This window comes from Micromesistius poutassou (assembly GCF_964030765.1).
Source record: "Micromesistius poutassou genome assembly, chromosome: 5".
NCBI classification, from domain to species: Eukaryota; Metazoa; Chordata; class Actinopteri; order Gadiformes; family Gadidae; genus Micromesistius; species Micromesistius poutassou.
In genome coordinates this window covers 17,808,069-17,950,585 of record NC_140275.1, presented here as the reverse complement: position 1 = coordinate 17,950,585, position 142,517 = coordinate 17,808,069, and the positions used below count along the sequence as shown (strand labels likewise).

At 43.5% G+C, this 142,517-nt stretch overlaps 11 protein-coding genes across 11 annotated transcripts in view; 8 read left to right on the top strand and 3 right to left on the bottom strand.

Annotated features, from left to right (window-relative positions):
* Nucleotides 1–6,540, top strand: part of nos1 (nitric oxide synthase 1 (neuronal)) — a gene marked incomplete at both ends in the record, with an annotated part of 32,052 nt that extends 25,512 nt beyond the window's left edge. The window contains 6 exons of the mRNA XM_084468197.1: nucleotides 1,245–1,455; nucleotides 3,586–3,673; nucleotides 3,935–4,056; nucleotides 4,647–4,795; nucleotides 5,513–5,707; nucleotides 6,418–6,540. Coding sequence (XP_084324323.1) covers nucleotides 1,245–1,455; nucleotides 3,586–3,673; nucleotides 3,935–4,056; nucleotides 4,647–4,795; nucleotides 5,513–5,707; nucleotides 6,418–6,540 — 888 coding nt within the window. The remainder of the gene's footprint in view (nucleotides 1–1,244; nucleotides 1,456–3,585; nucleotides 3,674–3,934; nucleotides 4,057–4,646; nucleotides 4,796–5,512; nucleotides 5,708–6,417) is intronic.
* Nucleotides 6,541–10,441: 3,901 nt separating this feature from the next.
* On the top strand, nucleotides 10,442–20,125 carry lrrc74b (leucine rich repeat containing 74B; the record flags this gene model as incomplete). The annotated part of the gene is made up of 10 exons (XM_084468196.1): nucleotides 10,442–10,603; nucleotides 12,507–12,642; nucleotides 13,219–13,361; nucleotides 14,542–14,674; nucleotides 15,218–15,424; nucleotides 17,756–17,865; nucleotides 18,692–18,807; nucleotides 19,292–19,370; nucleotides 19,830–19,925; nucleotides 20,000–20,125. 10 exons carry the CDS (start codon nucleotides 10,442–10,444, stop codon nucleotides 20,123–20,125), a joined length of 1,308 nt encoding a protein of 435 aa, XP_084324322.1.
* A 444-nt stretch (nucleotides 20,126–20,569) lies between these two features.
* On the top strand, nucleotides 20,570–25,942 carry nipsnap1 (nipsnap homolog 1 (C. elegans)). Its single transcript, XM_084468030.1, has 10 exons — nucleotides 20,570–20,726; nucleotides 21,571–21,698; nucleotides 22,184–22,229; nucleotides 22,385–22,479; nucleotides 22,725–22,795; nucleotides 23,213–23,353; nucleotides 23,853–23,884; nucleotides 24,368–24,462; nucleotides 24,772–24,855; nucleotides 25,542–25,942. The coding sequence occupies exons 1-10, from the start codon at nucleotides 20,653–20,655 to the stop codon at nucleotides 25,604–25,606; spliced, it is 831 nt and encodes a 276-aa protein (XP_084324156.1). The 5' UTR covers nucleotides 20,570–20,652; the 3' UTR covers nucleotides 25,607–25,942.
* Nucleotides 25,943–26,539: 597 nt separating this feature from the next.
* Nucleotides 26,540–38,576, top strand: castor1 (cytosolic arginine sensor for mTORC1 subunit 1). Its single transcript, XM_084467794.1, has 9 exons — nucleotides 26,540–27,072; nucleotides 31,443–31,513; nucleotides 33,384–33,577; nucleotides 34,090–34,219; nucleotides 34,390–34,513; nucleotides 35,138–35,254; nucleotides 35,457–35,539; nucleotides 36,093–36,187; nucleotides 37,863–38,576. The coding sequence occupies exons 1-9, from the start codon at nucleotides 26,960–26,962 to the stop codon at nucleotides 37,932–37,934; spliced, it is 999 nt and encodes a 332-aa protein (XP_084323920.1). The 5' UTR covers nucleotides 26,540–26,959; the 3' UTR covers nucleotides 37,935–38,576.
* A 1,068-nt stretch (nucleotides 38,577–39,644) lies between these two features.
* LOC311343852 (uncharacterized protein) lies at nucleotides 39,645–41,393 on the top strand. The gene is made up of 3 exons (XM_084468822.1): nucleotides 39,645–39,832; nucleotides 40,165–40,304; nucleotides 40,563–41,393. Exons 1-3 carry the CDS (start codon nucleotides 39,790–39,792, stop codon nucleotides 40,998–41,000), a joined length of 621 nt encoding a protein of 206 aa, XP_084324948.1. The 5' UTR covers nucleotides 39,645–39,789; the 3' UTR covers nucleotides 41,001–41,393.
* Nucleotides 41,394–45,712: 4,319 nt separating this feature from the next.
* Nucleotides 45,713–48,672, bottom strand: spring1 (SREBF pathway regulator in golgi 1). Its single transcript, XM_084467885.1, has 5 exons — nucleotides 48,109–48,672; nucleotides 47,850–48,006; nucleotides 47,192–47,343; nucleotides 46,789–46,902; nucleotides 45,713–46,304 (listed from the first exon to the last, which is right to left on the bottom strand). Exons 1-5 carry the CDS (start codon nucleotides 48,202–48,204, stop codon nucleotides 46,221–46,223), a joined length of 603 nt encoding a protein of 200 aa, XP_084324011.1. The 5' UTR covers nucleotides 48,205–48,672; the 3' UTR covers nucleotides 45,713–46,220.
* A 114-nt stretch (nucleotides 48,673–48,786) lies between these two features.
* On the top strand, nucleotides 48,787–55,469 carry rnft2 (ring finger protein, transmembrane 2). The gene is made up of 11 exons (XM_084467884.1): nucleotides 48,787–48,862; nucleotides 49,052–49,126; nucleotides 49,399–49,928; nucleotides 50,182–50,258; nucleotides 50,392–50,492; nucleotides 50,828–50,981; nucleotides 51,265–51,321; nucleotides 53,432–53,581; nucleotides 54,347–54,412; nucleotides 54,959–55,060; nucleotides 55,205–55,469. Exons 2-11 carry the CDS (start codon nucleotides 49,080–49,082, stop codon nucleotides 55,337–55,339), a joined length of 1,419 nt encoding a protein of 472 aa, XP_084324010.1. The 5' UTR covers nucleotides 48,787–48,862; nucleotides 49,052–49,079; the 3' UTR covers nucleotides 55,340–55,469.
* Nucleotides 55,470–58,330: 2,861 nt separating this feature from the next.
* fbxw8 (F-box and WD repeat domain containing 8) lies at nucleotides 58,331–77,379 on the top strand. The gene is made up of 11 exons (XM_084467819.1): nucleotides 58,331–58,830; nucleotides 58,925–59,029; nucleotides 60,175–60,339; nucleotides 60,700–60,788; nucleotides 62,906–63,063; nucleotides 63,252–63,451; nucleotides 63,917–64,138; nucleotides 69,579–69,700; nucleotides 74,259–74,432; nucleotides 74,866–74,982; nucleotides 76,863–77,379. The coding sequence occupies exons 1-11, from the start codon at nucleotides 58,366–58,368 to the stop codon at nucleotides 77,026–77,028; spliced, it is 1,983 nt and encodes a 660-aa protein (XP_084323945.1). The 5' UTR covers nucleotides 58,331–58,365; the 3' UTR covers nucleotides 77,029–77,379.
* Nucleotides 77,380–77,850: 471 nt separating this feature from the next.
* Nucleotides 77,851–83,321, bottom strand: tesca (tescalcin a). The gene is made up of 8 exons (XM_084467579.1): nucleotides 83,226–83,321; nucleotides 81,865–81,934; nucleotides 81,062–81,142; nucleotides 80,465–80,604; nucleotides 79,428–79,489; nucleotides 78,356–78,463; nucleotides 78,225–78,272; nucleotides 77,851–78,087 (listed from the first exon to the last, which is right to left on the bottom strand). Exons 1-8 carry the CDS (start codon nucleotides 83,284–83,286, stop codon nucleotides 77,998–78,000), a joined length of 660 nt encoding a protein of 219 aa, XP_084323705.1. The 5' UTR covers nucleotides 83,287–83,321; the 3' UTR covers nucleotides 77,851–77,997.
* A 278-nt stretch (nucleotides 83,322–83,599) lies between these two features.
* fbxo21 (F-box protein 21) lies at nucleotides 83,600–89,070 on the bottom strand (the record flags this gene model as incomplete). Its single annotated transcript, XM_084468529.1, has 12 exons — nucleotides 83,600–84,496; nucleotides 84,709–84,866; nucleotides 85,291–85,481; nucleotides 85,721–85,853; nucleotides 86,264–86,443; nucleotides 86,695–86,831; nucleotides 86,921–87,063; nucleotides 87,280–87,426; nucleotides 87,711–87,832; nucleotides 87,950–88,059; nucleotides 88,245–88,380; nucleotides 88,847–89,070. The coding sequence occupies 12 exons, from the start codon at nucleotides 89,068–89,070 to the stop codon at nucleotides 84,249–84,251; spliced, it is 1,929 nt and encodes a 642-aa protein (XP_084324655.1). The 3' UTR covers nucleotides 83,600–84,248.
* nf2a (NF2, moesin-ezrin-radixin like (MERLIN) tumor suppressor a) lies at nucleotides 88,860–115,984 on the top strand. The gene is made up of 17 exons (XM_084468530.1): nucleotides 88,860–88,985; nucleotides 89,709–89,985; nucleotides 91,030–91,155; nucleotides 91,618–91,740; nucleotides 94,694–94,777; nucleotides 99,877–99,945; nucleotides 100,129–100,211; nucleotides 101,169–101,244; nucleotides 101,812–101,946; nucleotides 102,057–102,131; nucleotides 103,451–103,564; nucleotides 105,448–105,582; nucleotides 106,299–106,516; nucleotides 107,917–108,022; nucleotides 109,100–109,263; nucleotides 109,908–110,067; nucleotides 114,340–115,984. Exons 2-17 carry the CDS (start codon nucleotides 89,869–89,871, stop codon nucleotides 114,388–114,390), a joined length of 1,836 nt encoding a protein of 611 aa, XP_084324656.1. The 5' UTR covers nucleotides 88,860–88,985; nucleotides 89,709–89,868; the 3' UTR covers nucleotides 114,391–115,984.
* The last annotated feature ends 26,533 nt before the right edge of the window (nucleotides 115,985–142,517 follow it).

Genomic DNA, 142,517 nt, shown 5'->3' with positions numbered 1-142,517 from the left:
TTGGATGTTGCCAAGCTGTCACTCTGATCGAGACTGGCCAATAGAGACGTGTCTTACATCTTTCGGCGTAGGTCCCGCCCACGAGATTCAGCTCAACAGCAAGCAAAACTTTTGGATTCGCAAGCAAAACTTTTGGATTCACAAGCAAAACTTTTGGATTTGCAAACAAAACTTTTGGATTCCCATTAATACATTTTTTATACTTTTTTTTCACATTTATTTTACTTGCAATAAAACATTTTTTGATTGCAGTGTCGATAGTTTTGCTCTCAAATCTATTTTTTGACTGCAGTGTGGAAAGTTTTGCTCTCAAACCTATTCTGTTTGATTGCATAATAAACACACAAATCTACCTCCATACAGTAGCTGGCTCTTTTCAAATTGCTCTGGGATACCAGAATATACGTAGTCCGTAAAAAAGGATAAATCAGCGGCGCTTATGTCGCGTCACTTCTTGCACACCTGGGAACAAGTGCAACTTACATCTTGGCTCAGTAGAAGCAAAAATAAATCAAAAATAGATAAAGTGCATAGATAAAGCTTGGTGAATCTGTTGGCTTGTTCATCTCCAATGCTCTACTTTAAATGGTTGCAAGGACTACTTTATTTAAGTAACAAGTAGTCAGGGAAAAGTTTCCATTGGAGCAAAACAAATGTCAAGTGTGTTCCTTCTTCTATCACGTCTTCCAATCTTGTGCTCTGCGTTGTGTCTACTAGAGCAAAATTAATGGAAAGTATAAGAATCGATAAAATCGGCTTATTCAAAGATTAAACCTGTGGACAATAAGCTGATAAAATCTGATTCTGCACATTCAAAGACTGGAACAAACTAGTAGTTAACGCCAAGGCCAAGCCCACTACAATATTAATGAATTATGAATTAATGAATTAGGGGTTAATGAATATGCTTAATTATGGATAAGTAATAGCACAATATTAAACAACTCATATCTAGTTGTCTCATTGAAGAACGGATGGGGCTGTGTGGGTGCTGTGGTGGAAAGTCACAAAACAAGTTTAGAAACACTGCTGTAGTCTAACAACATTCACAAGCCATTCTCTCCTTCTCCTCATCCTTCCTCCTCCTCCACCATCTCATCCTCCACCTCTTGCTCCTCTTCCGCCTCCTCCCCTTCTTCTCCACCACCCTCCTCCACCACCTGCTCCACCACTCACAACACCACCTCCTCCTTCTCCTTCACCATCACCACCTCCTCCTCTTCCTCCTCCTTCTCCCCCCACAGGGCTTGCAGGAGTACGAGGAGTGGAAGTGGTTCAACAACCCAACCCTGGTGGAGGTGCTGGAGGAGTTCCCCTCCATTCAGATGCCTTCCACCCTGCTGCTCACTCAGCTGCCACTGCTCCAACCACGCTACTACTCCATCAGCTCCTCCCCGGACGTCCATCCAGGGGAGATCCACCTCACCGTGGCCGTTGTCTCTTACCGACCCCGAGGTTAGAGTCCAGATAGGGGGAGGACTCTGTGGAGATGGGGGTGCACTGAAAGATTTTTAGGGACTTAAAAGATTTTTTTTTCCCCTTCAAGCAGGATTGAGCAGTCCAAATATGTTATAGCAGAACCTCTGATCCAACAGTCCTATTACATTATAGCAGAATTTCTGATCCAACAGTCCTACTAGGTTATAGCAGAACTTCTGATCCAACAAGCAGAACTTCTGATCCAAAAGTCCTTGTTTGATTGATTCTACCTAACAAAAAAGCAGTGGAAGCTTTTGGAATGGGAAAATAAGTGGATAAGTGGACTAAAAGAACGATGTTAGATGGCCTTGACTATCGGTCTGTTAGGTCGTTTGCTGGTTCATCAGATTGCTGGCACTGAAATAAACAAATGATACTATGCCTACCCTATGCCTACACAGAGTTTAAATCAAATATTTGAGTAGGGAAACATCCTGGCCTAATTTCCTGGCTCAAGTGTGCGTAGTGCAAAGCTACCTGAAAGCGATGAGCTGTTTTGCGGGGGGAGTTATGTTATATGTGTTATGTAACAGTAGGTTATGGTACACTCAAACCTTTGAATTGTGGGTAGAACAGGAAAATAAAGCAATTCATACTGTTGAGGAGCAGAGGGTGGTTCTTTATGGAAGTTCATGCTGCATTTCCCGCTCTACCACTATAATCATTATTCATCGCTGCCCTGGAGGTGTATGCTCCGTAAGCACAGTCGACAGCCACCAGACCTTGTCCACCTAGCGGCCATGTTGGTTTGTTGGGTGGAAATACCTTCAGAATCTTCAGGGAAACCATGACAACTCAGTGGATATTTTAAATGCTACCAGACTGGAGAAATGCAATGTAGTATTAAAAATTATAGAATGAGTTGTCATGATTTCCCCTAAGAGTCTAGATAGTTGCTAGGTGACTAATGTTTATTAGAATGTCTTCCTCTGCCTTGTTTTCTACTGCAGTTTAACACAGCATACATTATAAATTCCTATTGTTGAGTGTAATAGTTTTCAAGGTGACCCTCTTGGTGTGCAAGTTTTAAGATTAAGGATGAAACCTATGAAGCCTCTGAAAACACACTGCTGTGCAAGTCTTTATGGAGCTGCACAGAGAGTCTGAGTTGAACGTTATCTTGACAAACCAGTCACTTCACAGGCTACTTCAAACGCTGCTATAATTGCAATAAACCCACATTAAAATGCCAGTGGAGTATTTAATACATAGTTATTATTTTTAATCTGCTGAGCTAAGTTAATAGCAATGAGGAACATAAGTAGCGTGGTTGAAACGTGTTTTCCTCACCAGCACAACAGTTAACTTTACCGATTTCCTCAGACCACAAGCCATTCTTGCTATAAAGTGTTTCCCCAAAGAGTACATGGTTTATCATTCATCTTTTCTTTGTTTACGTATAGTTGGTAGTTGTTCTGGTACAACTACCATCTCTGACCTTCTGCTCTACCAAAAGCTACAACCAAGTAGAGCACATGCTTGCTATGGCTACTGTTAGCAACCAGCCCATACACTGCCTACATTAATTCGACCACAGTGTTTATCTGCTTTTAGCATGATTGGAATCAATCAGCCTTAAGAAATTTCTGGCAGTGGAGTGATAATTTGAGTGATATGAGGAGCAGCTGCCAACATAAGAGAAGGGACTTTGTGTGATTTCAGCGTCTTAGAGGATCAAACCTTCAGTTTGGATCCAAAATCGCAAGGCAACACTACACTGCTGATTTAACAGCTCTTATCTCTCTCTCTCTCTCTCTCTCTCTCTCTCTCTCTTTCTCTCTCTCTCTCTCTCTCTCTCGCTCTCCATCTCGCTCTCGCTCTCCCTCTCTCCTTCTCCCTCTCGCGCTCTCTCACGCCCTCGCTTTCTCTTAAATGTAATATGTTTTAGTGCACTTACATTCAAGGGTGTTTGGGTGTGTGTGTATTTGCATGAGGGTACTACGGCGATTGTTTATGTAATTGTTCAATAACGATTCTCCGAGCACAAACTGAACTCCTAGCCCTTGTGTATCGTGTGATGGGTGCTGGGTTGATGTGATACCGGTGGGCTATGAGAAGTATGAGAAGGGATGGGGAGAGTGCTTACTCTGTAAATGTCACTTTCAGATGGAGAGGGGCCGATCCACCACGGCGTGTGCTCTTCTTGGCTCAACAGGATAGAGGAGGGCGAGATGGTGCCGTGTTTTGTACGAGGGTAAATCCCCAACACATCTCTTCCTGATTCATTATTCATTCACTTTTTATTCATGACAACAATGTCAGAATTTGCTATTTATGTTGAATTTCATAATGCAGTGGTCGTCGTTAATATTGTTATTTATTATTAATCAGGAGATAATGAACAGAATTCTTTCTTTTCATTAATAACTAATTTGATCTGAAGTAGATTCAAATTGCTGAGCATTTTAAAACCATGGGATCACTGAATGTGCCTGTTGGATATGTTGCCTCCCAGCGCTCCATTGTTCCAGCTGCCCAAGGACCACAGAGTCCCCTGTATCCTGGTGGGTCCAGGGACCGGCATCGCACCGTTCAGAAGCTTCTGGCAACAGAGACAGTACGACATCGAAAACAAAGGTTAGTTGTCGATAAAAGGAGAGGAGAGATGAAAAAAAAAAGGAAAGATAACGGGTGGTGTAAAAAGGAGGGGGCATCGATGACGACAAATGCACACAATATCCTAAGGGTTTGGGGGGAAGATAGAAAGAGCATTCATTAAAGTATTAATGGAAGTATATATATATATATATATATATATATATATATATATATATATATCAGTACACTAGAGCTGTGAACCCTAGATGACCTTTCGACGCTGGTGTTGCCAGCGTTATCGATGTATACAAGCGTTGAAGCCCAGCCTAGCATCGGGGCTACCCTGGACGTATCAAAGTTCTCAAAGTTCAAACTATTTTAACTTTGACCCCAGTTGACGCTGACCACTCAGAGCCGGTCCAATCAGATCACAGCTTTGCCTCATGTTGAAACGCCTATGGTTTCCTTAAATTGTAAACCTCAATACCTAAAGGATTGTGAAAGTGCTGTACTCCCGTCCGTCCCAACCTAGCGTCCAGCGCTATCATCACACATTGACCCCGTATCATAGCGTGTTCACGCCTTAAGGGTGCTGTTTAAGACCTCCCCCTCCGTCCTCCTCCCCCCAGGCATTGAGTCTGGCTCCTTGGTCCTGGTGTTTGGCTGCCGGCAGTCCCAGATGGACCACATCTATAAGGAGGAGACCATCCAGGCCAAGAACAAGGAAGTGTTCAAAGAGCTCTACACGGCTTACTCCAGAGAGCCCGGAAAACCAAAGGTACTGCCGTCACCGCCAGACTCACAAGGCGGCCTTATTCCCCTGGCGGACATCTTGGCTCTCATTTTTTTCGGTATTCATTCCGTTCCATCAGCCTGCCGGTGTTTAGAGCCAAGATGGAACCAAGCTGGCCACTATGGGTGAATAAGACCTGTAGCTCACGGTTAGCATTTCATTCACCTCCATTTCAAAGGATAGGTTTGATGAAAATCAAATCTGCAGGTTCATCTAGTCTTGTGTTTTTTGTGTTGTTACTCAGCTGTATGAGCAGTGTCAGCAGTAGCATAGTGCATACTGTGTAGCAGTGGTAATGTTGGTATTCTGTACTAGATATATCTTTGGGCTTTCTTTCTCAAGGACAGGCTGGTAAACTCTTTAGAGTATTTATATTTGCTTTTCTTAGTGCACCTGTTATTCTTCATCCTGCATGGACAGGTGGAGGACACAAGAACATTCAGTTGAAGATTTTCTGCATTTGGCTGATTTTCCCTCATGTTCTTTTCTCTCACCATTTGTCGCTGCCTTTCTCTCTCTCTCTCTCTCTCTCTCTCTCTCTCTCTCTCTCTCTCTCTCTCTCTCTCTCTCTTTCTCTCGCGACTTCTCTCTCTCCCTTTCGTGACTTCTCTCTCCCTCGCCCTCTCTCTTTCTTTCTCTCTCTTTCTCTCTTCCTCCCTCTCTTCCTCCCTCCCTCTCTCTACATCTCCTCCCACATGGTAGAAGTATGTCCAAGACGTGTTGCGGGAGCAGCTAGCAGAGACGGTGTACCAGTCCCTGAAGGAGGAGGGAGGACACATTTACGTGTGCGGGGATGTGACCATGGCCGGGGACGTCCTGAAGACCATCCAGCACATCGTCAAACTGCAGGGAGACATGAGCCACGAGGACGCAGGCTTCTTCATCAGCAAGCTCAGAGTAAATGCGCACACACACACACACACACACACATACACTAACAGACACACACACACTAACAGACACACACATGTGCGTGTTTATATGTATATATATATATGTATAAACATGCACAAACACACGCACACAACTGCACATACACACGACACCCGCCGGACAGAAACATCCCTCCACTTTAAACTCAAACTGTGATTATTTACCTCAATCCTTGATTTCAATATCCCCTCACCCGCATCTCTTTGGATGCTTGTGTCACGCAAAATAACAACATTTTTATGGTAGTAAGAATGAAGCAAAGAATACAATTATTGAAATGTAAAACCACTAGTAGTAGGTAGGAAGAATGACTTTGAATGAATGAATTTAACAAAAAATATGATACATTTCAGTATCCTTTATGCAATTAAACTAATCAGCTCATGTAGGTAATTTAAATAATATGAACTGGTCGACAGTATTCTTCATGTACTGCAAAAATCCAACTAAATAATACAATTGCTTGCCTTTCCTCTCTCTATTTCTCTCTCTCTCTCTCTCTCTTTCTCGCTCTCTGTCATCTCTTTCTCTCTCGCTCTCTTCCATGCCATCTCTCTCTCCCTCTCTCACTCTCTTTCTTGCCCTCTCTCACTCTCTCTCTTTCATGCCTGCTCTCTCTCTCTCCCTCTCTTCAATGCCCTCTCTCTCTCTCTCTCTCTCGCCCTCTCTATCAGGACGAGAATCGCTACCATGAGGATATTTTCGGGGTCACACTGCGTACCTACGAGGTCACCAACCGGCTTCGCTCTGAGTCCATCGCCTTCATCGAGGAGAGCAAGAAAGATCCGGACGAGTGAGTGGCCTTTCAGGGCAAAACGCTGTCTAAAGCTTAGAGACCAAAACGCATAAGCAGAGGTGGATTCAGATGGAAGCATGGAGCACGCACCATAGAAACTGTTGATAAAGGGATCCCTGACTAACAGGATTAGAGTGAAGCCGTCTTTCTTACCATTGGACACATTAGTATGCATTCCAGCTTACGAAAGGAGCCACAACAGTGCTAACTCATTAAGGTGCAACCGGATGTTGATAGGTTCATTGTCTCTTGAATTTTGGAATGTTGTAAGATGACAGGTCCTTTAACATGTTTATTTCTCTGCCTCTAAATCTTTCTGTTTTCTCTCTCTCTCTCTCTCTCTCTCTCTCTCTCTCTCTCTATCCCTCTCCCTCTCCCTCTCTCTCTCTCTCTCTCTCTCTCTCCCCTTCCCCCTCTCCCTGCATCTCTCTTTGTCTTCCTCCCCCATTCTCTCTCTCACTCACTCTCTCTCTCCTAGGGTCTTCTGCTCGTAGGGTGGTGGTGAAAGAAGCTCTGACGTCAATGAGTCTGGAGAAAGCAGCAGCAGTGCTGCTTCAAGAATACTGTGCCAATTTTTATACTGTACAAAATGATTTCCCTTTTCTTTTTGATTATTTTGATATATCAGATTACATGTTATTTTCTGGTTGGGCTCTTGTCTGTAGCAAGTTGGAAATATTTTTTTTTTGAAAATAGATTTTTTTTTCTTCTACGTTGGTGGTACTTCCAATAATTTGAAATGGTTCCTTTCAATTTATTTTATGTGTGCACCCAGTGTAATAACCTGCCTCATTATGAATGCATGAGCAAGATGAAAATATAGTCGAGAAATATAATGTACTTATGTGTTCTTTAATGTTGAAGCCACAAGCTTTTATTAGAGTTTCATTGCAAGGGGCACTGGATTGAGAAAATCGCTTTGGAGAGGGAGCGCAAGAGTGAGAAGGAGAGAGAGAGAGAGAGAGAGAGAGAGAGAGAGAGAGAGATGGGGAGATGGAGTAACGGAGGGAAGGAGGGAGAGAGGGAGGGAGGGAGGGAGGGAGGGAGGGAAGGAGGGAAGGAAGGAGGGAGGGACGGGAGGGACAGAGAGAGAGAGAGCAGGACTGCAACGATGTATCGAAGGACAAAGTAAACACAAATGAGAGCTGAAATGGTTGCTTAGCAACTCAGGCACAAGGAATATTATTAATATATATAAAAAAATGAAGTTGTTGTCACAACCCTGAAAGGCCATTCCACCAATAATCCTTTAAATGCACCTGTCCCTTTGTACTGCCCACAGCAGGCTGGGAATCTGTGGTCCAGAGGCATGTGACAGGGAAGCAATGTAGAAAAAATACTAAAGATCCCATTAGCCTCTGATCTGTCAACGCCCAACGATGATGAAGAAGAGTAGAAAGATCTAGTGGGATGGCCTTCCAAACTAGGTGGATGATGATGGTGGTGAAGGTAGTGGTGGTGATGTTGGTCTATGTGGTGGTGGTGGTGGTAGAATCTGTAGAAACTGCATTCCTTTGTTATTTATAAATGCAAATATTTGTGTGTAATACACCTAGCCACCCATCAGCACATCACACAAGTTTGTTTGCACCTTAGTCGAGTAATTGTTCTGCCTGATGCCTTATATTGCAATATCTCTTTTTCTCTATTTGCACAATCTCTCTCTCTCTCTCTCTCTCTCTCTCTCTCTCTCCCTCTCTCTCTCTCACTCTCTGTCATGTATTCCTCTATGTTCCAGCTCTCTCTCTCTCTCTCTCTCTCTCTCTCTCTCATGTATTCCTCTCTATGTTCCAGTGTGAGGCTCCTATGACACCCATCACTGTGATTTTAGTGGGTCTGTCGAGTAGCATTTCTGTGTGTTTGCGTGTGTGTGTTGTGGGGGGGGTGTGAGTGTGTGTGTGTGTGTGTGTGTGTGTGTGTGTGTGTGTGCATGGGTATCACAAATTGTGTATCACTGAGTGGGTGTTAACATGCATGTGCTCAGGTGTGCCCTGTACAACAGCTAAATACATGTTTACATTACTTCCTACTTCAGCTGCTGTCTCCCTCTTTCTTTCTTTGTCTTTCTCTTTCTATCCTTCAATCATCCGAAGCCACTACAGATATAGATGGAGTTTCAGCATCCACATCACACATCACATCACAGGAAAATTGCATTGTTATTTCATTGGAATAACCAGATGATCAGAAGTGTTTGGTGGTACATGTATTCCAGGAGGGCTCTGGTTTGACTGTGACGGCAGGGGCATGTTTATTCAGTAGATCTACTCAACCCAGCAGTACTGTAAACGGTGGCTTGTTCTCGGTTCCTAAGTCTTGCTTTGATGCTATTTCTTTGTCTTGTATCCAAGTTGAAGATAGCCACAAGCATGGTGAACACGTAAAAAAGGATTCCTACTGTGGTTTTTAAATGTCCCTATCGGCTGCCAACGTTATGTTTTTGAGTTGTTGTTATTCATTGAGAATTGTAGTTATTTTTGGTTTAATCCGGGGGATGATACGGGTGACACACCTGTTGGCTCAGGACGGATGGTTCCTCCTCTGTAGAGACATTTACGCAGGTCGCGTCTGTTCCCAGCGAGAGCTGTGATAACATTCTGTGATGTAAAATTTGCAACAAAAAAAAGACATAAGATATAGCTTCTATACATAGCTTCTATATATATATATATATTCAAGTATAAAACATGAAAAAAATAGTACATCTTCGACTTTTTCTAAGAATGTATTTTGACTCTGTAATTCTATTATTATTATTTGTCCTTTTTTTCTGCTTGACATAAACGAAACAAAAAACCTCCAACAACCAAAGTCTTGTTCTTATTCAGTGTCTCACGTGGGCTTTAGGCATTGGGTGAGGGGGGTGCATGATGTTCTCCTGTCTCTTCTTCTTATTAAAGACAATAGCACTCTTTACCAACACTGTGTACGAGTGAATGTATTGTGAGGAGCAGCCCTTCACAGGATGAAACGCAGGCTCTGAGGGCCTCTCCATCTAGTGTTGTGCAACCACATCGGGGCTTCACCCGGAGAATGCCACCGCCCGCCTCATGAGGGAGCCTGTTGTGTAATCCATCAAGGACCTTTATCACCTGCAACCACTCTGCATTTCATTTAGCATACTAAGAATGTCTCTGTTGACTGTCCGCTGGTGAACAACTGCCACTGATTAAACTACTACTGCTGGGTAAACTTCTACCACACTGGGTAAACTCCTACCGCTTGGTAAACTACCCTTGCTAGGTCAACTACTATTGCTAGGTAAACTACTAATTATAGTTAAAATACTAACACTAGGTAAACTACTATTGCTAGGTAAACTACTATTGCTAGGGGAACTACTACAACAACTGTGCTTTGAAGCAGCCTTGACCTACCAGGTTACTCATTAGATTTTAAATGTCAGCCCTGTTTGTTAGATTTTTCAGGATAGATTGTTAGAAGGGAGTCATTTAAGTGGTGTGAGTCTTTTTCTGCTCAGCACGTGAACAACTAACCAATCTCAGCATTGCTGGGACACAGTCAGCACCATAGTTACCAGTCAACAGAAGCACACTATTCAAACACACAATAGAACTCCCGTTCTTCTGATTAGTGGCTTGGAACAAGGAAGTGAACCAGCAGGCACTGTGATAGGCCAAGCAGCTTGTCAATCATTGATCACAACACGGGCGCCTCCCATAGAACAAGTTATGCTGGGAAACTGCAAAGCCACTGGTGTAGTCCACTGCAGAGATTGACCCTCTGAATCAAGCTGTTGTTCAACCAAATAGATGAGTTGATAACTACTATAGTAACTAAAACTATGTAAAAGATAGATGAATCTGCAGTGATATTTATTTTTGGACCTTGAGAGCAGACCATAGTGCTGAGGAGACCAGAGTGGTGAGGCTGTTAGAGCCATGGTGAGTGGGAAGAGGCTGGCCCGGGGGTCTCTGCTGCCCTCCGTGTTGGAGAACGGTGATGAGGAGACGGAGTGGGAGAGAGAAGAGATGGGAGGAGTGGGAGAAAGGCCACCCAGCAGGGCTCAGAAGGTTCTCAGCAGAGACAGTGTGGACGACCAGGTAGGCATTTAGATTATTATCTGCAAGCTTCATATTTGTTTTGAACAATAGTTTTGTCTGTTAAGGTTTAAAATCAACACCTGTAGAAACTGCTGTAGAACAGGAAACAAGGCTTAACTCTGCCACTTGGAGTAGTTGGTTTCCAGCCCAGGCTTTGTGCCTAAAGGAGATGAGATTAGCCTAACCCTAACTATATTAGTATAGATGACTCTAACCCTTACCATAATAGAATAGATGAGCCCAACCCTAACCCTAACTTTTATTATAATAGTATCATGGCCTTTTCCTGATTAGCTTTCCTTCTACATTCAGGGTGATCATATTCCTACCTTCTAAGATCATCTTCATGTCATCAAAGAGAGTCAAGTTAAACATATGAAATCGTGCCCACTCAAAAAACTTCTACAGAGATCTATTTTTGGGCCGATAAAGCCCAAAAAGCGCCATAAAGCAGTTTTTTTCTTGGCAGTAAAACAGTCAACCCTAAGAGAGGAGATTGGCATCAAGTGAGCAGAGTCTGGATAGTTTTTGTGACCTCTGAGAGACTTTGACATTTGATGTGACATTGGCCTTCAAAAATGTGCTCAAAATAATAACCAGTTCTGGTTGACCAACTCAGACTTGCAGAGTGTGTTTTGAAAACAAAAACAAAAGTCGAACAGGGCTTTTGGCTCCCCTTTCAAACACATGAGGATTTAATAATGTAGCCTCGCTCATAAATGTGAGCTTAGTGTGGTTTTGTCCTTGTCTGAGGCGTTCCTTGAGACTGACGCCTATTTGACCCGTCCATCCAACCTTGCTTTCACTCTGGGAATCCATTTTAATTGCATCTTTTCTGCATTCAGCTCACCGATCTGCGTGCTCCTGGGTAGGTAGTGCCACATTAAATATCCACATGCCATTCACAAATTGAAGGTTTGCATAAAATAATGAACAATTTAAAAAGACAAAACAAAGAAAAGAAGAAAGAAAGATTCAACTAAAGCTAGTGAAGATAGGTAGCCACAGAATCCAACTGAAAAAAACATAAAATGAGTTAACATGTTTGCCCATGTTTGTGGATTATTATTATTATTATTATTTACTTATTTATTTTCTACCAAGAAGCTCTAACAAACTGAGTGTAACATTGTTTCACCAGAAAAGCCGACTTCCATCGGTTTGGCACATCGCAAGCTGCAGTTCCGATAATGACAAATTTGAAATAGATTTTAATAAATATGAGAAAGGTCTCATGGAGAATGTCCTGCAAGTGTCGCATGTTCTGGAGTAGTTTGTTTAGAAGGGCAAGCAGAAGTTATATTCCCTTACTAGACTGAACAAGATCCTGTATGACACAAAGGCTCAGCATAAAATGAGCATTGCATCTTTTTTCCCTCACTATAATTTGTCTCATCTCCTTTACTGCGGCTTTAAAAAATGCCACTCTGACAGAGCTTAATATGCAGAAGCATTTCCACAAGATAAGTCAGCCCAAATCGAAGGTAATTTCTAATGCATGTTAACCTTTTTAATTTTTTTACAGAATGTTTCAGATTGTTGACTTTGTTTTCTCTTCTATGGACATTGTTGGGGAAACGTACATTTCTGTTGAATCAGAAATCGTTTTGTGATGGCAGGGTGGCAGCTGTCTTTACATTCTGTGAAATGACTTTCAACCAGCGGTGGTGATATGACATGTTTAGCAGACTCCACTGATGGAACAAGATTCCATGTTTAATACGATGGGGTTTGTTTTTTTGTTTGATTTAACAAAAGGGAAAGAAATGTATGGTTTATGATGTATCACATGTCTGAGTAATGGAATAAAAGTATTTTAAAAGTCAAAAAAAGTCTCTCTCTCTGACTCTCTCTCTCTCTCTGACTCTCCCCACATCGTTCTCTTCCATCTCTCTCTGGGCAGCAGACCGTGGCCTGGGCAGCGTGTGACTTGCGTGGGCCAGCAGGTGCTCCAGGGGAGGTGCGAGACGGCGGTGAGGAGGAGGATGGAGAGGAGGAGGAGGAGGAGGAAGACTATGACACTGACTTAGAGCTGGAAGGTAGAGAAACAGAGATGTTATATATGCTGCATATATTCAGTTAAAATTCGGGGGGGTTTCATCTTAAAAGGTTTCAGAGAGAGAGATAGTGAGAGAGAGAGAGAGAGAGAGAGAGAGAGAGTTTAACTTCAAGTCAGAAGAGACTGTTTTTGATATGACTGTGATCACACACTGCCCACCTCCATCACACACACACACACACACACACACACACACACACACACACACACACACACACACACACACACACACACACACACACACACACGTGGGCGAGTGAACAGAGGTCTGTATTTGCATCTTAATGAGTTCATCTCAGTCTTTTGTATCAGCCACTCTTCACAATTCAGAAGTGGAAACCATCTGGTTTGAATGCTCTTCCAAGAGGCAGGAAAACATCCTCCAGGGAATATCCACAGTCACAGAGAGAGAGAGAGAGAGAGAGAGAGAGAGAGAGAGAGAGAGAGAGAGAGAGAGAGAGAGAGAGAGAGAGAGAGAGAGAGAGAGAGGGGGGGGGATGTATATAACCAAAGATGATTATATTGCAATTGTTTTTATATGTATCATGTTTTACAGACACAAGAGGAAGATACGACCGAACAGGGCAGGCATGTTACGTGGAGGCTTGTAAATTGTGTCAGGTGGTGCCCGCCTCCTACGTCCTGCAGAACATGCAGAGCAGCGAGCTGTCTCTGGCTCACCGCGGCCTGGGGCCCCAGGTAACACACAGCGCCCCCTGTAGGAAGGCATGTGCCGGAGGTCCTCTATCCTATTCACTTTAACCTCATCCTCATCTTTAAAATCGCTTATCCGGTGTCGGGTTGCGGGGGCAGCAGCTCTAGCAGGGGGCCCCAGACTTCCCTCTCCCTGGCCACATTGATCAGCTCTGACTGGGGGATCCCGAGGTATTCTCAGGCCAGTGTTGAGATATAATCTCTCCACCTAGTCCTTGGTTGTCTCCTCCACACTGTTACTGCTGTCACTTTAACAAACACTTAAATTCAATCAACATGGATAATGTGTCTTGAACTGAACACTGCATTTCATTGTCACTTATAGCAAAGAGCTATTTATTTGCTCATAATATGGAAATCCTGATTATTTTTCATTAAATATCCTCCGAAAGTGTGTGAGATTGTTCATTTACCACAATAAACATGCTCTGCAGTCATTGAAATGTATCAACATTAATAGATGTATAATAGAACACCTTTCTTCTTCCCAAAGGATATTTAGGCATATTATCCAGCTTTCAAACAGTGCAAAGGAAAATTGAGGTGCATGTATTTACACACAAGAAGTTTATGCTAAGAAACTGGTTATTAACCAGTTATTATTTTCGTGAATATCAAGTACTCTCAGAAATCTCACACATCATCACACATCTAAACAAAGGCGTCGGAGCAAGCTCCTGTGTTAAAACAGCTGAGTGATGACACGATATTTCTGATGAGTTTCTTCAGCTAGAAAACATCACAAATGGAACCAGTGTGGCCTTAGGTACATAAAGTAAAATATTTCTTTGTCGCAGAGGGAGATGTGCTAGCAATTGTATGTATTGTATTAAGCAATGCCCGGCAGGCAGATTGGATGTCCTGATTGTTTCAGACTGGGTCTAGATTAGACAATGAAACCAATGATTAATCCAACTTTTTTTGTTAACCAAATTTAACATTTTATGATTAGTAATTTCTTGATGGCTAGGTCTCACACTCACACACACACACACACACACACACACACACACACTCACACTCACACACACACACACACTCACACACGCACACGCACATAGAGACACAGAGACTAACACTAAAATCAGACATCGAAAGAATATTGGTATGAGTGGTGATCAAACAGTCTCTTTTTCTTGGGGTGGTGGGGGGGTGTACTCTACAGGGTACCAAAGCGCTGGCGGTTCCCTTGGTAACCAACACTTCCATCCAGAAGCTGAACATGCAAGATAATTGGATGGAGGGGATGGGCGGAGCCGCCATGGCAGAGATGTTAAAAGAAAATTGTTATATTACAGGTGGGTTCACTCACAAACACACACCCAAAAAGCACTCAGTCACACTCACACACCCACGCATGAACTCACGCATAAGGACAAACATTTAGACACAGTCTCACGGTTGTGTGCTTGCGCACAAACACTCTCAGGCATGCCGAATGCAGACACATTTTACCTCTTGTCTGGTTCTTTTTTTTAATTAAATTTTTATTACAGATCTCACCCATTCACTTGCCACTACCCCTGTGGTCCACATTCTCCAACCTTAGGGGGCATTAGTGGCTCATTGATGTGACAAACTTCAACTTGTCGTACGTGGGGTTGAAGGGGTTTTTATCTTTAAATTTTGTGCATTGATTTTCTACACATGAATCAACAAGTGCCCCAAAACAAAAAAATAATTCGGAAGTAGCAGGTAGTAAAGTGCAATGGCAAAACAACAGCCATCGTGGCCATTTGTCACCATGCCCAGAAACCAGAATAGAGAACAACTTGACCAAATGAGAAGCATTTCCCCTCCCGATGGGTTGAGTCATGCCGGTAATGTCATGTGATCCACAGAGGTGGACCTGTCAGACAACCGGCTGGAGGAACGTGGGGCACGTGCGGTGGGCAGCATGCTCCAGGAGAACACCACCTTGGTCCGCTTGGGTCTGTCAGGGAACCTCCTGGGCCAGTGGGGGGTCCAGCACCTGTGCCGGGCTCTCACCACCAACACCAAGCTGCAGAACCTGGACCTCAGCCACAACGGCCTGGGGGAACACGCAGGTAACCGCCACACCTGGATCCAGTCGCCATGACACCAGAAGCTGCGTTGCTATGGCAGAAATATATAGTCTTGACGAGAAAGGAATGAGGACACTGTGAGGTATTTTATATTATATTTTATTTATATCATTGACACAATGAGGGAGCGGTTCCTATGGCTGCCACACTATTTTCCCAGATAAAAAAATAATAATAATTTATACTCACTTCTCACTCCCCTCACATGCAAACACACATTGCCATACACTGCATGATATTAAGGAGAATATATACTGTGATAGGATTGTGGTATCATGTTACATAGAAACACAATAGCTGTGATACAATATTAAATATTTATGGTGTTTATCTCCTTCTGTAAATTTAATATAATTAAAGACTACAAAAAGAGTGGCCTTCAGAGGGCCCTTTAAATGTTGTACGTTTACCTATAAAATGTTCCATTGATATCCTAATTGGTTATTACTGGTAATGATAACATATTACTCTACACATGCAAGTCACATGTGTAGTCAAGGACATCATTTCGGATCAATAATGACTTCCTTTGTGTGTAAAAAGGGCAGAGGTTATTTTTGTTGAATGGCTTCACAAATATTTGGTATAAGCATAAAATGGTTCATCTAATTACAACGGCACCCATTTTCATTTATATATCGTTCTTCCTTTCTTACAGACTCAAATTAACACACACACACACACACACATTTTTGGCATATACCTTCTTTGCTTCTCAGATGGCTGCTCTTGTGGAAGATATTGTTGGCATTCAAAGGTCGAGAACATTGACCTTTATTAAAACCTCTGTCAATTATCATGTGAATGAGCTTCTTGACAGGCACCGTCTGGAACAAGAACGTGCTGGGAAGTAAGGAATACAACTTGCATAACCTCTAGCAAGCAATGAAAGAAACAATCCCTGAATGCCCCAAAGTGACTTCAAGTTACAACTTCCGAGAACATAAAAGTACATCCTTTCTGGGTATAGGTTTCTTTCGGACTGCCTTTACTGTAAATATAAGGGAATATACTCAATACACTAAATCCTTTGTGACATCATACGTCGCCACAGTTATGGTGGTATCGTTGTTCAACGCAACAGTAAGTGTGTGGGTGCCAATCCACACACTTACCGTTAAGTAGGGTTCCATTTGCTGAAGTGGAAAACTCTTGCGGCTAATCACATGGATCAGCAATTGTTGATAAGAATGGTGTCCCTCTTGCCCTTTTGTTGGTGCTGACACACTACGATGCCATGGAGCACCCATTCCCCCCTCAGCGAGTACAGACGATATAAAGGACAGCCTTCTCCAAAGGTCACGAGTACTCGAGAAAACAAGACCAATTGATCATAGAAAACATCATGCAATCTGTTACACTCATCCGATTCAATATTGTGGAGATGACAGCTACCTTCATGCGTTGGTGAAGGTGGCACCGCTCCCAAAATAATCTGAATCAATTTGATGAAGTCACACCTCCTCCACTCCACAAATGAATGAAAAGCTCACACAGCATTATCTCTAAAAACAGCATATATATATATATATATATATATATATATATATATATATATATATATATATATATATATATATATGCATACTTATATGATTAGATGCCTAGCCTAGATGCCTAGATAATTTTGATATTAAATCACACAATATGTATTCAACACCAATGGACACAGAGGTGATGCAACAGGGTGAAATGTAGCTCCTGTAGCTCCTTGCGTTATCATCAGGTGTGAATGTGTGTCAGAGCCCTAGCATGACCAGCCTATGGTCTCCCTACTAGTGTTATCTACTGTTACACACTCACTGTGCTCACTGTACCAGAGCCATAATAAGTGGTACCCCTGACACCTGTGTTTGCTATAGGTAGACCAGCTATGCTAGCTCTGTGAAAAGGGTCTGTGAAATGTCACCTGTTTCTCTTAATGAAGGAATCGTGTAGCAGTGCTGCTGAGGTAATCCTGCAACAGCCGACCAGCCTGTTAGCCAGGGGGCCATAACCTTCTGCGTTGACGGCCAAGTTTTTACCAGGATTTAAGGAGTAAAATCCAGTTGTTTCCGACAAAATAAGATGCAGGTTTGCTATTTGATATAATGCAACGTAATGTCAAATATACCCCTTAGTTGTGGGTCATTTACACAGCATACACAATGATGTTGAGGCATGTCAAAAGTCTTATTAGGTCTCTCACACATAGTAATTATATCCACCCGGGAGAGAGACACACAACGTAGCCCACTTTGTTACCCGCTTATCATTTTGTTTGCTGCAATCTGAGTCACTATCGCTTCTCCCTTGTTCTTCTTCAACATGCAGGGGAGAGCTTAGGGGAGTGTCTGTCTGAGAACACCGGCTTGCGATGGCTCAGTCTGGCGTGGAACTCCATCAGAGGGAGAGGAGGAGTGATGCTGGCCAGGGGCCTCGGGGTAAACAGTACTGTATATAACATTTAGAGGACAAATCAGTAACCCAGGGTTGAAGTCCCAGTTGCCAGTTATGGGCAGGGTTACATGCAATGCTGCATATGTGATTGAGGAGGTTTTAAGATCTATTCTATCTTTTATATATACTTTCATGGCCAGTAGCGACTTCCATTATTGTAAGTGCGCACAAGACTAATAGTACCTGAAACTTTCGAACTTTAGCTCTATCACAGATATTGTATTGTAATCCCCATGTGCAATATATCCATCTTGTTCTGTTTGTTTGAAACAATAGATACATAGCAGTTTTATAGCAGCTTCTGCCTTATGTGAGCTATGAAATATAAAGAGTTGGCTTGACTGATATTAGATTTAACGAATTTCTCCTACGGGAGATTAATAAAGTTGTATTGTATCTTAGATAAAGCAACCCCCTCACTGAATTATGTTGATCTATTACAGGGTTTTTGTGAATATTATATCATATTATTGTTAACAAGCTCATGGAACAAATGATTACCAATGGAAGAAAACTTTTTACAAGGTCTGGTCTGGTGTTTATCGGCCATCTAAAGAGCATAGTTCTGAGGTATGGCTTTGGAGATGACCGGGATCATAAAGCTAATGATAGACCTCAAAGATAGGACCCAAGAGCCCTATTTATCTGCTCCCAGCGCCCACATCAGCCGCTCACTCGCATGAATTGTTTCTGTGCTTTTATCGTAACCTTATTACAGAATATACTTTCACATCCACCTGAGGAGTTTTTTGATGTGGTTAGCGATTTTGTCATGGTTTGCAAATGCCATGCTCCTCTGCTGTGTTCTAGGCAAACATATTTCTTAGAGCATTAGATTTGTCTTTCAATGGCTTGGGGAAGGAAGGAGCCATTGCTCTGGGAGAGGCACTTAAAGAGAACAACACTCTGGAAGAATTGAACATAAGGTGGGTCTTTGTTATATCTGCTGCCGGTGATCAAATTAGCATGTAATTGGGTTTGCAAGGGGCACGGGTTAGATCTGTTAAGATCTGCTTTCATCCAGCAATACTGAAAGGTCTCTGTAGTCTTACCTTATTTGGTTATAATGTGAGGCAAAAAAAAAGAAAAGAAACCCGCAGATTCTTTATTAAATGCCTGGTGATTTCCATTTGCATACTCTTGTCGAAATCTCTGTTCCGTGGATGTGTCTCCCATGGGTAATGACGTTCACAAAGCACGCATAAAGCTGTTGTTATCTCGGGAAAAACAAAAAGTTTGCCCTAAAATAAACTTCCAAAAGATAAATGTTCATGTGATCTTACCACACCCTTGATTATACATAAACAGAGAGACGTGATGCATTTTTATATCGCCTGTCTCACACCCAAAAACTCAAATTGTGTGTATATATATATATCTTATATATTTTGTGTTCATCTCTTGCTTCAGCAACAACCGTGTACCCGTTGAAGGAGCGATCCATCTTGCTCTGGGCCTCGCAGTCAACAAAACGCTGAAATCTCTCAATGTAAGCGGCCATTAAAAGAAGATTAGTCCCAGTTTCTAGACTGACATCAATGAAATACATAAATCACTGTTTTCAATTTTAACATTCACAATCGGGCATAATCCCCAGAGCCGTGACAGACTGAAATAGTGTTTTTGCAACTAAAGGCAGAAACTACGCTTTTTTTTTTGCTTAGTTTTTCATATTCATTCATGTTGAGTACCAACATAACACATAGTAGCAGTTTATATAGCTCAGCGAATTCCCAGACAAATCCTCATGTTGTTCATCCAATTACAACTTTTCACTATTCAATGGTTTGGGTACTGTGGATGCTCCACACGCAAACAGGTTAGGCTGTTAAATGCTATTGCTATGCTGAACAATGCAGGCGTGGTTGTGTGTGTGTGCCCACCTGCATCAAGATATAACCTATTCACAATTCTGCTGGGGTCCTTAATGTGTTTTCTTATGGTCTAGATGGGACGGAACCCCATTCAGAATGCTGGTTGCTATGGATTCTTGAAGTCTTTGCAGGGAAACCCACAATCTGGATTAGAAACCTTGGATTTTGCTGTAAGTGGGACACAATAATAAGTGTTAATCTAAAGAATCCAACAGCTCATTTGATTTTCTCCATCTTTCCCCAGGACATGACTGTTAACCAGGATTTTGAAGACTTGTACACAATGGTTAAAGAGACCATCCCTATGCTTGTTGTTAAACATGGAGACAAAATAGACACATTCAGAACACACAAAGCTGGAAAACCTTAAGTTACAGTCAAACTATAGGGTTAAACAAAATGTAGTCTACATTTCATGGTCCTTCGTGCTACAAAATAGGTTTATTGTAATATTGTTGTTGTTTTAACATAATGAAACATATGTTGTCTTACTACAGTTTGCATATTTTCAATAAAGATACCATAGGCTATATAAAATTATTGCAAGTCCTTACAACGGCGCCCATTTTCATTTAACCGCATATGCCGCATATATTCATAAAAAGCACTTCATTAATCAACGATGGAATTATCGAATAATTTGTAGGGCTACTTCATTTATTAAATAAAAACAACATAGCAACAAGATAGGTACAAAGCAAAGGCAAGCCACTGTTTTTTTTTTTTTTAAAGAGAGTAGGCCTTGCTCCCCCAGACCTGATATAATACGACTCTGGCTGCGCTATCCTTCTCCACCACAACCGCCCCCACACGCTTTTTAGACTAGTTGAGTCCTGGAGACTGTCACATATTAACTAAAGAAGACTACCATTCCTTATCTCGTGTAAGTTTTGCAAGATGGCGACGACAAGTGTTGTGTGGCGTGAGGTCCGTGTCCTGCGGTATTGTGTGAATCTGCAGCAAACCAGAAGGCAAGTTGTATTTCCAAAGCACAGGTTGATTTATGCGGTGTCAACACAAGGTTGGTGGTGACAGCGTTTCCTTATAATAGGCTCTGCATTTCCACACACTACACTGCTAACGGTTAGTGTTACTCACTGTGGAGCCACTGTCGCCAGCAGTAAGCAACATGCAAGTCCTTCTGGCAAGTCCTTCTCTTCCTTCTGAGACCTTTGTTATTTTCTGTCGCTTCGCTTGTGAGTGCAGAGAACTGCAGTAGCCTACTCCAGATGAAACGGCCTTGTATACATGATCCACCACCATGATCATAATAAAACAACGTAACCAGCACTCATTTGCTGCACCGTTGAACTTTGTCCTTCACAATTACTGTCTATCCTTCAGTAATATACAGGCCGAGGTGATTGTGGTTTCAGTGTTTCATTAAGTGTTCTGTAATGGGAGAGTTATGGCTGTTTTAAATGTCGTTTTTAATTTGCCAATTACTGCTCTCTCACCAAGAACACACTTTCTTCATTTCAAAGAGAAAGGGCTATATTTAACAAAAACTTGGTGAGAATCACAACCAGCTCGGTTCTTGTAACCACTAGTAACAGTTCATTTTCTAGGAGGAAGTACTAACGATTTAACTGCTACGTCCAAGAACAACAGATGTTATGCACAACATATGAAGGGGGTTGAACGTGATACAGACCTAGATCGCATTTTTTGCGTTTAGCATATTAATCACTGTATACATAATTGTAAATCAAATATGTTGTTTGAATATGAAGTCCACACAGCGTTCCATCTAAAGTTCCATTATTATTGCTGTCCCATTTAAAAAAATAAATAAATCTGTGTGTGAGTGTGTAGGAGGTTTTCAGAAAGCGGTGAGAAGGGATGGTTCCGTTCTCTGTTTGTGCACAAAGTAGACGCCAGGAAAGATGCCCACTCAAACCTGCTGTCCAAGACAGAGACCAGCAGTCTGTTTAAGATGCAGTGTAAGTTGCCCTCTTCCATCTACATGCATGGGATGGTCATATGCACGTGATTGTTCCAGCTCAATGTTTAACCCTCAATGTTTAACAGCTCAATGTTTAATGAGATGCAGTTGGGTTACAACAAAATCAAACCAGTGTATGGTCTAATACATTCAGTTTGTGGTTTTGAAAACATTACCATAATGGGATGCAAACTTGCTCCGGGTGCTAAATGTAGTATGAGGGAAACATTGGATTGTGTTTATAGGGACATGAAACGCATGCTTCATCCCATTAACATCGGAAGGACTATGTTGAGAAACATTATCGCTGGCCTCTGCTGTTCTTCAACACATTATTTGTGTATGCATGAGATAAACATGTATTGGTCTACACATTTATCAAGTACACACAATATAAGACTTCTATTCAAATTTAAACTTGAGATGAACTATTGATGAAAACACCAGTTTTTTTAACCTGTCTGGTTTTTTTTTTACGTACAGTTCACAACGTGAAGCCAGAGTGCTTGGATGCTTACAACCAGCTAGAGTGAGTTTCAGTTCTCCATGGAAACATATTTTCTTTTCAATCTTTGTTTCGTAACAGTCAGCCAAGAGTGCGTTGTGATGTTGGTATCCAACAGTGAGGTTTGACGTCTGTCATGCTATTTCAAGTTGGGATATTGACCCTTGCTCTTCCTATAGGGTCGAGGTACAGAATAAACTTCACCGTGACCAGGACTATCCGTGTGAGGTGGTAGGAAGCTGGAATACGTGGTACGGAGAGCAAGACCAAGCAGGTAAATGCTTGTTTAACAAAATAACCTAACAGTATCTAAATTAATCTTGGTATACATAGAAGACCATTCCCATGTGTGCAGAAATCAATATTTATCCACTGTTCGATAAAACAAATGGAATTCAATCACCTTATGTTGCAATCATTGTCTTTTAATACCCAGTATATTCACCATTTGATAAGCAGTACACAGCAATTATTTTCTTTACAATGCAACAGCATCATCTGCTGTTTGATTTATGCTAGTACATCTTTGGAGATACCGGGGAGGCTATCCTGCATTGACAGAATGCTTGGACAAACTTAACAATAACAAGGTACGTGCTTGGTTTATTTGGACACACTAAACAATTACAAGGTACGCTATTTGTCCATTTTAAGAAATGCAGATGAGAGCATTTCTGCTGGGCCGATCTTCATCGTGTTCCTTGGGAACTCTTCAAGACCTTTTACAACCAATGTCAATGTAATCTTTATATCTGTGAAAGTTCGACCTTCAGTGAAAGTGGACAATTCATGTAAACAGTAGTCATGTTCTGTGATCTTTGCTAAATATACGTATAACTTAAATCTCATTAAAGCATCAATGGTTGCGACTGTTACCTGTTCAACTGATTTGTATGCTCTAACCACCACTTTATTAAACTATCTTAAGAAATGCTTCCTCAAAATCTGCCTGTACATAATCTTGCCATTTTATTTTATTCTATTCCTCCCGTTCTCCGGTTCTTCAGGAGTACAAAGAGTTCCGTCAGGAACGGGCCAAAATGTTGATCTCAAGGCAGAATCAGCTTCTCCAGGAGTTCAGCTTCTGGAACGAGCCTCTGCCCCGCCCGGGGCCCAGCATCTATGAGATGCGCAGCTACAGACTCAAGGTAGCCCGAGGGAACGCGCTTTGCAGACAACGAGAAATATTTGTTAGCGGTGCATTAGTCACTAGACAGATCAGCCAGGGCCCTCACAACACATAGCTCTGCCCACGTCAGGTAGAGGAGGGGCCGTGTGTGTGTGTGTGTGTGTGTGTGTGTGTGTGTGTGTGTGTGTGTGTGTGTGTGTGTGTGTGTGTGTGTGTGTGTGTGTGTGTGTGTGTGTGTGTGTGTGTGTGTGTGTGTGTGTGTGTGTGAGCCCAAGAGAGAGCAGAAACGTGATGCAAGGGAAACCGTTTTAGTTCTTGGGTGTTGAACATGATGTTGGTGTTGGGCTAACATGATGTTAAAGGCACAGTTCATCCAATCACGTTGGGTGTTTATCATAACGCATTGTTCTTCTATCAGGCATGTTTTCTCATAAATGTCTGCCTTTACATGGCTTTATCTGTGAATTCACTCTGACGGGACGCCTCTCCCTGGGCTCATCTGTCTTCTCCCTCCGCAGCCCGGCACCATGATTGAATGGGGCAACCACTGGTATGTAACGTTACATCAAACGTCATTCTAAAAATAGTTTTTTGTACCCCCAGAGCTCCATCCAAACAACATCAGTACCCCTTTTTTTCGACACCAAGCACGATTTTTTTTTCCCTTTGAGCTTATATTCAACTATTATCCTTTACCGTCAGTGTGAATATTTGTGTGTCCGAGAGACATACCGAATGTAGGAAACCGAGGTGTACTTCTGTTTGTGGTCTTAACTTTGTTGACCAGCCACAGTCAACATACAGTATATAACAAATGCATTACATTTTTATTTCACACTTGATTTTGGTTTTGTGACACCTCCGGTGGCGATTCACTATCTAAAGGATGTTGGGCCTGATTCACCTGGCGGCCATCTTCCAGGGTGATGGTACTGAATGCGGGAATCCGCATTCAGATCCAACAATTTAATAATCAAGATGACCGCCAGGAGAAGGCCCATAGAATGATGCTCTGGATGGTGTGCACCTACAGGGCGAGGGCCATCAAATACAGGCAGGAGAACAACGAGGCGGTGGGAGGATTCTTCACCCAGATTGGAGATCTCTACGTGGTTCATCATTTGTGGGGTAAGTAGAAAGAAGCCTGACACACAGTACATTGATGATGATAATGATACAATAAACATACTAATGGCCAACCTTTACTATTGTCCTTCTTCCTTAAAGCGAAATATGGATATAGAAAGATATGTTATAAATAAAAGTTTATTGATCCCAGATGGGAGCAAAAAGCCCAGTACAGGTCAGGATAGGAATGACAAGGCCAATCTTTTTATTTTTCAATAACAGCAACAATAAACAACAACCCAAATGTGAGAAAAAATAAAAATATTTCAGCTGATAACGTTTATCCGTAATGTCTTTTGATGTTTACAGCGTACAAAGACCTCCAGTCCCGCGTGGAGACGAGGAACTCTGCTTGGCTGAAGGAAGGCTGGGATTCCACTGTGTATTATACTGGTACGACACACACACAGACACAGACTGAGTACACGCACAGACAAACTAAGGGTAAGATTTGGCCAATAAGGAACCGTTGTTCCCATCCTGCACACCAGCCCTCCCTACCACCATAAGGCGCTCTGCAGCATGACCCCACAACCCACACACCTCTAGCACAGAGAGTTTTAGTGATCCCAGATGAATCCCAAATCAATGTAAATGTACCGTAACCTAGGCTAATGCAATTGTTTTGTGACATCTTGCATGAGAGACTCTGGCAGTTTCAAACACAACAACGTCTCCTCATAATCACAAATCATTCAACGATTAATTATTTAACAATGAACCAAACACCAATACTACCAATAACATTCGTATGCTCCTATCCTTCCAAAATGTAGTCATTGCGATGTGAAATCACGATGTACAAGCCCTATAGAAATGGGATGTCATGGACCCTTCTTACATATTGTGGTTGAATCCATTCTGATTTTAAATCAGGCTAAACTAAATTGATCAACATTTAAAGAGATTAAGAGCGAACGTGTGTAGATAGTGGACCATACATACCTTTTTATTTCATAGGTATGTTATGAATTTCCTTTCAAGTTCATCAATGTTATCTACGATAACGTTATCTACGATAACGTAACTTTCAAACAATCTGTTCCATGCTGTATATTCTGTTCTATGTTGTTCCTTAGTGCCCCTGATCAGAAGCATGGAGTCCAGAATAATGATACCCACTCAGAGTTCGCCTCTCCAGTGAGCGACTGAAACAAGATGACTTTTGTTGGTACAGTTAGTAAAGTACAGCAATAAGAATACAACATGAGGTGGAAGCTATGATTGTAGCCTACTATTCCTCAATCAAAGTCGATGGAAGATGGAAAATAAAGCTACCATGTTAATAAGTTATCATGTATAATGATTATGATCGTAATTATAAAATAGTTGTATAATAAGGGGTCTGTTTGACAAATGGTTAACATATTAATCATAGGTTACTTATTCTTGTAATGGTCACATCACATGTTTTTTTATGCAATGTTGACTGGCAGCTAGCACCACTTTTATTTTAATAAAAAACGAATTGTTCAAATTACTACTAGGATGTTGTCTTTTGTTATTTTTCTTATTTAGGAGCATATGTTGTATTCCAATAGATTGCCTTTTTCAAGGATGAAGGATAACTTTATTATCCTCAAGGGGCCCCATAACCATTAGACAAACGATAAAAAAAAATAAGTAGGCTACATGGACTCGTTGGACTCGGCTACGATCAGCCAGAATGGACTTGGCTTTCTTCAAAGTCCGAACTATTTACAAATTAAGGTCGTCCCATGGTCGTGCATGCATAATTGCTGTGCACTCTAACACTAACCTGCAATTAGAGACCTCTTAAAGTGTTCAACAGTTAAACAGGAAAACTAGTGAGTTGTAGACAGTTCAACGCTTGCATCGTTTCAAGGCGTTCTCGTCTCACGACGGGACGCCTGGAACGGGATGCCCAAAATAAGCGTTATTGGTGAGGAAAGCGGGCGGGACTTTCAGTTACATGGGTTCAGAGCTTTTTATAGCTCTGCATGGGTTTAGCGGCGAGAGAGGGGGAGGGACTACCTCTGAAATATATGTGTAGCATATTGTTTTGTCGATTTTTTTTTTCTTAAAGCACCATATGTATTCTCCTTTTCTTTGTTATTCTAGCTATGTTTATTTTTCTTGTTCCGGGGATATTTATGGGCGTACACAGCTCATGGAAATAAGATACCTGAAATTGCATTGCAGTAGACCGGGGTACCGCTACATTTCAGGATCGTCTCTCAGCCTAGCGCGCCACCGTTACCGACGCGACCTGTAGCTTTAAGAAGGCGTGTGTTGTTTACTGGGGTTGTATCTACTTTGAATAGCCAGTAGTTGAGTGCGATTGGAGTCGGATCGCATCGGATGTTTTTCTGTTTATCCGACCCTGTAATGCAAAACACTCACAGTCGGAACAATAGTGTGGGGTTTTTGTGGGTCTTGTATCACTAACCGGTTCCATTCGAGCACCAGCAGTTCTCCCTGCAAAGCACCGCATGCTGCCAGTGTGGAGATCCCTCTCCTGCCCTGATACGACAACATGGACCTGCACATTCTGGACCACAAACTGCGGGTTACCAGCATATCCAAGGACGGCCTGGTCCATTTCACACACCCCCTGATCAAATTAATATTTCTCCGCAACAGAACACGGTGAGTTGAATTGGTTTGCCGTAACAGGGGTTGCAGAGAGGGTGATTGTGATCTCTTACTGTAGTATTGCACTGACATGCTAATACAGTTCATTCAAAAGATGCCAGCCATTATAATTGCATTCATATGTATTGCCAATGCTACATGCATGTATACTAGTAGGCCTATATGTCCACTTGACTTATAGATACATACTATTGCGTCAGCCATGTGTAAACGGTGTTGCTTTAAATATGGAATTATTGATGCGTTAATTTAAGCCCCAATCGTCTGTTCAGATCCGATACAGTTCAATTGCCATCCATAGGCATAAACACAACAGCCAAGATCTCTCCTTTATCCAATCCCTGTATCGGATATTATTCGTACCCAGCCCCCTTACATTTTAATTTGAAAAAAATCAATTTTCGCTATGATAATCACGTCCAGTTTGTTATCCAGGGCTCTGTCTGTGGCCAACAGCAGCAATATATCTGTTTTGTGTGTGTTAATCCTCGGATATCCTCTGGATCGTTATGCAAGTGTTATCACATCATTCTGGTTGTCCTACATATGCAAGGGGGATGTTAGATGGAGAGAGGTTAAGCAGTCATGACCTTTGCTGATGGAAGAGGTTGACTATCTTGGGGTGCCTGATCCATCACAACCATAAGAACGGGCAGCAGAGTCAGACTTCTCGTGGTTTCAGAGAAGAAATGCTGTCTTTACGAGTATAATGTATGCTACTCATAGTGTCGTCAGTCTTTCTTGTTCTATTCCATTTCTGTACTGCCCGACGTGTAGCAATATGTAAGCCCTTATTTTAGACAGTTTTGGCATTTGGCAGTAGATGTTCCACTTCCCACTTCACTGAATTGTGTTGTGTTAATTTATATATATATATATATATGTATATATATATATATATATATATATATATGTATATATATATATATATATATATATATATGTATATGTGTGTGTGTTAATTTATAAAGGACACACCACTGCATCATGTGTGATGCAATTCAACACCTTTTCATAAAAAACGAATTGTACCTGTGTTCCTTCTGAAAGCAATATAAAAGTAAAATGTGTTGACATATATGCACAAGGTGAGGTAGCATCATGATGATACTGATGTATGTCAAACAGGCGTGTTGACATCAGTCATTGTTCTCCCCAGTTTACAATATCAAACCACAGCAGGCCCATAGAGCGAGTGCTCATCAGCCACCACACCGAACCAGGCCTCGCTTCTGCAGAGCTGGCGATTTTCTGTGGATTAGTTTGGATATGTGCGTGGCGTTGCCTTTGCTGTTCATTTGATGATGGAATGATGGTTTGGATTAGACTGTCATGTTTTGGTCAGTAGAACAACAATGATGGCAGGAATTTTGCCGTCTCGGCAAGTCCAGACAGTTGTGGAGCCCAGTGTCAACCACACAACCATGCGATCATCTCTTTGGGTGCCAACCAGTCTGCTTGTTCACACTGGTGTGCCTCAGGCAAAAATCAGGTGGGCCGTGAAATTGTTTAGGATTTATACCAATATAATTGGCATTTTATTTTTACTTCTGATTGACTCTAGTATCTACTATTTACTATATTTCATTTAATGCATGTTTGTACTTCATTTCATTAAATATTTGACAAATATTACGCATATACGCATGAATATACTTCAAAAAAGAAAATGCTAATTGTGTATATAATAACCTAGCAATGTGGACTATTTAAACTTTAAGTTGATGTGGGGGGCCATGAGCAAGTACCTATAGCCCCAGAAGGGAGGGAACCACTTGGTGTAGCTGGTAGCCCTATCCAGGCCCCTACTTGTCACTACATACTCTGGCTGCTCACCCAGAAAGGACACCAAATGGCGGGGAGAGAAGGCACTGACCAGAATATCAAGAAGGTGGAAGCAACAGGTTGGAGGATGGCTGAATCCTCATCACAAAGGGGGTAAATAGTAGAGTGTGTGTGTGTGTGTGTGTGTGTGTGGTTGACCTAAGACGCAATCGTGCACACAGAAAACAGGACTTCTTGTTGGTGGAGGTTGTGTTTTGGCGACGGGGCCCGGCCCCTGTAATAACAAGCAGTGTGTTGCAGGCTGAATGTCCCCCCATTGTTCCCTACGGGGAGGAGCACTGTGAGACCGCACAGAAAGACGGCCTCCTATAGATTAAATCCTATAGAAAGGTGAAACACGCCCCCCCACCCCATCCGATCCACGGCCACAAACACATTGTATGTACGTGTGTCTGCAAGACACACTTTAAACAACATTGCTGTGCATACTTATCGCATTTCCTCAGCTGCAGCAACAGTTGCAGAAATCCTTTTGTAGCTGATTTTGTAGCCGTGTGGTCTTGATAATCTCCCACATCAGTTCCTGTACCACCTGCTGCTGTTCCTCAGACTCCTGTTGGACTTGGAAGAGGTCCAGCTGTGTCTGTGCTGTGGAGGGATGAATTGAGTTCTAAGTGTTTCTAGTTTTTCAACACATGATCTCTGCATGGGTGTGGCGGTGTAAGAAGATGTGTTTTGTCGGATCTGTAATTGTAGCCCTCTAGCCTCTGTGCCATGCATCATGATGATGATGATGATGATGATGATGATAATCACCACGTGTGGTATTTTTATTGGGACTGCAGACGTGTGTGTGATGTCTCACGTGGTCGGGAGTCGTCCCTGGAGGGTTTCTTGGTGTCCACCCTGGCAGGAAGAGCAGAGCTGGGGAAAGGCGAAGGGTCATCAGGAAGTGTGAGGGCTACTGCTACACAATGGACGGCCAGCTGCTGTGCTAGCACACTGTGGAGTTAGAGTGTATGTGTTTTCATTGTATCTTGTGCGGAGATTAGTTTCTGCTGACTCAGGGGTTGGACAGAACTCTGCTGTAATAGTTCCAGAGGAGTGATGGGATGGGATAGGAAGCGTGGGATAAAGTGTTGCTAAATACAGAATTTCGGGCCCACTGGAGTGTCTATCACTTTATAATGACTTCATGTAATTGGCCTTTAATTTGAAGATCAGGGAAATCACGGACATCTTACAATAAATGGTGAATGGCTCCTTCCATGTTTTGGGGTGTAGTTATCACGCAAGACGTTGCAGATGATCAGTTATAAATTCCCATGCAGCCCTCATTCATGACTCTCTTCCTTACTGGGCTCTTGCTAAAGCACTGAACACGTCAGTAGTGAGCAATACCAACTGGTTGGTTGTTAACATAGCTTTGTAAAGATGGTGTGCCTTTTTAATATGTCATCAATGTGCATCAACCACATCAATGTTCTTTTATGCCAGAGCCAGTATACCACATAATAGGGCTCTGTTGAGTGAATCACTAAAACACTAAACCCAGTGAAACCACTGCCCTTAAATTTGCCCTGGCTAGCAGTCTTTCAAGCAGTGAGAGAGGTGAAAAGGTTGCGGGCTCAGCCCCATTACATTTATACTTCAGATAAGCTGTATCTCGTCTGAATGTGACAGTGTTTTCACTGATGTAATTCCCTTTTTATCTTCTCTGTGTTTGGGCATGAGAACTCAAGAAATTCAGCATGACAGATATGCCGTTTAATGTTTTTATTGATGCAATGTTTCTTTTTTTCTTTCTATCTGCATAAATCTGTAAATTAATTCTTGAAAATCAACTTTATACCCCTGGATTAAAGCGGTAACACCGACCAAGCGTTTATGCAGCATGCGGATGCTGTTATTCCCAATGCCCCGTTCTCATGGGCCTGTTCTGTCTGGTTCTGACCACCCTCCGTGGGTGTCCCTCACAAAGAGCTCATTGAAAAGAGCTGGCCATTGTCCAGAACTGACAGAACTCTGGAGTCATGCCTGATGTGATGCAACTCACATCTAGCCCCAGCTTTAAACACTTTGTTTCAATGAGATATGGTGTGTTGACAGAGGATTACATGTGCCATGTAGTACAGTATTTGCGATTTACACCGTAAATATTGAAATATTTTCAAGTTGTGTACCGGGTCAGTAAACGTATTCAGAATTTAATCCCAAAACGCAGAACCAAAATCCTGAGTTTCAAAGTAGGTACACATGCACACAGAAGTACAACTTGCCCCTTGCATGACCTTCGATGCTGTGTCAAAAGATAAAGAAGGAGACTCACACAGTTCTTTCATCCCAGCTCTAGTGGAGGAAACCTGAAACTGGCCATTAATAAGCTTAGGTCCCTCCCCAGAATCAACCAAATGCTGACTGCTGCACTTAAACGTCGCTCCAGGAGACATGACCCAATACACACTATTGGGACCATTGTCTGATCTAACGTCAGCGTCGCCATAGGGATTAGCTTTGTGTTTCATGACAATCCCGATTTCATAATGTCGATCCCTGCCTCTGACCCTCCCCCTTCTCAGATGCAAGTTTTTCAGTTTGACCGAGACCCCGGAGAACTACACGGTGGTCCTGGATGAGGAGGGGTTTAAAGGTAACTCTCTCTCTCTCTCTCTCTCTCTCTCTCTCTCTCTCTCTCTCTCTCTCTCTCTCTCTCTCTCTCTCTCTCTCTCTCTCTCTCTCTCTCTCTCTCTCTCTCTCTCTCTCTCTCTCTCTCTCTCTCTCTCTCTCTCTCTCCTCTCTCTGCTGGCCTTTGTGAACAGTATCAAAACATTACAAGTCAGCCGCAAGGCTTTTTGCTTCCTTTCTTCCCTTCTTACTTTCGTCTTCCTTTTGTTTTGAGTACATCCAGAAACATGTTAAAACGGCTGTAGGTCCAACACATCTGCCCTGTAAGGCTTGGTTTCTGAACCATATGTTTTCCTTAATCCATGGACATGGGAGGTGAATGGTGAAGAGAGATCATGGATGCATGCGGAACTACTAGTTCTGAGCTTGGATTCCAGAGAGAAACTGGTTTTCCTGCTCTATGACCATCACACCAGCTTTGTTGCGAAGTCTAGCTGATGTAAACAAACAAAATATGGTGTAATACCACCTTTTTTAGGCTGATGATCTTGACTTTTGCACTGAGCTTTAAAAGTATATAAGGCTTAATTTGTACAATTAAGCCCTAATGTATCCGTGCTTAACTACGAAAATCTGGATAATAAAAAAACAAAGACATACAATGATAAAAAAGAACAGGAAAGGCATAAACATTCAGCAGTAAAAAAAAGCATTAATAAAAAAAGTGTTTTCCCATTGGTGTATAGCATAGTGTCATCTGCATACATCACAATTTTAGCATCATTGCAAACATGCTAAATCATTGATGTATATACACAAAAGTAATCGGCCTAGTATCAAGGCTTAAAGTATTAGTGCTCTACAGTCTGTATGGGAGAATACTTTATCACCTTCTGCATTTGTTGTGGCTAAAGCTAGTCAAGTTTGTGCGTATATTATCTGGCAACATAGCTGCCACACTGGTTACACTATTGAAACGACAATGTATCTATATCAAGCATGCACTGTAAAATGCCTTGCTCCAAAGTAATATATTTATGTTCATACTTAGTATGTTATTTACGTAGTCTTTAGATGGGATATATACTTTATCTCCAAGGGGAAGCAGTAGCTCGTCTAAGGGTATTACATTTCTGTTTGTCTGTCTGTCTGTCTCTCACTTGAAAGCTTGAAAGTGAAGCATTGCCTCCAGATTCTCTCACTGTCACTGCTGTTGAGCATTGCATGAAATAGTATTTTTTTCTTCCTTTCTACCTGAAAAAAATTATACAAATATGATGATGTTGATTTGGAAAAGACAGAGGATTGTTTGAAAATATGTCATCAAAGGGCATAATGCTGCAATCAGCAGTTTTTGTTTGCCTCGCATTGTTTTGATTAAATTGTGTTTTGATTGAGTCCCATGAGTCTCATGGTTCTCCAGAAGAGCAATACAGGAGAACCATGAGACTCAATCAGAACATTATGGGATAAAAATAAGGGGGTTGTTCCTCTCCACGTAGCTGTAAAAACAAATAACTAGTACATAATGTAATGTCACGCAAGTTCAGTACTGTGTGTGTGTCCAGTTCATTCAACCAGTTAAATGATGGAAAGCAAAGCTGTGTGGGTCTCTCTGGTTAACTTTTGACCCTTATGGATCCATATATCCGCAAGATTGAGTTGACACATTTAACCGGTCTGTTTTTACAGCATTGACCTATGAAGTTACGCTATAAATAGCAGGGTCATGTTAGTGATATAGCAGCCAGAGACGGCTGGGTGAGGATAGAAAACCCTGAATATGTATATATTTTATTTAATTTTGGATATAACTGTTTCAATCACAAGTATCGTATCCAGGATGTTCACATATATTACACTTTAATCTTTGCCCTTCAACCTTTAACCCCCAGAGCTCAAGCCTTCAGAGCACATGCAGGTGGAGGGCTCTGTCTGGCTGCCACTCAACGTGGTCTCCAACGGAAACGTCTCCAGCAGCTCTCAGGCAGTGGGCGTGACCAAGATCGCCAAGTCAGTCATTGCTCCATTGGCTGAGCAGCATGTGTCCGTCTTCATGCTCTCCACCTATCAGACAGACTTCATATTAGTGAGTCCTGCCATGTTAGAAAAAAAAGAAAATGCATGTGTATCGTATAGTGGTATATTATCACATCTCCATAACTTGACAATGGACAAATTCTATGTCCTCCCAGCTGTGGTTCTCCTGCTTACCATTTTGAGCTATTAGGGCAATCCCCAGAGACCTGAAAGTTAATAAATTTTTCGCAAATTTGTTGAGTAGACAGAAACAAATGGCAAGTTTGTTAACAAGTAGCCAATGTCTCCTCTAACTTGTGTAAAGAAAGAACTTATTTTCACAAACTCAAAGATTGTAAAATATGTAAGAGTTATAACCTCACCAACAAACTTAAAACAACGTGTAAAGATATAAAAGTGTAACGAATACTCTGTAAAGAGTAAAAATACAAACTGTAAAGACCCATTCCCTTCACAAACTTGTTCCTGTAAATATGCGAGGTGGATGTGTTTCTCCGACCTTCCCTGTCCAGTACATTCCGGTACTCTGTGTTGTTCTCAGCTCTCTGCTTGTATCCCCAGGTGAGAGAACAGGACCTAGCGGTGGTGGTGTCCACACTGGAGGAGGAATTCAGCATCTTCAGAGAGGTGGAGGGAGAATCAGTCCCTGTGCAGGACGTCCACAACGGCCTGCACAAAAACGGCAAAGAAGGTACAGATCTAGGGTACAGACGGACGCACTGAGCTTTTGAGCTTTTGTGCTTTGTGATGATTTTTCCACTTTCCCCAAATAAATAAGTAACTGGTTACAAAAGTTCCAGAAATAATGTTTAAGAGTGTGCCAAGTTTACTTTTGGTTACTTTCTCTGTGATGTCTCTCAGCCATCCTGCCCACAGTCCACCCAGTCCTCATTCCTCAGAACCACTTCTGTGTCATGTCCCTGGACCCTGACACGCTTCCCTCCATCGCCACCACCCTCATCGATGTCCTCTTCTACTCCAACAGGTCAGAGTTTACTGCTTCTGATACATTAAGACAGTAATACCAGCATACACCACTGGGTGGCAGCAAATGTGGTGAAATGGGATTAAAAGTTTGTGCTTGACTAACTGAATGTCATCGTTACAGAATGAATGTTCAGGTCTTTGTGGGGTGGACAAAATGTCTGATGAAAATATATGACTTTCTTTTCAAATTATTTCTGTGCAAAGCTTCATTGGCTTGAACAGCGGCCTACACTACACATACTATGTTAACCTAAATAAAGCATAATAAACAATATATTTTGAAAAAGATTTCCTTTTCCATTTTCTGGGTTTAGGATTAGGGGCTATCATCAAATGGGAAACTTTGAAGCACTTTGTGACATAAAGTCATAAAGGTCATAAAGGTCATACCAATAAAGGTCTCAATACCATATTTTGGAAATAACTTGATTCATTACTCACAAATTCTGTGGTTTCTTAGTGTCGTTCTATTTATAACCTTGAATGAATTTTTTAATCATATGAGTGTCGCAGTTACAGATGATTCATAGACCGCAACGGGACCAGAGGAGCATCAGTTGACTCAATCTGTGAGAACTGCAGGATAATGGCCGCTCTTCTCCCCTTTGCTCTACTGGTGTAGTCCTAAGGAGGGCACTCCCTCTACGGCCGGCCCGGAAATGGACTGCATCAAGTTCTTCTCCTTCTCGCTCATTGACGGCTACATCTCGCTGGTGATGGACTCGGAGGCTCAGAGGCAGTGAGTCTCTCTCTCCGTCTCCCCTGCTTCACCTTCTCAGCGGTCAACCCTCACTGGGACTCTACTGGGAGTGTCTACATTTCGGCGACAATGGACATGACTAGAGTGATCAGGGGTGTTCTCTAAAGACACTCTCTCTACATATTGGCTTGATAGTAAAACAAATATGAAGGCTGATATGATAACGGAACGTGTGTTTCAGGTTCCCTGCTGACCTGCTCTTCACCAGCTCCTCGGGAGAACTCTGGAGGATGGTTCGTATCGGAGGACAACCTCTGGGCTTCGGTAAGAACTCGCTTAGACCCCAGCTCAGACCCTGTTCCTTCTGCTCAGACCCCGCTCAGACCCCGTAATGCCCCGCTCAGACCCCGCTCAGACCCCGCTCAGACCCCCGCTCAGACCTTGCTTAAACCCCTCTCAGAACCTGTTAGACTCCGCTCTGACCCCATTGGACCCCGCTCAGATCTCCTTGAGACCTCGCTCGGATCCGCTCAGACCCCGCATTTCTCCCTTTTTTACTTTTACTGTCCAGCACACAAACAGCAAACAAACAATGATAAATATTATTATCATTACTGTTATTGTAAATATTAGTAGTATATTTATTATTATAAATATTATAATATTGATCAAATAATATTTATAATAATAGTAATGCATTTCAACTATTATTATAAATATTATAATTAATATAATGGTGGTGTTATTGTTATGTTATTATTATTATTATTATTATTATTATTGATTGTTATTTTCGATATACTGTTGCATAACAAGTAATGTAGTGCTCTAATTGGATTGGTTCTTCCTCTCTCATTGGTTGATTGGCGGGCTCCAGATGAGTGTGGTATCGTGGCCCAGATCTCTCAGCCTCTGGCAGACAGCGATATCTCCGCCTACTACATCAGCACCTTCAGCTTTGACCATGCATTAGTAAGTAGTAGCAGCCTCCCTGCTGGCTCTCAGTGCGTTGTATGCACTGTCCTTAGAGCATGACATTTCTAGTGGGACAGTTTATGTTATGTGTGTGTAATACAGTTTTTTACGGTTGTGTGTTTTCGTGACTTTTCCCACGGCGGACGGTCATTTTCTTTTGACGTATTCCGTGTGTGAAAACAATCATGCCTCTTGAATTTCCCCTTGGGGATCAATAAAAGTATCTATCTATCTATTTTGTGATTTGTTGCTAAGCAGAATACGTGGTCAGACCTGTATTCCCCTCTGCCTACTGTTATCTGGGGCAGGGTTCTCTGCTCCAAGCGAATGAGACGTAGGCAGAAAGGGTAGAACGGAAGAAAAGATGCGTCAAAGAAAACATACTCCCACTACTGTCTAACACAGCTACATGCTACTGCCTGGCACACAACTGTCTAACACAGCTATGTGTATTGAACTGCATTTGATCTTTGAATGACTGTTGCGTTTTGAAGAGGGGAGAAGGTGGTGTCTCACAGAACAGTCATGGGATATCATAGTCTATGTGTGATACCACTTTCACACTCTGCCCCTTAAGCTCCTGATGCAAAAAAAGCCACTGTAAGTACAAAAATACAAAATACAGCTTATGGTTGGGAAACCCAGCGGGACCTTATCTTCATGACACAACATTTCCAGTGAGACGGGTTACATGCCCAGACTGTGTGTCTTTTATGAATGAATACAGGAGTGGGTGTTTGGATCAGTTTCAACACCAGGGAGTGGTTGGTACTACTAGGAAAAATGTAGCAGTATTCTGTCAATTCATGCTGTGTTTTGCAATACAGTTATGTAAGAGCTAAATTATTATGAACTGGAAAGTGAAACCAGAGATGAAACATTCCTATTATGGTCTTGTGTGTGTGTGTGTGTGTGTGTGTGTGTGTGTGTGTGTGTGTGTGTGTGTGTGTGTGTGTGTGTGTGTGTGTGTGTGTGTGTGTGTGTGTGTGTGTGTGTGTGTGTGTGTGTTGTGAAAAGTTTGGCATTAAGTGTACAACCCTTTTTTATTTATAGTATTTATTCTCCCATCATATTATGTAAACGAATATGGGTAGACATAAAATATAATATATATATTTTTAAAGTAAGCATTATTCAATTTATTTTCGGGGCAAGTTATTCAGTCAGTAACTGAGTCATAGAACCAGGTTGAAGGTGAAACTCCAGCTAACGGCTCTGACGACATTGGAGCTTCTGGAGCCGACCACACTTAACCAAACCAATCGCAGACCTACCATCCAAGGGAATCCTTTTGTTTATGTATTTGCTAGTTGCCGTGACATTCTGAGAAACAACCAGAATGAGTTTTCTCGGGTTGACATCACAGGATTCCGTCCCGCCGTAGAAGTGAATCGGGATGAGCGTTATTCCAGATATTCGTCAGAACAGACAGATGAGTCAGAGGGGCTACGTTGCATCACCATGCGTCTGTGGAATCTCATCATCAACAGTGGCTCGCCACGCTGCACGAGAAGCAATGCATGCTTCTGTGTTCCAGGCTTCTGTTCTGGTCGCTCTCGACTTTTTGTTTTAAAAGATGGCACAAAGCTGCAACAAGCAACAAGTACTCTTGGGGACTAGTCCGAAAGAACCGTTTAAGCTGGAACCAGGTTCTTCCTGTGCCCTCCTGCAGGTGCCTGAGGAGGACATCGGGAGAGTGACAGAAATGCTCCGACATCAGAGGAAGGAACCGGCTGCCAGCTGAGGGTATCACTCCCTGTTGGGGCCGCTCCGGCCTCGTGTGTGTGTGTGTGTGTGTGTGTGTGTGTGTGTGTGTGTGTGTGTGTGTGTGTGTGTGTGTGTGTGTGTGTGTGTGTGTGTGTGTGTGTGTGTGTGTGTGTGTGTGTGTGTGTGTGTGTGTCACAGCTGGTTGAACCCCGTTTTAAAGCACACACAGGTTCCAATCGAACCAGAGTTACCAGGAGGAGAAGAAGTGTGAACTAACAAGCACTAATGTAGACTGTTGACTCTGTAGGGCGTCTGTGATCTGAGGCTAAACGTTTATCTTCATGTTGTGTTGAACACTCCACGCCTTTGCTAACACACAACTGAGTCTTCCAGATTTTATACGTTTTAACACTGTGTCACGGTCTGTATGTTTAAACTTAGTTATTAGTGCTATTGGGCATTAATTTTTTAAGTTTGACGGTAGGTCATTAATTAATGCTAAAGAAATATGCATTTAAAAGGTAATTTCTTAACCTTTTTCAGGGTTATTCCAAGGTCCACCACACTGTCTTATTTTGGTTTTGTTATTTGCACAGTTAAATCCTAGTTCTTGGTAGCTAGATAGTTTTGTTTTTGTGTCTGTAAAATAAAATTTTGTACAATCTGAAGCAGAACACAAGTATTCCGTTAGCATTTTCTATTTTGTTCTGCTTCACTCAATAAAGAAGTATTGCGACGATGGTGTGATTATTGGGTGTGTATTGCTTGTGTCATCATATTGACGTTGCATGTTGACCGCATGCTGTAACAACTAGGGACTTTCTCTATAAAGAGATTTCTGAGTAAACCTGCAAATAGTTTGTTGGTACACTCATGACATTCTTGAGTTTAAAAATAACTTAATCACCCTATTTAGAGGCTTCAAGTGTCTGATGTCAACTCATCCGGTTTTGACCAGACTGAAAATACAATACAAATGTTCATATCATGAACATTTTAATAATAGACAAAATTCTAGACAATGTCATAGTGAAAGACATGTTATCATTGGTGTGAGCTCTCAAGGGAGATGCAAACCAAAGGCCAGATTGCCCTAAAATTGGGCCTTCTTCACCACGCAGCCATCTTGGTTCCATCTTGGTTCTAAACCCAAGAAAGGCGAAGGAAATTAATGCAGAATGCTGCATTCCAATGAAGGATCCCCTTTCCCTGCTGGTTTTTAAACTTTGGTGTGGTGAGACCAAACTGTGACTCGCGCCACGACTCTAAATAATTGTAATGTTTACCTTTTCCTTTTCCTTTTACTGGAATTTGAATATTATTTTCAAGCTTGAAATGAAGAAGTGGCTCTAAAATACTGAAATTTTTCCTCGTAATGATGGTGGTAGTTTTTGTGTAAGAATTTGTGCTGCGTCCGCTTTCGTTTGAAGAAGTTGTGAGTTTGGTGTCTCGGAGACGATGATGAAATGCTTCCTTGACCGGGGTGGATGATTGCGCTATATAATGGTGATTTCATCATCTATCTGTTCGTTATCAGCACATTAATGAAAGACCAACTCTCATTTAAATAAACGGTACATTTCCATTTGGAGAGATACCTCCAGTATTGGTAGCAACTCCTGGCCCTTGAATCAGTCGGCTTTCTGACCCCACTTCAGTTAACACTCAAGGTTGACACATACACATACGCGTCATCAGACGGAATTGTCTATGCATAAAATTTCACATATTTTGGTCATTCCCAGTGTGTGTGCGTGTGAGGGAGGAGATTATTTGGTCCGGATATGGGTATATATATCTAGAACCACTGACCAAAGGGTTATTGGACTTGAAACGACTGTTGTGTTCACTTGGATTGTTCATACACCAGACAAGAAGAGGGGAAGCTCACCATGGACCATCAACTCAGAATCCAACAGAATCCAATCCATTGTGGTAAATGGCTTAATCTCTACAATATGAATCTTCATCTGAATCTATGGGGTCTAAGGCAGTGTGTCTGAAACTATGGGTTGGGACTCAAAATGGGGCAACACACAGTACACTTGGGGAAACGGAGCACACCAGAATTGGGGATCCTTTTGTTTTTAACAAAATGATAAGCAATTGTGTTGTGTGTGTGTGTGTGTGTGTGTGTGTGTGTGTGTGTGTGTGTGTGTGTGTGTGTGTGTGTGTGTGTGTGTGTGTGTGTGTGTGTGTGTGCACTAGCGTATGACCTGTGTATAACAGAGGTACTAATCTCTGTCCTCTGCTCCCCTCTTGTGCAGCAGTGCTGCTTCTCCTGGCGGTCCAGTGGGGGCGTGTCCTCGCGATGCCCGTTCTGAACCAGATTGACAGCGTGTGTCCCAGCGCTTTACGTCTGACAGAGACCCTCCAGCATGAAGCCAGCCAGCTGCTGGACAGCTATGTAAGTACAAGACACCACGCACACACACACACACACACACACACACACACACACACACACACACACACACACACACACACACACAAAGGGGAAAGGGGATCCCTTACAACCCCTCTTTCGAGAGGGGTATAGAAATGCTAAAAGTAGTATAAATATACTCCGATACCACAATGCTGTCAAGACTTATTAAAACAGTATTGTATAGATCTCAACCTCCACCACCACGGTTTCACTAACAACATGCATTTGACGTTACAGGTGCTCTTCCATCGGTTTCAGGCTGATTCCATCCCAGAAGACGTCCCTAAAGCCGAAGTGAGTGGTAGCACCCCCGCTGAGCGACTGTACAGCATCGCTGTGCAGGGAATGCTGTTCCACTGGCACCTCAGTGTGGTAGAGGAAGACAACAAGGGCTTCTGGGCCAACCCAGACCCCAGCCTGCAGCAAGCCTTCACAACGGTAAAATCGCGACTGTTCCACCATTTCAAAAAGATAGGGGAGCTGCTGAAAGCAGTTGACCCCGACTTTATTTCTCCAACCACGCCAGCGACCCCGGACCTCCACATCGACGGAGGCTTTGCCAAGAAATATTACGGCTGGGGGGTTTTATCCAACCTAAAGGGCCTGACAAACAATGTGGGGCGAGAGCTCAGAAGTGTTTGTGAGGAAGAGTTACCAAACCTATTATCTGTCTAACCTTTATTATGCCTTTTATATATATACATTTATTTATTTTGTATTTATTTGTCAAATGGTGATTCCAAACCCTTTGTCTACACAGCCTAATGTTGTTGCCCATGTTAAACATATGTTTATTTATTGTATTTATTATAACTTGTACAGTGCCTGTTCAAAACGTGCCTGTTCAGAACAGGCACAAAATCGAACGACTTGAATATCTATTTGTATTTATTTATGTGTGTATTTATTTACTGTTTTCTTAGAGAAAGACAAAAGAAATAACTTTAAATTATGATTTGTTTTTTAAGCTAAATATATTTGTATTTAAATATTTATTTAATATGACTGCATAACATGGCATCTACTGGGATTTCATAGGAGCCTCTGAATACACACGCTGTTAAGCTGAAGTGCTGTTTATGTAAAGAGTAAAGATTTTATTTTATTAAATTGTATTTTCATACTATGACTGTAAGTAGTGTTGATTCAAAAACATTGAATACATTTGATATGAACAATGTTTTTATCTCCCACATGAATCGTTTTGTTTTAAAGATATGAATGAACCTATTTATTTAAGAGTTACTATGTTTTACCACATTGAATTCACTACAATTATGTGGCTCAAATGCATATATTTCTACAGTTTTCTACATTGGACTCCACAAAATGTACCTTTGAGTGTGGATGATGGCTGGTTTAAGCATGTGGTGCATTGGGCGATCAATGCACACAGAATAAACGGGCCATCCCCACACACACTCAAGGAGAGCTCTGACATGCCAGAACCGAACACCTGCTCTTTTTCCAAATCTGAAATAAAATGGTTTAAACAACATCTCCCTTTGTCCTGGTGTCAGAGGAGCGCAGTACAGCTACCTTGGTGGAGTATGGCAGGGAAAGCTGCTATAGCCTATCATAAGTCTAGGCCAGGTGTTGGTGTAAACTCTTTGCAGTAAACACGTGGTTGGATGGGTTTATTATAAAAGTATAATACATTTTTTAAATGGACATGCGTCCCTTTAAATGGATCAGAATCATAAAGATCATTAAGGTTAAAACATTGTTTTTAGTTATATAATGAGAATCAAACACGTTTCTTACTTATACTATAGAATCTATTATCCAAAACACATTTATCAACGATATCCATACGTTTTCAGTACAACATTTTCACGTTGGCATTCATGATTAGGGTGGTCTCTGGTCCGTATGATTATTTTCCGGACCTCTTAATGTGATGTGGGGCCTGGTTGCGTCAAAACAAAAATTCCAACCCACGTCACGGACGGCCCCCCAACATGGTCAAAGAAAGTTTGGCCAGATTTGTGAGTATGACTAACCTTTATTACTCACGTGTCTTTATATCATATCCATTTTATGCTTTATATTTGTTTTGTTATTTTATGGGTTTTATTTTGGGGTTGAATCAATTTCCTGTTCCTGCATCAGAACATGGAAATAATTTAAAGCACTTTACAAGCAAACTCCTTTTTCCGGATGAAGCCAAAGGGAATTCACTCATTCACTCATTCATCATTCATTCAGTCTTTGTGTCCCTTAAAGGTCCCATGGCATGAAAATTTCACTTTATGAGGTTTTCTAACATTAAGTTGAGTTCCCCCCTGAGCTTCCAGTCCTGTATGACATCATACGGGACCAGGTTACCTCCCCTTTCTCTGCATGGCCCGCCCAGAGAATTTGGCCCGCCAATGAGACAATGAGCTAGGACCGTGCGAGCGCCACATGTGTGTGTGTGAATACACACACTGTAACGCAAGTGTTCTTGGTTATTTGGATAACTGTTCTGTTGTTGGTGTTATGGCACATAACACGCAACACAATAATGCAAGCTTGCATAAAGCTCCCATTTGGTGAAAAGACTAGACTGCGACGGGTTGGTTGAGAAGGAATTGGGAACCGCGACATGGAGGAGAAAAGGATTGTTGCCCAGGATTGTCCGTCGGAGCCCCGCTGTAGCGGGCAGTGGGGCTGGGCGGGCAGCCCCGGGGGCGGCCAGTGGGCAGCGGGGCTCCGACGGACAATCCTGGGCAACAATCCTTTTCTCCTCCATTTCGCGGTTCCCAATTCCTTCTCAACCAACCTGACGCAGACAACCCTGGGCAACAATCGCGGGCAACAATCCCCTTCTCCTCCATTTTGCGGTTCAGTCTGTACTTAATATTGACGTGGAAGTTGAAGAACCAGAGGTGTCTGAGAACCCGACGCAGTCGTTTGAGATTCATAATATCATCCGGAGGCGCAAACAGCTTTTGACCATGATAATATATATATTATATAGATATCTAAATATAATATGATATTATTTAGATATAGAGCTCCAGGACTCCCGCCGGAGCACCCGGAGTGTTCAGTGTTCCACTGTAAACACTAGTGCATGGTACCGTGGCCACAAGCTGCTCAGGGCCACACCCCCACCCTCCACCTTGACCCGCCTCTAAAAACGGCACATTTGTGGAGAGCTCATTGTGGGACTGGCTTGTAGTGGCTGTAACTCTGCACCAAGGCTGAATTTCTTGAACGTCTTCAAGTACTGTATTAGGGGCCCACTAACACCTATATTAAAGCATCCATAAAATAGCATGCCATGGGACCTTTAAATCCCTGCTCTGCCTGGCTCAGAATTCCTGGGAAGCCTTCTGTTCATGGCACCCCACATGGCACCCAACAAGTCCTGGGAGACCTCTGAAGGCATGAGTCATGACCCTTCACAGGACAGTGGACACACTGTGTTCGTGTGAAGTTACCGGTGGTGATGATCAAACACACCTTTGCGGCAAGGAAGTGGTGGTGGCTTCTTCCTCATTGTGGTGGATGTGAAAGTTCTCAGAACATACGTCAATTTGGAGACAGCCAACGTCTTAAAAGGGAAGTGGCTAACTTTTTTGTAAATCTTCCGGTTTCAGTTCAGCTTAGTCCTACGTGTGTTAGCACATGGTCAATGGTACAATGAAGTGTGGAGAAAAACAGGTCAACTCAGCAGGTCAACTCAACTTAGCCGCCATAACCGTGCTAGTCATATAAAGATAAAATAAGAAATTACAGTATTCATTGATGTTGCCATCGGCTGCATCCTCAAACCACTGCCAGTCAGTTGCCTTGAAGCAGTCCAGTCCCCTGCCAGTAGCAGTGTCTGAATGGGGCAGTAGCTCTGAATTGGGCAGTAGCAGTGTCTGAATGGGGCAGTAGCTCTGAATTGGGCAGTAGCAGTGTCTGAATGGGGCAGTAGCTCTGAATTGGGCAGTAGCAGTGTCTGAATGGGGCAGTAGCAGTGTCTGAATGGGACAGTAGCTCTGAATTGGGCAGTAGCAGTGTCTGAATGGGGCAGTAGCTCTGAATTGGCCAGTAGCAGTGTCTGAATGGGGCAGTAGCTCTAAATTGGCCAGTAGCAGTGTCTGAATGGGGCAGTAGCTCTGAATTGGGCAGTAGCAGTGTCTGAATGGGGCAGTAGCAGTGTCTGAATGGGGTGAGGGGTGAAGCAACAGTCCTGGGCCTTTTCTTCTCTAAAAAGGAATTTGAATACATTTCCATAAAGTAGTACAAAATCTTCCTTTTTATCTCTTTACAATGCTTAGCATGTAAATGGACGCTGGCATCGCTCAAGAAAAATGATTACTTAAAGGCGACAAACTGTCCCAATGTGATGGCAATTAATCATCTTGCCAAAGAGGAAAATGAGAACAGGCTCTGATGTGCTTCCTAATTACAACATAGAATTTGTTTCCTCTGCCATCAGAGTGATTAATTGTTTTACTCCGGTCGCCCTTCCCAAGTGGGAGCTCCATGTTGCCTGGGGTGCACCAGAAGCAGATAAGAATCATGGTAAAGGTGCCAGCAGTTTAGAATCCAATCACTGAAAATGAGTTGCAATCTTCTGGACAGATGGACACCCCACAGTAATATACAGTCATGGCTGTCAAAGTCCCGTCTAAACAATGCAAGTCAACCACTGGACTCTACTTAAGATTCATGTGGCCCTCCTTGTTGTCAAATTAAGTTATCCATTATTGTTTAATTAGATTAGAATTAATCTTAAAAATGTACTGGACTCCATATCAGAGCCTCCAAGCTGTTAATGCTAGGAACATGTCATGTCCTTGATTTGATTATATCACTGCATATCCCAACAAAAACAACAATAACAATATATACAGGTCATCTCTCTATGAATGTCCTTTGCATATCTGTACAACCATTCATCTGATCTATTTCACACTTGTGTATTGCGATGAAGTGCAGTGTCTACTTATTTGGACACACACCTAATATTAATAAACATATATTTAGGTTTATTAACAGAAAATACGACGGCGCTCTTTGCAGAAGCGGGGCACTGCACTAGTGATACAAAAGCAGATACCCAAATGTGACTATCCAAATGAATATTAGTCTGGGACAAGATCTCCACAGGTATATGTAAATGTATTGCGTGCATTGCCTTCAATGCATCACATCCCATAACTTGATAATAATCAGACAAATACAGCACACACCTGTGCAAAATTAATTGGCTGTATTGTGTGCTTTGATGGATCATCCGATACCCATTAATTTAGTTCATCCATCTGAATACTATATCTTGGAAACAATATTAAAGATTCAAGAGAAAATAAAATGGAATCGATATGAAAACTGAAACAGGTCATCCATCGAAATGTCATTTATTGCTGTCAGATTAATACTGGCATCAACTACAAAACAAAATGTTTACATTTTGTCAAATTCAATATATTTATTACAATAATGAATGGCTTTACTTTATTTGTGTACAAAAGATCTGTGAAAACACTGCATAAATTAAGAGACAATTACATTCACATTAGCTGTTAAATAGTTATTCCATAAGCATGCGATACCATACACACATAAGTGATGACACAATTTTGGATAAAAAATGTCCCAAAATAAAAAACATCTTATAATGAGGCCTGCTTGAAAATGGAAACGGATGAGCTGCCCGCTTTGAAGACCTGTCAATCATCACAGATGAATTTATGTTGCCTTCTACGCACTTATGAAGTGTAAGTATAATTCAAGATTTTGAAGTAGCTCTTCAATGCAAGGCTATTTTTAGGTGGATGGCTCTCTGGGTGGGTTGTAATCCAACACTGAAATGGATGGCGCTCCGTTTGTTGATGTTGTTGAGATGTATTTTGGATAAGGAGTCCCACATGGGCAATATCTAGGTCCACCGGTTCTCGGCCCTAAACAGACTCATATAGGAAGAAGTTCTGGAGGACTTTCTCCATAGCAGTACTTTGCCTGAGGGTTTCGGTAGGTGTTTTCATGTTGAACACTCTGCAACACAGAAGGTCACATATACGGTTATCTTTGATCCAGTATCCACTACTGAAAGTGACACGCAGCTTAAATGGCTTTTATATTTGAATGTCCTTAATGTAAAAGGTCTGGTCACCCTCAAAGCAGCGTGCAGGTAAGGCCAGACATGCGTTGATGAATGATCAACACATCTCCTGACATCACGGTGTGTAAAACCAAAGCTCACTGTGGTGAATGAAATGAAAACTGAAGGACAAGCAATCTATGTTTGCAGACGTTAAGTACAATACTCAATAGTCTTACTTATTTCTAGGTTTTCCTCTTCTCTGAAGCCCAAATTATATGCGACACAAACAAGGACTACAATCACTTCTTTCTCAAAGTGCGAATGGAGGGTTGCTGTGTTTTTCAACGCCTGGGTTCAAATAGGACTCTAGTCTACTTTGGACGCGTAAATTCCCAACACGTTGGTGTATGCTGGGCTTCGCACCATGATACGTACTTGTGAGGAGGTCCTACACTTAGCCAAGCACAGCTCAAAGTGGTCCTCCACAGCAGTGAAGAGATTCTGAAAGCCCTCCGCGGCTCGGTTCAGGAAACGCTCGAGGAGCGGTTGCTAAAAACAAACAGATAAAAGTGGGAATATGAGCAGAATTCAATTCATTCTTAATTTCTGAGGTTCATTCCTCTGCAACAAATCATGCTTATCAACCTCTTATCCCAGTTATCTATACATATATGTGTTCATTCCTTTTTAAGTATACCATGCTGCTCAACCTTTTATCCCGGTCATCAATACATTTCCAGCGTGAACCTCAACAGATATGCAAAAACGCAACTACACCACAAGTGTGATACTGCAGATATAGTGAAAGCGGCTCCTTCAGCAGTTTTGGTTTGGTCACCTTGTCGGGCTGCAGGCAGCAGGACACGCAGTACTCGTAGATGTCGCAGCAGCCGTTGGCCAAGCAGCTCTTGCAGATGTACTGCCTGGAGCTCGGAGCGTTGACGTTACAGCAGCCGTTCACCAGCAGGTCCTTCCTCTCGCACACGTAGCCTGCAGCACAGGACGCCAGATAGATAAACATGAGCAGATACGGTCCGGACAGGTAACACATATACGACGTGAGAGTCTCGTGGGGTTTACTTCTGCACATTTGTCCAGCAGTCGGGTACTGCCATGGTTTTCATTGAGAAATTGAATGAAAAGTCCACCAAAAGTCCCTAATTCAGTGACGTCTAGTGATATTGTAGAAACAACCTATGCAAACCTTCTTAACTAGTCCATCATAAATTAACTGTAAAAAGTGGCAGAAGAAACAGTCTTGATGAGTAGATAGTTTTGAACTGTACATTATAATAAAAACAACCTTTATAGCGCGTGCACACACACACACACACACACACACACACACACACACACACACACACACACACACACACACACACACACACACACACACACACACACACACACACACACACACACTTCTGAACCTCCGAATGGAGCCTGATCGTTACACAGCGCTACTCAGTGGTGTGCTGCTGGTGTGATGTGCTCACCAAGCTCGTCTGTCAGCAGGGCTTTGCCCTGGATGGAGTTCCTACATTGGGTCATCTGACGGCTGCTGTTGCCCAAGTTGAAACGGATCTTCCAGGGAATGCGGTGGTCCAAGTCCCTCACTTCCAAGAGGGTGCGGTCTCGAATGGTTCTCTCTTCCTGCAAAATACAGAGAAAAATGAACAACGTTTAATCTATTTACGTATTCATTTTGTTGAGTCAATTCTATTCTATACAACATGTATAAAGTATGTGCTGTACCTGTTTGAGGGTACTGGTGATGAAGTAAATGAGGGACAGCCCGAACACCACCCCCAGGACCCAGCGTCTCCTCAGCAGCCGGCGGAGCACCATCATGACATGGCCCTGGCAAGAGGCACCAGGAGCAGGGAGAACTGTACTACTGGGGCCCTGAATATACGATGATCAATGTGATGTGAACCACAAATAATCCTGTATGACCAAGTTTGGCAGGTGGAACTTGGATTAACTCCACACGGAAGAATATACTTTCTATTCTCCAAGCGACGTCAGCTAACCCATGTTAAAATGAGAAGCTAAACCACACAACTAGGATACAATGCAAGTATCGTAACGATCCCTCATCAGACCACCAAGAAGACGTCGGACGACAGCTGCTTTGTTAGCCAGCTAGCTATTAGTTAGCACCAGCTAGCTTCTCTAATGGAGCTGAAGGCGTCAAACACAAACTGAAGGATATTTCAAAGACGAGTCAGTGTTATTACATCTCGCAGCATAAAGCAGGTTAATCTCTCTCGGACGCAGTACACATCAGGCCGTTACGGTCAATCGTTACTGGGACGAGCCATCACAACAAACGATACCAACGCGGAAATGGTCGTGTGTGGAGGACACACTGATTGGTTGAAGACATGTGGGAGGCGTGTCGTCACGTAAACGTAATCGTCCTACAGGAAAACGAGCCCGTCGTTTATTTCTCTATGAAGACGAAACACTTTTCTTAGCTTAATAAAATAAAACAAGAAAGCCCTAGGTAACGTATGAAACATTTGATTTGAGCTTCAATGCATTGATTTTTGGCTAGCTAAAACACTCGTTTAATGATAATGTTTACGTTGTGGTGTATTTTGCACGAAATTGGACAAAGCATGACCGCCGGGGAGCTTGCCTTACAGGCCTTACAAAGTGATGATGTTAACAACAGCTTCTGTATCTTCCTCAGCATTGTCTCATGGGGTGATGAGCGTGTCATGCAGAGAAGACACAGCAGCAACACGGATGGCATGCCCGGTGAAAGGTGGGGACGGTCTTAGCCGGCTATCTATGTGCAGGTGTTTTTCTCTCAATGTCAACCCGTTTTCTAGACCTGAGTGCAGGTGCACCTGCAACAGCGAGTATGCAGCGAGTATATAGACACGTTCGCAAATGTCCTTTCAAAACAATGAAGCCTTTCCTTATTGTAGGGCCACTATTTTTATAGGTTATACAGAATAATATACGTTATAGCATTTTGTCTCCCAATCAGACAAAATGCACATTTTTATATCCCTCCCTTCTAATCCTACACAGGAGCCGTAGCCAGACCCTGGGATCAGAGAGCAGCCTGGACGAGGGTTGTGTGTTCGACTGTCTGAAGCCCGACTCCCCCGTCTCCCCCCAGCAGCTCTTCTCTGGTCTGGTGGGCGTCCCCACCAGCTCCGTGTCCGCTGCCCCCTTCCAGGCCGCCAGCCTGGTCCTGGGCTCCCCCCCGGACGTCTTCATCCAGATGACCACCTCCTCACGGGAGGACGGCGGTGCCCCACACCGCTCAGACGGCGGCTCTTACATGGTTCCCCGCCCGCCGCAGCCCCACCACTTCCACCACCACTTCCACCACCAGCAGCCGCTACAACACCGGACCTCGTCCCTGCTGCAGCAGGCCGCGGCGTCGGCTGGCCCTGAGAGGCATGGCTCCGGCCGGGAGGAGGGTGGCCAGGCGGAGGAGCAGTCCACGCCGGCGCCGGCCCTCTCAGAGTTGAAGTCCGTGGTGACCTGGCTACAGAGGGGCTTCCCCTTCATCCTCATCCTGCTGGCTAAAGTCTGCTTCCAGCATAAGCTAGGTAGCCTTCCGTGGTCCCTAAGAGCCTCCAGTTAGTAGAAAAAGTAATGTAATACCAAAAAATGTACAAAATGCAAATATGTAGTACGCTAGTTTAAGGTAGGAAAACTACAAACATATGAAAGACTCCAATATCCTATACATTTTATAACATTTTTGTTTTCTATGCACAAAACCATTTCAGCTGAATCTGGACAGTTCTCAGTTCCAATGTGAGGTCTCGTGTAATTTGAACCATTCACTCTTGTTGGCAGGTATTGCTGTATGCGTGGGGATGGTCAGCACATTCGCCTTTGCCAATTCCAGATTCAAGCACCAGGTGTCATTACGGGTAATGTGTTAATGCTAATCTCTTGCTCATTACCTGGGCACACCAAAATTGATAAGTTTACTAATTAAAAACATCCTAATGTTTCATAAAAAGCTTCATATTGCAATCAACATTTGCCCAATTCTCCCTCCAGGAGGAGCGCTCTGTGTTGGTTGCTCTGTGGATCATTATATTCCTGACGGGGAACATCATGTATCTCTACTATACATTTAGTGAAGAGGAGCTGTACAACAGGTAATTGAGCAGTTAAGGAGGAATTTGTGTGTTGTTGCTAATTTGTGTCGGGGTTAGGTTTAGACTTTTAAAGTTTTGTCATTCATTCAGTAATTTATTTTGGTGTGTATTTATTTGTTTGTCTATGTTTTCATTTCCATTTTTCATGAAGGGATTGCATCTGTTTTTGCCATTTCATGTCCTGTGAGTATCACTGTATCTATGTTTTATTATTTATTTGCGTGAATCTGATTTTTGTTTTATATATTTCATAACGGTAATAATAATTTAGCTCTTTTTAATATTATTATTATCAACCACTAACAAAAAGTCCCCATGTATGTTTTTGTCCCCAGCCTGATCTTCGCTAAGCCCAACATCGACAGCTTTGACTTCTTCCATCTGATCTGGGTGGTGGGCATCACAGACTTTGTCCTCAAGTACTGCACCATCAGCCTGAAATGCTTCATCCTCTTCCTGCCCAGGATCTTCCTGGCCTTCAAGTCCAGAGTAGGTGTTCTCCACCTTTACAATCCTGTCTGCGTTTATTTCACCTGAAGTCCATTGTTCCACAAGACCTCAACAAACAAAAACCCAATGTTTGTGTTAACCTTGCTTACGAAGAAAATAATTTTTAGAGGGCTAACTTTAACAATCTGAAATATTGTACTAGGCAGGGAGAATTTCCTGCAATGAGCCCAAGATTTTCATTTCCCGATCAAAAAAGAAAATCTGCAATAATGTCATTGTTTAATCATCAAGTATTTGGATGAAATCTTCCACTGGTTAACAGACCTGTGGGCCTTCCAGAACCCACCCAGCATGCACTGTGCTCACCCTCCCCCAGGGGGTTTGTGGTGGTAACGTCATTGATCCCTGGAGCTGGACTATTACCTGCATACACACACACGCACACGCACACGCACGTGCAGGGAGACCTATATATTGCCCCTCCTTTTCCAGGTAGTGGCTAGATGAAGTCATGCATCAGCCTTTCCATCTCATTACCGCATCGGGCCAGGAACTCACTAGTGCTGCAGACGCGGTGTGAAGAAGAAGCCAATAGCACGACAACCTAATTTGTCATACCAGGCTTTGGTGTTGTCATCTTGAACATCTTAAATCATCTTGTTCCTCTCAAGTGCCGTGCCCATCCACATATGCTCTCCATGCTGCTATGCAGATGTGTGCTTTCAATTGTTATAGTTGAGCATTCATTTTCATCATTGTGTGTGTTCTAGTTTTGGTGCTGAAATGTTGCTTTTCCACTCCAGGGAAATAACATTATTGCCTGTGTAAAATCCCAAACCACAGCACTTCCTCTGCTTGCTGCTGACGAAGGTAGCACCATACGGCCACAGGTCACGTACAGTGTGTGTGCGTGCGTGCGTGCGTCGGCATGGCAGGAAATAAGGAAAGGATCAAACCAAACGACAACACAAAGAACTGAATCCAGATAAGCAGGATGCTCCACAATTAAGTCTGGCTGTGAAGCCTCCCCAGCTCCTTGGCTGGTGTCCAGGGTGGAAACGTGACAGCTACTTTTGCGTGGGTGTGATGGGCACTGTGGGATACCAGCCACAATAACCAAGATGAATTGCCCTCGAGCAAGCGGTCTGCCTCCTTCCTACCAACCTGTCTGCTTAGAGCTGCTAACCCGCAGTCATTAATCTTTGTCAGCGCACATCCAGGAAGTCATTATCCATGCTGGGACGCCCGGGGGCCACCCGGGAGTTCCGTTTGTTTTGGGCATCACTGGTTTTTGTTGTTTGTTGTTCCACCGTCCACGTTCATCTGAAGTACTGTACGTCTGTGGAATGTATTCAGAGGCTTGGTTGAAAAACGATATCTACTTAAGAGATGAGGGCTTTGGGCCTGGGATGGGGATTGGGTGTGAGGTAGTGATTTGGGGCGGAGGGCTTCTGGGGCCCTGCAGAGCTAGGCTTAACGTGGTGGCTACGAGGTAGCAGGTGGAGTGTGCTGCTGCCAGTTTCCTGTGCAGTGTGGTGCCTAGCCCTGGGTCTTGCGGCGACAGCGTGCCGCTCTGGGCCTCTGCCAGGTTGGCGGGGGGGCTCACTGTTTTAGGCTGCTAACATCGCCGCACTGCACTTGACTAGATAGAGAGGTAGCTGCAAGAACTGGAGCTCTTCTTATGCCCGGAACACTCACTTGCTGTGCTCTGGACTAGTCACGAAGTGAATGAAAAAAGTGTTGGATTTATGTTGAAATAGTTTTTCCTCTTAGGTGGTTTGCGTGTGTGAAACAGCAATGTGTACTGTACATTAAATCTGAGGTCGTAAATCTGAGCCTTCATGACGATTCAATACAATATCGATTTCTTAAGCCAATGATTAAATTATTCTCGATACTGCAGAATTCCTCAAGATACAATATGATTCGATTTGATTCAAAACTCAATATTTCTTACATTATATCTATTAATATAATATCTATCAAATAAATCAACAAAATAATAATTTGCCTTTTATTGAGAAGACAGAAACAGTATTCTATACACACTTTAGTGCTTATTGTGCAGGTCTAGTATGGAAATTAGTCTATTCACTGAGAAAAAAAAAAGATTAATTTTTTTCATTTTTTTCTTTTTTTAATAATCTACACTCTTGCGGATGCATCGAATCGTTGGCTGTATACGGCTGTATCGATACAAATCGATTAATATTTACACACCTACTGTACATACACAGTTGTATTTTCTTTACTTATGCGCATTAGAGAAATACGAGTAGGATACATTAATGACCATCTAATTAGTGCATTTAAGGCATCAACAGCCATGCAATATGTGTTGAAATAAGAGATGAAGATAAAATATGCAGATAAAAGAAAACAAACAATAAAAAATGGAATACTGCTAAGCAAGCTTGTACGCCTAGTGATTCTGACGTGTGTGTGTGTGTGTGTGTGTGTGTGTGTGTGTGTGTGTGTCTCTCTCCAAGGGGAAGTTCTACCTGTTGGTGGAGGAGCTGAGCCAGCTGTTTCGCGCCCTGCTGCCCATCCAGCTGTGGTACAAATACATCATGGGAGAAGACCCCTCCTCCAGCTACTTGCTAGGGGCCATGCTCATCATCATCTACAGCCTGTGCAAGGTAAACCAAACGGAACCACAGGTCCTGTACACCCTGTCTGGGTGATTAAACCACCATAACATCTCCCCTGGCTTCTTTTGTCAAAATGACTTCATCGTACAGATTCTGCTGATCTTAAAGAGCTTAAAGTATGCACTAATGTAGGAAATAGCAATACAGCACTGTGCGATCTGTGTGATACAGGCATATGAATGATGATTCGCGTTGTTCGGACCACAAACTTTGCAACGGTTGACGCACATTCCAAAAGACCAAAGCGCTCAAATGAAAATATACTGTGAATATCGAGCGAGACAAGATTTTGTGTTTTCTCCTTGTTGTTTAAGCTAAATATCTATTATGTGAGACCGTCTGTGAGTTTATACACACTTATTTCTTACATTTATTGCAGATCATGTTATTTATTTTAATGTAGCATACTCTGTAATCCTACCCTCACAGATGTCACCACCCTTGTGTTTACTGTCATCCATAATTGTGTACAGTTGATTCTTTGTATGTTTATATAATATTATTATAATGGTACTTAATAAGTAATATACAAGTTTTACTTATTTTCTCCATTGCCGGTTCCTCAATGGCTGACCTTTATAAACAGTGATGATGCTATTGGTCACTTTTTAATTTCAATCACATGCCATTTTGAGTGACAAAGTCAAAAAAAGCATGGGAAATTCCTGCATTGCTTACCGTTACTGTAATCAATTTCTTAAGGTGTGTTCTACTAGCTGTCCTAATACTTGAAGTATGTTGTCTTGATTGCAGTCCTTTGACATCTGTGGTCGACTGTCGTCTATTCGCAAGGCCTTGGTCATCCTCTGCAGTGCTCAGGTATGATTTCTTGAGTGACAAACCAAAATACTTCAAATTTAAAAGTATTTATATTTGTAATTCTTACAAATGAAAATACTGCATCGAAACTGGGCATGTGTTGGCCAAAATCTTGAATAAGAAAAAGTTGTGATTACTTGACCATCAATTTAGAAAAGACACATGTTGTGAAGACAATATCTCATACTATTTACGGTATGTTTGTTATTTTAGATCTTGTGTTTCTGCACCATCCCACCGTCACCATTCATTGCTGACTTGGCAAAAAAAAATCTGATTCTGATCAAAATGTGTGTGTGAATAATTTGTCTGTTTGGACTGGCATATACCATGTATCCATGGCAACATACTCATTTTATTATATTTGTTTATTGGTCTGTATGTTTGTAACTGTCTCCATGATGGACTAATCTTAAGTCTGCAAAAAATAATCTGTCTTTCTAGGGCGAATACAATGTGTGTGTGTGTGTGTGTGTGTGTGTGTGTGTGTGTGTGTGTGTGTGTACATATATAATATATATATACATTGCTCTTAATCCCTGCTAGAGTTTTGGTGTGCGGGCCAGCAGCCAGCAGTGTGGTGAGGCTGGGGACGTCTGTTCCATCTGTCAGAATGAGTTCACTGACCCCCTGGTGCTTCAGTGCCAGGTGAACACTCTTTTAACGTTATACCTGATAAAATATATACCTTATCAATAAAAACAATGAAGCAAAGAGCAACAGCTACTATGCAACTATAGCATTAACTATAACAAAGCTGCACATTTAATTTATTTATCTCTGTCTCTACAGCATGTTTTCTGTGAGGACTGCCTGTGTCTCTGGTTCGACCGGGAGAGGTCATGCCCCCTGTGTCGCTCCTCCGTCATCGAGAGCCTGCGCTGCTGGAAGGACGGCACAACATCAGCCCACTTCCAGATCTACTAGGGTTAACTACTGCTTTAGCATGTTTACCTTTCAGATCTACTAGGGTTAACTACTGCTGTAGCATGTTTACCCTCCAGATCTAGTAGGGTTAGCTTCTGCTGTAGCATGTTTACCCTCCAGATCTACTAGGGTTAGCTACTGCTGTAGCATGTTTACCCTCCAGATATACTAGGGTTAGCTACTGCTGTAGCATGTTTACCCTCCAGATATACTAGGGTTAGCTACTGCTGTAGCATGTTTACCCTCCAGATATACTAGGGTTAACTACTGCTGTAGCAGGTGTACCCTCCAGATATACCAGGGTTAGCTACTGCTGTAGCATGTTTACCCTCCAGATCGACTAGGGTTAAACACTGCTTCATCCTCCATATACTGTCTGTAGGTTAGCGTGGTCAATTGCACTTCAGATCTGAAGACCACTTTGCGATGAGACTGTAAACTGAAGTCTGGCCCCCTGTGGTCACTAAAGATCCCACGGCACTCTCTAGCCCCGGGGTCCTGGCCTTATTCCCACCCAGGCTCATCCCACATGGCTACCTAATCATCCCCGGATCTCTAATTGGATGATTTTGTTCCTCACCTCTCCACTGTGAGAGCAAGTGTGTGGTGAGCACTCGGGCACCAATGGGCTGCCGCGCAACACACTGGTAGTGGAGGAGGTCTCATATCACACAAGAAGCGCTTTGTATGCCTAAAAGCGCTATATAAATGCAATTACGTCTTTTTATTATGGTTAACTATGGCTGTTCATCCATACTATCTGTATCTGTATATAATCATGTTATTTAGGATCCTCAGCACAAGTTGGGTTGTGATGGGATCTAGATCTACTAGATCTACTAGATCTACTGTTGATGATTTTATTCTTGTTTGAAACCGTTTTGGTTATTTGTAATTAGTAAAAAATTATAGCAACAGTTTCTTCAAATTCACTTCATGACCAAGCACACATTGATAACATGTAATAAAGGATGTATGTTAAATATGAGTGTTGAGGAATATTTAATAGAAAAGCATTTACAGAAATAAATTATTCATTTAAAACCTCCAATTACCCTGTTAGGGTATAGAGTGATAACCCTGTTACTTATTTTTCACTCAATTTTCTTATGAAATATTTATGAAAGAGTATAAACACAACGTTACACACAATTGGAGGAGAAGAACATAACTCACAAGTTTTTCCCCATGAACAAAACGTACAGAATATGCTGCTAATTATTATCTGTTCTATAACAATTGCACGTAAAACAATTATGTAATTACAACAAATATCTCTTGCAACCAAATTAACACTCAATACTGTAAACAATAAACTCAAGACACGTTCTGGTTGACTGCATATATGTACATGTTTTTTTTTTTTTGCAGGGGCTCTACAATAAGTCGAGTGCAATGCAACACGACGACCTAATGCAGTCTGCTAAATGTGCATTAAGTGCTTTGGAAAATAAATACAAATAATATATAAATTAACACTTCACATACGATTTCCGATCAGACCAGACCAGCGAAGGTGTGATCGCCGTTCCATTCCGTGCAAGGATGTATTATACGATTATAGGTATTAGGTCAGTTAGAGTGAAGTTTTCCCTTCCTTGCATCAGGGGAGGATGACATCATCGTGTTATGAAAGTGTCCTACGGAGCCAGTTTGCGAAGACGTCAGCAGCGTTGCTTGGCTTCAGTTGTCAACATCAGAGTTTTTGCCGCCACAGAGCGAACCGCTTTGATGAGCGAAATAATATGCATTCCTGCTTTTATAGAAAGGAAAAAACGGACTTGCTGGCCTTTCCGACCTGTTTGCATCTTTTATAATTAGTGCAAATTCTTCGTAGCTTGGTTCCCCCTGCATGTCCTGGAGGCACCATCTAATGACAAAGATATAAGAAAAACAATCCAAATAACCATTTTATGTAGGCCAAAATAGTCAGACACATAGGCCTACATTCAATTATGCTTAGCATCTGTCACCATGTAGTTTTAATGTAGCACACAAGAAAGACCCGAAGAGTACATTCACCTGGAGATACCTGTTGCCGGTGTTGCTGTCAGTCGACCTCGTGCCCTACAGGTGTCGCCGTCGGACCAGAAGAACAAGGACCGCAAGGTGGACCGCTGTATAAATAAAGCTCTTAAAATGCCTGCTTTGTCTCTTTAGTTGTTCTTCTTGTCTGCATCGCTTGCTGTCCCCAGCAGCCCGTCGTTTCTCCAACTGATCCCCGATGGTCCTTAAACGGGACGCGAGGAGTTGTGTGGCGGAGCATGCTTCTGTGGTGGGACCTTGGCCAAAGACCGAGTCGTTCAGGAGAGCCAAAGGCTGGTCCACGGGTAACCAACACATCTTGACTCAAAGTCGATCGAGTTCTCCAGTTGTCCCCGCTTTACTCCTTTAAAACCTCCCTCGTTGTCTGGCTGAAATCTGAACTGTGTTTGTATTTTCCTCACATGCTCTCTTCTGTCTAGCTCTCTGTCTACCCTACCCCCCCCCCCCCCCCCCCCCCCCCCCCCCCCCACACACACACACACACACACCTCTCTCTCCCTCCCTCTCTCCCTCTCTCTCGCTCTCTCTCTCCCCCCCCCCCCCCCCCCCCTCTCTCTCTCTCTCTCTCTCTCTCTCTCTCTCTCTCTCTCTCTCTCCATCTCCCCCCCTCCTGTTGTATTATGCATTACGTGTCACGTGGTTTAGGGGTTTACATCATCTTCTCCCAAAAGAGAGATGGAGAGTCGTAAACTCTTAAAATACTTACCTCGCCTGTTTCAGATACTTTTTTAGGTGTCCAATCGGAAATCTAAATTTTGAATACACGTTAAATTTGAGAAATGTATACGTCTTATTAATGCAACATTCATGTCGACTCTAAAATACATCAGCCGCCGAGCGTCTAGAATAAACACTGAGGAATAAAGATTGCGGAACTCTTCTGCGCAGGGATTTGTTCCTCCTCGTATTGTTTACAGACGTAGCACTCCAGCTCTCTTCGATGGGTTACTGCATGTTTCAAACATGGTTATACTTCTTCAATGCGTCTTACAAACCATATAATATCACGAGTTTATACAATTGCCAAAGGGCGTGATGATGATTTGTGCTTGAATATGGCAGACGATGAACTCGTGGCCTTTAGGAAAAGCTGGGAACGGGAATTAACCGACAAAAATGAAGACAAAACACAAAACATAAACTCAACCGTGCGAATAGAGACCGCGACTTCTTCCGAATCAAAAAAAACTTCAATTGTTAATCCGGGAGGTGAGGGAGATTACAAGTGTGTCGCAGAGTCCAGCGATGAACCCAAGTATGTGTCTATTGCAAGTGGTTTGTTGGACGGGAGGACGAGTCCCCTATTGGAGAGAATTCAGGAGGAGAGGACCCGGAGGAAGAGACAGTACCACAGAACCACTGACACCTACAGGGTTTCTTCCCAACAGCCACAGAAGAAAGCATCTAAAGGCGAGAAGCTCGTGGATCTACTGATCCAGGACCTGGTATGATGAGGATGGAGTAAATAATGGTTCATCATGCTTATAATAAGTATTGTACTCATAATAGTTAATAAAACTTGCTACATTGTGATTACAGAATGAGCTGAATGACATTCCATTTTTTGACATTGAGCTGCCCTATGAGTTGGCCTTGAAGATATTCCAGTACCTGGACTGTGCTGACCTAGGACGATGTGCTCAGGTATGGGGCGGCTGGGTAAACTGAGGGGATCTTAATGTTGTTTTGTTCTTATTGCAGAATGTAGTAGATACTCAATTGTGTACCCCCACATATGCACATGTTTTTTCTTTTCTTTGCAAAATGAAAATCAACAAAGGCCTTATAAATATCAACATAACTCCATCTTAATAGTGAGTGTTGTCAAAATATTAACAATAACTATAATATAAATGATGTGCAAATTATATTAACCTCGCTTATATAATTACTAGTCAATTGAAAAGCCATTTCTATACATACTCCTTGGACCTAGAGATGTCTCTCTACCTCATTTGCAAAGCCACGAAATCTGATACTGAGGCCATGCCAATCTACTGACTTCTTTGTTGTGTGGATCCCTTTAACCGTCTTGCAGCCTTGCAGACATGTCTGCTTCCCCCATAGTGTATTGCAAATTAAAAGTAAAAGCCGTTTTCACATATGTCTCTTTGGTCTCTCCATTTGATCTCTCCCACCATGGTTGACTTCAGCCATGGCCAATCCTAAACTCTCCACGATAGTCACTCCCCCCTCACCTTGGTTTCCTTTGTTGTTACTGCCCACAATGTGAACGTTTCCCTGTAAGAATCATGTACACCATTGTCCCATTGAATATATGCTTGGTAAATCGCTGTCTGTATCTTCCCATGATCATGCTCAAAATTTAATGAAATATGTTGCTGTGAAGAAGTGTACTAAAAAAAGAAGTAATTCTTCATCACTGAGTTAATACAGCTGAGGAGGAAAAAAATATAAAACCAACTTCCATTTCCATCAGGGTAATGGAAGTTCCCTAAACCATACATCAAGGATTGAGTCATACACCTAACCAGACATCAGTGGTGCAGTCATATACTAAAGCAGACATCACCCCTGATCCAGTCATACACTAAACCAGACGTCAGGATACAGGCGTTGGGATTTCTTGGCTTTGATTAATTTATATTAATCAAAATAAAGACTCATTCAGAAAAACAAACAAACCGAGGATGGAGTTTGACAAACTTTTGTGTAAGAAATATTTGTCAGATATCATTAAATTACTACATAAAAAAGCAAATTGTAATTTCCAGTGTGTAAAAGCAAATTTTGCGCACAATCATCAACCCATCTTTATCACCCACCAGGTCAGCAAGGCATGGGCGCAGCTAGCCGAGGACGGGGTTCTGTGGTACCGGGTGTGTTTGAAGGCGGGTTACCAGTTAGATGCCAGTGTGTGTGACTCCCCCTGCTGGAAGAGCACCCTGAGAGACTGCCTTAGCTCTCACAACACCGTGCGTTCCAACTGGAAGGTGAGCGCCAAAGGCTTGCGGGCTTTCAGGACAACACACACTAGATGGTGTGTCTTTGTAATAAGATCCAGGTGGATATGTATTGTATGTATGTTGTATGTATTGTATACATTACTTAACTTAGTCATCCATAAGCCCTCCTAGACCATAACCTGTAAGACAAAAATGAATGTTGATTTTGAGTACAACTTTATTTTATGTAAAATAATTTAACAAAGGTTCTAGGATCAACGTTTTTTGTATTTGTAGGATTTATAATACCACCTCTTATTTGACCAGGAGTGAGTTAAGGATGTCTGAGTGGAGGTAAACTAACGTGGGTCAATATCTGTGTAACATTTAAACGTGTTTCCTGTCTAGAGTCGCGTTGGGTCCATCGTTCAGCTGCAGTATGAGCTGGGCAAGGTTCTGTGTGACGTCAGCTCCTGTGACAACTTTGTCTTGGCAGGGTGAGTGAAAATCACACTCTGTTTTGTTTTTATATTGGAATGCTTTAATTTTTAATTTATAAATTGTAGGTTGATTATTTATGTATGTGTTATAACTGTGACAATAATTATTCCACATCCCCAATGTGACCTCACAAAGATCTTCTTAGGCTAAACTCTAAACTCAGTGAACCCACAACATAAACATTATCATCTCAAAGCTGAGCCACTACCATACCTTTGCAAATGTGACATTAGACCCAAACCATTACAATCCTAATAGCTCAACTTATACACACCAAACATAACACATTGAATAACAATGAATCGTGACTTGTTTTTAGCGACATATTAAAAACTACATGGAGACTGTAAGTGGTCACCAACTCTGTGTCAAGTTCTAAGTGGATGGGCTCTTAGTCAACGCTTTGTCCAGTAGAACCACAGAACTACGTCCTACTACCGCTCCTCACTCACAGTGAAACCTGCAGTGCTCAGCCTCCCTCTGGCTGCTTCTTTAAATAGTGGTCATGTGACACATGTCATGAGGTTAAAAATGGGCTGAGTCTCAGAACGACCGGGGGAGAATGATAGATTCAGAGCCCCCATGGGAGCCCGAGTGTCTGCACGCCAGGAGAGGGGCCGGACCTCTGGGGAATCGCATGATCCCATTCCCTGAGGTCCGGCACCGTCTCCCTGGACCCCAGTGAGATGATGTTTATGAATATTTAAGCCTAGTGCCTACCATCGCACGCAGTTACACACACACACACACACACACACACACACACACACACACACACACACACACACACACACACACACACACACACACACACACACACACACACACACACACACACACACACACACGCACGCACATACACCCAACAGCCTCGCACACACACACACACACACACACACACACACACACACACACCCACACCCAACAGCCTCAGTCACACACACCCCCAGATTTGTTTAGTGAAGCTACATAATGTGTGTGATGACAGATCAGTACCACTAAACACATTATTTATCCATGTAGGTCCAAATATGTTTTATAGTCACATTTTTCTTAGATTTATGGTTTGTCCTAAAAAAAAAAATTGTCGAGTGGGTTATGGTTCAACAGTTTTGAGTCATTCTTCCTTAGTGGTAAAGTAGTACTGATGGTTCACATGGGTGAAGTATTAGGAAACGTTATGCAGTTTGTTTCATTTCTGCAAATTACCACATGCTGTGGTCATTACGTCTTGATAAGACTCAACAACAGCCTATATTAACTGTTGGTATTCTGTCAACGTGTGTATTCACCAACTTCCAATTGAAGGGCTATGAGATGATGACACACACACACACACACACACACACACACACACACACACACACCGTCTCTCTCTCTTGTGCACACGCATGCTGTGAGGCAGATGCGTGCTCAGACACAATGTTTTCTGTGGAGGCGCTAATGGTAGACACTCTCCCAGGAGATTAAGGTGGTGGTGGTGAGGGTGGGTTTGGGCGATGAGATCATTATTCTTTCTCTGTCTCTCTCTCTCTCACTGACTACACATGGTAACATACAAAGCATTCTTCTAACATCTGACAATCAAGTCACATTTCTGGTACCCAATGGTATGATCAATTCTCCAAATAATGAATTGTCCTGCACTAAGAGGACAAAACAACATTCTGTATAGCTTGGTATTACTCATTCACTTTGCACAGTGTTGTGGGGTCCCTGTAGTGAGCGTGAGGAGTGTAGGGAGCGTGCATCACCGGGTGGATGCTACACACTACTAGTGGATGAGTGGGTTTTCCCCTAAAACTCACTATGTGAGGAACTTTAGGTGCCCTGAAAAGTGCTTTATAACCACCACGGGACCACACATTGTTTCAGTTGGTTGTGGTGAATACTCCCGAGTGTCACCAGGTGAGTCTCATTGAGACTTTACAAGAGAGAAATACAATCAAACACAATAAAACATACAGTGAACCACATACAACAAACCACAACAATCATTGAAGAACTAGCGACCTTGGAGGGGAGAGGTGACATTGTCCTGCATCAGTGTCAATAATGGATTTAACCATGGACTCACCTGACTCTGTGTGTCCCGTGTTGGTCTGGGCTCCAGGTACACCTCTGGAGACGTGAGGCTGTGGGACACACTGCACTGGGACGCGTCCGCCTCCTACCTGAAGACCAACAGCCTCTCCGCCAACACCGAACCCAGACCCCAGGTCACTCACGTCCAGGTCAGCAGCACGCTGGCTGCTGCAGCCTACCAAGATGGTGAGCTGTGTGTGTGTGTGTGTCTGCATGTACACACACACCTATTACAATGACAATGAACGTGTTGTATCAGATTCTGTCTCACGCCCCCTGTGGTGGAGGTTGTGGCCTGTGGCTGATATGAGCTGAGGTGTTCAGTCACATCCCGTGTGCAATATGTTTATCATACGTTTCCCTGCCGGCTGCAGGCTGTGTGGACATCTGGAGCACAGAGACGGGGGGGCAGCCCGTCCACCACTACCAGAGCGCCGGAGGCGGGCTCCAGGCCCTGACACTGAGCACTGACAGCTCCACGCTGGCCTCAGCCTCCGGGCGAAGCGTCCGCCTGGATCACTGTGACGACCGCGGCTACTGGAGGACGAGCTGCAGCACCCAGCTACCCCAGCCTGTGAGTGGTACCTTTCACCTCCCGGCTCCCCTAGCCTCCCCTCAACCAGCCTCCGAATGCTGGGAGAAGGAGGAGTTGTAATGGTCTCCAATGTCAAGTCACTGGTTGAATTAACTGATTCGGACGATGCTAATAAATCATTGCATTTATATAACTCTTTTCAAAAGTTGATTGTGTGGGTGGGTGTGTTGGTTTGTGTGTGTGTGTGTGTGTGGGGGGGGGGGGGGGGGGGGTGGATCAAAAACTCATTGATCTAAAAGCCCCCCCCCACCCCCCCCACACTCCTCAGCTAGCGAGTCTAGGTTATCATCTGGTTGCTTATTCACTCTTCTGTCATCAGAACGATCACAGTGAGTTAAAGACCCCTGTCTCCCGTACCGAGGACCCGACTGCACACCATGATTATCATCATCCTGTGGGAGAGGGCTAAAGTCTGTGTGTCCCTTTGTGGCTCCCATTGTGCAGGTGGACAGCTTGCTCCTGGTGCCAGACCGGCCCCCAGGGCGTCCACTCGCGGCGGCGGTGGCCGGGGACTCTGTGTACCTGCTGGACCCCCGCGAGGCGGTGGAACCCCACCTTCTGCACTCCGTCTACGGCCACCCCATCACCTGCCTAGCGGCCTCCGCCTCCCAACTGGCCCTGGGGGTGAAGAGCAGCGGCTGGGGCATGCATGACGGAGGCAACAAGGTGGGTCTGAGGTGCTGAGGAAAGGACATCTAAAAGGGGTAAACATATCGGGCAATCAGAGGTTATGCATGCAGTCGCATTTGTTTAACCCGTAGAGGGCGTCTTCTGATGCAAACCAACCTACTGGTGGTGAAAGGTTTGGTTCTCCCTGTTAGGTTTCAGCTTATTTCTAAACTGTTCGTATAGACTCTGCGTTGTCTATTTTTTCGTCGTAGTAGTAATTCTTGAAGTGGAAATCAAGGAAGCTTGACAGGTTGGATCAGAGGGTGGAATAGATGGTTTATTCCAGGATGTAATACAGCACAGGTACAGAAATACAGGACAGGAATAGTCTTAGTGTAGGTGGTGAGGAGCAGTCTCCTGACGTGCTCCTTGGCTGTCGATCCCTCTTCTCACCGAACCAAAGGTTTGAGACGAGTTTGGTTTGAGGTTTGAGACGAGACAAAAGAACAGATGCAGTCTCTCCCTTGATAAGGTATATGGCCCTGGCTATGCCCCAGACGACCGGGTTGGTTCGTCCTCGTTGGGACATAACAAATGGAGGAATGTTGTAAATAAGACCTGGTCAGTTGGAGAGGCACTGGCCTGTTCATAGACCTATGAAATTAAATGTGTTTGTTGACCATGTCCAGCGTCTGTTGGAGAAAAAGCTGTTTTCTGGTAATCTAGCGAGTATAAAAGGTGCATCATGCACCCGCCTGACATGTTTTTTCCACTTATCTTCTGTGTTTGCCAGAATTATAATTATAATTATAATAAGTGCCTTTTCCACTATGTAGTAAATGCTGATCACTGATGTGATTCATTAGACATGATGTTTTATGTTCAGATGTGTTGATGTCATGAATTAGACTGGCAATGTTAATTGACCACCAATGTTAATTGGCAGTGTTAATTGACAACCTGCGTGCACCCCCCAGTCTTCTGGACCCAAACGGTTTCCACAGTGAAGGTCTGGGGTCTTTGTCCGCTAATGGGATTGGTGGCTTGTTTTCAAGGCCTCCTTTGTTCCCTTGGTGCGTGGCGGCATGCAGAGGCTCAGACGGGAGAAGCCAAATGTGTTGCTTTTTGACGGGAACATTTCCATTATTGTTGGATGGCTGTGTCTGATCCAGCACTCCTCTTTTGAATGTTGAGACAAAGGCCTGAAGGTTACCTGCTTGAACTGACGTTAAGGTTGTGTGTGAAGCCTATAGTGTGTTTTGTGTGTGTATTTTAGACTACAACGTGTTGGGTATGTAGCTTACAACGTGTTGTGCGTGTAGCGTACAATGTATGTAGCTTGTAAGGTGTCGTGTGCCGAGTTTGGTCCAGAAAAGAAAGAAGAGTTCTTTAAAAGGTCTGTGTATTGAATAGCATTATTGACACAGCTGTTGCGGACGGATTATTGGTGGTTTGATTAATTTAATTCAATTCAATAGTATGAATATACATTATGGAATAAAAACAGACATCATTATCATTATGTTCATTATGTTCAATTGTGTGATAATATTCTCACCAACATTGTTAGTTAATTGTGTTGTATAGTTAAAAAAGTAACTAAATATTTGTCCTAAGATGTTTGAATTGACTGGTTTTGATGTGGCCATTTGTTTGATGGTTCTAGCTCGGCACTTAAGCATTTGTTTGATGTTCTACTCTTGAGCTAAATCTGTATTGTATGTTTAAATAGCCGCCGTAACACTCTGTACCGCCCAGTCCTCCAGTGTCTGGCCCCACAAGGAATAAATACGAGCTATCTGAAGCCGTCAGTCATCCCTCTGGGCTCGGTCCCTCATTACTCTAGCTTTAAACTCACTATGTTCATCCACTGTGGCCTCTGTTTGCGTCTAATTGTGTTGTGATTCTTACAACCCCAAGCGCCCTAATTGAAGCTTCATAACTTTATCTCGAGCGTACAATTACCCAACAGACACGCGGTTCAGTCGGGAGACATTTACCTGAGGGCCATGGCTCCCTGTGTGTGTTTGAGTGTGTGCTATTTCACATTATTAGAAAGTGCTGTTTTGAGAACAAGAGCTCTGTCACTCTACTTCAAAAGTGAGTCACATTCAACAATTGCTAAATATTTTGTCGAGGCAGAGATATGGACGAACCAAAGTGTTTTTGTGCATCTCTTCCACAATGTCTTTGTGTTGCTTTGAGGCTGTGGGCTCGGCTCCACTGACATCTTGCCATTGCGGAGAGGCATGGCTGGCCCCGGGCCATCGCTGGTGTTTGGTGGCACTAAAGCACCACACGGTGGACTGTTGAGAGACGAGCAGGTTCACCGGGATGATGAATATTCTCTCTGAGGATATTGTGGTTTACAGGCATTCCCCTCAAAAAAGAGTAACTCTTTCTGGAACTAGATATTATCTGATACTTCTTTATGTGGACAGATTATCTGTATATGTTTTGTTTTCATACCAGAAGAGAAAATCATTCATTGTTATTCTTATCTCTTTTTTTTATGTTGAATATTATGTTGAATTGTTGCCTTCTTTTATCATTCATGACTATATGTTGTACAGTTATGTAGTATTGTTCTAAAAGGATGATTAAATATATATATTTTTGTTTTTAATAAGAATGTAAAATGTGAATCACATAATAATTTTTAATTCATATTTGAATTGCCTGTATCTTCCACCTGCTTCCTTTAATATTTGTATGATGGCTAGTGTGGAAATGACAACCAAACTTTTACCTTTTCAAACCATCCTTAAATTATGCCAATTCATGATTAGTATTCCTCTTTTGGCTAATTAAATCATTTTCTTTCTTTGAAAAACAGTAACCAGCTTCACAAGTCTGTCACTCTGGTTACTGTGAAGAGGAAGTATGAATTGCCAGCAGTTGCCTGGGATGCCAAATTAGTTTTTGCTTATTTTTTGGGAAATGGGAAAACATATGCTTCATTAAAAGCTGTAACAGCTCTATAGAGGTGGCGTCTACTGATGTCATGTCTCACTTTCTCTCTCACAATGGAGTCTGTCATTGTGGTTCCTTTTCAGTGAGACTCTGGCTCGGGTAGGCGTTTCAAACTTTTAAATCACATTGCCATTGGGGACCCTTTTTCTTGCTCATAGTTTGTGAAATAAAATTGGACATGAAAATTAGAATTTCAGTGCAATTAGAATTTCACAGCGGGTTGTTTTAACCATCAATCCACCTGCGGCTTTGTTCATCCGTGTGAGTACGTGTGTGTGGAGTGTGTGTGGTGCATGTGTCTGCGTGTGTACACGTGCATGTGAGACCAGAGTCCTCTCCATGCCAGGATGGCTGGGCACCCCCCCCCCCCAGCGTTTGGCTGCTGGGCAGTCAGTTGGGCACATCCTGGGCCATGTTCTTGAGCTGAAGCTGAAAGGCTCCTGAGCAACATGGCACTGTTCTCCTGCGCTGGGGGGGGGGTGAGACAGCCCGAAGACAAAGCTGGACGCAGCCGTGATGGAACCGCTCACTCCTCCTGGGCTGAGATCAGCGTTGCCGTTTCAGGGATAGGGTCCACATCTTTATTCCCTGCATGATGGAGTGGGAGTAGTGGTTCCAAGAACACCCAAACATGAACGACAGTTGCAGTTGTACAGGGAGTACAATAGAATTTGTTAATGACACGTTTTTCCCCTGTGCTTGTCACTTGGTTGAATTTGGGAACGTTGAAGTTAGAAAGCTCAAACTTAGTTCTGCAGAGTCCCTCCTTTTATGCATTTGGATCTTGCGTGATGAGTTGCTCGCAAAACTCAGAGTCCCTTCAGTAAGCCAAGTGTCTGCAAAGTGCCTATCTCTTGAATTGGCTTGGTCCTGGAGCGATGCTAAATGTAGTCTTTGCCCCGCACGGAGGGAGGGAGAGAGGGGGGATGACATCATCACTGTCTACCTCGCTGGCCTGTAGCGCCAGCCTCTCTTCCCCTCCATATCCACTTGACTTTTTTCCCTCGCTGCCTTCATCCCTTTTCAAGCCTTCATTTTGGCTTATCTCACTGATGTGCCGTGTCTCTCATCCCCCACTCCTCTTATCTTTCTCTCCTTCCGACATCTGCCTTTTGTCTCTCACTCGTTCAGTTGTCTTAACTTTCAGCTGTTTCCTTTTCTTTCCTCCCTCTGCCTCTTCTTTGTTTGGTCCTCTATTGCACACACACATACACATGCACACATGCAAATGCATGCGTACACAAACAAGAACACACACACCTCCTCACATTTCTTTTTTTTTTTTCGTTCCTTTCATTATTCAGAGCAGGTCCTCTCCGCCTCCCACCTCATTTGTCCAGACTCGTTAAGGATAATACTTAAACACTGTTGACCGGTGAAGCCAATTCTAGATGGAATCATTGTGAAAAAAATACATTTTGCCACAGCTATTAAACTTATACTGGTGGTGTGCATCGCTCTTCTAAATGATATTGGACCACCGTTTGTCTCAGCGTAGCTTAAAGGCCCGTGCTCCTCCAGCAGTAATCACTGTTGTCCGTTCATCTATGTATTGTCAGGGCTGTGGCGAATGTTACTTACTGCAACGTACCGTTACCGCAGGGCTATTCAACCTCCTTAACAAGTGGGCCAAAAAGGAAAACCACTGGGGGTTCAGGGGCCACACATAGAGTAAAACTATCAATGAATGGCTACAAATAAATCTTACTTAAAGTAGTGTTAACTTGATATAGTACTACTACATGGAATAAACTTGTCAGATGCATTCCTTTCTTCTTCACTTTTAATCGTATCATAACATTTTTTGTTAATAAATATTTGTCGGTCCATTTGCTTTTGAATTGGCGATTTTCACAATCAATCATACGTTTCTTTGGCTTGGAGAGAGACATCCTGAAGCTGTTGTTAGCCTAGCTGAAGTGACTTTCTCCCTGGCCCACCAGCATAAAATGCAACGTGAGCTTGACTGAGCCAATAGCAGGTGCAGACAGAGCCTTATAGGTATGTGTATGACAGATTTAATGCATTTGTTTTACTTATCATATTACACTGTAATATGATAAATAAAACGAAAGCAAACCAAAAAATAAAAAATAAATAAAATTTAAATAAATAAATAAATATATATATATATATACTGTATTTTTTTTTTTAGGTTTGCAGGCAACCTCTTGCGGGCCAGAAAAAATATAAGAAGGGCCGTGTTCGGCCCACTAGTTGAATAGGTCTGCGTTACCGTTACCAACAGCCAACTCGTCGGGAGCAGTTAGGGTTAGGTGTCTTGCTCAGGGACACCACAATACTCTGCTAGGAGGAGCTGGGGATTGAACTAGCAACTTCCAGTTACAAGTCAACCCGCTCTACCTCCTGAGCTAAGCTGATTTTTCAATAAACACAATAGGTAGCCTGGAAGTCTGTTTTTTTTTCAAATAGTTTTCATGTTTGAATCAGTTGGATAGTTGTTTCGTGCAGAATGCTGAAAAATATGAGACCATTGACTTTGTATGTTTGTGTGTGTGTGTAGATCCAGGTGTACAGTGTGGAGACCAGGCAGCCTGTAGTGCGGCTGGGCAGCTCTCAAGGTGACTTTACCTGCATCCATCTGAGCCCCCCCCACCTGCTGGCGTGTGGAAACAAAGACAGAAGGTAACACACGCACACACGCACACACATACATATACACTCACTCACTCACTCGTTAATTCATTCCCTCACTTACTTATTTAAACACACGCGCACATACACTCATTTACTAATTTACTACACACACACACACTGTACATATACACTCTCATTCATTCACTCACTCACTCACTTATTTAACAATACACTCAAGCAGGCACGCACATACATATACACTCATTTATTTATTCATTCATTCACTAACTCACTTGAACACACACACACACACACACACACACATACAAGCAAGTACACTTGCACAGACATGCATCAAATCACACTGCTTTAGGACTACAAATATGAATTCACAATGACATTGAAACCAGACACACACACTCACTTACTGTCATGAACTAGCTCGTAGTTCAGACAAAAAGGGGAGGTTAACTGAAGTATTTATATAGCAACAATAATATCTATAAAGAGATAAAGATAAACAATGATACAGTATTATCAGTAGTGTCTGTAGTGTACGGGTGTGTGTGAGTAGTGTAGTGTATCAGACCCATCTAAAGAACCAAAACCCCTGGTGTCTGGGTAGGATCAGAGAGAGTGAGATGGCCTAGGCAGCAATCTTATCCGCAAGTTTCCTGGGGTGGTAACTGGGGAAATGTGGGCCACACTTTCGGCCGCCCACACGCCTCAGCTATGTTTTTAGCTGAACAGCTGGCAGGCTAAATCACATCGCTGTATATCGTCGCTCTGTCGCTGAATACAATTATGGCTTTAAAAAGCTTGGGAACAACGCGTGCCGTTTGAGGATGTACTTACAACCGGACAAAACGAAATAATTGGTTGAAATCGTAATGAATGAATGACAGTCCACAATTCGTGCAAAGCGTCACGGGGCGGTGGATACAAGTGAGGAGGAGCCTGATTGGAATCAGGTGATCAGGTGTGTTGCAGCTCCTGCTGCCACACCTGAGACACGCCTCCACAATCAGCTGCACAACCAACTAGAGCAAGGTCATCACATCTCCCCCATAAGAGTGGAGACCAAACAGGTACTTAAAAAACGCAAAAAAAATAATTTCACAATTTTGACAAAATTCAGAACATGTACTGGCCACCTATTTAATGGTCTACATACCTTATACCAATCCCTCCATGTTCCCCATCTCAACACCTCAGCAACTTGGTACCTAGAAGCATTTAAGAGACATCAGGACAAGCAACTAGGACAAACGGATAAAGGTAACACATATAACCAGGTACAGTAAAATGCTAGCTGAACTAAAACGCGCGAGACAAAGCGTCAAACCACAAAAGTGTCGTTCTTAATGACTGCACAGGATACACATGAGCGTGTTGTTTAGCACGCTGGCAAAGACAACACAACACACACACACACTTCACACCTCACCGTTTGGGCCGGTGGATCTCGTGGGCTGTCGGGAAGCCAGCCAGGAACCTCACTTTAAAACAGGCTTGTTAAACAATCTAACTCCAAACACGCAATGACTGGAGCGGGGAGAGTGGCTGGTGGGCCCTCCTCACCATTGGGGGGGGGGGGCACCAGATGTTCTGGAGGGTGGGCCCACGAGAGACAAGCCAGACGCTGAATCTAGTCAGAACTCGCACCTCCGAGTCTATCCCCTTTTCTCCCTCCCCGTCTCCCCTCCGCTCACACACCTGGAAGAGCAGCGCTCTTACTATTGTGGAAAGTTGTGAGGTAGACAGCAGCTTGCAGATGGTAGAAGAATAACGTCAGATGTTGCTAACAGAGAACCGTGTGCGTGTGCGTGTGCGTGCGGGCGTGTAAGGGGGAGGGAGAGTCAGCCCTCCTTACAAATAATAGTCAAGTAGATGCATGGGTTTACACACGATGACACACACACACACAACGACACACACACACCAACTCTGGCTCTTGGAATGAGACAAACAAGACCAATAAAAGAGCCTTTCTTTTCGGCGGGTCGCCTCAGTAATGGGCTGCGCACGCTGCGTGATCTGGCACCAGCGCGGCGACCTGGCGTCCGGGCTCAGGCTGGCGCTGAAGAGCAGCAACGTCCAGTGAGCTGTTAAGTAGCTGGCTCAGAGTGAAGGGCAGAGCCCGGATTCATCTTATTGTTATGGTGCCGCGTTAACCCTACAAAGAGCCTTTGGTGAGGCACGCTGCTCGGCTCGTATCCGCTCCCCCGGACAACAGAGAATTGTATTTATTTAAGAAGTTATTATTCGTCGTATTTATTTTGTGGATTCTGATCTATAAAGGAGTACTCAGCGGGGCGTGTCATTTCATATGCTCAGCGACACCCAAGCATGCACCCAAGCAACCCAAGTATGTTGGTGGATCAGAAGACGAAGGTCTTTCATGTGCAGGTCTTTGTTCCCCTCGGAGACATGGCGGTAGTTGTGCTGCGAGAGGCGGCGGCATGCTGGGCGATGGGGCATTTGGAACGGAGGCTGAATGAAGTGAAGTCGGTCCGGGCTCCGTGGGGGTGGCTCGAGGCCAGCCTCTTATGCATGCCTTCCGTCCTTCCCTGTGTCCCACTGTAGGAGGGCGTTGTGGGGTCAGCGGTACGGGGTCCTGATGGGGGCTGTCTGGAGACGTGCCCGACTAGAGTGGGCAATATGTAACCAGACATGAAAGATTGAAAGGAGAGGGAGGATTGTAAAGACCTAGCTTGAGCCCTTTGTCCCTCGATCTTTATTAAATAATGGAGAAGGAACCAGGAATGAAACACCCCATCTGGTTATATGTCACATGCCATGTTTCACAGACATTTTAGTCAATATTAAGAAAAAGTTTGGTCATTTTCTATGCAAGAAAGTGTTCTAACTCAACGTGTTTGAACTTTTAAAATAACTTTTATCTCATTGGTGTCACATGGGCTGGATGACAATATTACTATTTGAGGTGATTAAGGCATTGGTTCTACTTTGTTTGTCTAATAATTCAAAATGCTTTACCTGGCATGGCATGAGCTTGCTGATTAATCGAGAGAGGCCAGACCACAGAAGAGTCATCCAGCATTCGATTAATGGTTACAGCTCCCTGCCAATAATGGCAAATACATTTTGACTACACTCCGCCATCCTCATCCCTCACAGTGCGTCTCAGCGGGCCAAGATGAGCGGCAAGCGTCACACTGGGTCATTTAAAATATCTGGAAGCTACAAAATTAAGTTTTCCTTAATTGCTTAAAAAGAATGACATCACTGTTATAAACCTGTTGGAAGGATTCAGCATGTGGATGGTCCCCCCCCCCCCCCCCCGCCAACCCCCGGGTGCTCGGAGACCCAATAAATCTGTGATCAGAACAGATGGCTCTCCAGCTCCCCTGGGTTCCTGTCTCTTCTCACTAACTCTACCACAAACTGGAACCACTGATCTGATTATACCAATGTGTTTGGCCGCGTATGCAGCGGGTTAGTGGCATTTTCTTAGCGCTCATAGCCCAGTTTGGGCTTCATTTTTCGTTGGCGCTTCTGCCGCGACGGAAGATGAATAGATTTATGATTCGCAGAGGGGAATTTACAGGTAGTTAGATACAGATTGTGTAGTATGGCATTCCGAGTGCAGTTTCCTGTAGCTCTCTTCCATCCATGTGTCCTGACCGGCTCAGCCTGCTCCTCTGGGTTGTGGGCGGGTGAGTCACATCCCAACATTCACTTCAATTACTGCAGCTAGAGACAACAGCACAACAACTTTAAGATTAAGCATGTCACATTGTATACGGATATGAATGAGCTACTGAGCTTTACTCCGGTTCCAGACAAATACTAATTCAGTGTTGGAACAGTAGAATATTAATTCAGTATTTTTTTCATGACATAATCACAGTATCCTAGTTCTTATCAGGGGCTCACCTTGCGGACTTCAGAGAACAGAACTCATAGTTACCCTGGCAACAGTTCCATGTTGAAAGCGAGTACCGCCACTGTGAGTTGAAGACGCAGCCATTCCCCCCAGTTTCACCTCTATTTCTTTGTCCGTTTAGAGTGTCTTTCTCGGCTCCATAAAGCACAACGCTTGTCATACTGCTTTCCTTTGAAAGTGTGAATTGTTCCGTTGTGTGTGAGGATGAATGGGCCCATTCACCACGGTGGGCCAGCGGAGCGCGACGGAACCGCCTCCGCGGCCAGGAAGCCAGACCCCGAGGGCTGCCTGACCCGGTACCATATTGTCCTCATGCTCCCCGGGGATGTGCTCCAGATCAGCATCGCCTTACTATCTTATATGTAAATATATACAAATTTTGTCCCCCAAAATAAAACTTTCCTGGCCACAAAAGCTCACTCAGCAAGTCGGCTTTGACCTTTTATGAGTGTATCATCTACATTGTGCATTTGCTGGATCATCAAGTATCATTAGCTAATTTAATTGAGCCATTTTACACTTGATATATTTCCGTTCTTACGATTGTTTTATGTGATGCCTCGATCAGTGTTGCCAGATTTCCCGGCCCGATCTGGCAACCCTGGCTGCAGTGTGCTGTTGCCAGATTGGGTGGGAAATCTGTCCCAATCTGGCAACACTGGTCTTGATGTCCCGCGTTTCCCTCCGGGCCCCCAGGGTGAGGCTCTTTGACCTGCGCAGCGGGGCGTCGGTGGTCTCGCTGTACGCCCACCACCTGGGCGTCACGGCGGTGCAGACGGACGACTGGAAGATGGTGAGCGGCGGAGACGAGGGACTGGTCTGCGTGTGGGACTCCAGGGCCGGAGCCAAGCTGTGGGAGATGCACAACAGGTGGCCTCGCCGTTCCCTGGGCTCCTCCCCCTGTTGGTGTTGAGAGTATTTACTGCTGAACGTCAACAGGCATGCTTGGAATCCTCTTGATTTATCTCTAAACAACAAGATTCCGGATGTCTTCTAGTGCAGGGTGTTCCCCTTTTCACCATGCATTCCCACAACAAAAAGTGAAAAATAAAACAGATTTAATGAATAAACAGTTTAAATGTAATAAATGAGCAAAAACAAGGAACAAAAATATTATACATTTTAAATGTTGAACAGAAGAAATAGGTAGTAGTAATAGTAGGTTACAGACATTTCATTTCCATGACGTGCCCAAATTCAGCTTTTTTAAACATACATAATCATACATAAATATATGTATATATATATATATATATATATATATATATATATAAACATAAACATCTCTCTGTGTCAACTCCAGGCATCCTGTCAGGCACGTGCGTTTCCAAGGCAGCATGTTGGTGACGGCCAACATCCCGGACGAGAAGACCCCCCGTGGGGCCTGCATCACCGACGACGACCTCACTGCCCACCGCAGGTACGGCCACCCCACCGCCTCACTGTCTGTCTGACCCCCTCACTCACCCCCACCGCCTCACTGCCTGTCTGACCCCCTCACTCACCCCTCAACAGGTACCACCGCCTCACTGTCTGTCTGACACTGTCTGTCTGTCTCACTCACCCCTCAGCTCTAGTCATCCATCACTCACCCCTCATCAGGTAAACCGCTGTCTCACAGTGGTCATCACTCACCCCTCAGCAGGTGAACCGCTGGCTCACAGTAGTCATCACACAGAGTCATGTACTCTTGTGGACAGGAGCTCTAGGGAGGTTCATCCCTGCTAATGATACGGTTGATACAGACGTTGTTCAGACGACTAGTGTTGTGACCAATGTTCCTAAGTGATCCATCCGTGCTTAACCCTTAACCCTGTGGCTACCCTGAAATATATTTTATCAAAACTTTTTCACATTTATTTAAGATGATAAAAAAAGGTGACGACTAAGAGTGTTGACCTTACATTTACATTTAGGGCATTTAGCAGATGCTTTTATCCAAAGCGAATTACAATAAGTACATTTGTCATAAGAAGTGAAACAATATATCACCGTCGGTACAGTAAAGATGTTCCTAGAACCAAGTGCAAGTACTAACAATCGCCAGGCTAACCCCATTCCCGTATACAGCAGTGATAGCTAGCTACTGCAGATTCTACACAACTAAGTACATCCTAGACAACATGCATGCACAACACAATTAAGTACATGCTACACAACATGCATGCACAACACAATTAAGTACATGCTACACAATTAAGTACAATTACAATACAAATGAATACAACCTGCATTAAGTGCGTTCATTAAGTGCCAGGGCGTACAACAAACAATAGTGCAACAGACAAATAAGGGACTGAATGGCTATGTAGAGTCTAGGTGAACTCTGAACAGGTGGGTTTGAGTCGTTTGCGGAAGCTGGTGAGCGACTCTGCGGTCCTGACATCAGCAGGGAGCTCGTTCCACCACTGTGGTCCCAAGATAGACAAGAGTTGTGATTTAGCTGATCAACCTTTGGTTGCTCTTAGTGATGGCGGTACCAGACGTCCAGCTGAGGTAGTTGAGCGGAGGGATCGAGCTGGGGTGTGTGGTTTGACCAAGGCTTGGAGGTAGGCAGGGGCAGTTCCATCGACTGCCTTGTATGCCAGTACTATCATCTTGAATCTGATGCGGGCTACTACAGGGAGCCAGTGGAGGTGGCGGAAGAGGAGAGTCACATGGGAGAATTTAGGTAGGTTGAACACGAGGCACGCTGCCACGTTCTGGATACGCTGCAAAGGTTTAATAGCAGAGACCGGGAGTCCAGCTAGGAGCGAGTTGCAGTAGTCCAGGCAGGAAATGACCAGCGCTTGGACTAGAAGCTGAGCTGCTTCCCTTGTGAGGAAGGGCCGTATCCTGCGGATGATGTAAAGTGCAAATCTGCAGGATCGGGCCACTGCGGTGATGTTGGCGGTGCAACATAACTGGTTGACTAGTACCACACCAAGGTTTCTGGCAGTTGGAGACGGAGATACAGTGATGTTCTCGACAGTGACCAGTAAGTCCAAGTGTGGGCAATCTTTGAGGTTCTTGTTGAGGTTAAGCCTCAGGTGATGGGCAGTCGTCCAAGTGCTGACGTCTGCCAGCCATTCAGATATGCGTGTTGCAATCAGGGCTAGTACTGATTGTGAAGTACTCACCTTAAGTACTCACGTCCTTCCCCAGAGACCTATTGTTTTGTGGTTGTCATATCACGGCCAACGTCACTGTGAAACAAGTGATCTGTGTCCTATAATCCCAAACCCAGATGCACCGGGATGGCCGGCTTTACTCTCATCAAAGCCAGTATAATATGAACAGTGTTTCATTCATCTTCCCTAGACACAGGGGAGTGATCAGCCGCTATGACTTCTCCGAGGACGCCACGGCCCAGGACCACATCCTGCCCATCTGCAGGTCCAACTACGCAGAGTCCCACGGCTACAACTACAACATCGGCCTGGCCGTGCCCTACGACACGCTGCCGGGCGCATACCCGGCGTACTAGCTGTGTGTGTGTGTGTGTGTGTGTGTGTGTGTGTGTGTGTGTGTGTGTGTGTGTGTGTGTGTGTGTGTGTGTGTGTGTGTGTGTGTGTGTGTGTGTGTGTGTGTGTGTGTGTGTGTCCAAATGCTTTCTTTCCTTCTATTGATTTTATGTAATTTTTTTTTACTTTTTCCTTTATAATATTGTCAATCTAAAACCTGCAATGTATTTTACAATGTAACTTTAATTTATAAAGTATCATTTAGGATTCAGGATGATTTTGTACAGCATTTTGTAATATAACAGCAGTTTTTCATAACTGTGTTGTTGAACTGAGATTTCAAAAATATTGATGAACTGGATGTTAAATCACCACATTTAAGCTCAATAAATGTGTTTTAAACAACACACATTCAATGCATGTTAATTAGCAGTTTATTATTTTTATTATTAATTCATTGTCATTGGTGCATCATTTTGTGCAAAAGTGTTAAAAATCTCAATCATTTACAGTATAGTATATCATTTTTGGTAGTGTCTATTTGCTTAAATGCATTCATAGATGTCCATGTAGTAAGATCTACATGTCTAAATACTTTTGGTAGGTGACATGAAATCTAGAGGATATCTATGTTAGGTTAATATTCCAGAGTCCTGGATGCAACATTTGTATTAATATAGTAATATTTGTCTCCTGTCTCACACAAGGTCATAGATGACCTATGACCATGGCCCACACTGGGCGTAGCATGTATGAGTGACCCAATGAGTCAACTGCAGCACCAAAGATCAGTCACATTGATGTCTAGCATGGGGACAGTTACAGTGAAGCTTCAAATAGAGAGTACCAAACATTAAGGTCAGTGTCAAAAGATATTCTGCACTTTAAAAGTGATTGAAATTAAGTTGTTCTTAAATACATAATTAATAGGCTAAGACGAAAACTGAGTTAAACAAGACTAATGCAAGACTTCAGAAGGCTGAGTTTGTGATTCACTGTGATTTACCACAATGCATAGTTGACGTGTCCACATCTAGGAAGCGAATGTTCATCCTGGACTCCATCTCAAGACCTTTCAGAATCTGTCGGATACCACGAGGTAACGAGGATAACAAGATGTCACGTCACAGACTATATTGATGTAAAACAAAGATGTACATATTCATAAAAACAATCCCAGATATTGCATGGATAAATAACCCTGGAAAATTGGGCTCACCTGTTCAAAATGCTCAAAAGTAATTCCTTCGTAAAACTCGTGGGGTTCCTGAAAGGACAAGAGAGGGATTACACTCAACTCGACCAAATCCCAACACGTTCTGTCCTAACATTATGCTATCCTTATTTTACCATGTGAGGCACGTTAATGCTCGCCACCTCCAGCATGGCAGCGTCAGCGATGGCCTTGGCCGCCTCCAGCCCGATGGCCCCACTCTTAGAGAGTAGTTCTTCCACCACCTGGAGCAGGGACACGCCCACACAGTGATGTCAGAGGGTAAGCGGTTCCTGACCAGTGCCAATCAAGCCATTATTGTAATCGTCACGTTATGTAGAATGTTATGCTTGACAATGTACAGCAAAATGTTTTGCCTTTTTGATTATTACAAGTACAATTAGTACTAGCACTACTTAAAAAGTAATAGTAGCCTAGTGTTATTACCTTTGGTACCACTAGTACTTTTACCAGTAGCCTACTCACAGTACTACCAGAAGCCAATTGTACCTAAAATACTAGTAGAAGTTGAAGATAAAATCCCATAACTTCAATCAAATGTTTGCGTAGTTGTAGAACTTCCAAAGTAAAATACTTTAAAAAAGTACTTATAAGTATTAGAAATACAACTTCTAGTAAAAGCAGAAATGCAACTTTTATTAGTACTAATTATATTACTACTAGTACTACTCCTTGTAATAGTACCCACAGTACTACTCCTAATAAAACTTCTAGTAGAAGTAATAGAAAGCAGTACAGTCACAGTTTGTCTTTCAGGTCTAGGAGGAGGTTAAACCATTACAATGGAGTCATGCAAACGCATGCAAAAGGTATGACAGGTGGTTTGTCCTGCAGGTCATCCTGGGGCAAACCATTGAAGACATGGTGTATGTGTTATTTCTCCCGCAACTATTACATATATTTTTGTTTATTTCACAATCTTCTCACTTCAACAGTCCCAAATCCACACAGGGGTTGTGGACCCAAACTGAACAGGTGCTAATTACCACAACTGGTTTTAGTCTACAGGAGTATTTTACTTGAGGCTGAGAAGTATTAAGATGCCCGCTTAAACTTGTTTTATGGAACTGCAGATCACATGATTGAAACCCTCCCACATGTAAACATCCAAACACAACAGCATGAAAAACACACCTCCCTTCTCAAACTCCTAAACTCTTGCTTACAGTCCATCAGAGGCGCCCTCACCTTTCTGTATTCGTCCAATGTGATCGTTCCATCGTTGTCTGTGTCATGCATGTTGAACAGGACTGAGAGGAGGACACACAACACAGTTTACTTTCATCAAAGGATTGTCTGAGCAGAACTAATGGTGTCATTTATTGAGTCATCTGTCCCCTTATGAAGAAGTGTTGATGCAACATGGGATGCAGTGATTTTGAAAGATTCATTTGAAAATAGACATTCTTCCAGTGTGTTTCAGAACAAAGATATAGTAGTTCTAATGAAGCTTTCTGCTACATTACTATTCTAGAGTCTTGATTAACCCATTAGAGACTAGAGCATGGAATATTCATATTGATGCTTGTGTCTTTGTCAGTAATGCGACTTCTAGTGTATGACCCCAGCTGCTGCTTGGGACTCAGCCCTGTTGTAGTGTGATGTTAGTGTGATCTTCATCCTTCAAGGTTCAATTGGCTGGATTTTAATGTTGTATAAAGTGCTAGAGTCTTAAGTTAGTTGGTTAGAAATCTGGCATCTAGTAGTCCTACTATGTTATAGCAGAACTTATAGCAGAAAAGCCAAGGCTTTCATCATCTCATCATGACATCTCTCGGTCATTTTAGTAAGTGTATTCGTACCGGAGCCAGTCACCACGGTGTCTACACTGCTGGTGAATGTGCTCGCAAATTAGGTCCTTATAGATCCCCGCCTCTAGCAACACGATTGGAAGATGAGGTGAAGAACGTGAAACGCCTCGTTCAACCAGATTTGAGCTTGTCTGCCATCAGACTTTAGATATTAATCTAAAGTCTGATTTGTGTGACTGGTATGTTTTCCTTTGTCCAGACTTGATATTTTGGTATGCCACCTTCAGTACCTATGGTCCAAATAAGTACACAGGGACTACAAGTTATATTTTCAAAATCAATATGATGTGTTGCTGTCATTTGAAACAATCCCGATCATGCGCCTATGGCTACTACTACTACTACTACTACTACTACTACTACTACTACTACTACTACTCTGTTTATGACAGGAATGAAACTGAGTGTTCTCACAGCGAAGCTTCTCTCTCCTCATGGCCTCCTTGTCCTCGGTGGTCATCTTCAGGGTGGGGGGTTTAAAGTGGCACATGACCTTCACAAACTGCTGGAAGCCGATCTCCCTGGAGCTGCCCACCTCGCCGTCATTCTGGTTCCTGGGTCGGTGAGAGAACTTCAGGTTTTTACGTCGGTATATGATGCACAACATTTTATCAAACAATGTTATCAGTATAGCCTTTAATCCCAATGACCTAACAGGTCATATATCTATGACCCCCCCTAACCCTAGCCCTCCAGAGGCCAAGGAAAATCTCCCTTAATCAGCAAGCAAGCAATATTGAGAAGGAACGCAGTGTGGGGGATCCCTCCTTCCAGGGATGGTACGGAGTGCATGGGTGCCATAATGTGATATGTTACGATTAGTTTGATATAACACATATCTACCCATTTGGACCACTGGAAATAACACCCAAGTTATTTAAGCGTATGGAGCATCTTTAGACGTCTATAGATATTGGTACAACTCATCATATTTGACGTAACATTTATATATATATATATATGTTAATGGTTTAATGTATTTAGGAGCGTTGACAGTTTGAGCACCCTCACCGTTTGTCGAAGAAGGCCTCTATGATCTGGTTTCTGATCGGGTTTTTGTCAAGTGCCTGGATGTTCTCCAGGTTTTCTTTACTGCAAAGCAAAATGTAGGAGTGAAATCCAACAGACAAAAACAATGGTTCCATAGGAATGAGAAATAGTGTATGTCTCAAACGATGTTGTTAGCATTAGTCATTTTGGTGGATTGTAAGACGTGTGTTTTTGGTTATTCCCTTTCCTTGTTTTTCTCATATCTTAATAGTATGTGTGAATGACTCCTGCAGATAATCGTCCCACATTGCGTTTAGGTTTTACGTCATGTGAACAACACATAGTTAAATGAAGTGCTGGGTAAGCAGTGGATTAGAGTGTTTGTGTGTGTGTGTGTGTGTGTGTGTGTGTGTGTGTGTGTGTGTGTCTATTGTCCTGGCCTGATGGAGTGTGGCACACTGCTTTTACATATAGAGGGAGGGAATGTGTGGGATTATGCAAACGATGACTGATTAATTTGTGTGTGTGTGTGCATGCATGTGCTTGGTTTCTCTAGGCATGTGTGTATATGTACAGGTTGTGCTTCTATATTTATATACTACTGTCTCTCCGTATGAGTATTTCTAGGACCTTGTGTGGGTGGTGAAGGCAGATTGTCAAATTATCTATGCTATTATTCATACAGTGGCAGACTATTATCATGATTATACATTACAATACACAGCCACTGTAATTGGTATTTGCAGTATTGGTAGTGCACACACACTGTGATGCATGGTGGTTTGACAGTGGACATGTATTGTGTATAGGCTGTTGTAGCTCACCTTATCGTCTCCTCATCTCCACTCAGTTGCCTGAATCTCTTGTGGAGGATTCGGATCTGCTCTAAAGAAACTTGCAACAGGAAAGTATGTCAGTAAAATCCTCCCATAAACACTCCACACCCCAAAACTTTGACACAATACTGGACTCCGTATCCATTGTTAACCCGGGGATGTTAAACAACAAGAGTCATAACCAACAGAAGGTCCTTCTAAGAAATGTTCGTATGTGTAGCCTAGGTAAATGTGATAATTAACATGCAGGATAGGCTAATGGTTTTTCATGAACTGGGGGAATAGGTCAGACGGAACCGCCAAACAATACTATCAGCATAATGACAAAACAAACTGAACCGCTCTGTTATGATTGTGATGTGACTGGCTTGCCTCTGTAATTGTAAATGGACATCCGCTAAATAATTAACCTGCTGAACAGATAAGGGCTTGCAGTATATTTGGACTGATCCCATACGTCGCATGTTTTTTTCATCTCTGTGTTAAAGTGGTTGCCAATTCAAGTGCGAAGTACAAGGTCTGATTTTATTGCGTTTAGCTATAGATCTAGCTATAGAGTTATAGCCTGACGCCATCTCTTCCACACGCACGTGTGCTGCTGGGAACAACATAGACTACAGGTTATCAAATACTACAGAGCGGGGGGTTCGCGGCCGCTGTCAACCCACGATGACAGCCCAAGTGATCAATCGTTTTATCGGTCAAGGTCGACTGCAGATGCTGGATTAATTGGATTTGGGCTGTCGCTGCAATGTTTTAAAATAGCCGTTGGTTAACCTCATGCACTTCACTTGTTTTTGTCAGTTTCATCCATTCCCCTAGTTTTAGTGAGAACAAGGTGTTTTCTTTGTAATGCCAAAGCGGATTATTAACACCACCATAAAAATCATATCAACTACGCCTTGGTCGTAAATAGCCAATGCCAGATAAGCGGTCAACCGCATTTATGCATAGAACTCTAAAGTGCAAATCTCTATATCTATATCAAATTGCAATCCTTATAGGATTTTTCCTTAGGCCTATAACGTTTGTAATATTTCTTAGTCTAGTATCACAGTAAAAAATCAATAAACTTTACAGGTAGGCTCTAGGCTGTGGTCCAGCAGGACAGCGCTATGGCAAATCGTAGGCCTATACATTTGGAAAACTTGATTTTGACTAATATGACTAACATTTATAATTAGTAATGTAAAGTTGTGTTTTCACGAAAGTGTAGGCTATATAATTAGTTGATTTGTGTTCTACTTGTTGTAACATAGGACGGTTAATTATAACCTACATTGCGAAAGTAGACGCCGACACAAAACACAGCTAATCCTCTCCATCAAATAACGATATTTGCAACTTACATCCAGTTTTGTCCGACAATTGCTGAAATACGTCCTCTGTTCGGGTCTGGGACGCTCCCATGTCGAGACGGATCAGAGGACTGCGGCCACACGCACTACCTGACGCGACTGTTCATTCGCTACAAAGTTTTCTCTGGTGTGTGGTGGCTTTGACTGTCACTGACCATGCTGCGGTGTGAAGACATAGGGAAGTATTCCATGATAACAGCAGCATGACTCTGCGTGGCTCATTCTTCTTTCGTCATGTTTTCCTCGCAAAGGAACACTATTGGTCATTTTTCTGTTGGCGAATATCTGTATAACATGTCTGTGTAAAACAAACCAAAAAATACTTGAAACATTTTATTACACACAATTCTCCTCAATTGTCATAATTGTTCTTGTTCCAAGCCACTCATTAACTTATTTATTCTCTTCTCTTTGAAGAAGAGCTCAATGACCCGATGAGCCCTTACTTCATTATGATATTTGACTTGTAAATGTACAGAAAATATTTAAAATTAAACGGTAAAACGCTTATAAGTGCATGGGACTTGGTGACCAAATGCAAAACATTTAAAGGCCATTTACAAAATGGGCCAATTTGTTTTTCATGTTGCGTTTACATATGTTCGTATTTCGGTCAATGTCACTGAGATAGGAAGATGTAGGGGGTTCTAGATTCGTGCTGGGGGGGGGGGGACGACGGGAATGACATTGCTCATGTTGGGGTGAGGAACATTTCAATGAATTACCCATCACAAACCGCTCAATTGGCATACTGTAATATTCTGCATTGCAGTATAAAAGTCTACAGCGTAAACGGTATACTGTAACAAACTACACATACACACATGCCATCACTTTTTTGCATTATCTTCAACTCTGGCATATATACTGACTGGTAAAAATCCTGTTTGCAACAACGTCATTCTGTTGAGCGGTGTGAGACAGCTGTGTGGACGATGAGTGCATGGCCGTCCATCAATGCATACTACGAGGAAGAAGGGGCAATGTTACTACCAGGGTCACTTAAGACTCTAGCTACATTGGCATGGCTTGCTGCTCCGCCGGCTCTGCCGTCCCTTGCGCCTGGCTTTGGTTCCCACCGCTAGAGGGCAGCAGTCTCTGGTAGAGCCGGCAGACAGTGCACAAGGTCTCGGACATATCTTCCGGGTAGCGCGTCTCTAGCTCTTCGTTGGCAACGTAGTGGGTGTTGGAGAACTCCGAGAAGTAGCGGCCCACCTCGGGGTGCCCGATCTCTAGAGGGTCCTCGTGTGGCTCCAGGTTCTCTAAGATGGAAATCACAAATGAATGTGTTTACTGCCATTTATTATGACTCAAATAAATGGCATGTTTTTAAAAATAATTTAGTGGTACCCTTTGGGCAATAGAATTGAAAGGTGTGTGTGTGTGTGTGTGTGTGTGTGTGTGTGTGTGTGTGTGTGTGTGTGTGTGTGTGTGTGTGTGTGTGTGTGTGTGTGTGTGTGTGTGTGTCCCCTACCCTGTGCAGCATAGCGGCACGTCCCGTCCTGCACCAGAACGTTGTAGAAAGGCTGGTCGGCGCCGCTGCTGAGCTGGTTGACCCGCATGGTGGTGATCCACTCCTGGCTCATAGTGCACTTTGGGTCCCAGCCGTAGATGACACAGTTATAACCCGACCTGAGGTGATGGAAAGAGGAGGGCAGGCTATTGAGAGGGGGCAATATAAGACCTGTATGCATCTCAGTAAGGCTGCTGTGAATGTATGTTTTTTTTTCCCCGCCAGCGTTTGAATTATCTTAACAAGGGAGGCAGCTTTGGAATATTGACTCGGTTGTCAACAGTACATCAGAAGCTCTCAAACAAAGGCCAATAAAAGAGGTCTAATCTCCCTTTATTGGCCTTATTTAACCAGCCAGTTAAATAATAAAATACGAAGATGGTAACACAAAACACATTGTGTGTGTGTGTGCTTTGGACCTTTCATGTAGAAGACTTGTAATATTTGCATGTCAAAAAAAAAAACGTTCCAGCAGCAGCGTCCTTGATCAAAGCCCACTTGGGTTCACGATCCAAAAGTAGCAGCGATGACGCGGCCCCCCACCTCTTGTGCTTCATGACCAGGCCGGCGGCGTAGCGGACCTCCCCGTGCTCCGCAGCGCTGCGCCGCTTCACCTCGGGCTGTACCGGCTGCTTCTTGTGCTGGATGTGCTCCAGCGTGTGCTGCACCAGGTAGCCCACCGCACCGTGCTGGGACGGGTCCAGCGCCTGGATGTGCTGCAGAATATCAAGCACCTGGAGACAAGGGGTCCACCTTTCAGATCAATACTCTCAGGTCCTTCAAGGGTAATGCACACTCCTTTTTAGCTATCGGCCGGTAGTTTGAAGCAAATGGGATCTGAGAAGTGGTGACAGTCGTACAATGTTGGGAAAAACTGATATAAAACAATAGCTGAGCGTGACGTTTGACCTTTAAAAACATCTGGAAAACCAACAGTAAATGAAGCGTGCAGATGTGCCGTTACTGATCTGACCTTCTCTGGCCAGATGCCGAGGTGGAAGTAGAGGCGAGCCTGCAGCAGTAAATACTGGACGTTGTCTGGGTTGATTGTGAGGTATAGGTCCAGAGAGTCCCTCAAGAGCTGGTAGGATTTTTCATTGCCCTCCCTGTTGTAAAAGGAACCGACAAGTACATGATTAGGCAGAATATACCTTTATGAGACACTGTTTGGCCATAGCGTTGGTGTGGACAAGGTGTGCCTCACGCTGCAAATCACAATAGTCACTATTAAAAGAATTTGAGTGTGACAGTTCTCCTTTGAATCCAGAGCCCAGCCAGTCTTATTATATATTTTCTAATCTGTCATCTTATAATGTAAACAAAAAAAGCATTTGTCCCTGAAAGTCATTTTTTTTTTTAACACTGATGCCACACTGAAGCACAACAGAAACAACAATAAGCATCGCTCACTAAATCAACCATGCTGTTCGCATCATTGAACCATTACCATCGGAACATGCTTTTCACAAGGCACATCAATGTCTCTAGTACCACATTCAACAGTGTCTGGGCTTACCCTCTCTTCCCAATGTTGAGTAGGTTTCCCACCATCCTTAGCAGAACCTCGGTGGTGCTGATAGCGCTGTAGTAGTCTGCCGTCACCTGGTGGCCAATGAGATACTCGCACTCCTTGGCGGTCAGCTGCTTGCCTTTGCCGAAAGCATCGATGTAGACAAAGTCATAGATGTCTTCACTCCTGTGGGGGGTCAAAAGTGCAAACATCTTATGAGCAGGCGTCTAAGCTCAGAAACATCATGTTGAGTCAGAAAAACCCTGCTGAACCAGAAACGCCCTGCAAAGTCAGAAACACCCTGCTTGAGTTCACATTTGTTGATGTTGAGATTTTCATGAATTAATCAATCACATCTTCATTAGTTTCTCAACTTGAAATTATGTATAGTTGCCCTCTAGTAAACATGTGGTCTGCAAGACGCAAGGAGAACCTACCCATTTGGTTTTTGGCACCATCGAAGTAGGAAGTGATTGGGGAAATTGACCGGCTCCAGCTGAACCCCTAGCCTCCTCGCCAGCATCATGTAAAGGACAGAGAGGCTTATGGGTATTCCTGTATGGCGTTGGATCACCTGCGTGGTACAAATAATGGAAATTAAAACAATCCAAATCAAATTAATAATTTCAAATGATGTATGAAAGCCGTCTGTGAGGACCATACCTGGTGGATGTAAGAGTTCAGGGGGTTGTAGTAATCCAACTCATTGCCCTTGTACTGAAGCTGCTCGTATAACACACAGTTCAGTACACACACAGCTTGTCTCTGGAGTTCCAGATCCTCTACGTGAAAGCAGCCACCTGCATCTGTGAAAGTTAAGAAAATTCATAAGTAAAGTGATCAGAACCAAACTAATTCATCATAATTTAAGCAAACAGACTACAACCACCCATTCCATCATCTATCTCATTGTTGTTGTTGTGGTTTTGACGTGAAGGCGTTCATAGTGGTGTTTATAGTGCTGGTCTAAGACCAGAAAACACCAGCTCGGATGCATGATGGGAGAAGAAAAAGAAACCTACCTGGAACCCCCCTGAGGCTAGGGTGAGACGGGTTTTTGATTCTCAACATCTTCTTAACCTTGTCTGTGATCTCCTCCAGTTGGTCCGATATACTGGCTACGGTGATGTCCGCTAAGGGATTACAATACTGGTCCACCAGCACAGCACCTCATAAAGGACAAGTGATACAAAGCAAAGTTAGGTTACAGCAACTTCACGTCGTTATGAAAAACAGGTTCAAGCCTTATGGGTAATTTAGCAAAAAGCTTGGGTCACTGTGAAAGATACTGATAAAGTCTGATAAAAAAATCAGCAAGTGACATTGACTACACCCCCTCACCCATCCATAGTTAGAACCACAACCAACCCACATACAAAGTCCAATCACCCAAAATGGAAAACCATTGTCAAAATCCAGCATAGTATAAACTGGTAACAGTTGATACCAGTACCTTCTAGAGCTGATTGCTGCACTGGCGACTGCTCCAGAAAAACCTTCAAACTCCTCAGGATGTTCTGCTGACGCAGGAAGTAGAGTATTTTCTTTGCATAGTACTTCAACGTCAAGCTTTTCCTGAGAAAGGAATAGAACGTCATTGTTTTGTGTATGAGGAGGTGCAGACAGCATATTCTTTAATAGTTTCATGCTGAGATATTGCAGTAGTGCAGTAGTGTAGAGACAGGCCTTCACCATTTGTCTGAGTTGAGGATGAAGAGCAGTTCGTCTTCACAGAAGTGTTCAGGGGCCCCCAGTGACTGGATCTCTGCAAAGCTATCCCCCAGCACCTGGCCTACACACGGCTGGGTCACAGAACTTCGAGTTAGTTCAATGTGACAAGTCATACGCATCCATCTCGACTCATTATGTACATCCGTGTGTACATTAGAGGGTTGAAGATGGGAGAACTTCTGGGTATTATGCCTAGAAGTAAGCTTGTACAGTAATATTGGTTGTGTTATCATTGGTTGTAGATAAGGCTACTTACAACTTCAGTGAAGAATCTCTTGGAGATGGATTCAACGGTCCGTCTGATTTGTAAACCAACAGTATGTCTTGTTCTGTATTCCCTCAGCCAATCACAGCACTCATTGTGACGGTAATATTTCTGTAATCTCGGCCATCTGTTGAAAGATTGGATTAAACCTTGTAACAATTGCTAAACCTTTATTTAGTCAAATTACATAATGACTGATATATTTTATGGACAGTATGCAATACAAAATCTCAATGCTTGTGTATTAATTTGGATACTGTTTAACATTCAAGGTCACACAGCATACTATATGATAATAATTGGTCGTATCAAGCAATTCAAACGTTTATTTGTATTGGTTGGAAGTTTTTGCAAGACAATGATTTGCAATCTCATTATACCATCTGCATCATTGGTCTGACGTAATGAATTTGGTGCATCAGCATTCAGCACAGATATCTGACAGCTCTTCCGAGGCTCGAATAACGCCCTTTAGTTGGTTTAAACGGATCAAGAGCCTTCACGTACACCCACCCCCCAACTACATCCCCGAATTGTAACGGCAATCATATACAAATAAGAGAACTGCACAACATTGCCCAGGGGGTCATTACCTGAGTCTGTATTGGTGTCCCCAGACCTTGCCCCTTCCATGACATACGTCGCGGAGCCGCTTGCAGGTGCATGACGCGTTGCAGATGTCGTCATGGCTGAGGAGAGGAAAACACAGGATATGTTCGAGCAACTCGGCCGGTAGATCTGTCAGTTTTTTGGTTTGAGCCTCGGAAATAGCTCCATTTAGACCTAAAAACCCATCTGCAGATACAGACGACGCCATCTTTACTGTTTACCCCGATTACCTAATTTCATAGGCCCCACCCCTTTATGGCGCAGAGGGCTGGGTCATGGGAGAGGCTTGCGGCGCATAGTACAATTTGATTGGTTGCTGATCCAGACAAGGGGAGGGTAGGGGCTAGATCAAAGGGTCTGAACGTGCAGTGGGCTGTTCTTCTTTTCCCTTACAACGTGTTAAAGGAGCGAGAGGTACCGCCCACCTCACGTCCGGATACTTGGATACAACAACTCGCCACAACTCGGTGGCGTTAGCTTGTAGCACTTCTCCTCGTCTATTGTTGTAATTGTGCTGTTTTATGGTACCATAAGATAAGATACGCTGTGCACTTAACACTAGACACATAGCGGACACACAACGGTCCGAGCATTGAAATGGATTGTTAATAGTTTGTTTTAATCTCATGTAATAACATGGTTAATACTAGATGGTCACTGACTACTTTGTAGCTAACGGAAGCTAAGTTAGTATTAAAGTTTATGTGGACTTTTAACATCTTACGTTTGGTAGGAAATTAACGTAATGGCAATGGGAATACGCATACGTAAGGGACATATTAATGGTGTTTTGGAGAATTGTGTTTTAGATTAGTTAATAGTAAATAGTGAATGTGTTGCAAACAGGATCCATGTCCCAGTTTGGGTGCCTGAAGATAACGTCGATCTGTCAGACAAGTGATGTGTAAAGACTGCTCCTCAAACACTTGCCAACGACAGTAGACATCTGGTGTGACTCGTGTTATGACCCCCTGTCGAAGTTAGAACAGACACCTGCCAATCTGCCATGGCAAGCGCTATAGCAGCCAGACTGATGGCCCTCAGCACGCTGAGGAGAAAACAAGCCAAGAACTTCACCGTCAGGATCTGCACCATGGAGTCAGACCTGGAGTTCAGCTGTGAGGTAGGTTCAACTATCACTACTTTTTTAAAACATAAAGTTACAATGGCTCCAATACCGCAGACAAAAACGTGTCCCTCACTTCCCATGAGAAGGATCTGCGCTACCAGCTCATCTGTATCTCATCTTTATTTTAAGCATTTAGTTAAAAATATTATTATTGGATTAGATTCAGCTGTAACTATTTTAGATTTGTCCACGTGTGTGGACAAATCAAAAATGTGTGCGTTCTCATCCAACAGAAGGTGGCAGCAGGTATCCAAGATTATAGTTATGGCCTAGACTGCAATAAGGAACAGCTCTCGGCAGTGGACCACTGTCTATAACACTGGTCCAAATTGCATCCTAGGCCTTTTGCCAATCAATGTAATTGCAGACACTATTCTATATTAAACGTGGCCTATCTTTCAATTGAAATGTGATGCTATTACAGAGCAAAAAGGGAATAAAAAAAGACTTCAGAAGGCTGTCTATATTTAAAGGGGTGGGAGATCCAATGTGCACAGTTGGTAATTATGGTAGAATGTCAATTGCAGGTTTGCGATTCCTATTTTCTGAGCTGTGGAGACAATTGTATCAATTATGGCTTTTGTAAATAGCAATTATTGGGGTATGGCAGGCATACAGATGATTTCATTTATCTTAAAATGTTATGTTGAATTAGACTTGTCGTCTTGCAGTTCTTATTCTTCTTCGTATTTATTGTAATGTTGCCTAATTATACGCTTACAATTCAGCTTTATAATAAAAAGAGGATTTGGATTAATTTTATTCCAAAGCAACAGGATAAAAAATTACCTGTATGCTCTCTGCTCTCAGTGAGACTGTTTGCTCCAGCCTTCATCCCCACAGTGGTCAGTACATCTTTGTGTGTGAACCATCCCATTTACAACAGATGAAGAAGGTCTAAATGAAATGCTAGTGCAGCATGTGTTGCCATCTCATCAATGCATGTCACACCATTGGAAACATGGATAACCTTTCAGATTCAGTTATAATTCTACCGTTCTTTTCTGTATTGTTTACCAATGCGGTCGTGCGTTGCAGGTGAAGTGGAAAGGAAAAGACTTGTTTGACCTGGTCTGCCGTACGCTTGGTTTGAGGGAGACCTGGTTCTTTGGGCTGCAGTATGAAATCAAGGATACAGTAGCTTGGCTAAAGATGGACAAGAAGGTATCAAAGTGATGTTTATCATTTGTCTGAAACTATTGTAACTGCAACTAATTCATAATATTCATTGTGGTTTGAATCAATTGATTTTTTTCAGATCAGCTAATTATTTCAGTTTATATAATGTCATAAATCAAATCAAATCACAAGGATATCAAATCACAAGGTACACTCTTCTTGTTAGCTTTTTTAGTATTCAAGACAAGTATGATAGATAGAAACAGAAGAAAAGCGTCACAAAAAAAGCATATCTACAGTTAAATGCAGCACATGCTTGGTATTTTATTCAAAACATATTGTCTAAATAACAAAAATGATAATGGATACATTTTTAATAAGTAATTGGCTAATCCTTTCAGCACCAATTATGTCCTTCAGCCAAGTAAACAAAGCTAATGCTTTGTTGCAAAGGAAATCAATCCCAATTGGCGCAGCAGCCGTTCACATCGGTTTACTCGACTGTAGGTTTTGGATCAGGAGGTCCCCAAGGAGGAACCAATTATCCTTCACTTCCTGGCAAAGTTCTACCCTGAAGATGCAGAGGAGGAGTTGGTGCAGGATGCTACACAGCACCTCTTCTTCTTGCAGGTAAGCATCAAAGACCTATCCATTTCTGTTTCATTGTCTACTTCAATTATACTTTAAGGACTTCAAAATGATTCCATGGAGACGTTCTTCACCCAACACCACAAAGGTTTTTACTTTTGTGGACACTTCTGTGGCTTTTTTCTGTGGAACTTTAAATCTCTGGAGATATTACTGTTCTTTTGGGTAAAATAAATTACGACAATACATTCATACTGTCGAAGGCAGTCTCTTGAAGAGAATATCATGTATCTTCTTGCTACTAGCTGAATCCATTGGGACCACTTCTGGCCGTATCTTTGACCCCTTTGTAATGAATTTTAATTTAGTGTACGGATAAAATCATGCCATCCTTATTGAATGTTCCCACTGGTTGATGAAAATCAGAGTACTGCACCACAGCTGCAGTCTATCTCTGCCTTTCTCCCCCGTAGCCAGCAGGGGGCAGGCAGGAACAATGTTGCCTGAGCACTTGTTGCTCGTGAATTGTATCGTACCAGGGGTGGAGTGAGACTCACTTCAGCCCGGGAGTTACATGATGCAGACAGGTCCGCCTGAATTGGGGGGAGAGGATGGCGGGGATTTTTCTATGTATGAGCCACTGAACAATGAATTTTCCTGCAATATTGCAACTTGCTCCTAGAAACTGCATCCTATACTTTGTTGTACTCAACATTGTGCACACCTGTAGCTGTGTTTTCTCTGCTACCTCCTTGCCCTGTCTCATCAGCATCACCGGGCTGACTCAGTTCTGTGGCTGCAAAAAAATTATAATCTGTGGCTACATACATTCTACCACCATTCAACATTTGTACTGATAAGCATACTGATACTGATGGTCAACTAGCTTTTTTTTCTAAAATCTGCCCAGTTTCATCTTCTTCATTGCTTACTCCCATTTATTTGTTATAGCGCAATGACCAAGCTGGCCAGCAAGTGATAAAATAAAAATTGGGGAAAGCTTTTATTTGAAATGTGACATAATCATGACACATTGTTGTATCTAATGCTGAATTCCGAGCTCTCTGCTTTGACTTCTAGCATTTCACCTGCAGCGTCTTTACTCGATGCTCGGAATCTATATCCGTTATTTTCGAGCATTTCTCCGCATCCTCCTCCAGTGCTTTTTTTTCTTTTTAATTCTTGCCTTCTCGGCACCACCTTTCTCTTTTCTCTTTTTGCTCACTTTCAACACAATGTGTATACCGTTTCCAGGATAATCTGTACACTCTCTATGAGCCTGCACGAGAGTTCAACTTTTATAAACGCAATATTGTTAGCCCTTAGTAATCAGCGGTGCAGCCGCCCCAAACCATTAACGACCCACTGGGAACACTCTCAACTCTCCCGATTACCACTCCGCCGCTGTATCGGACAGATACTCTATTGTCCGGCTTCTGATTTTGCCCAGCCATCTGGAATCAATGCACGACATATTATCAATGCCCTTTTCTAACTGCATCAAACTCTCCAGGGAGTTTCATGGAACCCTGGCAAACTATTCTGCTTGCAGCAGATCTGATTTGTAGCCGTGCTCCTGCCACCAATTTCGACCGGCTACATTTAGTAATTACCAATTAGGCTTTAAGGGCTCAGTTATTGGCCCAGTTAAGTTAACGTATTCCCCATGGGCTGGCCGTCCCCCACGGCTTTATTGTCATATCCAGTCCACTGTGCTGGTTTACTTGCGTTGTGTTCACTCAGGGTCTGGAAGTGGACGCATTTGTCTTCATCCAGACGTATAACAAAGTCACTCTGTCCTTAATCCGTTTAGAGCCAGTCTGAGTGGTTCATTTATTAGCATGTATTTTTTGACAGAGGGATAGAGAGAAAGCGCTCCGCAGAAGATTGACTCAGCCCACCGCTCGAGTTGCTTAACAATGGACGTGGTCGGCGGCGGCGACGCGTGGTGGAGAATACAAATGACCGGTGGTCCTGTGACGCCCGGCTCCTCGTTACGCTGCTCATTAAGCCTCATGATGCCGGGGGATGGACTGGTGTCACGGGCGTGATGGCTGCATTAGCGCCTATCAAGAACCATCACTTTCTTTCGTCCACACATGCGCTCGCTTGCACCCATACAAACCGTCATACATGCACGCGCAACTACACATGCGTGCACACACATTCCCCATCTGCTCTGCGGCAGCACGGCCTCATTTGTAAAGTAGATTGGAAGCGTCGGCCTCTTCCCACAATTAGGGAGCTGTCAGACCCGGGCCACGACACCGGTGTTACTTCACACCTAGACAAGACTGAACAAATGGCTTTCCGAACGATAAGCCCCCTAGCTGTAACAGGCTACAACATGGTTTCTTTGTGTTTGTAGCCAGGCTTGTTTGCTGACAACATTAGAACGGGGAGCAGAACCACTGGGTAAAGCCACACAGGTTGATCTGAGCTGTTTCTGTTGACAATGTTGGATAGAGTGCAACGATTACAGGACTAGTCATTTGTTTATCTCATAATCGTGCTCTGTTTACCTGCAAGAAAACGGTTTTAGAGAAGATTAAGTGTGATTTAAATGCAGAGCATTTGGGTTTGATAAGCAGTTACTTTTATTTTGGCTAATGGGTCCCAATGTGGCCATGGTTACTGAACTAAATCAGCTGGTAGATATCAGCTTGTTTCGTATTTTCAATTAAATCCCCGCCTGTGATCACCCTGTATCTGTATATGTAACTAGGATGTCATAACACATGTACCAGAGTGTGCTATGTGTCTGGGTACGAGCAGAGAGCATGTTGAGACCAGAACACACCTAGACCACCTGGTGCAGTTGAAACTACTGTCATCTGGGAAGTACAAAGTACAGAGTCTTTATTAATGGATGGGGTTTGGAGGATGAACGCTTGCCACTTTCCCCACTTTCCTACTGTGATGAAGAGGTTTGGCTTTGAGGCCCAACCTAATTAACTGCTGCGACCAACAGACTCTTTGCTCTCTCTCTTGCCAGGTAAAGAACAAGATCCTGGAGGAAGAGATCCACTGTCCACCCGAGGCCTCTGTGTTGCTGGCTTCTTACGCTGTCCATGCCAAGGTGAGAGCCTCCCGCTGTCCGCTACAGGCAGGCCTGTCTTCTATATCTATATCTGGTAACCCTTCCGCCATCTACATGCCCATCCGGCCAGCCATGTATTTCTTTCAGTTATCTTTGAAGATCCAGAATAGTGAGACCCACCCATAATCATTAAATCCTTGGACACTGCGCTCACAGGAAAATCTCATATGGAGGTACTGCACTGGTTACACACTACTGGTTGGTCTGGTTGAGTGATCCCATCCCCACCTTCACATCAAATCTCTGAGAAATTCATGAGGCGACATGACCTCTTCTTGACAGGTGATAAAACCACAACCCCTCCCCATTAAGATCCCACCCAGCTATCCCATGGGATTTTTTCTCACATGAAGCCAGAAAGGATCAAATGGTTTTAGGGAGTAGAGAAAGAAAAGAAAGTAACTCTTGGCCCAACAACCCTCAACCTGCACATGGGGGAACAAGGGTCCAGAGCCTGTTTTTCTTTGGAGCCGCAGTCCACGCTGATCAGCACTGATATGATCAAATCTGCATAATAAGGCAGGAGTCAGGTCCTGATTAACTGCGGCAGCTGCTGAGTGCTCCTGGGCCCTCCTTACTGATCCTACTTGTTTTTGTGCAGAAATCAGTGAATAGACGGTGTGAAGTATATTGGTCCTCCATCAGATCCCTGCCTCATCGTTAATGAAGTGATTACCCCAGCCAGGAAGGGAGCAGGGAGCTGTGTGTGTGTGTGTATTGGTGTGTAATCCATAGACTGTATTGATGTACGAACAAGGTCTTTTTTTCTCATAGTCATTCAGGTGAGGACAATTACTTTGCAATCAGTTCCCAATCAGAGCACAAAGTGGCAGATCATTCTACGCAAACGTAGTGGAAAGCCTAGTAGCAGCAATGTAAACCTGTGTGAGTTGAAGAGACCTAGTAAATCAAAACAATGATGGGATAAGTTACTTAGAGTTGGTGGATCCATTTTTCCTTGCACATGGGGACTACGGGCATCTGCAGAGTGGGTCTATATTCTTATCTAAAGAAGTATTTTCATCTTTGGTTTCTTCTTAGTGCCTAATTTAAGTTATATTTATCACCCTGGCTTGGATATATGTAGTAAGTAAGTAATTCTAACTGATAATATACATGGTAGGCCATAATAAATCCAGACAAATGCTGTCAAAAACCTGTTAATGCGAATGCTTTCAGGCTTTGAATGCTATTATGTCTAAAAATCTGTCTATTGATATTTGCTAGGACTATAAGGACCATGGCTAATATATTCTTATCCATTTAGACTTCAGAACCCTCCCATTTTAACCATATGTTTATTTCATGACAATGCCACAAAGACAATAATAAAAAAAAAAGAAAAAAGCTCTTATCTGTGCACTGCACCTTTCTAAGAGTGTTCTTCTCTCACTTGGTATTCTGCGTGGCTACACCGTTTCAGGGCTCTGATGACCTCAAGCTCTGGTAAATGCAGGGTTTGTCTGGCCATAGCACGGCCACAGGAATGCAGAACCATACGATGTGGTTTTGGAGGTCAATTATGGGGTTGCAGCGAGATGATTGGGCAGCTAGCAGCATTGTTTTATTCTCTCTACACCTGAAACCATAACCTTGATGACAACCCAGGTTAGGCTCCCTTTAGAGATTTAATAAAAACAGGAAGTAGGGGGATGTCATCCATAATCATCAATAAACCAACCAAATTTTGTCGCGGGACGGACCATTGGTCCCTTCGTCCGTCCGTCTGTCTGTCTGTCTGTCTGTCTGTGAGCAGGATATCTCAAAAGGTTGCGCATGGATTTGGTGTCATTGATGATTATTTGATCCACGGACGAATGGAGTGAATGAAGCATTAAGTACAAACTAGCCACCGTTAGTACACCGGACAGATAGTAAACTTGGCTATTTTGTCACCGTTTTTAAAATAATAAGCTTCAATGTCATGATGAAGTTACACTGACACTGAAGGGGGTATGCTAGATGTGCTAGAGGGTTAATCTTCTTGGACACTACGGTGTGTGATGCATATACAACATCGCTCATTAAAAATGTCAAACTCAAGAATGTGTAGTAGCCTTAAAGAATGCATCACAACATTTCCATGGGTCGTACCACGGTGACAACACCTACCCCTCCTACCTAGAAGTCTAAGCCCAAAACATATTGTCCTTTTTTCCATTGTGTGTAAGTTTAAGCTGCAATAGGGAGTTCACTTATTGAATTAGTATTCCTCCAAACTAGATTCCTACAGGCTGTATTTCCCACTATTGCTCTTTTTAAAGCCCTCCGCTTGGTGGCCGGTGAGTAGATAATTGTCTTATACACATATACATGTTTATACACATCTGCCAATTAGGTGACATTTATTATTAAGGAAGGATTGGGTCACTGTTGTTGTAAAATATAGTAAACAAAATGGGTGCTATGCATTTCAGTATTGCTGTCAGCATCCCTGTGTGTATTACCGCGTTATACATTACGGTGCACCCACTTTAGGTGTGGGAGCACCGTAATGTATTACTACGTTATACATTATGGTGCACCCACTTTAGGTGTGGGAGCAGAAAGCTTGGGAGGATCATTTCCAACACCCAACCCATATCTCTCTCCAAGGGCTCGTGGCTCAGCCTTTTCTAAGTCTAAACATGGTCAAATATTCAGGGATAACAAACAAACAAGTTAGAAAAAGCTGGGGGGGAACGAGAGAGGATAGATGGGAGCTGTGTGGAATGCCCCTGGGCCGTAACATTTTTGTGAGCTAGCTAATTGAATACAGTTCAATTTAGAGAAACATGACTGTCCGACAGCGGAAGTTTAGCTTAAGACGAAAGGGATTTGCAATAGCAGCGCGATAAAAGCACTCGATAAAGTGAATCCCAACAAAATAACATAATGCATGTCTCTGCACTAGAGTTGGAGTCCTCCAAGGTGTTGTTGATGAGACGGCAAAGGCTGCAGAGAGCAATTCACGTGGACACGCAAACTTATTGATACATCTTGAACCTTACCGATGCGCGGATTACAAAGTAGAAGCACAGGCCCCACACGGGAATGGTAGTTGATTTAGTTGAGCGAAACGGAGTGGCAGGTTTCCATGACAACATGCAATTAACGGTGAACTTGACTAAGCATGCGGGTGAGGAATACGTTTAGAAAAGGATATGGACACAACATTGAAGATATCGTGTGCCTGGCCTTGTAAGACTGTCTACTGCTCCGGATAGAGTTTCAGTTCATGACGAGCAAGGAGCACTGCAGTCTGCCGGATTTAAAATGATAATGGCAGAGCCAGAGGAAAGTGTAGCATCTACAGAGCAATCAAAACACTTTTCGAGATCAAAAATAGACCGATTAACAGAAATCTTCACAAAAGGCTTTTCTCATATTTAATGTTTTAATGTTTTAGCTTTACTTCTAACTGGGTTTGGCAAGAGCGAAAAGAGCACAAGCATCACTAAGGCCGTGGGAGTATTTGAAAATCAATCGCTGCCTGCCAAGGCCATACTGATATTCATTTTGAAACGCAAAAAGGAATATGAGACTGGTCTCACAAGGCTAACCAGAAACTCACTTAAATGCTAAATGTGAACACCTCACAATGTAATCTGTGGTAGCAACTACATCCAAACTGGATGACCTCCTGTCTGGACCTTTAACATTTGTTCGAATGGCCCTCTGCAGGGGGTCAATGTGACATTAACAGATGGCCCTGGCCGTCCACACCGCTGCCTCCAAACGGTTTCGGGGAGCACTCCCTGACTCAGAGCATTTACTTATAATTGGAGAAAAGATGTGCTAACACTCCACATGTTCCTGTTCGCTTTCCTCAGATTAAGGCCAACGCTACTCTGGTCTCAGATAACTACTCTGGTCACCCATAGGAGGGAGTGAACCTCAATTAAGCATAGCAGAAATTTAGGATTTATAGAAATGTGTCTGTAAGCAGCTTAGGGATCCATCTTGCTTGAAGAAATAAGCAACAGAAAACCCAAACACAGCAGAACAAGACAACAAACAGAGGCAGACGCCTAGACAGGATAATGGAATCACAAGCCAAGAGCATGTCCACCCACAAACAAGCCACAACTGTCTTCTGTCACAGGCTCTGAGCCTCTGACAGAAAATAAAGCAGCAGACTTAATTCCAAAAATGTGGCGTCACCAGATCTATAGCTTGGTTCCAACTCGTCTGACATCAGCCTTACTGCGTGCGGCCCGCCGGTGTTACCATAGGTTGGCAGCACCGGTGAAGTTGTACAATGAATGACTATGTTCCGAACAGTGATTGGGCCGTATAGGTGTGAGCTGCTGGTCAATCACCTGATTGCATAATGCCATTGATTCCCGCCTAGGTCTCCCTTTATCCGCCTAGCTCAGCCTGTATACCTGTGTGTTAGCCTGTGTACCTAAGTGTACCTGTGTTAGCCTCTGTGTTAGCCTGTTTACCTGGGTGTACCTGTGTTAGCCTCTGTGTTAGCCTGTTTACCTGGGTGTACCTGTGTTAGCCTCTGTGTTAGCCTGTGTACCTGGGTGTACCTGTGTTAGCCTGTGTACCTGGGTGTACCTGTGTTAGCCTGTGTACCTGGGTGTACCTGTGTTAGCCTGTGTACCTGTGTTAGCCTCTGTGTTAGCCTGTGTACCTGGGTGTATCTGTGTTAGCCTGTTTACCTGGGTGTATCTGTGTTAGCCTGTGTACCTGGGTGTACCTGTGTTAGCCTGTGTACCTGGGTGTACCTGTGTTAGCCTGTGTACCTGGGTGTATCTGTGTTAGCCTGTGTACCTGGGTGTACCTGTGTTAGCCTGTGTACCTGGGTGTATCTGTGTTAGCCTGTTTACCTGGGTGTACCTGTGTTAGCCTGTGTACCTGGGTGTACCTGTGTTAGCCTCTGTGTTAGCCTGTATACCTGGGTGTATCTGTGTTATCCTGTATACCTGGGTGTTTACTGGGTGTTACTGGGTGTTTACCTGATTAGTACTGTGTACTAATCAACGTAGCCTTGTCAGGCTGTGTACTATGCAATGTAGTCTGTGTACTAGGGAACGTAGCCTTGCTAATGTAGCCGTGCTTTGTTTCTGTTCTTCCTGTGAATATTTCAGTATGGTGATTATGATGCCAAGCTTCACAAGCCTGGCTTTCTGTCCCAAGAGGAGCTGCTGCCTAAAAGAGTAAGTGACTTTCCGATTTTTGTATTACATTTTACCGTCCTCCCATCTCACATCTAGGTTGATGTTAAGCAACGACAGCCTGAACATGATTCCGACTCTTTCCTGAGCAGCTGCGGCTGTGACTCACGCAGCCGGCCCTTCTTGTTCATTTAGTGTATTTTAGTGGCTACCTCTGCCTTTCAGGTGATTAACTTATACCAGATGACTGCAGAGATGTGGGAGGAGCGGATCACGGCGTGCTATGCCGAACACCGTGGCAGGACAAGGTAAAGGTTGTGAAAAGGTTGCCCCGTTGTTCGTTTTTTTTTTCTCCCAAAATGCATTGCTGCACAATCCAATCAATAGATTACCCGAGGCAAAGTAAAAGCCAGTCAAAGAGGCTCAGAGGGTTGTGTTACCTGTTGGGGAATAGAGTGGCATATTGACTGAGCGCTGGCTGTTCCATTGTGGCGGGTCGAGGTGATGTGACACAAAGGTGAAAGTAGGCTCTGTTCTGCACGATGCCGGTGTTCGGGTTTGGATGGGGGAGTTTGGGTTATTTACAACATGCAGCAATTTGCAATGCATGTTGTTATGTTGAAATGCTGGAAGAATTTGCAAAAAAGTAGCTTCTGGTTGTTTGTTTGTTTGTTCAGTTTGTGTGTCACAATTTGTTCCGTTGACAAAGTGATATGAGATCTAAAAATGATGATGAAATATATTACACATCTGACAGCCACTGTTGCCTTACAGCTTGTTTATACATTTACAAACCTATTATGGTGTCAAATTCCCCCTTGGACTTTTTTTTTTGGCTCAGCCACTGTGCGATATGCCCTTGTTGTTTTTGTTTTGATTGCGGCATCGTAGACACTAAAGCTTACACTCAAGAGCATGTCAACGTCGCTATGTTGACACGTGTGTGTGTGTGTTGTTTTCACTCTAGGTATTAAGAGTGTTCGAGCAGGATGAATTAGTCTCTCTCCTATGGTGCATGACCTCAAAATCCTGTTAATAGAATTACTGTGTGTAAGGGCTTGTGTGAGCACGTATCTGTGAATGCCACTCCAATGGGTTCAGCCCCCCTGCCTCTATATGACACCGTTTCCTACATCAATATATACATCAAGCGTGCCAGACGTCTGTCTCACACTCTCGACGGGATATAAACCTTTCTCTGATCTTCTTGCTACCCTCCTCTGACATCCTCCATCTCACTGACTTTATTTTTCTCTTTGAACCAGGGACGAAGCTGAGATGGAGTATTTAAAAATAGCCCAGGACCTGGACATGTACGGAGTCAATTACTTTTTCATCCGGGTGAGCCAAGGCCCTTCACTTACCCTTATCAGGCTAAGCCCATATGTCATTTCGAACATGAAATGATGATAGCTGCACCATGTTCCGCACTCTATTACACTCTTAACCATTTCTTCATACAACTGGCACTGAAAATGTCACTCTTTTATGGGTTGCATTATCGGGGGAGGGTGAACAATTTGTATAATATAATTTTTTGGTTATTTCCATTTTATTATTTATGTTCGTGTTGAATGACAGGGCCATACACCGACTGTGATTGATACCCGTTGTACGAGGAAAACAACCTTAGCATGCAAACCAACAAGCAAACAAACGAGACATTTGAAAACACCACAATATCAATCCCCTGTGTCCCCGGGTTTCAGGTAAACAACGGCCCGGTGTGCCCGAGCTCAAAGCTGGCCTCATTCAAAACCAACTCAGAATAACAAATGGCCCACGCCAAAACATGCCACCGTTCTACCGCCCCGGGGGCCTGCAGTGAGCCCCCTTAGCTCCCCATTAGAGTCTGTTAACAGGTGTAAACGCTTCCAACTCGCACGCTGCAAACTCTTTTGACTGTAGAATAAGAAGGGGACAGATCTGCTGCTCGGGGTGGACGCCCTGGGTCTGCATATCTACGAGCCCGACAACAGACTCACGCCCAAGTGCTCTTTCCCCTGGAACGAGATCCGGAACATCTCCTACAGCGAGAAGGAGGTGAGCCGCTCACCCCCAGCCGCTGCACTTGATGGCCCGCCGGCCTTTTTTCCATGTCTTTTGTATGCAAATGTGAGAAATGTGACAACAATGTTTTCGTTCACTTTTAGTTCGCCATCAAACCGCTGTATAAGAAAACCAACGTTTTCAAATTCAACTCCTCCAGGCTGCGGGTCAACAAGCTGGTGAGTGAATATTTTATTTATAGATATATAATATATATGAGATATATAGATATATATCTCTCTGGTATATTGTGAATTTTTACACAGGGGTTTATTTTTCATTTTACATCTTATTGGAGAAGCACCGTTCTTTCACGTCAAGTCTAGGGTGGGTCACGGCCAATGCTTCTGATGTTGTTTGACTGCAGCTCCTAATTGTTCTAGCTGGTCACTCAGTCTTCCTAATCAATGAGGTTACTCAATATATTCTTACATTCTTACACATGATGTTACACATGACAGGCACCCAGAGTCCATTTATATGTATGAACTGTGGTATAAAAATGAAGGCTACCAACGCTACACTTCTTTCTAAACATTTAACCTCAATGATCAAATGGACATCCATTAAGAGTCATTTGAAATGACTCTTGAAACAATATATCGCCGTCGGTACAGTATAGATGTTCATAGAACCAAGTGCAAGTACTAACAATCGCCAGGCTAACCCCATTCCCGTATACAGCAGTGATAGCTAGCTACTGCAGATGCTACACATGCTACACAACATGCATGCACAACACAATTAAGTACATGCTACACAATTAAGTACAATGAATGAATACAACCTGCAAGTGCGTTCATTAAGTGCCAGGACGTACAACAAACAATAGTGCAACAGACAAATAAGGGACTGAATTGCTATGTAGAGTCTAGGTGAACTCTGAACAGGTGGGTTTTGAGTCGTTTGCGGAAGCTGGTGAGCGACTCTGCGGTCCTGACATCAGCAGGGAGCTCGTTCCACCACTGTGGTCCCAAGATAGAGAAGAGTTGTGATTTAGCTGATTGACCCTTGGTTGTTCTTAGTGATGGCGGTACCAGACGTCCAGCTGAGGTAGTTGAGCGGAGGGATCGAGCTGGGGTGTGTGGTTTGACCAAGGCTTGGAGGTAGGCAGGGGCAGTTCCATCGACTGCCTTGTATGCCAGTACCATCTTGAATCTGATGCAGGCTACTACAGGGAGCCAGTGGAGGTGGCAGAAGAGGGGAGTCACATGGGAGAATTTAGGTAGGTTGAACACGAGGCGCACTGCCGCGTTCTGGATACGCTGCAAAGGTTTAATAGCAGAGACCGGGAGTCCAACTAGGAGCGAGTTGCAGTAGTCCAGGCAGGAGATGACCAGCGCTTGGACTAGAAGCTGAGCTGCTTCCCTTGTGAGGAAGGGCCGTATCCTGCGGATGTTGTAAAGTGCAAATCTGCAGGATCAAGTCCATTGAGATCCTGTGCAGGGTACCTGAGGCGATGGAATGACTAATGAATGAAAGGTCTCCCATCTGTCAGATCCTGCAGCTGTGCATAGGGAACCACGACCTGTTTGTGCGCCGGCGTCGGGTGGACTGTCTGGAGGTCCAGCAGATGAAGGCCCAGGCCCAGGAGGAGAGGGCCCGCAAACAGGTGACGACGTTGGGACGGGATCCCGCAGGGATGGGGAGGAGTGTGGTTAAATTGGTGATTGTCTTGTAGCTGTGTAACGATGCCATTTGGAAAATTGCTCTGCAATTTTTTTACTTGTATTTGAACTTTTTTTTTAGCAGGCACGTTTGTGGGGGTGTTGGTGTGTGTGGGTGTGTGTTGGATGAGGAGAATGATATAATGCAGTCCTAGGCAATAGAGAGTCTACCACCGGCTGGGTGAACAGTCTATTTAATCTTGCTGTTGGGCTTTGGGTTTGTTGTTGGGTTTGTGTACTGACATTTGAGCCTATTTTTGATTTTGCACTTTTGGCTGCACCTAGTCAAACCACGGCACGCTGAATTAGGTTTCCATTGCCAGATGATACGCAGCGAGCTGTGTCGAATCACACTGGAGATGGACCATTTCTGTTGTCGGGCCAAAGCGAGGCCGACCCGTCTCCAAGCAGGCTGTGGTAACCCAAGCCCTGCCTGCTCTTTGGAGCACAAAGCGCTCTCTCAATTTGAAAGAAAATCGACCTATACAATAACTGTGTGTTCTTGTGTCAGAGACACTATTGAGTTCTCTGGCTTGATACGTTGGAATTTTTTCATTCTTGTACAACACTATAATAGCATTATTAAAAAGGGTTGCTGAAATAGGACAGATCTCTTGAAGATTAGTCTTGGTCTAAAGACAGGACATTGGATGATATTTCACACTATTGGATCACTGATATTTTTCCTAATACATCCTTCCTAAGACATTGTGTGAAACATGTGTGACACATTGTCCGATGTGTAAACAGGCCTAATATGAAATAAATCGTCTCTCAATGAGCTATTGATATTAGGAAGCAACTAATGGGGAAATATTAAACAATATCAAACTTGATTCATCATCGCAGAGAAAATTGTGTAACTTCCGTCTGTGAAACAAAACAAATATGTGAAATGTCTCTTAAATTAATCAATAGAATTTAATTGTATGCAGAATATTAAACTATATAGGTTACAATAAGTGTGTGTGTGTGTGTGTGTGTGTGTGTGTGTGTGTGTGTGTGTGTGTGAGAGTGAGAGAGACACGCTTTAAAGTGGGCGGCCCTATTGTAATGAAAAGGTAAATCCCAGCCTCGGTGGGCTGCCACACCGAGTCAAACCAGGACAGTTAAGTGGAATGGAAAAAGGCCATTATTTTCAGTTTCTGTCCATCCAATTCCCTCTATAGATCAATATATGGCGGGAGGTATAGTAGCGTTGGCTGATGAAATCGATTGTTAAAGAGTGCAAACGAGGACATTATCTCATGTTCAAAAGATCACTGGCATCTGTTTCTACCTTTTCTCAGTCATAAAGCTAAAATAACTCTCAATTAATTTATACTTAATCTTTAAATATCCTATGCTTATATCCCTTTGCTCCCATTTCCTCTTTGCAACATCCAGTACATCCACGGCTCCACGGTTTAAAAAAGGAATTGGCCTGATTGACAGAACCTGCCCAATTATTGTATTGGCAGACCTGCCCAGTAATCGGTTTGCAGCGGAACCTGGTTACTGTTGCTATCCAGGTGAGGGATTAGCGTAGCGTTTACCCATCTACATGCCACTACGGTTCCCGGCTCATGCAAGCAGGTGGAATCGACAAGTGCGCCGAATCCCACCATAACGTTTGAAGAGAACGGAGTTTAATCGGTAAAAGACACCGGACAGGTATTCCCGCTCTGTACTGAATCTAAAACAGGAAGCAAAGGGCATCATTAGTGAACTCCAAACGTAGGAAACCCAGTGCCTTGGTGCTCAGACGGCAGTTAAGAAACGGGGCTCTGGTTTTAGTTTTCACTTTAGCGGCATGCCGCTGAAATGTGTTCCGCCGTCTGCCTGGCAGCTGGAGCGCCAGCGGTTGGAGCGGGAGAAGCAGCGGGAGAAGCATCTCCGGGAGGAGGCGGAGCGCGCCCGTGACGACCTGGAGAGGAGGCTGATGCAGCTCAAGGAGGAGGCGGACATGGCCAACGAGGCCCTGGTGAGAGAACATCAACTCTCTGCTATTGAAGTGCTCTCTCTCTCTCTCTTCCCCCATCACCTAGAAATGTCTTCTCATCTCCCCCCCCACAACACACTCATTATTTTATTCCTCCATATGCCTCCTCACGCGACGCCTCCACACCCCAAATCCCTTCCCCTGCCTTCTCCGTAACACTCTTCTGCGCCCCCTCCTAATCACCCAACCTCTGTATGAGCTCTCCCTCCTCGGGCCCCCACCTTGTACTTCTCTCTCTCCCCCCTGACCCTCCTGCTCGTCACGTGACTGTCCTCACCCTCTCTCTCTCTCCCCCCTGACCCTCCTCCTCATCACGTGACTGTCCTCACCCTCTCTCTCTCTCCCCCCTGACCCTCCTCCTCGTCACGTGACTGTCCTCACCCTCTCTCTCCCCCCTGACCCTCCTCCTCGTCACGTGACTGTCCTCACCCTCTCTCTCTCTCCCCCCTGACCCTCCTCCTCGTCACGTGACTGTCCTCACCTTCTCTCTCTCTCCCCCCTGACCCTCCTCCTCATCACGTGACTGTCCTCACCCTCTCTCTCTCTCCCCCCTGACCCTCCTCCTCGTCACGTGACTGTCCTCACCCTCTCTCTCTCTCCCCCCCTGACCCTCCTGCTCGTCACGTGACTGTCCTCACCCTCTCTCTCCCCTCTCTCTCTCCACCCTGCGCCCCTGCTCTCCCCCGGGGGGTCCTCAGATGCGTTCGGAGCAGACGGCGGACCTGCTGGCGGAGAAGGCCCAGATCGCGGAGGAGGAGGCCCAGCTGCTGGCTCAGAAGGCGGCGGAGGCCGGGCTGGAGACGCAGCGCATCAAGGTCCGGGCGCTGCGCGGCCAGGAGGAGCGCCGCGTCATGGAGCAGAAGATGCTGGAGGCGGAGATGCTCGCCCTCAAAATGGCAGAGGAGTCGGAGAGAAGGTGCGGAAAGGAGAGGGGGGGGGGGTGGTGGGGTTGTGTGTGTGTGTGTGTGTGTGAGAGAGAACCTCAGGTGCTGCTGTGGTATGGTTCAAGAAGTGGCTCCCTGGCCTAAGTTTCGAACTCCAACCTTCCCCTGCTCCTACCTAACCTGACCTTCGTCCTCATATGCCCTCCCTCACACTTAGTTTAGGATCACACACCGCTTGTACACACCGCAGTGCATGTCCCCCATGTATTTTGTGTCACGAAACACAATAGAAACTGATCCGGGCAGATCAGTTTCAGATCTAATAGTGGACGAGTTCTAATGAGCACCCCTTGACACACACACACACACACACACGCTTACGCACACGCACACACGCCACTGAAGTGGCCGTGTTCCACAGAGGCTGCTTTTCAACGCCTCGCTGCAATTTATTAGCCACTCATCTCAAACGGACTCCCATTAACCACTTCCCAAAAACAGTAGCTTACGGACGGTGAGTGTTTTTGGGCATGAGAACAGCATCACGCAGAGGTACTCTGCATGCTAATGAAGAACAGATCCCCCCCAGAGCCATCACTGCACACAGCAAAACACCCACAGCAAAACTCCTAAACCAGACAATTAGGACCAGAGCTCAAAAGTTTTGACTAATACAGGCATTAGTCAAATGTATTATGTACGGCAGAACATCCATTTATCTGTGTGTGTGTGTGTGTGTGTGTGTGTGTGTGTCAGTACTGTTTGGGGGCAACACATTTATCTTCAATAATACGCTCCCTCAGTGAGAACCCAAGCGCTGCTTATTGTGGATCCTTTTGCATGGTTCTGCTCTACTGGTAAATGTGGGCATGTTAAATGTTAGTTCAGGCCTGCAGATTGTATGTGATATCCACTGTGACGCTAGTGTGTGTGATATCCACTATGACGCTAGTGTGTGTGATATCCACTATGACGCTAGTGTGTGTGATATCCACTGTGACGCTAGTGTGTGTGATATCCACTATGACGCTAGTGTGTGTGATATCCACTGTGACGCTAGTGTGTGTGATATCCACTATGACGCTAGTGTGTGTGATATCCACTATGACGCTAGTGTGTGTGATATCCACTATGACGCTAGTGTGTGTGATATCCACTGTGACGCTAGTGTGTGTGATATCCACTATGACGCTAGTGTGTGTGATATCCACTGTGAGGCTAGTGTGTGTGATATCCACTGTAACGCTAGTGTGTGTGATATTCACTGTTACGCTAGTGTGTGTGTGATATCCACTGTAACGCTAGTGTGTGTGTGATATCCACTGTAACGCTTGTGTGTGTGTGTGTGTGTGTGTGTGTGTGTGATATTCACTTTAACGCTAGTGTGTGTGTGTGTTGTGACATCCACTCTAATGCATGGCTCCTTGTCCAGAGCGAAGGAGGCGGAGCAGCTGAAGCAGGACCTGCAGGAGGCCAGGGAGTCTGAGCGCAGGGCCAAGAACAAGCTGCTGGAGATCACCAGCCAGGCCGTCAGCCCGGTAACAGCCTTCTCTCACTCTCTGGTTCTCTTTCACTGTGTCTCTGTCTCTCTAACTTCCTCGCTGTCTCGGTCTCTCTCGCTCAACTCTCACTCTCTTCTCTATCACTCTGTCGCTCTCTCAATCTCTCTCTCGCTCCCTCTGTCCCCCTCTGTCTCTCTCTCATGCTCTCGCTCTCTTTCTCTCTCCTTCTCTTTGTGTCTTTGCATGCCCACTCTTCACATACACACAATATGTAGTCCCATGGCTCACGTTGCCCTACGCACACGCAGACGGACGTACGGATGTAGCCTTCCTTCCCCCGTCCGAAACGGCAGAATTCACATGCAGTCACCTTCGCAGTATACGCCCACGCATACAAAACCTCCACGCACACCAAACCCACGCACACACACAACCCACGCGCAGCTATGAATGGACCATCCTGCTCACACGCTCCCGAGGTGCACACAGAGAGCCCGTTCCCCCCCCCTGGTGAACACACACACACATACGGGTGGATGTCTGTACGGTACAACGTATAGACGGCACCGTTTCGAACACACCTGCTGCACACACTCTGCAGTGCTTAATGTTGGCCCTGGTCAAACGGCTCTGATAATGCTTAGTGTTGGACCGTGATGGATGGATTATCACCCGTACGTTATACCAGGCCTGCTTCCTATCTGGGGGGGGGGGGGGTCACCTGCACTGGCCCTGACACATAAGTTAAGTGTCTCTATTGAAGCTATAGTTCCCTGAATGGCTGGTGTGAGCCGTCTGAGTTCCCTGGAACCCCATTACAGCCCGTTTTCCACCAGCCCCCCCGTGTTGTTGTTGTTCGTAATCGGCTTCTAGTCTCGACCTTCCTCCCCATCTCATGTGTTATCTCGATCGCACTTACCCCATCTCAACCACTGTGCGGCCAAACACAGACACGCACAGAGACTGACACACACGCACACAGACACATTCTCAAATCTTCCTGCCATATCACTTCACACTACCGTCTCCTATCCGCCGCTATAAATATTCCTCTTCCGCCTGTCCTCTCCTTCTGATTGCTATCTCCCCCCCCCCCCCCCCCCTGCCCCCCAGTCCACAGTGGCTGACGTCAGGCCTGCGGTCCTGAGCTCCCCCCCGCCCCAGCCTCCCCTTGCAGACCTCATGCCTGAGGACCTGAGCTTCAGCCGGGAGAACCTCAGCTTTGACTTCAAGGACACCGACATGAAGCGCCTCTCCATGGAGATTGAGAAGGAGAAGTGAGTCTGGCCCCGACACACACCCCCACCACTTTGGGGCCTGTTAGTCTGGTCCATTCAGTTTCAGTTTCGTTCCTGTTACTAATCGTATGCAATTAAGATTTGAGAGTTGAAAGAGAGAGAGCCGTAGAAAAAATGCGCTCTCCTTCTCTGCTCCCTCCCTCCCTCCCTTGCTTCATTCCTTCCTACGTAACGCTGTGTGCGCTAATGTGACTGACTGGCGAGATGGAATTGCAAACCAATCAGGGAAGAGACCCTCTGATCGGTCAGAACTGACCCGGGAGCTGTCAAAAATGTATTATCATATTTTTCACTCATTTCACTCACTCTTAGCTGACGGCTGGCTAGGCCATTCCCACCAGATGACTCTCAAATGATAGCTGTTAAAAACCTTCCTACAGAAACTTTTGATGATTAATCGCTGTACAGGAGCCGATGGCCAACCAGTCGACTAGAGACCAGAGTCTTTAATGTCAGCATTCAGCATGTTTGAATTTGATAGCGTAACCCTATTGACATCCTGTTCCCCTTGTCTCTAATGGCATTTAGGCTTTGTTTTAATTTATTTGATTATATATATTTATTTCTTTATTTATCATCACTTACGGTCGTGCGTGTGTGCATGTGCGTGTGCGTGCGCTTAGGGTGGAGTACATGGAGAAGAGCAAGCACCTGCAGGAGCAGCTGAACGAGTTGAAGACGGAGATCGAGAGTCTGAAGCTGAAGGAGCGCGAGACGCCGTTGGACATCCTTCACAACCAGAACCGAGAGCAGGGAACCAGCAAGCACAGCAACTTCAAAAAGGTGAGACACGCACGCACACGCACACGCACGCACACACGCACACGCACACACGCACACGCACACACACACACACACACACACACACACACACACACACACACACACACACACACAGAAAGAAAGAGTTGTCTGTATTCCTGCAATCATGAGCTGGCTGCACCCCATATTCTCTACACGCTTGCATCATCCCCGGTCTCTTCCCAGATAAGAGATGCCCATGTGTATAATCACACCCACACACCAATAGAATATATATAATATAAAGATAATACTGATACCTCTAAAGAACATGTTTTGTTTCATGGATCCCTCCTTCAACCTCTGAGGCTCACCATCATCACCCTCATCATTACCGCCGGAATCGTCATCGCCATCATCACAGACGCTCTTTGTAGTTGTTTGTGTGTGTGGTTAATGAACCATTATGCGATGACCTGCCATTTTGCGTCTGGGAGAGAGCAGACCACAACGCACCGCGGGTGAAGGGGTTGTGTTGGTGTGCGTGACGGCGATGTCCACGTGTCTCTGTCAGGCCGCTGGGTCTCAAGACACACGGCGCGGCGGCGGCAGTGAATACTTCATTATGTTAGGAGGGGAGCAATGATCTGAAATAGAGTAGAAAATAACAAGCCTTGAAATGACAGCCGGCGCACACCAGTGGAGCGCTTCCGCGTTATTCAACCGCACGGCAGCGGGGCGAGGATCCACTGCTGAGCGCTTTTATTGAATGGATTCAATAGATGGGGCTGATTGGTAAATCGTTTGAGCAATCGTTTTATCGTTTTCTTTTTAAAACCAGTCAAAGTATCATAGTCAATTTTAAGCAATGGGTCTCTGCACATTGCATGCTTAGATAAAGGGTGCCCTCCCTCTTCTCCCCTCTCACTGTGAAGAAGCTAATTATATAGGGTGGGGGGGGTGCTAATTGATTTCTGCCGACTAGTCATCTGGATGGATGAGGCTCCAGTGGCGAACAAGCAACGTTCAAAGTATTGCTAATTGAACTGAAGAGTGTGAGTGTGTATATGTGTGTGTGTGTGTGTGGTTTGTTCTTGAACTGGAGCCAACAGTGTTTTTAACTCAATTTTAAAGGAGCCAAAATTTATTTAAGGTTAGGCAGAGGGGAGAGAAGACTTAGGGAGTGCGTGGGTTCTGCAGAAAACGGAGTCCGGGACAGAATGGGGCTACAGTAAAGCCACTGGAAAAAGAGAGGAGGAATGAGCCCCTTAAACCCGGACGGCAGTTTTGAAGAAGCAATCAACGTCTGTAGACACTGTTACCCAAAGCAACTACCGAGTGAAGCAGAAAACAGGCAAAGCATAAGATCAATGCACCCAAAGCACTTCTGAATGCTGCACAACCAAGTTTCTCAATTCAACGCAGTGCAGAGTTGCTTTGGGAATCAGAACTTTTTCAGAAGGAGTGCAATGTACTGCAATTTAAGTAAAGCAAAGAAGCAAAGAAAACCCAGAATCATGTGACAAACACGCAGGTCTCACGGGCAGCTCAATAAGGTGGGTGTAAATGTGACACTAAGCCATCTGGGCAGCATGAATCCGCTGGAGGCCAGTTGATTTCACTCTGGCTGCTGTGGAAGATTAACGACCCAATGTATATACATTCAGACCCTGGCACCGCAGGCTCCAGCAACTATTTACATTGGTTGGATGAGCTCACTCATCACTGCTCATCACTCATCACTCATCACTCAACAATGCTTCACTCAGCAATAGCTGAGTGAAGCATTTTGTCCTCAACCAATTCTGTGTATCTTGACACTCACTGTGTTTACATGCTGGAGCATAATCGTGTAATCAACGTATCGAATAAAGATTGGATTCATGTAAACAGATCTATTCGATCTGCTTCGCCAAAAGGATAGTCTCAGGACCAGATTAGCAAAGTCGATACAATAGCTGGGCTTGAGCCAGTCATAGACGGCTATCTACCTGCATGTGTACTCGATCGTATCGTATTGCCGGGAGTTCACGTCCTGCGCATGCTCGAGAATTTCGGCTGGGGATTTCACCCGGAAGTGGAAGGAGACAACGTAATAAATAGTAGTGTTGTTGCCGCAAAGGTCAAACGATACCATGGCTTCGACCAAATCAGCAACGCACTTCTGGACGGACGAGGAGATCCAGTTCATGTTGCACAAAGTGCAAGAATCGCCGCAGCAAAAAGCTCCATTTGTTCCCTCATATGCATTTGTATACAGTGAAAAATACACAAAATGTACGCTACTGTTGCCTCGTCAAACTCCTCGTACGCCATCTTTGTTTGTATGCCGCCAGATAGTTTGTTGTTGCTTTTACGTAGCCGTGAACCGGAAGTGGCTCTAGTACCACTTGTTGAAAGGGCTACAGCTCCATCTAGCGTAGCGGAGTCAGCCAGGTCTCCGACCATTATTCGAATCTGATCCGATGTATGTATACTCAGACAAGTGACAGCCCCCCCATTGAGTGGCAACATCGTTATATGGCTTAATCCATGATAAGTCGATCTGGTCCGACCAGCTAACCGCAATCACTGTTTCCTAAAGACAGGAGAGGCATTACAGCAGAGTTCGGAGCACAAAGGAAACTGTCTGTGTGCCAGGGGCCTATTCAATCCTGTAGGATTTCACTTATGTTAACTGGCACGCTGCTGTGCCTTCCATGATTCTTACTTACTTAAACATCGACACAGCTCGAACAACATTCCTTTTCTAGATGTATATTACCCCTTTTGTACTCTGCAAAGGTAAACACACAAACATGTATCTCACATTTCTCCCTGTGTGCACCTTATTACACACATTCCATTGACAGCGGTCCGAAACTAAAGTTATATTTAAAGGACACAGTGTTGAATATGGTAGTCTCTTTCAGACACATTGTGTGCAGTGAGTAACCCAAACATCCCCATCTACAAACTCTCCAGGATTCCTGTTGGAATCTCTCTAATATTGGCTCTTCATAGTTCCCTATAATTCCCTCACATAATTTGAATTGTAAGGACTCGCACATCCAAACCGGTAGTGCCGATGCTGTCGGGAGTTTAGAAGTGCATGTTAAACTTGAAGAAAAGTCCCACACTCCAGCAGCTAACATTACCGCAGCTTTACTTTGTAGTAACGGAAAACGGACTTGTCACCAAGACATTTGTAGATTCATTCCCTCACCTGGAAACCAATCAAGGGTGGAAGAAGTCCGCCCCGCCAATTCTTTTAAAAGTTGTGCTAGCTTAGTTCAGCGATGGACGAGAGGAAGATGTCTGAGAGGAAGCGGAAATGAGCTGTCCATCTAAAGGACAGGCGGCTGTCCGCAGCAGACCGCCGACGCTTCACTCAAGCTACATGGCGCAACAATTAAGTGCATTGATTTGGACAAGGCTCTTTCCTGTCTGATGGGCTTCATAGTGGACAGCGGTCTGACTAAAGCCTATACATCTCATACAAACACCAGGGATTGGGTCTTGGAGAGCGCTCCAAACCCCTCTGACTGAATCTGAACAAACAAGACCAACGGACACAATTAGACATGAAAGGGGAACGCTGGTAAAGGCGTTCTATTTGGCCTCTTTTAAAACAAAATATAATGGGTTTGAGATGTCTTAGTGTTGAGATGGGAAAACGATAACAGTATGCATGAATAGGAGACATTGAGAAAGGCTTTAAATGTTTAAATAACCTGGATCTACAAATAACCTACAACCCCCAGCTGTCAGGTGGCTGTAAAACAGTTGACCAGGAAATGGAATATAGTCACTGGAGAGGATTAACGTTTTTTTAGAAGAAAGATTGTTGATGTTTGATGCAGGACTTGTCACCCCTCGAGCGTGGTCTGCAGTGGGGAGTAGAAACAAACAGCAGTTTGAAGTAAAAAGGTGTGTTTAAAGATTAGAGAGACCCAGCTCACCTTTCTGTAGCCTTCAATCATGCTCTTGGATTGGCCGTAGAAGCTTTGCCAATACAGATATTGTTGGAGGCAGGAAGAGCTGGTCGGTTGAAACGCTGATTGCACTGGATAGAGAGAGGTCTGTCTGTCTGTCTGTCTTCAATATCCCCCATTTTTTTTGTTGTTGCATGAAATCATTCAATCTTCACATTTATATTTAATTAATAATCATTTATACTACATAAAAGAACCACATAATCCATATTGTTGCAACTCAAGAAGGGAGATGTGTGATTCGAGAAGCAGCGATCCCAGTAATGTTTGTGTTGCTGTCTGGATTCATCGTACGTTTATTTTTTACGTAAAACTCATTTGTTTTTTGTCTTTCTTGCAGCTAACACTGCAGAGCACCAAATCCAGAGTGGCCTTCTTCGAAGAACTTTAACACACACACACGCACTGCTTTTCAAATGGAAATGTGCCTTGGAACTTTTTGCCGTCTACATTCCTGGTGCGTGCAAGAGATTTGCCGTGCTCCATGACCTCACACAGCCTCCTGGAAATCGCCATGGTTACCGGCCACCTCCTTAATTAACTCTGTGGATCGTGGATAGAAGCAGAGAACTCGCAGAGCAATGATCCATTTTTACTGACACTCATTGTCAAATTTGTAAAATGTGGATCTGTTTCTTTACTAAGAAACACTGTTTTACCATTCTTGAACAGTTGAGCAAATGATGATGTTAAACCTTTCAAAGTGACCTCACAACAATATTCAACTCCAAATGTTCCTACTGGAGTCTAAATAACTTGAAGATGCATTCTGGGAATTTGAATAGACATTTTGAGAAGTCCATATCAATGTCTACTTCAAGTCAAATAGATGCAGGGATGGATACAATAGTGGTCTACAATAATTGTTCTATATCAAATTGAACAACCTATAAGTGATTAATAGAATATCTGGCTAGTTACTGCATAATGTATATTATACACTGCATATTTCTGCACTACAGGTCTTGAACATACCCCAGTGTTTCCCACACATAGGCCAATGTGTGGCGCTGCGCCACAGATTGAACAACGAGCGCCACAAATTGATTCCACTTTTCTTATATATTTTTACTTGAACGCGATTTTTAAATGTAACTCCGCCAGCCCGTAATCGATGCATTATCAGGGCATAACCATATGATCAAGATTATCAGACATATAAACCACTATATAACATTAGCTTTTTTAATGTTTAAAGAGTACATAAACAAATCTATACAAACATATTCAATGTTTACTTTGAAGCCGTGAAAGCTTTATTTTTCATAATCAAAAAATGTTTTTTGTATTTGAGTAAAATCTTTTCACTTTGGGGTTCATGTAGAATATGAACAACCTAGAACGGTGAAGAAGGTTAATCACTTGGTTTCCAACAAGTGGTTCTTTAAGATGTGCTCCTGTGTACACGTTTCTTACTCCAGGATGCGATTTTTCTGTGTAATTATATTTAGCCAATGACATGAGGCCTTTATCTATACTTGTTGTTTCCAAACATCATTCTACGTGGTAGCATTGGCTAGCCATTATCTCAGAATAGGGTACTCGGTGCTGAAGTACAAGTGCACTATGGTCCGCTAGGAAAGGACTTGACAGAAATTGGAACTGCATAATGGAGAGGCCTGTGTTGACTGTGGCCCATTTTCAATATCTCAATATGGATCACAATGGTTCATTTTAGAAAGAGCCACTTGCTCGGGTTTGTATCTATTTTTACTTAATGTTACATGTTGGATCAATCTTTTTTTCTGTGTATTTTGTATGTGTCCTGTGTATTCTTTTTGTATTATACTTAATGTGTTGGGAAAATTTACTTTATTCCTGCCTTCCCTTAACAAGCATCGTAAGCAATATATAAGTATATATTTTTTGGTTTACTCTGGGATAAATTATATATTTTTTCTATGAACAACTTCTACGGAGAAAATATATGACAGAAATGTCTTTTTTTTTGTGCACGAGGATCAAATAAATGTATTATTCTTCTATTTCTATACCTTCCCTTCAAGCGACTTTTTCTCCAGACACAAGGTTCAGAAGTGGTTCTGTACGGTCTGCTCCTCCTCAGACGTCATTCATACCGGCTGGCAAACGGGAGAGTCTCCGGCCTTTAAAGATATTTAATTACACCTCTGGAATGAACCAAGTGTTGTGTAACACCTCCACCATTACCGCCACCTTGTCTTGGAGCACACACCCATCTACTGGTGTGTGTGTGTGTGTGTGTGTGTGTGTGTGTGGCTCCACATGCGTCGCCGGGAGCCCTTTGTGCGTCTCACCCCAGCTCCCCAGAGACGGGGGGGGGGGGGGTGGGGGGCTTATCCCGGTTGTCGGGTCCCTGAGATTGACGGCTCCCGGCCGCTGGCAGTCAGGGTCCGGGATCAATGGCACCATCACCGGCGGACGGAGGTGGAGCACGGCTGGAGGTCTCGCACCGGCCTGTCACCACGGTGACAGGCAGGGGGGCGGGGGGGGGGGGGGGGGGGGGGGCATCTCCGGGAGTCGTCACCTCCCTCGGGGAGGTCTCGGCAGGGGGCCGCCGAGACGTCAGACACCCCGTCTCCCATCTGCCTCACCTTTGTCCTCCTGGGGGAGGAAGAGCAGGCGGAGGATGGAGGGAGGGACGTCGCACCGCTCTCCTAAAGTGTGTGTGTGTGTGTGTGTGGTTTTAAGAGCACAACTGTAATACTTCTTGTTGTTTTAAGAGCATAACTGTAATACTTCTTGTTGTTTTAAGAGCATACCTGTAATACTTCTTGTTGTTTTAAGAGCATAACTGTAATACTTCTTGTTGTTTTAAGAGCATAACTGTAATACTTCTGTTTTTTTTAAGAGCATAACGTTCCAGCACAAAAGAGGTGATCATCATTGTAGATGCAGGGCTTTTTGTCAGGTCTTCTCAACTCTGTGGTGTCCTATCAAAGTAACTTGTGTTATTGTTATAAAGAATTTAATCTGTGTGGGAGAATGCCAGCCAGTATACTGTCTAAACACAGGTTTTAAAATGTGTATAAACAGCAGGGCCAGGATTGAATGTTGCAACATTTGACGGAATTGCCCTGTAAATATTCCCCCATTACACTGGCAAACACTGGGGTAAAAAAGCAAAACCTCCATTGATAGACACAACCTCCCTAATGTGTCTATGTAGAGGGAACAGTTGTTCCCTGTAACAGGCTCGTCAAGCCTAAATCTGTCAACACACCAATGGATCATTTACCACATATTACGTTTCTGTATGTCAAGTATTTCACTCAAAAAAATATGGACACCCGCCAACACTTCTCTTCGACAGACTCATAAATATGTAGTCACTAAATCCTTTGGTACCCTTCTAGGTAAATTGATGCTGTCTCTTTCCTTTTCTTCCACGAAGCAGATGTCTGAGTTGTACCTATCACCATGATGGGGTTGCCTGTGTCACAATGTGTTGAGGAGGCCCGTAAATGAAATTGGTGTTTACGGCTGTGAAGGTGGAGATAAATTATAGGATTCCTGTCAAGCTAATCAGCCTGTTAACGTCCATTGGACGGCTGCTCCTGGTGGACTGGGGGTTCTGATCGCAGACTCCTGCGATGTGGTGCAGACAGAAAGACTGCCGCACAAGCCCTGAGATATAGATCAAATCTTTAATTTCCCTCTCAGACGTTTGAAATGATAATTTAGTTTCTCGTGTCATCCAACTTTTCCTGCATGTAATCAGAAGCTGATTTCCATCTGGTCGGCTCCGTACAAGGTTTCCTTATTGCCATGTAAACTGGCTACGTAGACCCGGGTCATGCAGACTGGGTTTTCCTGTGCATGCAAACATACTGTATTCCTTTAATGCCGTCATGTATCTACCACTAAATTTTTCCTCTCTGTCTAAACTGGGCCCTTACAAACTGCCAGCTAGTTTAGCATATTGTTCCTAATTAACTGTACTCTCCTTCTGACAAACCTCCCAATTAGTCTCCGTGTCTGCGGTAAAGCAAACCCCTTGTGTCCTAGACCTAGAGGCATGTTGGATGGACCTTTTCACTTCCCATTTCTCTGGTTCTTCCCCATCGCTCTCCAGATCTGCCTCTCTTGATGTGAGGCTGGCAGGTGTTATTTGGGGAGTGTGACAGTGAGTCCAAAGGATGTCTTCTTCAGCTCTAGCTCATGTAGTCCTCCCCCATGGCTGGTGGGAGGAGTACGGCTGTCTGGCTTCACACCAAAATACTGGTTAGAGAAAAAATAGGTGAATTCCCTGGAAATTTCGGAGAGGAATTAATTAGGTGTGTGTGTGTGTGTGTGTCTGTGTCTGTGTCTGTGTCCCTCCCCACATCGTTCCTGAACCGGTTACCTGGCCTCTCAGAAACACATGAGCCCTTGGCTCTTGCTCTCTCTCTCTCTCTGTCTGTCTCTCGCTCTCAATTCAATTCAATTTTTATTAGAATTGATGCACAGATACACTTTCAAGTAGTAATAAAACATATGATTCCAAAATCAATCAACTAAAACAGGACCTCGTCTTTACTTCAACTGAAAGTTCCCTTAACCCTATCATGGATATGGGTGTAACTCAATGTAAACGTTTATGTAAATAGTGTACTAATTGTATCTGTTCTACACTTCTTATTTCTTATGATTCTAAGTAACTTAAATGAACGTGTAAACGTTCTCCCCACTCCCTTGAGCTTCCAATTCTAAATTCCCCACCAAGCGGACTTCCTGTCTACCCATATTGCGTCCTGTAGGTATGTGCTGGTTTGACTTTATTGACTGTATACCGGCCCCTTATTCCGTCATTCTGTGCATGCTTGTAAACCTCGACAGTAGTCTTTGGAAATTAACATTTGTAACAGTTTGTTGCTTGTATATCATTGTCTCAACCTTATTTATTATTTATTTATTTACTTGGATCATTGTTCTTAAAATTTGAACTGTATACTCCTTGCCCAGCCCATTGTGTTTTTCTTTGGTCTGTGGACTGCTGAATTGAATTGCCCTCCGGGATAAATAAAGTTGTTTGAACTTGAACTTGAACTTATTGTGAACCACCAGTTAGTTTAAGATTAAGAGTTTAAATTTAAGTCTTAGAGGACCTTATATCTTCATATTTTCTATCTTCAGCCTGCAGTAGGAGACACAGCTTACTCACTGGTCTTCAAAGGGTACTTGTGGAGGTAGGTCTTGGTCTTCACAATTACACTTCACGCAAGGAGTTCCTGCGGGCAGTGTCATCCACAATCACAACTAGGTCTCCAACAGTCAAGTTTCTCCTGGGTGTGTTCCATTTACTTCTCTCTTGCATGAGGGGCAGGTCATCTTTTATCCATCTTTGCCAGAAGAGGTCAGCTATGTATTGTACTTGTCTCCATCTCCGTTGAGAGTCCCCTTTCTTGAAAAGTCCTGGTGGCATGACTGGTTTGGCTTTCAACTATGGGACTCTTTCTGGTAATTATTGCGTTCTTCATTTCACTTGGTAAAGCCATTTAGCTGAGCCTCCCACCTACTCTCATGATATTCTGATACATGATTGAGTCCAGCTTGCAAAGAACACTGGTTCTTTCAGATTATCAATTTCCTGCTAGAAAGCTTGTTCTTGCTCGAAATGGATAATGCACTTTGCTGCTTCATGCAGGTCTACAGTCAGTTCTGTGATTGGAGTTAGAGCTGGTCCTAGTTTATCTTTAGTTGACTTGGTTGAGGTCTGGTTGAGCTGTGGGTCAGTTTATGTGAGCAGGATTCATTTTAATCTAAACCCTTGCAGAAGTGTCTTACGTTTTAGCATACAGCCTACAGCTCTCTTAAGTCTGTGCCAGCATGAGTAATACTCAATGAATTTGCTCAGCAGTCTTTTCTCCTGTTTTCAGGCTATTTCCCTTTTGACCTCAGGATCGTTTGGAGTAATGGGTGAAAGATCTCTAGGGCTATTTGGTTTCTGGTTTGGCCAGAAATTCTGGTCCTTGAAACCATCTCTTGGACCCTAAGAAATGTTCAATATTCAAACCTCGTGAAGCATCATCAGCTGGACTCCACTGGTCTCTGTCTGGCAGTTCACAGATCGGCCACCTAGGTCTTGAATCTTCTTTCTTCTTCAATTTAAGCACAGATTCGCTGTCCAAAAAAGAGTAGGTTTCTAACTTGATCTCCGACTCTGACTTTAGCAGTCTATCCATTTTGGCAGCGAGTGTTGCTGCCAGCAAGTGTTGCTAGAGGCACGCTCTAGACTGGGGATAGTCATTTGTTTCCCTAATATAAATACAACATACTCGCTGTGCTATCAGTGCCATAGCATTGTTAGGTTGCACCACAGATGCCGTCCTTCCATTGACTTCCATTGTGAAAAATAGTATTTGAAAAGTAAAATAACTTAAAAAGTTTAGGTTATTAAAAAAATTTGAATGGTAGCACGCGATTCCAAGCTACTATGAACATTTTAAAAGTGGATTGGAGTCTCTAGGTGAAAGATTGTGGAAGGCGTAGGGTCCCAATATTTGAAGAGAATAAGAAAGAAAGAAAGAAAGACGAAAGCCTCAGAAGAACAATGGTTGATCGCTGCATGCAGCACTCACCTAATAACTCACAACTTACTTAACACAATATGGGTTGCAATATAGTGATTAATTATCAATTATAACAATTTTGACATTACATTCATTAAAAATAGGAAAACAAGAGAGCAATAAGAAATCGATAAAAGGAAGGGAATCAGGGGCATATAGTGACACTTTTTTCCTGGTTATTAAGGGAGGTACATTCTCTTCTCTCTCCCTCTCCTTCTCTGTGTACTTCCCTGTCTCTGTCTCTGTCTCTCTCTCGCTCTCTTTCATATTGTTTAGTATTGATTGACTCCCTAGAGGAAGGACGGTGAGCAGTGGAGGACCAATCAGAGATTAGTGCGAGGAAATGCTCGAGCCATGCAGAGTCGTTGGATGTTATGGAAATGTTGAAGCCTTGTTTGATAACTGATGCCCAAACCCAGTTCTCAATTTAATTTAGTTCTCTATTTTTCTGTGGGATGGAATACATCCAAGTAAGCCTGCATGGTGTGTGTGTGTGTGTGTGTGTGTGTGTGTGTGTGTGTGTGTGTGTGTGTTGGGTAGTAGTAAGGGTTAGGGTTAGGGTTAAGGTTAGGGTTATTCCATACATACACGCTTAACTCGACTATGAATCTCATTATCTAGGGGTCTTAGTTTGACTATGAGTAACCCAATTAGATTTGATTTTAGCTTGACTAAGGTGTATACATGCATCTTAGTAATCCAATCATAGTTGGACTAACCCAATAATTTGACTTTCTTGAGTGTCATGTAAACGCACTGTGTGTGTGTGTGTGTCCTCTGGGGAACTGGGATGTAATGCTGTGTTATGCAACAGCCTGAGGTGGCAGGAGGCTCTTGCACAAGACTGCATCTTACCACGTCATTTTCACTTGTTCATATGCCTCCATTTACTCTCACTCTCATTCCCTCTAGCTCTCTGGCTGTCTGTCCATCTGTATGTCTGTCTCTCTCTCGCTCTCTCTCGGTCTGTGTCTGTCACTCTCTCTGTCTCTCTTTCTGTCCCTCCATCTTCGTGGTAACAGAACGGTGGCATCTGGCATTGTCTTCCTGATTGAGCATTAGGGGAAATTAACAATGGCTGGGATGTGTATGCTCTCTCTCTCTCTCTCTCTCTCTCTCTCTCTCTCTTTCTCTCTCTCTCTCTCTCTCTGTGTGTCTCTCTCTCTACCTCTCTGAATTAAATTTAATTACATTTAAACTAAATTTAAATGGGCTTTATTGACATGAGAAATACAATTCACATTGCCATGGTAAGTGTGAAATAAAAACAAAACGATGCACCATTAAATATTTACTAAAGAAATGCTTTCTCTAAATCTCTAATTTCTATAAATTCTCAGCCTTCTAATTTCTCAATTCGACACTTTGCCGTGTTCTTTCCTCCACTGATCGTGGCTCTAGATTCCAGGTTGCTCTTAAAAAGGGTAAGATTGAAGCATCCTCTTAATGTTCCAGGCGGGTTTTTCTCAGCGGCTGTCATGAGTACCCCAAAGCTCCCACCCGTCGTTCTGTCAGTCTGTTTGTTTGTTTCTGCGTCTACACCAACACCAACAGCACCAGCACCCCCCACCTCCCCTTCCTCTTTCTGTTTCCATGTTGTGGTTTGATGGCCTGTTTTCTCCTTGGCATACTGTGTGCGTCTTACAATCCCTGGCTTGTCATCCCTTGCTCCCATGGAGGATATGGACGTGCAGGCGTATTCCTGTCACCACGTTCAATCAATAGAGCAGACTGAAGGTTTATTATTCCTACTGTTTGTCTGTTTCTCTGTGGAAACCACGGGAATGGGCTCAACTGCAGCGTTACTGCGTTTTCGAGTTGCAGTGCTTTTTCGAATGGATCCTTTGAGTGTGTGCGCATCTTTTAGTGCTGGCGCACAATGGTGCTATGCAGAAGCTGAGGCAATTTTAGCCCATGAGACAGATTGTGATTTGATTTTGTGATTTCTATCAGGGGCTTTCAGGTTTGAGTACCTGAGGTGATCTTAAAGTGTAATTTAATTGATAAAAAAAATGTGTTTTGTGTGGGGAGTTCTAGGCAGGAGATGTGGTATCTCCATGGTTACGGCCCACGGCAACTTGGTAGGTTATACTATAAGGATCCAGAAGCTTAATCCTCTTTTTGAAACGGATACATTCCTGAATTACGCTATTATTTTAATAACACAGACAAAATGGCATAGAGTACTAAGTTGAAGATCATAGAATACATGCTAAGATGTTAACCCCTCCACACGACCCACTAACTGTTTTGAACTGCTGGATTAATATTTCAACTGCTATCTTCATTATAGAGACAGCATTCTTAATTAACTGTAATCTTTGATTTGCTGTTATGACCCATGGTTTCATGCATTTCCTTCTATCCTTAGCCTCCCCCATGTGTGCTCAGAAGAGAAACAAACAATTACCGAAGTAAGTGACAGCCCAACGCTTGGCTGCCAACCTGTTAGGGGCTGAACCCCAGCAGAGACTGAAGCCCAGGAGACACACAGAGGGCTGAAGCACTTTATATTCCAGCTGCCACGAGGGAACCAATTGGCAGGCACATCACACCCTAACCAACAGCACACACACACTGCCATCACCAGCCATACACTATCATTCAATCTATCCTCACGTGTACACACACACACACACACACACACACACACACACACACACACACTCAGTGCAGACAAGCACAAAAAGAGCAAGTGCCACAAAAACACCAAAAAACAACAACACAACACTGAACAAAAAGTGCACATGAATTGTGAATTTTTTGGGGGTATTTGCGCCAGCTGAGCCACTTTTGTGAATCCCTTTTTGTAAATCAAGTGCCAGTAAGTTTCACTCTTGTTTATTTCTCTGGAGGATTCTGCGCGCCACATGATGCGGTGAAGCAAACGGTCTGAGTTTGGTCGTCTTGGATCAGACCTTTTGGTCCGGCCACGCAGGCAAGCCCTTCATGTTAACCATCGCAGGGCTCAAGTATTGCACGGGCATCTCACCTCTGCAAAATACTATAAGGACTACAATAACAACATAGTCTAAGACGTTAATAAATGTTGAATGGCTTAAATCAAGTGGAAAGATTTGAACAGAGTTCAAAAGTCTAAATGGAGTGGACAATGTACACTTTAGTGTGTGTGTGTGTGTGTTGGGTAGTAGTAACTTGAAAAAGTGTGTTTTTTTTTACCTTATTCCTTCGCATCTAGTTAATCGAAATAAGCTCACAAATGTTGAGGCTTAAACGGTTGGTCTCAGCCTTCAAATGGCTTATCGTTTGTGAAGTTATTATGACGTGAAAAGGGTTGTTTTAAAGCATTGTTGTTAGCATTTACCTTCTACTGGATATGTAGCAAGCCGCTAGCCATATAAACAGGGGTCCCCACAGACAAACGCCCGATATATAACAATCATATTTCCAATCGATTAATAATTTTAGCGCCAATAAAACAAGAAAAAACAATAAACACAGCAGCAGCAAATAATGACAGAAATAATGTAACAGTAGTACAATCATGAATACATATTCTTACCTTTTTATATGTTGTTTTTTTTCTGAAGAACTCCCTAATGAGGCTGGTAAAATCCAATTTCCACACAATATCACTTTCAATGGACCTCAGAGACGGGTGATTCAGTCTGTTTTGGCCCGTCATCGATCTCAGCCTATCTTTAATTAGCGCCAGTTTTGAAAAAGAATGCTCCCCGCTGGCATTGTTTACAGGCAAAGTCATAAATAATCTGAGTGCCATAGCGACAAATTGAAACACTTGTGCTTTTCTCTTTTCAGTTTTTTTGCCGCTTTGCTGTCCAGTAGCCGTGACGTATTGTAACAAAGTTGACTCTATGAACTGGCCACATGACATGGCCCACACATCTACCCAATCAGCTGCTTATTTTTTTTATGTTTCTTGCTATGGGCCAATAGACCAAGGCCAAGTTTTTTCTTATTTTAAGTAAAATTGGCACCTTGCACACGTGGGCCCCTAGGCTACAGCCTAAACTAGCCTGTGCATTAATCCCAAATCTGATCCCACTACGCTTTCACACGTGACTCAGCCACTCAGTAACCCTTTCTCCTCAATACTAGCTCGTATTGCTCGCAACATGGGCCTTTTTCACCTAGCATCTATTTTGGTTAGAAACGCTTGCAGGGTTTCAGCGTGCATTAAGAACCAAAATGGCTGCCGGGTGAATAAAGCCCATTGCAATACGAGCAATCATAACAAGTAGCAATGAGTACAGCCCATGCCCTTTACTGGCGAGTTGTACACATGAGGACATGTGCATATTAAGAGTGGGTGATCCCAGCATGAGATTGACCTCTGACCCAGGCTGACAGACATTGAGCCTCCCTCTCTGCGGCTCCACCAGCTGGACTGAGGTGAGCAAAGTGTCCGCCACGCAGTTCCTCTGCTTCCTCCCTGTGCTGCAGCGGTCAAGGTCGCCCTGAACAAGGCCGTGAGGACACTGCCGCTGCCACTGTGAGAATGGGAAAAGATCTTCTAATGAGTTCTGAGAGAAAATCCAAACCCTAAAGCTAGTTATTAGACTTTAAGAGTGATGGAGTGGGTTACATAGTAGTGCTGTGGGCTGGTCCAAATCTCGAGGTATAAGCACAACATTTTAAATTAGTAGGATAAGATGTAAATAAGGACGAAAATGGCCTTCAATGGGTTAATTGTTATTGCCGAATTTGGGTTACCAGGCAACGCCATTCAAATATTCAGGCACCCCCCCCGATTTAGCGAATGGAGATAGGGAGACGGGAATAGTGTTTTTCAATTGTCCCATAAAGATAAGGCAAGGCAAGGCAAGGCAACTTTATTTATATAGCACTTTTCATACACTAGGCAGACTCAAAGTGCTTCACGTAGACACATCGTCATACGATAAAATAAAATAATAAAATAAAATAGATAAGTAAAAGAGTGGTTTTAAGATTTTAAGCAAGCAACAAAAACAGACAGTCGCTCTACCTTCCCGCTCTGTGGGCTTAGCTCCCTTTAAACAAATAGGATTCTAGGGAGCTGTTGTAAGTGTCACGCTACGAATAAATCTCGAAATGCATGCACCGTATGCTTTGGCGTTAAAGAGATAGTTCAGGATTTTGGACATCGGGTCTCATTTCCTAGTGAGCCAGTGTGTTATTTATCATTGGAGACCATTTTCAACACTTTTCATTCAGTCCTTCTAGTTGCAGAAATCGCTGGTGCTAGGCTAGCGCAAGTCAAGGGGAACTGCTAGCCTGCCAATAAAAACAGAAAACGCTCTCCAATGATAAATAACACACTGGCTCACTAGGAAATGAGACCATATGTTCAAAATCCTGAACTATCCCTTTGATAAGGCAAACTTTAGTTCCTTGTTCCTTTCTGGTAATACTCGAGGGACCATAAGGAAGAGAGAGAGGGGCGTTCTTCGCTAGTGGTGATACAGCTCCACACAGCTGCAGGGCTACTGCTTCAAGGTCACAGCAGATCAAGGATCCAGGTTTAAGACTGCAATGTATTTGTAAATGGTAAAACAGGCACAATACTTTGGTAAAACTGTCACTATTCATGAATGGTGTCGGAAGCCAGAGATCTTCTATGAATGATGATATACAAGGTTGAGATGAAACTGGATGTATTACTTAACGATGATGTCAAGATCCATGTTAAAAGTGGCTCGACCCATCAATGAGGACATGGCAGATGTGGATTAAAACATGCTGGATCTATGAATGATGACATCACAGATTGGCACTAAAACAGCCTGATTCAATTAATGAGTTAGGCAGCTGGCGAGCCAGTTAATGGCGCTGTGTCTTTACGGGGAGATGCACTTCATGAAGACTGTCAGCAAATAGCCTCGATCCTTTTAGTAGTAAAACAGCAAAGCAAAGACTCACCAAGATGAATATTCTATTAATCAGGCAGACCTGCTGGCCAAGTTACCATAATTAAAAACCAACACAACATCAAAGTCAACAGATAACGACAATACACTACATGACTCTTATTAATATTCCAATAGTTCATTTTAATGCTCTATTTTATAACTATCTAACTGTAATTAAAATGTTTTGTTTGCTATGCTGCCAGTATCTCTGTCCATTCTGGCAGGCATTGCACACACACACACACACACACACACACACACACACACACACACACACACACACATACACACAGTTGAGGAGGGTGCATGGTGGCAAAAGAGGTTATTGAGATTGTCTGAGAGCCAGAAGGTTGTGGTGTCATATCTGTCCTTCTACAGGACAAATCCCTCCTAAGGCTCCCTCTCTCTCTCTCTCTCTCTCTCTCTATCTCGATCCCGATTTCTCTGTCTGTTTGGCATTCTCTCTCTCTGTCTCTTGCTCTCGGTCTCTCTTCAGCAACCTCTCGTAATGTGCTCCCTGAAGGTGGGAAAAACATTCTTCCCCTTTGTCTCTTCTTAGTCATCACAAACATGTAGCAGTAACAGTGATAGCAGTGATAGTTTTAGTAATAGTTTTAGTAGTCAGCCCCTGGGTGACCTGTCTCAGCTGCTGCTCCAGCTTGGCTGTGGTCCTCTGGTGGCTCTCCTCCCTCTCACCCATCACCCTGTAGTAGTAGTAGTAGTAGTAGTAGTAGTAGTAGTAGAAGCAGTAGCATTAGTATTAGTAGTGGGAGCAGTAGTAGCTGTAGTAGTAGTGGAACGGTCATTTATCTTGGAGAATTAAAACCTTTGTTTGAGAATTAAAACCTTTGAGGATTCTCTGACATGGCGAGCAAGACCGCATTATTAGACTCTTTTACACATGAGCGGCTTTAATTAGGAGTTTGTTGTGTGTGTGTGTCAGCTTGGTAGCCAATGTGTCGGTGTGTGTGTGTGTGTGTGTGTGTGTGTGTGTGTGTGTGTGTGTGTGTGTGTGTGTGTGTGTGTGTTTCCGAGGGTAATTCCATTGGAGTAGTCTGCCCGTTTGGATTACCTTCAGAACCAGGGAGGCAATAAAGCATGCTAGATGAATGAGAATATGTTGCAAAGTGTGAACCCCCTGGTTCAGCTCGGATTCTAACACTAGAAAAAAAACACACAAAAAAATAGTATTCTAAGGTATAGTAAGGGTTATCTTTATGCATAGTATAACGTTATTCTATAAGGGTTATCTTCACGTATAGTACAACGTTACACTATAATGGTTATCTTCACGTATGGTATAACATTATACTATAAGGGTTATCTTCACGTATAGTACAACGTTATACTATAAGGGTTATCTTCACGTATGGTATAACGTTATACTATAATGGTTATCTTCACGTATGGTATAACATTATACTATGAGGGTTATCTTCACAGACATATTAAGTATAACGTATTACTATTAGTGTCCAGGAAGATGACAATCTTGGATACAAAATGTTGGAGGTGCAAGGATTGACGAAGAATAAGTTTTGTGTGTGCGGAGCGCTGGAGTTTTTGCGCAAGGCTCTGTCACCTTCTCCGTTTTTCCATAGAGAAATGTAACTTTGAAATGTATAACATTAACATTAACACCCCCCTCCCTGCTGGGTAGATGACAAACGTCCTCTTTCCTTTCTTCTGCGCTTCAGCTGCTGACAGATCAAACAGTGAGTCCCCATCGAGAAGAGTTACACAAGACACACACTACCACCACCACTCTCACACACACACACACACACACACACACACACACACACACACACACACACACACACAATTCCACCAGAAAAACAAACAAACACTCACACACACTACCAACACCTCACACACACACACACACACACACACACACACACACACACACACACATTCACTACCACCACCACCACCCTCCGAGCAAACAGACAAAAACACACACACACACACACACACACACACACACACACACCACTTCACCAAACCACACACACACACACACCCACAAACACACTTTGCAGGTTTCATTGAGCACACACCCAACTGCTACACTATCTCCACTTCAAAGTCTTTTTCTTGGAGAAAACATCAAAGAATATATTTCATGGCCCAGAGTGTCCTTCAGTGTCCTACAGTTCCCTGTGAAAAACCAAAAAATGGAACTGTAAGAGAGAGCAAACGATCGAGAGAGAGAGAATGAGAGACAGAGAGAGAGACAGTGCCAGAGTGAGAGATGGAGTGTGTATTCATGTTTTATCTGCATTCATGTCATTGAAAATAAAACAAAATACAACTAATAGAGAGAGCTAGACAGAGACTGAAACACAGAGACAGACATTTTCTATTATAACACAATTGCTCCTTATCTGTCTCTCTCTCTCCCAACTATCTGTTCATCTATAAATCTATCTATTTGTCTGTCTGTCTGTCTGTGAACCTCGTTGTTAACCAGGTTAGGGGACATATTATGTCTGTGGTCCTGGTTGTTAACCAGGTTAAGGGACATGTAAACTCTGTGGTCCTGATTGTTAACCAGGTTAAGGGACATGTTACCTCTGTGGTCCTGGTTGTTAACCAGGTTAAGGGACATGTTACCTCTGTGGTCCTGGACAAGGGACATTGCTGTTATGTCTGGTTTGAGTCTGTCTAAATTGTTTTGGACACATATCCCTTATTGACATTAAGAGCATAAAACAAATCAGTAATATTGTCGTGGTTATCACACACACAGACACACTCATGGACAGATACCATTCACACTGAGGGTGATCGAGGATTTGTTACAATTTGTAACGATTGGTCATCAGTCTCCTTTTATCCCTCTCAATCTCTACATTTGCGTATTGTAATATTGTGAAATATCAAGATCATATTTTGGGCTTTCAAATAGTCAGGGTATGAATAACTGTAATTACTGAAAGCCTGTCTATTTAAACACCTGCTGACAGTTGTTCCCATAACAATCTTTCCGGAGGTTCCTTTGCGACAGTGGGAGTGTTTGGGTGTCGCGGCGTGTGAGTGATGAATGCAGAAGACGCCTTGAGCATTTATTTGATGAAGTATTCAGAACGCATCAGTGGGGTTATTTCAGGCTCTCCAAGTATATGAACAGGAAGACACAGAGCAACAATAACGTTGCATGGAAATAGTCTGAAGAGTGTCCGGTTGTAACGCACCAGCTGGCAGTATTTGGCACAGAGTAAGGAACACAATGGAAGTGTCGTTCTTTTGGCAGCGAACGCCCACATAAACATGTCATTGAATTATTATTTTGAAGCCGGCAGTTGGAAAGGGAAGGTCAGCTTCCCGGCAGAGAACGTCCTTCAAGGTTGTTGCAAAGCATCAAGAAGAACTGCTGCAAACAAGGTTTATGTGGTCTAAGTGTGTTTTGTTTTTCATTCATGCATTTGGTTTCTAGTAACCAACATTGATTAGCAAAATGCAGCGACCGTCCATTTAGGGAAAAAAAGAATCATACCTTTTAGTATTCATTAAAACCAGCATGGGTAATTTAGACTCCCAGTGAAAATAAAAAATCCATTGTGTGTCTAAATTACATATTCTGATATGTAATTTAGACCCACAATGGACTTGTTTAAATGAATATTCAATACTGCCATTGAATCTGAAATCTGAAAATCCAATGAGAAATACTCAAAGGAAATCACTTTTGAAAACAGTTCACGGGTCAGGTGAACTCATCAATCATTTTGGTGATGTGCATCCTTAGAAATAAATATAAATAAATATAGTTGAGGAGGGTGCATTGAGGAGGTTTTTTCTAATATGAGTAATATTCCATGTGTCAGTATGGGTCTTTCATTCAGTTACATAACCAGTATTTAGTCAGTCTCACACACACACACACACACACACACACACACACACACACACACACACACACACACACCTATCATTCTATTGTGGCTATAACCTGTAGCTGCAATCTGACCAGGCAGGGGAGAGGTATAGGGACCACACAGTGAGCAGATAAACAGGTTCTTTACAGCGGAATGAAAAGCTGTTACTCGGGGGTGAGACGGTGGCTGGGTAGGGAGTCTGTGTGTGTGTGTGTGTGTGTGTGTGTGTGTGTGTGTGTGTGTGTGTGTGTGTGTGGGTGTGGGTGTGTGTGTGACATGACATGACATGAGGGAGAGACAGACAGTGAGAGGTGAGAATCCACTAAACCCAGAAAGACACAGCATAGGTGGGAGTAGAGCTGAGGGGAGAAGATGCCACCACCACCACCAGCTCCACCCCCACCACCACCACCACCACCACCACCACCACCACCGCTACCACCGCTACCCGCATGGAGCACGGAGCACAGAATCTTAATGGACCTCACTGTCAGCTATGGGGATTTTCTATCCGCAGCCCACACTGTGGACGGCCTATGCGCACCCACACACCCCAATACGCAAGTATGCACACACAAATGCAAGCACACACACACACACACACACACACACAGACAATCAATAGGATTGTGTGTGTGTGTGTGTGTGTGTGTGTGTGTGTGTGTGTGTGTGTGTGCAGAGAGATATGCAGTAACGTCGTATCGATCGATATCCCATTATCGCTGTTTGATATTTCATCAGCACTTTACCGTTGGGTTTATCGCACACATCACTGTGAAGTCTATACTGTTAATAAGTCTGCATACATCGGCATCCTGTAAGGTTCGCTGTTGACATTGCTTCTATTAGACGACAATACTTTACAGGAGCACGCTGTCATTTTAGCTCCTAGACCACTCATGCAAACTTTCATTTCGTCCAACACAGAAGTCAAGGGATGGTAAGGCTGTATTGTTAAATAGTCACAGGTTTTTCTCGGATGTCATTCTTTAGATCAGCTTCCCCTCAAACTAAAGACTACATCATTCAGCAGTTGGGTCATGCAGTTACAGGGTTTCGATTTACACTATGTTCCCACGTGAATACAATCCCGTTGGTCATTTGAACATGTTGAACGAGGATGTCTTAAACGTTGTATACTACTGTTTGTTGTGGTGTATCCGTACACGTTCCTCATGGGAATAGGTGGAGCCAAGCATTTTGAAGAATATTGAGGATGTTTTCCCATCCATCGATTTTAAACTGCCTCACTGGGCATGAACTCTCCCGTTGTGTGTTGATGAAAAACTATTTTGACTGCACCCGCTGTTGGGTAACACTGACAAATGTTGCTGTTCTTAAAGGTCAAACATGAAACATCCATTGCAAGGTAGACCTGATCCTATTGATAGGTGTTCCACATTGTTTATTGTTTCAACATGTTGTTCTTGAGCCTCATCAACTTCCTCAAATCCCAGACCACTAACCTCTGGACTCCTGGGCATGAAGATCTGCTCCTGACCAGTGAGATCAATCATTTGGATTATTATAATCTCGTTCTTTTGCCATGCTGGTGGTTGTTTTGTTGGATTATTATGATCGATTGATCATTGAGATCCATTTTTGCCTTGTTGAAGGGCCTTGTTGAATGTTTTATTCTTGAGAAACGTTCTGGCTCTGATATTTCTCTATGGAGTGAATAGCTTTAGTAGAAAAGTAACATTGTGCAGGTTTAAATGAACTGAACTGTGTTTATCTCTTGGCACTGGTCAGTTAAACCATTTACCGGTTTACACTGAATCCCTGTAATTGTTGTGTTTGTCCCGAACTCTCTTATGATTGACTTAAGGTTTAGAATCAAGCTGATGGTTCCAGATAACCAAGGAAAGCAGGCTTCGGATTGAAACAAACCAGCTTGGGGAGGAGTGCTTAATGAGCCGTCTCTCTCACCTCCACCTGGGACAACAGATAAGATCCAGCGGGTGAGGTCTGGTGGGGCTACAGACGGTTTCTGAGTTCCACTCTATCTTCTTTGGGAAAAGCGTTGGTCTCTGATACATTCACATTCTTCTTTGATGTTTGGATTGGTGACTCGTTTGGCTGAAATTAAAATGTAATGATATTGCTTGACAAATCAATCATATTGCATACAAATTCTGATTGAAGAATTAATGGTTCACCATTCAATTGCAGTGGACACAAATAATATGCATTCCACATTGCCACTCAAACCTACACTGTTAAAGTGTGTTCCGTGGGTTTATCTTTATATTTTATGAGAATATATTCACTTTTTAAAACAGTGTTTTAAACAGTGACATGTAAGACTACTCTTGCATATTTAGTTCACCTAAAAATGGGCCAGTAGTATTTGCACATTGTCACTTCCCTTCTGCTGCTTGACTTCAGGTGGTAAGAAGCATTATTAAATTAACAATAGCCATGGAAGAGGTGCAGATTTTGCAATCAATACTGGCCAACAGACTTTGGGGTGAAATAACCACATAATAATGAATTTTGATTGAACTATGCCTTATTCCTTAAACCATCCACAAATGAAAATGATGTTTTAGAACATTTTCATGAAAACCAAAGTGACCTACTCTCTGTGTTGAGTCTGACACTGTTGAAAGACAGCGGTCTGAGTTGCTTTATGTCACACTGCAACTAGACAATTTCCCACGGGAAGGCTCTAAAATGATTGTAAAGCCAACGCTAATGTACAGTCAAATGTGAAAAGATAAACACTACATTCAGTCTTTCATACTGTATAGATGCCGGTCTAAATCATATGCGTTCGCTGTCACAATGCCTCATGGGGAACCCCTGCTGTGTAGAAAAAAACAAATCTCAGGGAACGGATTTACCATGGGCACAGATTGGGAATCCGTTTGCACGGATTTACACATCCAGGTTTTTTTTTCTACCATGTGACCCCAGAGGGGCTTCGTACATTTCAGCCACTGTTTACCTGAAGATAGGACACTACTGAATAATGCACATCAGAAAAGATTTAGAAGTGGGTCTATGCAATGTTGACTGAAAAATAAGTAGGTATATGCCGTTTACCTGCGTATACCCTACACCACTGGGCGTGGCATATGTCTGTGAGCCGGATACCTCAAAAAGTTGAGCGTTGATTTGACACAGGACATTTTGAAATGCAGGCACACTGAAGCATGAACAGGAATATATTAACATAATCATAAAATAATATTCTGATTAGTTTTAATGAATGGTTTTGGCCACATCGCGATGCAATCTGTGCTGTTCAGCCCATGACTCATCGGTGTCTCGAATGGTAGGACAAGGAAATGCCATCAAACATGCAATTATGAGTTTAGGCACGCAATTAAGTGTTTAAGGCCCAACACATTCCTAAGAGCACATTTCCATGTGCTCTTAGGAAGGGAAACAACAATTAGCGATGAGCATTGATTGCGGTCAGAGAGTGAGGAAGAGGGATGCTAGTCAGTGAATTAAACTGATTTAAACTGAGAGTCAACCAGAGAATTGGCTCTTCATATAGTATACATATATTATCATACAGGGGGTATATACACACACACACACACACACACACACACACACACACACAAACACACACACACACACTCCATCATGGCGGTGGCAAGCGACAGGTTTTTTCCCCCTGAGGTGCAACCTTTACTTCTTCATCCCATCGTTGGATGAAGTGGGAATTGACACCAACTTGAATAAGACATCTCTGCACACACTTTCCCCGCACGCAAGGTTGTCTCCCATCTGGAATGGTCACAGCACCTGGTCACTGCCCATAAGTCTGCTGGACCTGGCACTGATCGCCAATCTACCGACATCTGGTGGGAAACACAGAGGGGGAAGCACCTTTCTGTCTTATCGCCGTCCATCCAGACACACACACACACACACACATACTCACACAAACACACACGCATACACCAACGCACACCCATACACACAAACCAATATTCACACACACAGACTAACGCATATTCCCACATGCACATACAGATATATAGACATACACACATATACACCAACACACACACATACCCATTCATATTCACACACACACACACACACACACACACACACACACACACACACACACACACACACACACACACACACACACACACACACACACACACACACACACACACACACACACACACACACACACACAGGACCAGGACTGGCAGATGATTGATGACATGCCAACACGGAGATACTCCATAAGGCTCACTAGAGCCGCTTTTCCACCGCCAGTACCAACTCGACTCGACTCGACTCAACTCGGTTTGGTTGCGTTTCCATCTAAAAAAGTACCTCTTCAATGTGGGCGGGTCGTAGAAAAGAACCTCTCCACCATGGGCGGGTCGTCATTAGGTTTTAATCACGGGAGACGCGATTCCCGGGAAATCTGAATCTGATCAAGACTATTTCCTGATTCCCGGGAAAGGTTATGATGGGAAATAAAATAAAATAAAAAGCGCAATGACTGCGCGTCTATTTTTGTCATACGGTAACGTTGATAGAGGCGAAACTCGAGCCCTAGGAAAGGAACGACACTGAAACGAAACAGCGAAACGCCGGTCCGTGGACTCCAGCCACGCCGGACACACACAACCACGCCCGACACACATAACGACGCGCAGCCTAACTCTAGCCCCGGGAAAGGAGCGACACACACGGCGAAACGCTGATCAGTGTCCCCCTCGGGAGCGGGTTCGTGGACTCCAACCACGCCGGACACAACTTAACTTGAGTGAATATTCCCATTTACAGCCGCTGGCCAATCAGTTACCAGCAGCCTGTTTACGTCACACAAAAGTACCTACTCCGCTGGCATGGAACCTCGACGGAGGTAGTACTAAAAAAAAGTACCCGGTACTAGGTACCAGGTACTTTTTTTGCCAATGGAAACGCAAATAAGGCGTGGCGAGTCGAGTCGAGTCGAGTCGAGTCGAGTAGGTACTGGCGGTGGAAAAGCGGCATAGGATGTGTTGAAGCACAGCTGTGTGCAGAACAACACATTCACACAAATAGAGCCACTAGCCACAATGAGTCAAATTGTTGTTATTCTTTGTTTTACTATTGTTATTAGTCTCATTTTTAACATTGTAACTTTTTAATCGGATGAAGACAATAAGATAAATAATGCACGCTCTGTTCCAGGATTGCCTCTGCCGATTTCTCTCTCTCACAACAAGAATCCTAGCATCGCTGTTGATTTTGTAACGCTTCTTTGTTTGGACTGAGAGAGCTAAGCACAGTAGTGCAGCCTCGAGGAGAACAAGGCTGGACTAACAACTCTGATCAGTCACAGAGCAGAGCAGCATGCCGGAGGTGCGGAGGGGAGGAGATGAGACCAACAGGGAGGTGTTGTTAGGACTTCTAACTGGGCATGCGCTCCTTCCCTTCAGCTAGCAGCCGTTGTTGAAGTCCATTAAGGCTGTGACAATAAGCGATACACGTCCACAAACTAGTTAACACAAACGGCTTAGTCGCTCGCGGCAATTTCTTTTTTTTCATCACCTCTGTCGACGTAATTCTCCAATCGGAGCACAGAACCCAGTGCCGCAGAACACTGGGTGGTAATTAGTTTTGGATACAGCAGAGGGGTTGGAAGAGCCCTCACCGGCCCGCGGGCGGGTGGGGAAGGAAGGGAGTGTTGGATTTGGAGGGCCACAGCAGTAGCCGCCGTCCGGCCTTAATGAAGTTTGGTTAAAATCAAACACATTAAAATGATAAATAATAGGATCTGCTGGGCGGTGCCATCAAGGCAAAGCATTTTGGGAGGTGAATTAGAGATTCTGTTCCAAATACGTGACTTTTCTAGAGGAGCTTTGCTGAGCAGTAGGGTACATAACTTACTAAGTAACTGACGGAATGACTAACTATATGTGTTTCAGGTGATTAATGTAACATTTCAGAATATATCTTGTGAAATAATGTGGGGATTTACTTTTGACTAATCTGACAATAAAGCATTGTTTAAAGACACATTCCATTTAGCTCGCATTGGACTTGGAGAATCTCATGAGGGTGAGCTGTATAAACTATCTCTCCCAACTTTAATGCTTTTGTTATGTTACAAAAAGTCATAGCCAAAACAACACTGACAATTCAATCTTCAATCTGTACTGCCATCGATTTGTATTTTGCCTTCCCATGGGCTGCTCCCGCCAAGGCTTCATTTGGCCAATGATTGCAGTAAGTTGCGCTGTACCGATCCAAGCAGATCTGACACATGGTCTCCGGCCTGTGATTGACGTTCGCTTGATGTAAATGCAGAAGGTCATGCTGAGTTACTGACCACGGGCTGAATCCAGGATCAATCCCGATCACTTAGCCTTGACAGACTCACATCACCTGGTGTGTACAGAGGGCTGTCAGGTGGTTTGTCAATAGAGTCACAACACAGAGAAAAACTATTCTGCCCAGGTCTCACATCGAGCAGTTGTGTTTTGTTGAGCAGTGCAGTCTATAGATTTTGCCATATAGTTACTTACTAATGTAAATGTACTACATTCAACCTAAAAGTGAAACTAGTACTATTAATTAGAGTAAAACTAGTTGCAGTAAAACTAGAACTATTACCTAGTAGAATTGAAGAGATGTGTGGTATATATGACATTTCTTTACCTATTGCATAAGTTTTGTAAAGAAGAAATGCAATAATATTTGGTGTTGGTGGATGTGTTAGATGTGTCTTGTTGATCCTATTGAGACCATGCAACACTTGGTTCCCAGGCTACTGGTGTTGTGACACGACTCCTTCACTATAGATAATTGTAACAAAAGACCATTAAGGGTGACAGTAGTACCATAGCCCAGGAGGTAGAGCAGGGTCTCAGGCAACCGATAGGTCGATGGTTGAATCTGAGGAACTCGTTCATCGTGTCCTGTGAGTGGCCACAGGTAGGAGAAGCACAATGTAGATAGAATCTATTTAATAATGTTTAGTGACTGTGGAGAGGGCGTGGCACTGGCAGCGGGACTAAGGCAGTAATGGCCAGCTACTGAGCCGCAGTACTAAACTGCTGTTTGTGAGGCGAAAGTACATGTAAAAAAGTACATGATGTATTCATTCTCAAGAGCTTCAGATCAAATGAGGGCTTAAAATAAAGTATAAATATATAATAAAATCCCTATCCGAAACACGCCTGAGGGCTGCAGTAATTGGAGGTGGTGATGACATTGTGCAGCAATTAGAATTTACAACATGATTTTGGCTCTCGTATTGATTGCGATGTGCCTTAAATTAAGTGGGTCATTCACTGGACTATTTGACGTTAAATGCTTATTATTATTATTGTGCTTATCACTGCAGTAGCCTTTGGTAGTATTGTTGTCTTACAGAGCAGCCTGTGAGAAAGTCTCACAGGAATACAAAACTAAAATCATGATAAGGTAAACGTGAATTGTTTTCCTTTTAGCACGGTGATTCAAGCCAGTGAGAAACAGTCAACAGTTGAACTGTACCGAATCAATTAGTACATTATGTGATTCCTTGCATCATTAAGGAAGGGTGTGTGATGTTCCCCTTGTGGCTGGAGTGACCTAAGTTTCATCACAAGGGTGTGTGATGTTCCCATGGTGACAGGAGTGACCTAAGTTTCATCACAAGGGTGTGTGATGTTCCCATGGTGACAGGAGTGACCTGAGTTTCATCAAAAGGGTGTGTGATGTTCCTATGGCGACAGGAGGGACCTTAGTCTCACCACGAGGGAGTGTGACGTTCCCGACGGGAGTGACAGACACAGCAGGGGACTCCGTCGGGAAAACATCAGCAGCTCCAGGACAGACCCCCGTCTGCCTCGGTTCCTACTCCCCAGTCATGGAGGCACACACACGCACACACACACAGACACACACACACACACACACACACACACACTGCCTTTAAATCTATTTCTCAACAAACTTACAGTATTTCAGTTTTATATGTCAGTTTTTTCTTCTGCTCTCCTGCGATTCTTCTGGTGACCTCTTTATTATTATATTATTATTTTAGAAAGCAAAGTAGTAATACTTTTCAGTTCTCCTCCGAACACACACTCTTACAGTGCAGCACGTCACACTGCAGCAGAACGAGTCTGCAGTGGAGTAGCCAGTTAAATAAAAATATGCACACTATCTTCTCCACCAGTCGTGTCCGAAGGGTCTGTCTCTCAATGGGGGTTCGGTAGAGGAGACTCTGGCAGATCTCCTCCCAACACCACCTTTCATTCTGAGTCTTGTTCGGGAAGCTAAAAGGACACAACCTCAGGGAACCACAGTACGGATATAGGATTTTCAGCAGGAAAGAAAGTTCAGCTATTCAGCTTTTTGCATATGGACGAGGGAGCCTGGTGAACGTCAATCATTAGTCCATTCGGCACGAAGAACACTTTTCAGAAAAGTTTCAGAAAGTATTAATATACAGTAGAGGCTATGTCTTAAAGGTTATTTTTCAATTTGAATTTGGTGGAGGTATTAATATTGACCATTTAGGAAAAATGGAGGAAGATTCATGCGAACAGATTTCTATTATTGATTTTTCGGATTTCTACACGGCAGCGAATGGAGTAGCCTGTTCTGTCGACCATTCATACACGCATGGATGGAAACCGCGCACGCAGGTTTCCATTCCAAAATATAAGACCCAATCCCCTAAATCCAATTTGTATGGATGTATTTAATCAGATGGTTGTGGATTGAACATTTCATGGCATTCATTTGTAATGATGCCTTTATTGTGTGTTTAGCTCAATAACCAACCGTGTGTTTCTTTGGATTAAGGCCGCGTGTACAATACTACGGTGTGGGTGTGAATGTTCCACTCGATTCGAGGGCACCGATAACAAAACCGTGCACACGGACGGTGAATCTGAGTGCACGTCTACAAATACATTCACACCAATTTACACATCACATTTTTTAACTACCAAATGAACCCAGAGAGTCTCTAGACAGACGTTGTTTTGGGGAAACATATCATGACACCTCTTTTTTATGTGTTTTACAATATGAAGCTATCGCATGTAGTAACGAATGAACATTAAATGTATAATTCCACAAAGGAACAATATAGTTAATACATCCAAGACCCAGTCTACAAGTGCCATAGGAACCTCATGTGCTCCAACCTTATTTTTCCTGAACTTGGAGTTTGCTTAACTTTATCAAAAGGCTCAAATCCTCCGTTGCTGATGTTATCTCTCACTCTCCACTGTCTTTTTTCTGGGTTAGGAAGAGGAAAACAGACATGTATTTTTACATTTCAAAATGGCCCCCATTAAAAAGGCTGTAAACACTCACTCACCAAGGAAGAGAACATGACAAGCTAAGCTTCTAGCCTAGATTTGAAAACTTTGATGTTGGGAAGATGCCATTAAAAACTCGGGGAGGGGAAAGAGGCGAAATATCTTACTTCTTACTTCCTCTGTTAGCCTGATGTCTCCTAAATATAGCAGCACCAAGGGAGAGGGAGTGAGACTTGAAGGGGGAGGGGGGGTGAAGCATGTTATTCTATTTCTTTTTTTATATGGCCGCTGACAGCTTTCTAGACACCGGGTGTGTAACTACGTATGTAAAGCTCAGCCTTGCATCACCGGTGTCTATGGAGTTCTTTATGGCTGATGTTTGACTGAGTTTTGGAAAAGGTGCATGCTCACCATTGTTGCTGTTTCACAGTATCATTAAACAGGGAGTGCTCTGAATTATTCAGCGCTATGAGCGTTGCTGTTGGATGGCCTCTATATCCATTGTCAGGGTGGTTCCAACCCCTCCATGGGATGCTAACAGAGGACGCTATGTGTTTCAGCAGCCTCTGTGTTATATGCACATTATTATCTCTGCATTATACAGTGGTCACGCTGTGATTCTTCAGCCATGGTAAATTGTTTATTTACCATATTGTTTGTTTAGCGCATTTTATGCTTATATGCTAATTGATAATTGTTTGCTTATCTAGCAACTCTCTTGAGGTATTCACAGAGTATCTGTGGATGCTTTTAGACCTACTTTAGCATTAATGTAAGTTACAAATTAATGTTCTTTATTTTGTGTTCTGAAGACAGTGAGAGCCAAACCACTGCCCTTTGGCGGTGTTAATGCTAAGCACTACCGTTTGATCCAAAAGGGACCACTTTGGAAATAAAGGTAAACCACACACAGTTTTCCCTATATTTCCCTATTATAATCCAAAACTATTTGGTGGCCTGCCTGCCTTTTGATGCGTGATCCCATGTTGCTCAACTGGTTTTGCATAAAATCAGCATTGCTAAATTGACTGGTTTGTTTTGTCGACCAAATCATATAAGTTACATTTATACTAACGTATGTTTAAAGCAAACTTTTTTGTTTTGTTTAAATGGTATAAAGCTGGTTGCTGGTTGTTTCCATCCAGCTCCCTTCATAAGACTAAATAGCATCCACCTTATCTCTGTTATGTTAATAAAAAAATAGGTATAATACAAATTAACATATTTAAAAGGCTTAAAACTAAAACCTTTTTGGAACCCTTTGGAGATTTTTTGATTGAAAAAAAGACCCTTCTCACTCAGGGCGCTTTCCTTTTATATACTGACCGATCCCTTTTAGCTCAACTGGTTGTGCAAGACTTTAACAACGACAAGGATGGTAGTTGGTTTGTGAATGGTTTTAAACCTACTGGGTTTAAATAGCTACCAGTAGTAAAGTATTAAAGGAAAACAAATACAGCCACAGTGTTCTTTTTAAAAAAATCAGAAATATAATTGAAAATAAATTCAGTAAGTAATTAGATTAATTTATGATTGAATCAACATGACAAGCAACAATAGTTTGGTTCCCACTGTATTTATGAAACTGAAAAGCATCAACCAAATCTTATGTTACATGATACATAAAAGCTAAAGTATGTTTAAACACTAATGTCTTGTGACTGCTAGTTGTTGCCCTGTTTTATAGCCCTAAATTGTGTTTCAAAACCAAAATTATCTTTGTAGTGCCTGGCACCATCAGTCAGTAATATACAACCAACCACTGTTTAATTACACAGAACCATGTTCTGTGTAATAAAAGATAGGCCGTACAAAAAAAAAGGAACATTTTGAAATTGCCTCATGAGAAGTTCGAAACAGCTGCGCAGAAATATAATTGAAAATAAATTCAGTAAGTAATTAGATTAATTTATGATTGAATCAACATGACAAGCAACAGTAGTTTGGTTCCCACTGTATTTATGAAACTGAAAAGCATCAACCAAATCTTATGTTACATGATACATAAAAGCTAAAGTATGTTTAAACACTAATGTCTTGTGACTGCTAGTTGTTGCCCTGTTTTATAGCCCTAAATTGTGTTTCAAAACCAAAATGATCTTTGTAGTGCCTGGCACCATCAGTCAGTAATATACAACCAACCACTGTTTTATTACACAGAACGATGTTCTGTGTAATAAAAGATAGGCCGTACAAAAAAAAGGAACATTTTGAAATTGCCTCATGAGAAGTTCGAAACAGCTGCGCTTTTGAAATCGATCCATCTGACATAAATCCACTCTGCGTGATTCAAACATGTTATTTGACCAGAAACACTTTCTTCACCACACCTCCTCACATCTTAAAATAAAAGCCAAAAGCCTTGCATGACTTTAAGTTGTGTTATCAGGATGGGCTTCTTGTCACGGAGGCTCCAACAGCCTCAAGCAGTTTGTCGCCAGAACTCATCATTCCACTTCCATCAGCCCCCTCCAGGATCCCTACCCCACAGAAAAAGTGATTTCCTTTTCCTAATCCCCACCACCCCCGCCATAACCCCCTCCGCGAGCACTTCCTTCCCAACAGAAAGTCCCCCAACAACAAGCAGCAACAACTTCAAATGTGCGCAGTCATCCTCTGCAAGGCGGAGGTAGGAGGCCTCAGAGCGGGTAGTGGTCTGGGTTTTCGACGAGATAATCACAAGCTGGGAACCCAGTGAGCGCATTTGGGGCCTTGAGAACAGCTTACGTTGATCCTGCTGTTTCATTCATCCACAGACTGCCAAGGCACTAACCCACTCATTGACTAGAATTCCCTCTCCTTTTCCCAGAGCCCAGGGCTATCTTCTCTCAGCGTGACGGAGCCAGGCCGTGAGTGGATGAAGGCCATGTAATATAGAGGGAGGGAGGATGCCAGTAGTGGAAGCAGAAGACGTCTGGTCATGTAATTAGACGTTGGGCTGCTGAACACACAGCATACTGATTGGAGCACTTTTTCAGTGGTGGTAGACTAAGCCTTT

Bases quoted from the DNA above. Each gene is read 5' to 3' on its own strand.
- spring1 (XM_084467885.1), bottom strand. From the start codon at position 48,204: ATGATGGTGCTCCGCCGGCTGCTGAGGAGACGCTGGGTCCTGGGGGTG. The intron at 48,007-48,108 runs GTACAGCACATA...TGTATTTTGCAG, and splicing joins TCACCAGTACCCTCAAACAG to GAAGAGAGAACCATTCGAGA. The intron at 46,903-47,191 runs GTGACCAAACCA...GTTTGTTTTTAG, and splicing joins GCTGCCTGCAGCCCGACAAG to CAACCGCTCCTCGAGCGTTT.
- fbxw8 (XM_084467819.1), top strand. From the start codon at position 58,366: ATGCGTCTTACAAACCATATAATATCACGAGTTTATACAATTGCCAAA. The intron at 60,340-60,699 runs GTGAGCGCCAAA...TTTCCTGTCTAG, and splicing joins CCGTGCGTTCCAACTGGAAG to AGTCGCGTTGGGTCCATCGT. The intron at 60,789-62,905 runs GTGAGTGAAAAT...TCTGGGCTCCAG, and splicing joins GACAACTTTGTCTTGGCAGG to GTACACCTCTGGAGACGTGA.
- rnft2 (XM_084467884.1), top strand. From the start codon at position 49,080: ATGCAGAGAAGACACAGCAGCAACACGGATGGCATGCCCGGTGAAAG. The intron at 54,413-54,958 runs GTATGATTTCTT...AATCCCTGCTAG, and splicing joins TCATCCTCTGCAGTGCTCAG to AGTTTTGGTGTGCGGGCCAG. The intron at 55,061-55,204 runs GTGAACACTCTT...CTGTCTCTACAG, and splicing joins CCCTGGTGCTTCAGTGCCAG to CATGTTTTCTGTGAGGACTG.
- nipsnap1 (XM_084468030.1), top strand. From the start codon at position 20,653: ATGGCGACGACAAGTGTTGTGTGGCGTGAGGTCCGTGTCCTGCGGTAT. The intron at 22,796-23,212 runs GTACGTGCTTGG...CCGGTTCTTCAG, and splicing joins ACAAACTTAACAATAACAAG to GAGTACAAAGAGTTCCGTCA. The intron at 24,856-25,541 runs GTACGACACACA...GTTGTTCCTTAG, and splicing joins TTCCACTGTGTATTATACTG to TGCCCCTGATCAGAAGCATG.
- tesca (XM_084467579.1), bottom strand. From the start codon at position 83,286: ATGGGAGCGTCCCAGACCCGAACAGAGGACGTATTTCAGCAATTGTCG. The intron at 81,935-83,225 runs GTAAGTTGCAAA...TCCTGTTGCAAG, and splicing joins ATTGTCGGACAAAACTGGAT to TTTCTTTAGAGCAGATCCGA. The intron at 78,088-78,224 runs GTGAGCCCAATT...GGTATCCGACAG, and splicing joins CTTTTGAGCATTTTGAACAG to ATTCTGAAAGGTCTTGAGAT.
- LOC311343852 (XM_084468822.1), top strand. From the start codon at position 39,790: ATGGACCATCAACTCAGAATCCAACAGAATCCAATCCATTGTG. The intron at 39,833-40,164 runs GTAAATGGCTTA...CCTCTTGTGCAG, and splicing joins ACAGAATCCAATCCATTGTG to CAGTGCTGCTTCTCCTGGCG. The intron at 40,305-40,562 runs GTAAGTACAAGA...TTGACGTTACAG, and splicing joins GCCAGCTGCTGGACAGCTAT to GTGCTCTTCCATCGGTTTCA.
- nf2a (XM_084468530.1), top strand. From the start codon at position 89,869: ATGGCAAGCGCTATAGCAGCCAGACTGATGGCCCTCAGCACGCTGAGG. The intron at 103,565-105,447 runs GTGACGACGTTG...TCTGCCTGGCAG, and splicing joins AGGAGAGGGCCCGCAAACAG to CTGGAGCGCCAGCGGTTGGA. The intron at 105,583-106,298 runs GTGAGAGAACAT...GGGGGTCCTCAG, and splicing joins ACATGGCCAACGAGGCCCTG to ATGCGTTCGGAGCAGACGGC.
- castor1 (XM_084467794.1), top strand. From the start codon at position 26,960: ATGGACCTGCACATTCTGGACCACAAACTGCGGGTTACCAGCATATCC. The intron at 31,514-33,383 runs GTAACTCTCTCT...TTTAACCCCCAG, and splicing joins GGATGAGGAGGGGTTTAAAG to AGCTCAAGCCTTCAGAGCAC. The intron at 35,255-35,456 runs GTGAGTCTCTCT...CGTGTGTTTCAG, and splicing joins GACTCGGAGGCTCAGAGGCA to GTTCCCTGCTGACCTGCTCT.